Here is a 144,179-nt window from a genome sequence, read left to right as displayed (position 1 = left end):
AATTGATTGGACGCCGTTAAATAATTGCACGAATAAAGATGAAGCCGTGAACAATATTTACTATGAAGATTCATGATGACATCGAGCGTCATGTTCCTCTGGTTCGACCTCGCCGTAAACTACCTTGAGGAAATAATGAACTCTCTCGTCTAACCGTAAACGAAAATCATTCTTCCGCGCCTATCAGAGGACCAAAACTGACTTTAACTGGATACGTTTTACCACGACTAGCAGGATATACAAAACGCTTAATAATAGGCTCCACCACAGTCATATTCGGAAAACTAAGCGAAATATTCGGCTTAATCTGAAAAGCTTTTACAGATTTATAAACACGAAACGTAAAGAGGACGGTTTACCCTTCAGCATATTTCTGAATGACGACGAAGTGACTTTTCGACACAGAAAATGTGACTTGTTTGTTAAACATTTCTCGGGAGCCCAGGTCCGGATGACATTCCTGCACTTCAGAAGAAATGTTACAATGTCTTAAAATCACCGATTGCTCGCCAACTAATCGCCTCAGCTCATCATGAGGATTGGGAAGGAGTTTAAGGACCCAGGTACATTGCGAACCCTTTATTGCCCACTTGTGTGATCAATCCTGGAAACAAGCTGTGTTGTATGGGATCCACAGTGTGAGTTTTGGTCGAGGCGGATTGAAAGCACCAATCAGAAATGTTTCGTGCTATGTGTATGCCGCACATTACCATGTAGAAATCCGAATAATTTGTCACCTTATGAGGAGCTTTGCTCATTGATCGGTGCCACTTCAACTGAACAACGGCGGATAGACATCATGGCTATGACGACCCATAAAATTCTAGCAGGAATCTATGACTGTCCAGCTATAGCTTCAGTTGTATTGCCCGTCACGACTTCAACACCTTCTACGAGTAGGAACACGGCGTACCAACTATGACCTGCATGAATCACTCCGGCATATGACTGTCAATTATAATAGGCGACATGACATTAATTATTGCCATTTAATTGGTTTTTTATATGCTTTGTAATTTGTATTTATTTGTTACTTTGTAATTCTTGTTATGAAAAGATGTCACATCGGCGATGAAGGATCTGATTTAAGCAGCAAACATTCCGAAGATCCACGAAACGAACCACCGATCCATTTGTTTATAGTCTTGGTAAAACTTGCCCCTCCTCAACTGAACGTACAGCTACTGCGAAATTGGAGGGCTATTGTCGATTTAGCAATGTTGACTATGAGACCTGCTGCCTTGGAGCAATCGGAGCAGAGCAGTGTCGGAGCAGGGTTTCTGGGTAAACCTTGATTCGATTTATTATCAATGGTTCCAATTATGAATGTACCCCAGGTGTAATCAAGGTTTACTTTTTAAACTCAATATACAAAGTCCGTGATTTTCTCCAACATAATACGAAGCGTCGTGATATAATCCATACATGATCGGCCAGCACGAAATCTAACCAGCTGCTACCAGGGAGTAGCGTCAATTGTCTTCTGGGTCCAATAAGGACCATGCAGAATATTTTGAAAGTTATTAAAGGCAGCAGAGAGATCGGTGTAGATTGCATTCGTTTGGAAGCGCCTTGACATAGCATCCGTAGCATAAGAAGTAAATAAGAGGAGATTCGAAGATCGATTGAAGAAATGAAAGGAAAATTCCTGGTGCGCTTGGAGCCGTTCATCTGACTTTGACGGAACCATCAATTTCTCAATTGTTGGAAGCGTTGCTAATTAGCAACAAAATCTGTTCTAGAAAGTGAGATAAATCGCTAGTCGTATTATATCTTCCTTAATTCTCCTTTGCTAAGCAAGAATACTAAAGCTAAAGTTTGAAAAATAAAGGCATTATCAACATTTCTAGTAATTTCGAATAATTTGCCAATATTTTACCGGTATTTTCTACACCAATACCGAAATACCGGTTTTCACCAAAAGCATCCAATACCGGCAGCCCTAACGACGACTGGCTTGTTAGACTAGCATCGTACCTCGAAGCTACCTGGACGGTTTTTTATAAGTGTGCAATAAAACTCAAATTATTGCTTGGAAGGCATACGACGGGACAGACAGAGAGGCAAGACAGATGGCACATATAAGCCGACAGGCAGAGAGACGCGGCAGACTGATAGACAGACAAACATTACAAATAGACGGAACAGACAGACAGACAGGGCAGACAGACGGAATAGAGAGACGGGACAGACATACAGACAAACGGGACAGACTGTCGGAACGAATAGACAAACGAGACATATAAACGGAGCAGACAGACACAGGCAGACGGAATAGAGAGACGAGGCAGACATACGGGACGAATAAGAAAAACTGACAGGCAGACGGGCAAACAGCACACAGCCAGACAGACGGATAGACAAGATCGGCAGACAAACGAGACAGACGGAACAGATAGACAGACAAACATACTGGACAGACAGACGGGATAGACAGGCGGGACAGATAAACGGAGCAGATAGACAGATAGATGGGACAGTTAAGCAGACAGACGGACGGAATAGACACAGGGGACGGACAGACTGATATGATGGCGAAAGTATAAGGTCCTGCGAGTCAGGGAGATGTGTCCGGATGTGCTAAATGCTCTCATAGAGGGACCATCAACACCGTACGGCTTAGAAGAGAGGTTAAGCTTTTTCCCAAACATGCAGTTCTTGGAGCAATTCTAAGTTCGATTGCCGAACTTAGAACTTGTTGGGTTCGCAGATAGAAATATCTAATGGAATTCTCATCGTCACCTTTTGTTTTGGCTTTTTAACTTGTCACTGGAATTCGAAATCTTTCCAAAAATATGAAAAAGCTCATTTCTAGTGCCTATCTTTAAATCGGGTCGGAATGTACGTAATTATCGTGGTATTGCCATAATCTCTTGCATTCCAAAACTGTTCGAAGCAATTATTAATGAAAAATTATTCCTTCAAATTAAAAACAGAATTATAGAAATGCAGCACGCTTTCTTCAAAAGACGCTCGACTACGACAAATTTCCTGTAATTCATAGACTGTTCATTGATTGCAATGGACAATGAAAACCGTGTAGGGGCACTTTAAACGAACTTTAGCAAGGCATTTGATCCAAAAAATTGGAATTGGACCAGGGCTCCTGAAATGACTTGAATCGTATTTTTCGAAACTTCGAAAGAACTCGAATTCAATTCTAGTCACTTCTGGGGTCCCTCAAAGTTCTCATTGATTTGAGACCTCTTCTTTTTATTTTGCATGCCAACAACATTTCCTCCATTCTCAAGGAACTTAAAGTGCTCCTATATGCCGACGACATGAAGCTCTTTTTGGGAATAAAAAATGAAGAAGACATCAATGTATTTCAGAATGAAATACACATATGCTACATATGGTGTAAAAAGCCTATTAAAACTAAATGTAAAAAAATGGAATCTAATATTGTTTGTGTTTGTATTTGTATTTGTTCTTTTTTTGTTGGCTTTTTTGTTGGCTTTTTTGGCATTAAGCCAGTAAATATTCGGAGCAGAGCATGCGATCATTAAGTTCGCGGCTAAATTGACTAGTGCAAACATCTGAAAACATTCGCGTAACTTTTCAAAAGGACCTAAGTAACAATGAGAGATTCTCTTTGTGTCTCTTCTCTTTCGCTTGCCACGACGATCCTAATGCGTCTCCTAGTAAACGGCAAGACAGAATGTTTCCCGGGATTTACTGACAAGACAACCCACAGTCAGCACAGAATCTCCCGAAGTTCACTAAATCTTGTTGCTGGACAAAACATCCTTTGACGGTCTTTACTGGTAAAAACAGTTTGACATTATCGGCGTATACCAGAATGTTTGGTTTGTCGATGAAGGAGGGAAGATTGTTCATCACTAGTATGAAAAGTAAGGGACCTAGATGACTTTCTTGTGGCACACCTGAGTTCACGGTGAATGACTGTGAAACTTCGCCATGAATTTTCACATACTGCGTTTTGCATGTTAAATATGAGCTTGACCGGTTTAGCAGAAAAAGAATTACACCAGAAATCTCAATCAGATTAGGATATCAAACAGCAGAAAAATGTGAAAAAGTAAGGGATTTAGGAATTATTTTAGTCTCTAAGCTAACTTTTATCGACCATCATAACGCAACATGCTAGGTTTTATTAAATGAAGGCCTGAACATAGTGCTCACTATGTAGCATTTGTAAGACTCTTCGCAATTGTCATATCTCATGACGAGATATATTACTTGCATCGACACTTTACTGTTATTTTAAACCACCCGGATGTGGCAAAACAAGATTGAATTTTAGTCTCGAAAATCTCGTGGGGAATGACAATAATAGCGCCAGCGTGGTAGATTAAATTAAGATGGAATGCAAGTGTGTGATGCTGTAGATTCCAACAGACAGGATGAAAAACTATCGACGTGGAGATCCTGATACTATCCTATGGCAAAGCCGCGTTAGAGCCGGGGCGGGGTTCCTGGTAAATAAGAAGTGTAAAGTGGTAAACAAGTGCATCGTATATAAAGGAATCTTAGATGCTGGTGTAGTAGCAAAAGTAGAAACTATTAAAAGTCTTCTGCAATACGCCAAAAGTTTGCATCGTCAAAGCTGCCAAAAGAATGAAACAGAAAACTAACGAAATGAACACCCAAGGTGAAAGGAAGCGCAAAGTTAGACAGGAACCTATAAAACTCCAAATACTCGCAGCTGCTCAAAAGGAAATATTATTAATCGACTAGCAGCAGCCCCCAGGCCCCGGTTCTTCGCCTTTGATTGTAGCTTATAATGACGTTAACGTATATAACAAAATCTGTGGCCACATTTTGTAATCCTTAATTTAAAATTTCATTTGTTACTGGTCCATTGAGGCTGGCCTTGCCGTTGAGCCCTTCTACTCCTGGTCCTGGTGTGGTTCTTGAGAAGAAAAGATTTCACATCCGCAACTGTCGTTCGGCATCCTGACGACTGGACCGACGGGATTTCTCCAAGGAGTACCTGTACTAGTTTCCGCTTACCGATTGTACTTCACCACAACAGCTTTCGTTCGAATACACCAAGTGCACGTAAGGCTTCCGTGAGCAAGCTTACAGAACAGTCTCAAGTCCACAAATGACGAATGATCCTCAAGCTTCGATACGCACGAAATGCGTAGGTAGAACATCCCTCGTTCTAGAATGGTTTTGACCTGTCACGTTAGTTTCTCTGAAATACCATTGTCATTCGTTATCTGCTATAACTGTTTGCGTTCGACCGTATCGTATGCTTCCATGAAATCCACGCAAATATGATACATGCCCAAGTGACAATGTTAGTGTCATTTCTCTCTTATCACGGGTTTTACATTCGCCCTTTTTGCAGGAAAGCCACTCCTTCCATGCATTCCTCCGGTAGTTTCTTATCATTCCTAGTCCTAGAACTTATCTAATTAAGTGCCGTTACTAGTTCCTTGCCATAGTTATACGAGTTCTGCCTGGATTCGAACCCTTTCAGCGTGCACGATTAAGGTAACTTATAACTCGAAAAGGTCGTTTCAAGCCTCAGTCATTTAAAACTGAGTCCGACGAGTTTCGAAATCTCGGCTTAACAATATATGATACTGAATCCCGGCTAAATGGTTTTGGCTAGCAATAGCTGCAGAACAGTTGGCTTTTCCCACCTCTACACTCCACTCACCTTTATCAGCTTTACCCATTACGGTTTTCTTTCAGGACATCATATCATATAAGCGAAATAAATAACACAAAATCTATTGAGGGGATTCTTTTCCTAAATGCAAACAGTAATCGTAGTCACAGTAAACAGAAGGTGCGTTAAGCTGTCATCTATATTTGTGGAAAGAATTTAAGACTCGCACTCTGTTTGTACAGATAATTTTCAATCGAAAAAGGTAACTCCACATCCACTTATTGAAACATATTGGCCGTAATATATTTGTCTCCAAAAATTACCTTGTTCTACAATATTTCTATTGCGCTGTTGCAATAGCAGATGTGTAACCGAAAATAGTGAGGCGTGTAAACGGTGAATTTCGCTGAGAAGTGTCTATCTTTAAAATCACCATTTGGTCTGAATTGAGAAATCAAATCTTCTAACAAATGATTGAGCTAAAACGATTAATTGGTGAGGATCGGGCCACGAAGCAACATTTACGACAAGTTGCTTAAATGTAGAAATCGACGAACAAATTTTTCAAAGATATTATTGACATAATAATTGGTTTTTGGAAAGCCGCTAATAACTTGAATGCTCCCTTGCCCAATTCCACGACCTTTAGCTGAACGGCAGCTCCCGTATATGTTCTTTTCCTGTTAGTGTGCGCACACAGCTTAAAAAGAATTTAAAATATCAATCCAATTGTTGCAAATTTGTATGAATTTGGCAATACAATTTGCTTCTCCTACATGCTGAGTTCCGGTAAAACATTCTACAAACATGATTGATGGTGAGGCGGTAGCTTGCGATAACAATTTGGCAGATAAAATTCGCAAATGCTGCCCATATGAAATTCAATTCCTTTATGTGATAGTAGAAAGGCAAAAATTCACGCCAAACATCGATGGGTGGAGCTCGATACTCCACCAGCCTTACTTGTGCTCCTAATACCCGCTTTCGGGGTGGGGAGCACTGTAGCAATCTAGTGTTGCTTACCTTATTAACCGTAGATAGCTCGTTCGTAACCTGTGTTTTGTAAGGTTTTGTGGTGGAACCAGTTTTTTTGTTATAAACCATATTGTTCCATCCCAACTCTAATTTTTTACATCTACATTCGAGTTACAGTAATTTAATAATTCAACTCAATTCTAACTTTTACTGAACCGCTTTTCAAGGTAACACAAGCGGTCTCCTTGACAATCATTACAAACAATCGATGAAAAGCTTCTCCACCTGGCGGCTCGTAATCGACGGCAGCTTTCTAACAGGTCCCGCCAGCGCAGTGCGGAAAGGCAGCTTTATCGACCGAATCGACCTACCATCCAAAGCTTTTCCCGAACAGACGCAAAAAGACCCAGCCGATGAAAATGTTGTCGCTGCTGCTGGAAAATTTCCACGATTTCCAGTTGTTGCTTGGTATGGACGGAGCGAACCGCACACTACCTGTTGATCCATCCAACCGACGATCAGTTTAACTGCTGTGCTGCGACTTGGAAACTAATTTGATCGATTCAAAACATTGAAAACAAAAAATTAACTCAAAAACATTAATCGCGAGGGAAAAAACCTGTACACCTTTGACAGCTGGAAATCTTGCTCGCCTGCTTTGTCTTGAATCGAAAATATCGGAAATTTTTGTCTCATCCTTCTGCTCTACACGCTTTTCAACGATCCACCCCAACCTAGCAAGGCGAGTAAACCATTTCGATTAACAGTCATTGAATCCGCTGCTGCTGCTGCTCCCCACTGAAGCATCCACCGACAAGTTCGGCATTCCCCTTTAAGATTCGAAACCAACTGGGGGTTTGGGGCACACCAATCACAGCCAACCGAAGCGTCGATTTCGACGAGTTTCTCTGGGGGGATCCAAGAAAATCCGGCTAGGGAAACCAATATTTGATTGTAACCGAACAGGGCCTCAGCACTGCCGCCGCGTCGGTCGGTTGCAGCGGCCATGCGCGACCAAATTATTGATCGAAAAGCTAACAAAACGAAAAGTCAGCATCAGCAGTGTTGTGATACTCCCGCCACCAGCTCATTTCGCTGCTAATCGGCTAATGCTGGTGGAGATCGTTCTTCTCCTTCCTTCGACGGACGACGGATTGCTTAGCGCTCCAATCGGAGCGGAAATGTTCAAGCGCGCAGTATTATGTCCTACCGAAAAGGTGTGTTTCCAGTGGCAACAACCGGATGGCCGATAGCCGCCGGATAAAAAGCACGTGGCATTTTTCCCCTCCAACACCGAACACCGTGTTGCATCGGCGTTGGTTGTGTTGCGCGCTCTCTTTCTCCCTCACATGGAGCCTGCCTGGCTGCGATCGATAATATGTCCGCGCAGGCGAAAATTTCCCGCACATGGTTTGGGTCGTTTTGTCGGGACTTTCGGCGGGGCGGATTATTGATCGTTCGTTCGCACCGAACAGAATGAACAGGTCGGTGTGCGGTGCGGTGTCCGGTGCATTCGTCTTGTTTTTAGCGATGAGAAATGATGGAAGTAAAGAGGATGGATTTTCAATCGAAGCTCTAATTAGCTGGCTATGTCTGTGCGGGAACTGGTGCTTGGGGGCTGCCACCGGATTCGCACCCGGGCTGATACCGGACTACTGCTTGTTGCTGCTGCGTTCTTCGGTGAGGTTCGACATCGTCCGACTGAGTGAGTGCGGAACTCGATACTACCGGGAATTCTGAGTGCGAAGGTCTATTGGTGTATGTGTGTGTGTGTTCGATTGATACATCTCTTCGGTAATCATCAATTCCTGTTCTTTGGGAAGACACGCGCATTGATTTTTCTGTCACATATTTTAAAAGGGTGCCAAAATAGGCTGCAGCTTTAAATTACTTTCAGTTTGGTGAACGCATGCATCGCATGCATCGACTAAGATGTCGGTGAATCAATTTTAGATTGATTTTTAAGAATAAATATGGTTCATTTAGCTCCAAAAATGCTATTCTTGAGAAAAGAAGTAGATACATTTAATTCTAACAAATTTAATCGATCTCAGTTTCTCTTCGTTCGAATTCAAAAATGGGTGTAGATAGAAAAACATGTTCTCTTTACAAAACGACACAGAAATGAGAATTTTTTATTTATTTATTAATTTGTTCCTATGGTAACTGGCCTCCAGTTCAAAGAAGGCACTTATCGGAACTGACAGCCTCTCATCATCACAGCAAACGATGCTTCACTAAACTTCACACTGCTACTCGACGGGAAAAAGAACATCGTTTTTTTTTAAACTAACCTATAATGGTCATAATCAAAAGGTGGGGTACCCGATCTTTCCAAAGAACGTTTTGGCCTAGAAAAACGGATCCGTTAGTACTTATCACCAAAATACCGGCCGATTACAGGCTGAAAACTCCAAACTTTCGGGCGCAATTGGACTTAAAATCAAAGTTGAAATTGAACTAGCAGTTTGATTTGGAACTGAACTAAAAAATAGAGTAGAAATTGGACTTGAAACTGAACCTAAATATAGAGTAATTCAGACTGAAAGTTTTACTTGGAATTAGAAATGAAATCAGCCCTACGACGATATTTGAAATATTTCTTATCTTACACTTACAGTCCCGTTTTTCCACTTCTGTTTTGCTTCCATTTTCCTCTTTTTCTCTCGTTTTCCTTTTTTCTGTCCCGTGTTTTATGTTCTGTTTTATTGCTTTGTTGTTCTTCGTTTCCTGTCCATTTTTCTTAATTTCAGGCATGTTTTCTTAATGCTTTTCGCATTCCTTTTCGTTTTCCCTTTTATAGTTTTCTTCTTATTAACTCTAAGAGTTATAAGTTAATTCTTTATATCTGCTTTTTTCTAGTTTTCTCGTCTTCGACTCTATTATTTTTACTCTTTTTGCTGCCGTCCCGTCACGTTTAATCAGTTTTGGCTCCCTTTTTTGTCTTTCCCCTCCGGTTTCCCTTTCTAATCTCTCATTTTACGCCCATTTCTCTTTCATTTTAACTTTTTCTTCTCTTCTTTTTCTGTCCCATTTTTCCATTGTTGTCCCAACTTTCTGCTTTTATATCCCGTTTGACCTCTTCCTCGTTTTCCTCGTTTCTATTATTGATTTTCTTTTTTACCTTTGATTATTCTCCTTTTTCCTTTTGGTTTCTCTTGGTTTCTGTTCCGTATTGACACGTTTTACCACTTGTTCTCTCGTTTTCCCTTTTTTCTGACCGTTGTTTCCTCTTCCTTTGTTCCTTTTTTTTGCTTTCCCTGTCCCGTTTTCGTCTGTTCCGTGCTTGCTCTTATGAGGCCCCGCTTTTCCAACTTTTCTGTTTCAGTTTATCCTATTTCTCTCTTTATTCATTACTAGATGAGCCCGAATCTTTCGATCCGGAAAATATAACTGTATGTCAAGAAGACTGCGGATACATTCCATTTCCCAGCATTTGTGAAAATGTTGAACCTTTGTATCAGTTCTTTGAGCTTTATATACACTTATTTGCATCACATTATTATTGCATTATTTGCATGCAAAGATCTTACGATTACAATAATATAGCTCTAAGATGTTGTACATAAAAGTCATAGCCTGAAGCTGAAACAAATAGTTTTTATGCTCGCATTGGGTTTTATTTAATTAAATAAAAACATCTCCACTGTGCTGAAGGTGGGCAAAATGGCTTTTTTTGTGTGAGTGGCTCTGAACCGTCAATTTTCTGCCGCGAACCGATTCAAATGAGCGGCACGTCGTGACGAGCAATCGAGTCGAGCAGTCCGTTCAAGCAGTTCATTCGACCAGTTCAGTCGAGCAGTTGAGACGAGCGGTCGGGTCAAGCAGTCAAATCGAACAATTGAATCAAGCTGTCCAATCAAGTAGTCCACTCGGGCATTTGAAGCGAGCTATCAAGTCGAGCAGTCGAATCGAACAGTCCGGTCGAGCAGCTCAGTCGAGTAGTCCAGTCGAGCAGCTCATTCAAGCAGTTGAGTCGGGCAGTCGAATCGAACAATTTTCCTTAGCGGTCTAGTTGAGCAGTTGGGTCAAGCAGTACAGTCGAGTGGTAATGTCGAGCTGTTAAGTCGAGCATTGAAATCGAGCAATTGAACCAAGCTGTTAAGTCAAGCAGTTCAGTCGAGCAGTTTAGTTGAGCTCTCATGTTAAGCAGTCGATAAGAACAGTCCAGTCAAGCAGTCTAATCGAGCAGTTGAGTCGAGCAGTCTTATAAAACAGTCAAGTCGAGTAGTACACTCGACCAGTTAAGTAATCCAGCAGTCGACCAGGGAGGTAACTAAGAATAGAACCCATTGTTACGAAAGCATGACGTCCTATTAGTCAGGGGCCTTTTTTTAATTACAGATAAGCCTCTCATGACGTCCTATCAGAGACCTGGGGTGACATTGCGCATCTCGTTTCGAGTGATTTTGGTTCGTTTCGACCACGTTAAACAAATGGGCGTCTCGAACCAAAATCACTCGAAACGAGAATCGCAATGTCACCCCTGGTTTTGGCTACAGACAAGCCTCTTATATGTATAGAATAGATGGTTTTCTTACTTTTCTCTTGTTTTTCTTCTTTTCTCTCGGTTCTTTGTTCTCCATCTTTTTCTGACCGTCCTCTTGTTTTTTGCCTTGTTTTCCCTTCCGTTTTCTACCTCTCCACTATCTTTTTTAGTTTTTTACGTCCCGTTTTCCCTTCTATTCTGTCGTTTTTTCTTCTGGGTTACTTTTTTCATGCCAATTTTTATTTATTTTTTCTTTCTCGCGTTTTTTCTCTTTTTCTAGTCTGTTCGTTCAGTTTTTGTCACATTTTCCCGTGCACTTTTCGTTTTTCCTCCTTCTGTCTTATCGTTCCTTCTTTTTCTGGAGAGCAGCAGGAGACGGACTATCTCTAAATTCTAATGTTTCTTAAGTTTTCGTCTTTTTATCCATTTTCCCATCCCATTCTCACTTTGTCATATCCTCCTTTTATCTATTTGAATGCTTTTTTCATAAAAGAATTCCTAGCAGCAAAATTTCCTACGTTTTTTCGTGCGACGAAGAAGAAAATGTCGACTAACCGTTTCAATTTCCGTCATTCATAAAATGAAAATAACTCACGCAACGCATTATCGTTATTCTGGAGCCGGGAAAACTTGTATGACCAGCAGAAATGTTTCCAGAATGACATGTGCCATGCCGTCCTACAGAAATACATGCGCGCTAATTCCGTAAAAATTGTTGTAATATGATAAAGTCAGTAGCGTAATTTCAATAAAATGCTTTAATAATCGCTTTTTAATGAATTCAAAGAGCACGGATCGAAAGGTAAGTGTGTTTGAGTCAAACCAGCAGCAGAACTTTTGGACTATTCTTTAAATCCACCTAAGAAATGATGAAAATTAAAGTGGCTTTCCTCACTACGACGGGAAATAGAAATAAACCCCAGCATGTATTCATGAAGAAACGAAAGATTACATGCATGGATACATGCTACTATCACTATAAAGAGACTCACGTAGTCCTGCGTCACCTAGATATGCGGTCGTGTCTTGTACACAACCCCTCTGATTTTTCTCTATAGCTATTCTTCATTTTTTTCCTTTAGGTTTCTCTTGTTTTCTGTTCCGGCTTCTCATTCCCGCCTTGCTTTCTATCTTTTTTTTACAGTTTTCCCATCCTTTCTGTCGCGATTTTTTGACATAGGACTACGTCTTTGTTTACTATACTGGGGCTGGGTAGCACTTTGAAAACGAAAATAGAAGTGTAACGTTTGAATGAAAGATTTCAAATGCTAATAACTACTAAACTACTGAACGAAACTGAACAATTTATATGTCGTTGGATTGATAAAATGACCAGCAATTATTAAGGGGGTAAGAGAGCAGTTTTATGTAGGGCGTAAGAGGGGGGGGGGCTATACAAATGAAACACAAATTTCCTCAAAACTCGAGAACTAATCAAGCAAATGGGACCAAATTTGGCATATGGGATTTTTTGGAGGCATGAATTTATTTTATGATGGTTTGAGACCGCTCACCCCTGGGTAGGATTATATCCCAAGTAACAAGTTCAATTTAAAGGTACACTTAAAGAGGTTTCTAGCATCTGCTCCTTAAAACCGATCATAAAACTTGTAATTCTTCGAAACTGCGATAAAACAGGCATAAAGCCTTTTTAAAACTAGGGAGGCCCACACTAAAGAAAGTTCTCAAGAATATTTCCATAGGTCCTTTTAAAAATTTTAATTTTTATCGATTCTATTTATAATGACTTCCAAGAGTCACTTGAAACTAAAAGAAAACCATCACAAGTATCGATGATTTTATGGTTGTCTTCTCAAAAAACGTTTGCAAGACATCATGCACTACAGTACCGCCCCGTTAATCCGACAAATTTATAGCCGGATTAGCGAATTTTGACTCGATAATCCGACAGTCAAACTGACGTCAGCGTGAGTTTGAAATGTGGTTTTGTTTACATCCATACGTAAACAACTCCGGAAATTTTTGAAAATATTTGTCGTAAGTACGCAATAACTATGTTTTATACTCGGTAATACTCAATTTCGTCAACAAAATACTTTAAAATTCTTAGTTAGTGTCGAAATAAGCGCAAGCACATCAGTCTATTGAGAATAGCAATGAAAATATTATAGCCATGGCAAAAGTGAACGTAGTTAGAAGCAGCACCATGTACCATTTCCATTTAGTTAGAAAGAGTGCCATTCTGACTTTAACGGAGACGCCAAACGAAGGTAGTGTTCGATTGAAAGAAGTCAAGTACAATACGTTTTAATTCGGAATTTTCCGGATTAGCGAGATCCGGACTATCGAGTCGTCGGATTAGCGGGGGGATACTGTATTCACAGCCTTAAAATTTTTAACTGACTGAGAGCTATAAGAGAAAAAAGCATTCACAGATATTGCTTTTCCAAAATGGATATAAATGAAAATTGAAAATAAAAATGGTAACAAAAACAGATGCAAAATAGCTCTGTTCGCCATTTTTTCAATGGTTTTATCTAAAGCAACCAGAAAGCGAATCTTAGACTAACATTTCTTGCACAAGACAAAGGAAATTTTTCCAAGAGGGCGATAAGTTCATCTATACTTATTGCTTTCTTGAAGAAGACAAGTTGCGCTTGAATAAGAATTGTTTGAATTACTTAAGGGCACCAAGCTTTTTTGCATTCTTTCTTGTATAAACAAAGAAAACGCCAACGAAGTGTCAATGTTTGTGCTGGAGATTCATATACTTCCCCTTAGCTCGATATTTTCAAAGTACAGAAGTCACGTTGAGTGTCAATATAAATTGATTTTAAAAATTAAAAGTGAACGACAGTTCCATGCGGAAAATTTAGTCTACAGAATTTTTAATACACTTTATCGTTACCATCGCTTCGCTTTTACAAAATATGCTTCAACTGCTTCAATCCCTTCAAACATTTCTTTACCAAACACACCGAGCTGTGATATAGAGAGGTCATTTAGTTTAAAAAATATGAACAATTCTAGAGGAAACCCTCACCACCGCCGCCGGCAAAACAAAATCGAACCAACTTTATCTAATTACATACAAATCTACCGCTGATGCATCGTCACCGGCACCGTCATTCCCTAGCTCAATTGCTCCTGACATTTATTGTTTTGTGACTTCGCTGATTGTTCATATGAAAGAGTTTTCAAAATATTGGACAGATTTTTGCTTAATTTTCGTTTAAAACCCCATATTTTTTCAGTTTTCTCCAGGTTCAGATACCCGTTCTGACAGATCAGTTGTTTACGCTAGAATGTTCTTTCATGAGAGTATGATTTCTCTTTCAAGAATACTCGGTTTTAGGATAGTTTTATGGCAGTATTGTTAAGATAAACCAATCTTGCAGAAGAATGTCATAATTTTTTGTCAAATCTAATGTTAAGTTTTTAAGCATAAATCAAGTATCCCTTAAAACCGCTTATAAGGCGAATTACACTTATTGATAATACAGTTTTATGAGTGTTTCTTCAAGTCTCCTTCAGTCATACTTCAGAAATGTTAATCAAATAAGATAAAACTTACTTGAGGAAAAACATTATAAAACCTGATACACTTGCTCTGATAAAACTACTTTAAGAAATGAATAAGACCTTACTATTGGATTGTTACTTGGGAATCGAACAGTTGAGTCGAGTAATCCAGTTGAGCTGCTGAGTTGAGCAGTCGAGTCGAGTAGTCCAGTCGAGCAGTCTAGAGGAGCAGTTAAATCAAGCTGTTCAGTCAAGCAGTCCAGCCGAGCAGTTGAGTCGAGCAGTCGAATCGAACAGTTCAGTCGAGCAGTAAAGTTAGGCAGTCCAGTCGAGCAATCAAATCCAGCAGTCTAATCGACCAGTCCAGTCAAGCAGTCTAGTCAAACAATTGAGCAATCGAGCAGTCGACCGGTGAGGTGACTGAGAATACAACCCATTGCTACGAAAGCGTTAGTAACCGATAAGCCTCTTATGACCTGGTTTTCTAGAGACCTGGTTTTCGGTACAGACATAAGCCTCTTTTTTTTTGTTTAGATTATAGTCACTTTAACCAGTGTTGGGTCATTCGTGACTTCTGCGGGGTTGGGATTTGAACCCGGGTCTTCGGCGTGAGAGGCGTGAATGCTAACCCCTACGCCGGGACTGACCCCAAAGCCTTTTATATAAATAGAAGATGGAAAGAAGATAGAAAGTTCATAAATGTAATTACACTGAAGTCGCTTTTTATGCGATTTTTTACACGAATTTCGGAATTTACGCGGTTTTTTACGCGAATTTCGGAATTGACGCGGTTTTTTACGCAAATTTGATTTACGTGAAATCTAAATAAAATAAAATTCTAAAATAAACTCTGGCGACAGGTAAAAGCTATTCCTTTGTTCTGCCGGACCGGCGGACATGGACACATAAGTAAGTAAGTAAAAGTTCCTTTGGTGGTGTTCCAGTTTCTGCGGCAAAATAACATCCGTCTGCATTATTTGAGCCTGTACAAGGTAAATATTTGGAACAGATTTGTGTTAAGTTTATGTTATTTATGGCTCAAAAATTTTACTTTATATATCGTTTATATACCGCCGGACCAAAGCAACGATGTAAAAATTATTAATGCACACACAGCCTTTTTGCGAGAATTTTTGAGGGATATATCAAATAATAGCACTGTCATAGTTTGTGGCTACTATAATCAGCCACGTATCGCTTAGACCATACCAAACGGTGTGATACAGAGTCATAAGTGCCGTTAGAAACACACCTAACGAAGTCATCAACCTCAACGCCTTTCGTGTGGCGGAGGAGATTGTGAAAACTGCCATCGGAAAATTAAAATATTCGTTAGTGGCCGGACCTGACGGTATTCCATCTTACATCCTGAAAAAGTGTTCTACTGTTCTCGCTAGACCTCTCTCACTGTTGTTCAATGCTTCAATTCAGCAGTGTAAGTTCCCCGCTCTATGGAAAGAATCAGTAATGTTCCCTGTACTCAAGAAAGGTGATAAGCGCAACGTACAAAACTATCGTGGGATTACATCGTTATGCTCAAGTTCTAAAGTGCTCGAGATAATCGTGAACGACGCTTTGTTCGCTAGCTGTCAACACTACATTTCCTCAGACCAGCATGGTTTTTTCCAAAACGTTCAGTCTCCACGAATCTCGTCGATTTCGTCTCGTTCTGCCTACGCAACATGAATGAAGGGGTGTAAATCGATGCAGTGTATACGGACCTGAAAGCTGCGTTTGATCGGGTGGATCACGGCATCCTCTTTGCTAGGCGGGAGAAGCTGGGAGTTTCCGCACCGTTCTGCAAGTGGCTACGTTCGTACCTAACACACCGTAGGCTAGGTGTGAAGATCGGATCAGAGTTCTCCGACTCGTTCAACAACATCTCTGGCGTGCCACAGGGGAGCAACCTTGGACCCTTGCTCTTTTCTCTTTCTTTAAACGAATTAACAGCTCTTCTGCCACCAGGCTGCCGATCTTTTTATGCTGACGATGTAAAAATCTTTAAAGTAATTAAAATGGACTCCGAATGCATTGAACTGCAACACCTTGTGAACAAATTTGAAGATTGGTGCTCGAACAACATGCTTACCGTCAGCATCTCAAAGTGCTTCGCCATCTCCTTTCATCGTAAAAATAAGCCCATAGCGTTTAGCTACAACATGGCAGGACATTCGTTACAATACGTCTATCACATTCGTGATCTTGGTGTCGTCCTGAATAGCGCACTAACCTTCCGTATACACTACAACGACATTATTTCCAGAGCCAATAAACAACTTGGATTTATTTATAAAAAATTGCCAAGGAGTTTCGTGACCCGTACTGTTTTCGATCTTTGTACTATGCAGTTGTAAGGTCTGTTTAGGAATTCGGATCAGTGATCTGGTGTCCATATCAACAAATTTGGATCACTAGAATCGAAGCAGTGCAGACAAAATTTCTACGGTATGCTTTGCGCAGTTTTCCACGGCGCGATCCCAGAAACCTTCCGCCATATGAGGAACGCTGCCGTCTGCTTAACTTGAAGACTCTTGAAAGAAGACGTGCCAACGCTGAAGTCACGTTCCTGGCTAGATTGCTATTAGGAGATATTGACAACCCCGCTCTTCTGAGTTAACTGAATCTGTATGCTCCTGAACGACCCCTCAGAACTAGGTATTTCCTGCACCTGCAGGAACGGAATGCAAACTACGGACTGTACGACCCTATCCGATTTATGGCAATGCGGTTCAACGAACTCTACGGTTGGTTCGATTGCAACATGACGCCTAATAATTTTCAACGACGACTCTTTCGTACACGATAAATTTGTCATTGTACTATTGTATGTATTCACTGTCATATGTGTTTATATCATGAAGACCGCCTTGTGTCCGATGATTTTTTTACAAATAAACAAATAATTCTGTGCACTGATAGACGGCATGGACTATTTGGTCGTCTGCTTGATTTGGTGTTTACTAGCGATACCAATCTGCTAGTTGAAAGCCCGTGCGCTTTTGTGATACCGTTTGCTTATGTCTAAATGATAATTTTCCTTTTGTGAGACCCGTTTCCTCTTCTGCGTGGAGCACACACTTGTTACGTCCAGGGATGGCACGATCACTTTGACTCAGTTTACATTCATTTGATAGTACCGTCTCAGCCAAGCAAAATTTGACAAAGTTTTATATGGAACATTTGTAGAATTAGTTATTATCTACAATTTTACTGAATAAAGTGTTGCTGTATCTTTTGTAGTTACGGTACGATTGACGGGGAATGTCAACAAGCGATGGTGAGGACAAAATGAGCTTGTAAAAACTACCTAAGCATTGCCACGAGGGAGTATTTCATTTGGCCAATTATAGACGATCAGGGAATGAGTTGATCACGATCCCGAGGAGGAAAAGGCGCCGGAAGAAGGACAGAGATTGAAGGGCTAGAACAACGGCAGATGCGGAACAAAGATTCCGGGCTAACGAGACGCGCAAGTTCTATGAGGAGGTGAACAAATCTCGTAACGGATGTATACCGAAGCCTGGTCAGGCGAAAGCATCTGCAGTGATTATATCGCCGACGGAACGGAAGCTTCCCTAGAAATGCCTACAAACAAAAAAACAGTGCACCGGCTCCCGATATCGAGAAAATTCGGTTAACTAAAGAATAACAGAGCCGCTGAATAGGACCGACTCTTGGCAGGACTCTACAAAAATGGAATAGAAGGAGTGGAAAATTAGGCAGGGAAGGTTCATTTAAGCATCGGATTTTAAGTTTGTATAACGTTCTTCTTTACCCAAGTTGGAAAATCCGCGAATCGAACCAAGCTATAATGGGAGCCAATTATAACCGGATTCGACCTGTGAATCGCAGATATTCGTGAGCCTTTGAACCACGGACTGGATAAAAAGGAAACCTTACAATCCGCTTATTGAGCATGCGGCGTATTTCTAACACCACCAACACTGACGGGTTGTGTTATATTTAGACACAAATTGTGCCTATTCCTCCGTCTGTTGTAGTCAAACCACCGAATGAGAAGCTTAATCTACCTCTATACTAACGAGACGACGAAACTTGCCACTTACAAGGCACTGCACGTGCCTGTTGTTCGTCCGTTAGTGTATTAGCCACGATTCTCAACGCTGGTGTTCGGGGGAAATCTCCGTTCCAATGGAATAATCCCAAAAGTTTGATCTTTGTGACAGAATTGGAAAAACATTTTGAAGCAGCATCGAATGAGATTTCACGATGTTATCAATTGTAATCATTGATCTTTTAGACTTTGGTTTTCTCGGCTCATCAGTCAGAAAAAAACCAACGAAATTTAACTTTGCCCTAACATTTCAACATTATATTAAGTCTTTTTCAAAGAAAAAGCTATTCTTTTTGTCGTATATTGCTTATGTGGGTATCGTTACACTAACATCACCCCCAAGTTCTTTGGTATGAAAGATATGATATGAAAAATATGAATGATGGGTGTGTGAACATGTATAAGCGCGTCATTAACCCCGAGCCCGCCGCGGGTAAACGGTCTCAAAGCTAATTTAGAATTAAGGTAGGTTAAGAATTCGGAGCAAAAAAGAAGAACGCAAAGAAAAACGGTACAAATTTTCTATTAAATGTAAATGAATTGTAAATAAAGTATAATTAGAGAGAAAAAAAAGAAAAAAAAACATCACCAACTAAATTATTCTGCTCATACTGTCATCACATGCAGTGGCTTGTTCTGCGTTCTGCCAGTAGTAAAGTAAAGGACTCTCGACTTGAATTTTTTAGTATTTGGTATGAAATTATTGGATGGCGTTTCAAAAATCTATTCAGCCAGCCTCACGATGGTGTTTCAGTCCCAAAAATGTTAGGTTCGCCAAAGTTGCTTACCATACTGACCGACGCCTATTTGTAATATTTCCTCACAAATGGGAAGGCCTACAGCAGCCGGTCATCTGCTGCACCCAATTTACTATTTTATTTTCCAGGCTGACGGTTTTCCAGCAACTTTTATTCACTCAAAGTTGTGTCTACGTTCAAATAATGTTATACGTTTTTGCCTGATACTTTTTGCTACAGAACGCAACAATAGACCGACGGACCAACTCCAACCGCTTCCAAAGCAAGTTGAATTTGTGAAGCTTTCCTTTCAATGGAAGTCGAAAACTGATAACTCTTAAATTTGCCTAATATCTCTAAAATAGAACAGAAATTATTGCATTTTCACTTTGTAATTACGTTTAATACATACCTTATTTGCATTTCGTAACCACAAAACGCGAAGTTTTAGATTAATAGCATAGTGTAAACAAATAACAGTAACTTTTACGCAAATGCCGTTTTGTAAGTTTTTCAACGCCTGCTGATTGTCTACAAAGAATCTAATAATGTAGTGTCATACGTCGTCGGATAAAGGATATTGTAACAAACACAATGATGTATAATAATCATGTGATCTCCAACAAAACGGTAGTTTGCAGTTTGAAAATATTACACATTTGCAGTTCAGTCGTAAATTAATCAAAAATGACGAAAAAATTCACATCCATAGTAACGGTCAAAAGCAAAACGCCGACTTTGGCTGCGCGTCGTTCGTTCCGGCAGTTTCTTTGCGTCGACAGCGAAATGGAACAAGCGCTCAGCCCTGCGCAGCGCATCACACACTGTACAGAAAAGGAAAATTGAAAACCGAGCGCGTGCGCACCCGCACGTGCAAACAAAGCAACCGGCGCCGACCACGGACCATCGGCATCGCATCTGCCGTACGCAGCGGCTCATCGCGGTTTTGCCGGCTTCCCACGGACGATTCTGCATTCCCGTTACTGTTCGGTGTTGGAATATTGATTCGAACGCCAATGGCAAGCGGGAGCGACATTTTTCGGATTACTTCCCGGCGGCCGGTAACCATATCGGCCGGACTCGGTTCGTTCCCGAATCGGAATCGGCGGATCCGAAATCCAAACGACGACAAGTCGTCGTTGTTTGGAGCTGGCGCAGCCACCAAACCCTGGCTGCAACGCTGCCAGGAGGCCATGCCTCCGAATTGAACTTCCTTCTGTGCTGAGCTGAGCGGACAACAGACGTTGCCAATTTTGCGCTTATTCGTTGCTTGTTGCCTGACCTACGCGAACAAATTAGCAGTTGAAATTGCTCTAAAAATTAAGTAATATGTTTTAAATGGAACAGGATAGCAGACTAACAAGTGGCAGACGACAGCGATAAGTGACTTAAAATGCCACAAGAGTGAGAATAGACAGCACACACCGATCCACAGAGTCCGAGTCAAGTGAAAATTAAGTCAACTCATGTAACAGGACCGCATGCGGCTGCACAGGATGTTTAAGCCCAGTCGGCTTAAACGGCGTTGTGTTGGCGCGTATGGTTTCGTACCACGCAAGCACCGGACAACGAACGAACGTACGAAACTCGATGCCGCAGGAGCAATCGATTTTTTTGCCTCGAAGCGATGCAGACAGCATGCGCCGGAGGAGGCTGCACGTTCAAGTCTGCGCGACTTGAGCTGTTTGCGTTTGATGCTCGATTCGAAACAAATCAGTTGTGGTCAAAATTATGGTAAATTATTCACCATATCGTTTTCTAATGGTTTCTCAAATAAACATTTGATTCGTATCGTAAACAATACGAAACGATAACGGTTATCGCAATCACCAACGCAGAAGTTCAAATATGACGTCGACGTGACGCTTTGCTTTCACCACGTGGGATAAAATCGTGAGTGGCTGGAAGCAAAACGGTCAAAGCAAACCAACAAAAGAGCCAACAGCAGTTAGCATGGCAACGTTACCAGCAACGGCAACAACAACAACAACAAGTACACCTCCAGTGGAAAATTTCAACGGTCTTGTTCCCGCCAGAAACCAGGACTACAGAATCGGCCGGAGCACTGTCTCTAGAGCAAGGGAAACACATTGCTCTAGCCGGCGGCAGCTGCCAGCCAAGCGCATGTATTTCCGAACCGGTCGCTTGTCTAGGATAATTTTTCGCCGGTGTTCGATCAATAAACCATTCCAACCGACCAGGCAGCCCACCACCCACTTGCCAAAATGCATTCGTTTCGTATATCCTGTGCTGTGTCGTGTGCCGTGTGCGAGACGCTGCCACTTTCTCTCGTTCCATCATCTCTCGTGTGCCATTTCACACACACACACGCGCACGCACAGACGACTGTTGCTTTGCTAGTTCTTCTATACTGTTGAGTTGGGGGATTTCCCCTTCCGATCCGACTACTGCTACTGTTTACCTACGGCTATTACTTGCTGCTGCAAAAGACACGCTGCGCGGTCATATAATCGATCTTGTCTTTTCTCCTTCTTACTCCTTCTTTTTTTTACAGAGGGGATTTGCAACTTTATCAATGACGGAGCGAATGCGAAGCACCGGAGCACAGTTGGCGGGGTGTCTCGAATCGATTGGTGCGAAAACGCAGCAGCAGGAGTAAAGCACCCAGCAGGGTTTTGGCTTTAAGAAAGTAATATAATAATACCGGTTTAATTTATTTTGTTTTCTATTTTTTAGACCAACCTCGTTGTTTTTTGTTTTGACCTTGAAATGAGATCAGGCATATAAATAAGTTTTTATAACGGTAGTTTTTATAATTGACGGAGGGAACGGTAGAAGAAAGTAACGAAACAAAGAGTCGATAGGATCTAACAGATTGCGAAGATGAGGGGGTAAGGGAGGGTCATATGAAGCCACCGTCATATTGTAGTTAAACCAGCTGGCCGAGAAGTTTAATCTAACTCGTTTTACTGACGGGACGACGCTCTTTCCCCGTCACCCTAACGGCTCTTTGTTTCATTACTATTTTCTACCGTTCCCTCCATAAATTGTAAAAACTACCGTGGGCTCGTTCAATAGTCTTGTCTTCAGTGTCCGTACTCGCTAGCATATATCATCCATATAGCAAGTCTCGACGATTACTCTAGCTGCAGGCGGGTATTGCCGTATTGGGCGACACTTGGTGAACAACATGCCCCAAACGTCATCACCTGCATAACGTAGGTGCTCGGTATTGTATCTGTTGGGTTTTCTTTCCAAAGGAATTGCTGCCAATCTTAGTCCTCTTTTGAAATCCACACCTGGTGGAAAATCTCCCTCACCTTATTTACTCGAAACTGGAGGAGAACAGACGCGTCTCTTGTCAGTTGTCAGTTGATCTGGTCCAGTCAGTGGTAGTGAGTTGAGAGATACTCTATTGGTTTTCGCTGGAGCATCCCAAATGATTCGAACTTTACCCGGTTTATCTGGATTGAAGACCGGAAAAATCGGAATGTACCACGTTCTAAATCGTGATTCTGCCAACTCCTCTTCTGTCGTCTTGCGAATGTAGCCCTTCTCAAGGTACTCGCCGAGTTTTTTTTTCGGAGTGATGCAGCCAAACCTGACTCTCTGCTAAGGCGTGACTCTAAGCAACGCCACCTCTGGAATATCATGGGCTTACTAATCGGAAAGCCAAAACGGCCTCTACGACAAGTTATTGCCCTCATCTTCCATGAGAACTGTAGTTCAACCACTGTACAGCTAATTACTAAGTAACAAGCGTTTGACAAGCTGTTATTCAACAAAAATGTTTGTTGGGTTGTATTAGCTTTGACATTTTCGATTATCGAAGGAAGCTGTGTGTGTTCGCCTATCCTTAGTCCACTAAATTCTGGAATAGGCTGGATGCACATTCTGCTGCGTCATTAGACGAGGAGGTTGTCGACTCCGGTGCACCACTGCACAATGGGCAAAAATGACCTCGTAATCCCAAGAATTAGAAGCCGCTGGTTTGGAATCTTACAAGATATCTATTCCTATGTAATAAAAATGCAGGAAATCAATTGGTGATGGTTTCATCCTGCGCAGACTTCGGGAAGTGATCCATTTTGCCCTATTATCCCCAAACTTCATGATAAAAGCTAATTAAATAATTTAGAAATTTCTTTGCCGTCCGATGAAAATGAACTCAAATAGCTTCCAAATGTTGTCAACACAACAGAAGAATCAAATCCCATCGGTTCCATACTGTGCGAAATGCAAGAATAGTCCATTTTGCCCAAGTCACCCCCATACACATAGATAACATAGTTAAAGCGATTAAAACTAACTCAAAGGCAACTAACAGTCATCGGAAAAAATGTGTATTTTATCATACTGAATAACTTTGGTGAACAGTTGAAAGCAATAAAGAAATTGGATACAAAGTTATTGCGCAGAATTTATTTTTAAGAGTACTTTACAAGTAAATCATTATATCTCGCAACTAGTAAAAGATATATAGTTACTACATTCAGCAAAGTTGCTCATTTTAGTGTGTTCTACAATTTTTCTGAAGGAAAAATTTTTTTTAGACGGATTCTAAGAAACACAAGTTTGTATCACACTGATAGATGAATATAAGATCACCCTACTAGTTTAAAAAGATGCGCAGTATTTTATTGATAAACTTCTCTAAAGACAACATCGTTGAAAAATTACGATTTTTTTATGCAATAGCAAATGAACGTATTTTCGTAGATCTAGGAGAGAATCAGGCAAAACGGACCGATTGTGAATTCATCACGGTACTAAATCGATGACATTCAACTCTCCTGACGTCTTTCAAATTCCCCTATCCCCTTTGTTTATTCCCCTGTCTTTGAAGTAGTTTTAAACGCTTTAATAGGTTTTACTATGTATTTAGGCGTGAATTGGGGCAAAATGGACTATTTTTGCATTTCGCACAGTATGGAATGAATGGGATTTGTTTCTTCTGATGTTTTGACAACGTTTGGAAGCTATTTGAGTTCTTTTGACTGGCGGCAATTAAGTTTTTATACTGTTTAATAAACTTTTGTCACGATTTTTGGGGATCATAGGCCAAAATGGACCACTTCCCGAAGGATCCGCGCAGTATGCAATCATCACCAATCGATTTTCTGCATTTTTTTTACATAAGAATAGGTATTTTGTAAGGTTCTCAACCAGCGGCTTCTAATTTTTGGGATTACGAGCTCGTTTTTGTCCCCTTTTTGCTCGCTGGTACCCATGCACCTTTGAATCACAGAGGCGCTGGACAAAAAGAGACTGCACAACCCCCATTATTAGGCTAGCGACATGGGTTGGGTTATTTTTAAACACAAATTATGCCTCTTCCTTCGTCTACTGTAGAACCACCGACAATTTGTGTATTCTACTAAAAAACTTCAGTCCATTGTAGAACTACTCTTTCAAAAAATATTAATACATACATATGCTTGACCGCATTGCAAGGTCTAGACTAAAAACACGAGGTTTGGTCTAAGAACTATAGGGATGTGTCCCGTTCACTAAATTTATATTTGTCGGTTCCTACGTTAGCACGCCACTGAATTTGTAGTGCAAGAATCTTCTTGACTCTCGGATTTTTGGATCTTCAAATTCTCAGATCGTCGGATTCTTGGACTCTCGGATTCCTGGATTCCCGGTTTCTTGGACTTTCGAGTTCTCAGGCCGTCGTATTCTTGGATTTTCGTACTCTTGGACTCTCGGGTGATCTGAGAACCAATGGATTCAATAATCCAGAAAACATCGAGTTCGAGAATCCGAAATTTCAATCATTCCAGATTCCAAGAGTTAAAGAACTGGAGAGTTACAGAATCTGGGAGTCCAAGAATCTGACCGGCTGCTCCGTAGCCGCAAGGTTACCGAGTCTGCTTTGACTAGTGAGAAGTCGTGGGTTCGAATCGTAGTAGACTCACTTTCAAGCGACTTTAGCATCGGTTTATTCGCAGGCGCCTCATTATCCTTTTTTCATGCTGTTTTCTATATTATTCCGATGAAGCCTCTTGACAGTACAGAAGTCACTCTCATAGCTTAAGTGATGTTGTCAGAGGAACGCAATGAGTCCTCGCCAGGGACAGCTGCAATATGTGATAGTACGGGCAGTGAGGTACGAGTGGGTAAAGTAGAGCAAGCTTTAAAGGAAAGGTAAACCCATTGCACAGAAACACGCACTAAAAATGTATAAGCTTATCGATAATATCAAAAAGAAATGCAGTGCAGGTTACAGCAAATATACGTGCGATATCACAGTAGATCAACGATACTGGTCGTAGTGATGAGTCCATACAGGAAAAAAATCTGACAGCTTAAGAATCCCAGAGCCAATAGTCCAAGACTCCAAGAATAAAAGATTCCAAGAATCTGACGATCTGGAAACTCAAAGATCCAAGATCCTGAGAGTTCAAGAATCTAAGAATTCGAGGGTTCAAGAATCCGAGAGTACAAGTATCCGAGACTTCCACAATCCAGGAGTCTAAGAATTCAAGAGTCAAAGATTCCGACGGTCTGAGAATTTTAAGATCCAAGAATCTGGTACACCAAGATTCCGAAAAAAATCGGACAGCCAACAAACCGAGACTCCAAGAATCCGACTACCCAGAACTCACAGATTCAAGAGTCCAGAAAGCATCTGACGATCTAAAAAATCAAAGATCCAAGAACGCGTGAGTTTAAAAACTCCAGTCCAAGAATCTGAGAGAATGCGACGGTTTGGGAATTCAAAGATCCAGGAATCCGAGAACCGAAAAATCCGAGAATCAAGAAAGTGAAATACCATGAATCCAACTATCTCAGAAGACAAAGATCCAAGAGTTCAGAAGTTCAAGAATCTGAGATCTCAAGAATCCAAAAGTGAAGAATCCAAGAATCTGAATACAAGAATCTAGAGAGAGTATGATCTGAGAACTCGAACTCGAAGAAGTCGAAACTCGAATTACGAACTCGAAGATCCAAGACCCCAGGGGTCCAACAGTCTAAGAATTTGAGAATTCAAGAATCCTCTCGACTCTCGGATTATTGGAGCTTCAAATCCTCAGACCGTCGCATTCTTGGACTCTCGGATTCTTTGGAATCATAGATTCTTGAATTCTTGGACTCTCGTATTCTTGTACTTTTAGAGCTCTGAGATAGTCAGATTCCTCGAATCTGAATTTCTAGGCTCTCGGATTTTTCAACTTTTGGACTCTCGTTCAAGAAACTAAGAGCCCAAGAATCCGAGAGTTTATGAGTTCGCGAGTTCAAGAATCTAAAAGTCCGAGTCCAAGAATTCTTTAGGTTAAGATACTGAAAGCCAAGAATTCAAGAGTCCAAGAATCTGTGAGCCAAGAATCCGACTATCTCAGAACTCAAAGATCCAAGAGGCCAGAAAGAATCTGACGATCTGAAAAATCACAGATCCAAGAACGCGAGAGTTCAAAAACCCGAGTCCAAGAATCTGAGAATCTGCGAGCCAAGAAACCAAGATATCCTGAATCTGCAAGTCCAAAAAGAAGTTCAAGAATACGAGAGTCCAAGAATCTGACGATCTAAGAACTAATGGATCCATTGACACTTACGTCGTCTCCATTCCACTCGGTCCATGGCCGCAATTCGCCAGCCACGTAGTCTACGTAGGGTCCGCAGGTCGCCTTCCACTTGATCGATCCATCTTGCGCCGTCTCGTTCCAGTCGGATCGTTATTGAGAACTTTTTTAACCGGGCAGTCGTCCAACATCTTCACGACATGCCCAGTCCATCGCAGGCGACCAATTTTTGCGGTGTGAGCGATGGGTGGTTCCCTAAGCAGCTGATGCAATTCATGGTTCATTCCCCAAGCAGCACCATTTATTGCATGAAGGATTACGCAACTATAATTGAAACATTCAAATATGGTAAAAGTTCGCATCAGTTACCTTTATCGAACTGTTATGTGATTGAAAAAGCGCAAGAGGTGGAGCCTATATGCAACCAATTGTTACACAGATGTTTTATGGAACATCAATGCGCGTTATCTATCCATTAGCGACTACGATACTAAAAGAGATTTTAAGCCTGTTCGCACTCCCACGAAATCCTATACCGCGTTGTCAAAACTTGCGTGAAAACAAAAACAAAAATACTTTTTTCTCTTTTTTCCTCGCACAAAAACCAAACAATTATGAGCAACTTCATCACGAATTATGTTTAGCGGGAACCGGGATTTCCTCTCTGGGCTCTAAGACGAATATTATTTACATTAATATCCTTAATGCGACTTTAGTTTTTTGGGCCTATTATGAGCTAATCTCCATGCCATTCAAAATTTATCGTGCAAAATATAATTTTGCTTTGTATTATTTGATGCGCCTCGTGAAAGTTATTAATTTATTAATTTTCAAGTTTAAAGAATTAACCCAGCCAGATTAAGAATTCGTTTACGATGGAAAAATGCGGTGTAAAATCGAACTAGATACTGTAATCAAATAATATTTTAATAAATGCCATGGATTCCTGATGAATGTTCGTGTAATTATTGTTGAAATAAAAACATTCCTTCGTTGAAAAATATTTTTTCATAAAAATATGTGCGGAATATGATGTTACATTGGTTGTATTTGTTTGGTTACATTTTATTTAACAATATGCCGTAATCAGCATGATGCAACATCATGTGACATTATTGTTTAGCAATGGCATTATAATAACACGATGTTGCGATGAAATTTCATGTTACTAAATATAGACTAATATATTTGTGACAGCCAGTATAAGTATTGGATAACCTGAATCCAACATATTAATAACATGAAGTTGCTTATTTGTTGCGTGTTTCAATACTGTAACCGGTGAAGTTTTTTGCAATTTAAACAAGACTTAATAGCCACATGGAAGATGTTGCAAGTGCTGCTTGGGTCGCCTCCTCCACGTTCCGTCTTCCATCTGCACTCCGCCGTAGATGGAGCGCAACACCTTCCGTTCGAAAACACTAAGGGCGCGTTGGTCCTCCACGAGCATAGGCCATGCCTCATGGCCGTAAAAGACTACCGGTCTAATCAGCGTCTTGTAGATTGTTAACTTCGTGCGGTGGCGAATTTTGTTCGATCGCAGCGTCCTACGGAGTATAAAGTAGGCACGATTGCCTGCCATAATGCGTCTTTGTATTTCTCTGCTGGTGTCGTTGTCTGCGGTAACCAGTGAGTCCAGATACACGAACTCTTCTACCATCTCGATTTCATCACCGTCTAAATGAATCCGCTCTTTATTTCACACCCTCCAAAGCGTTGTTGAACAGCGAACATGAAAGCCCGTCGAACCTTGCCGTAACCCTCTTCGAGATTCAAAGGGACTCGAGACTGCCTCTGATACTCGAACAACACACATCATTCGATCCATCGTCGCCTTGACCAATCGCGTTATTTTATCCGGAAATCCGTAGTAGTGCATAATCTGCCATAGCTGATCTCGATCGATCTTGTCGTACGCCGAATCGATGAATAAATGACCGTTCAACATTAAGACTGCCCGACTTTCAAACTGCTTTATTTTCAGACTGTCTGACATTGATAGTATCTGTCATTCATACTCTCCAATTTTCAGGCTCCTTCAGATTTCTCCGATTTTTTGAAAGTCGGGCATTTCGCAATGTCCGACTTTCAGACTCTTCGACGTTTAGACAATTCGATTTTTGGGCTGTCCAACCTTCACCAACTCTGTATGACTGTCACGCTACCCGACCGTCAGACTGTCTGACTTTAAGAGTTTTCGGTTCTCAGACTGTCCGACTGTCTGACTTTTAGTCTATCCAACTTTCAGACTGTCTAACTTCCAGAATGGACGATTTTCAGACAGTCCGACTTTCAGACCGCGACGGACGGTCTATCAAACTGTCTAATTGTTCGACTATGTGAATGCCCAACTTTCAAATTGTACGACTTTCAGATCGTACGACTTACGGATTGTTCAACTTCCAAACTGTTCGACTTTCCGACTTTCAGATTCTCAGGGGTTAGATTCGTTTACTTCTATTTTGTGTTTCTGGAAGAAAACTTTTGTGGAAAAAAACTGGAAAAATGCAGAAATCTTTCTGCGGATTACCTACGAATGACCGAAACATAAACGGATGAATCACAAATGGCCGAAACACAAATGGCCGAAATTACAAATGGCATAATATATCTAATGGCCGAATCACGAATGGCTGAATCACAAAAGGTCGAAGCAAAAATACCATATTCGGTTGAACATCACATTCGGTCGAAAATATTCACGGTCTTCAACCTGCACAAACGTTGGGTACATACTGTCCTTACTCGCTGCCGCTCGTTCGGACTTAACTAAGGGATAATACCTACTAGTCAGTACACCTAGGAAAATGCATGCACTTTAATAGAAGTGGTCGGCGCTTCCGACGGTGTGTCACCGGCGTACACTCGCGGTCTGAATCCGTCTCGCCCTGAATCATCTAGGAAACATTTGCTACTGACACGGTGAATGGGTCTCGCAACATAAAATGAACGTAATTCATCTGCGCTTAGTGGAAGAAAGAACTTTCAATCATCTTTACTCTATAGCAAATAGTTGTGTTGCTTATTTTGTTTTTTGTTTTATAAAAATTATTTGTTAATTAGGCTATTACAATTATTTTATAAAGTTTTTGTCCTTCCGGTGTTGGGCCACTGAATGGGGGAGCGATTGCATTCGCGACATTTCTGCAACACTTGCCGAAGCACGAAAATCTGATCCGTGGTGGCACGGGCACCCATAAATCCCGATATTGCCCACGAAGTCCTTTTAAAATGGTGAAAACCGACGGAGAGTACCTTGTAGGCGGCGTTAAACAGTGTGATTGCGAGGTAATTACAACAACCCAACTTGTCGCCCTTTTTGTAGATCGGACACACGATGCCTTCCGTCCACTCCTCCGGTAGTAGCTCATCCTCCCAAATCTTGACAATGACCCAGTGCAGCGCTCTAGCCAGTGTGTTCCCACTGTATTTCAGCAGCTCGCCGGGTAGCTGATCAGCCCCAGCCGCTTTATTGTTCTTCAGCCGACCGATCTCTTCTGCTACCTCCTGGAGGTCGGGGGCTGTCGTTTTCTGCACGTGCTCCAAGATCTGTTGCCATATCGTCACCTTCATGTTCAGCTACATCGCTGTTAAGGTGCTCGTCATAATACTGCTTCCACCTCTCGATCACCTCACGTTTGTTCGTGAGAAGAGTATCGTCTGAGTCCCGACACATATCGGCCTCGTACGGTGTTGCATTCTTCTCCTGCACTAATTGCTCGCATTCGCCGTCGAACCAATCGTTATTTCAGTTCGGTTCATTGTACCTAGTGCCGCTAGAGCAGTACTACCGATGGCGGTCTTAATGTCTTTCCAACCATCTTCAAGAGTTGCTGCGCCAAGTTGCTCTTCCGTTGGTAGCGCTGCTTCCAGCTGCCGCGCGTATTCCTGGGCAACTCCGGTATCTCATAGCTGCTCGATGTTGGGTCGCGGCGTACGACTTCGACGCGTGTTATACATCGTCGAGAGTTTTGAGCGCATGCAGACTGCAACTAGGAAATGGTCCGAATCTATATTCGCACTGTGGTAGGTGCGAACGTTTATAACATCAGAGAATAATTTACCGTCGATTAGATTACGATCAATTTGGTTTTCTATTCGTTGGTCTGGTGATCTCCAGGTGGCCTTGTGGATATCTTTGCGGGGGAAGAAGATACTTCGGACTGCTATACCGCGGGAAGCTGCAAAATTTACGCATCGTCCGGTCCCGTTCACGTCCCGTCGCGGACAGCCATCATACACCTGCTCCAGCTGCGCGTAGAACGCCTCCTTCTCGTCATCGGGTCTCCCTTCGTGTGGGCAATGCACATTGATGATACTGTAATTGAAGAAACGGCCCTTAATCCTCAACTTGCACATCCTTGCGTTGATCGGTTGCCAACCAATCACACGCTGGCGCATATTTCCCAGTACTATAAAGCCGGTTCCCAGCTCGTTGGTAATGCCACAGCTCTGGTAGAAAGTAGCCGCTCGATGCTCGCTTTTCCATACCTTCTGTCCTGTCCAGCAAAGTTCCTGCAGTGCTACGACTTCGAAGTTTCGGGGATGTAGGTCATCATAGATTATCCTATCGCAACCCGGGAAGCCGAGCGATTTGCAATTCCACGTCCCGAGTTTCCAATCGTAGTCCTTATTTCGTCGCGTGGGTCGACGCCGATTGTTCCGATCCCTATTTTCTTCTTCGTTGTTGGTAACATTTTGTTTTCCAGGGCGGCTTGTTGGGCCTGCCCCTAACCCCCCGTCTCGCCGGAGGACCATCGTGCACAGCACTGTTTAGAGTCCCTGCTGGCACGAGGACGAGTATAATAATCAGCCGCCCCTAACATGGAGAACAGACGCTATTTGAGCCGCACCCCCTTGGTGAACAGACGCTCTTGTTTGACGAAGCATTTCCTCTACCGCCATGCTATGGTTACCGCGCCAGTATTCGCGTCGCACCTCCTCACTTCGCTATTGTCAGATTGACAACATTGCCCAAGCTACACCGCATTTAGTATCATATGACTCGTGGAGGCGTGAGACAGGAGCTTGTGAGGACCACAGCTGTGTGTGACGCTCCTTCCAGGTTGTCAACTCACCATTTGAAGCCCAAATCGTATGATTCAATACCACAAAAAAAAAACAACTACTACATGTGCGTGGAAGAAGTCGGTCGGACTCCGTCCAATACAAACGAACATTTTGCTTGCGTTGGACCGACTTCGGGTGATAAACTGTTACTGTGAGGTGCCGATTTAGAGACAAAAAGAGAAACAAAAAGATCTTATGCTTCTAGTCAGTTTGCAGTTTACATTCTTCGATATGAACGCGCAAAGCGGGAGAGCGACTATCCAGCTTTTTACGAGCCATAATGGCGGGCGTGCTCGTAATATTTGAACACCATTTTTGACATTTCCCCAATACATCGCACGTTTTCTTTCCGCGTGTTCACGGTAAAACTAAAGGAATGTACGGAAAGAAAACGTGCGATGTATTAGGGAACTGTCGAAAATGCTGTTCAAATATTACGAACACGTCCGCCATTATGGCTCGTAAAAAGCTGGATTGGTTTTTCCTGAGAGGCCGCATGAAATATAAAACGGCAGCAGCGCAAGCGGCAGATTGGCTGCCCAAAAAACATGTTTGTTGAATAGCAGCTTATTCAACCGTTGTATAGCTAATTACTGGGTAAGAATATATGTTGGGTGGATTCGAAAAACAGTCAAATGATCGTTCAAAAAGCACAACTTGAATGCGAAAAGCGTAGTCATTCACGCAGCCACATTCAACTTGCGATCCCTTTTCAAGCCCTGTCCAAGAGTCAACAGTCCAAGAATGTAAGAAAATTCGACGATCTGAATACTCAAAAATTGAAGAATCTGGCAGACCATAAATCCGAGAGTCGAAAAACGCACCATTTCGAATTCAAAGGTCCAAAAGTCCGGGAGTTCAAAAATTCAAGAGTCCAACAATTCGAGACTCTCAGAAAACGATATGGTCTGAGAATTCAGAAGCCCAAAGTCCAAGAGTCAAAGAAAAATTCAGAAAAAGACTTCATGAATTAGTTCAAGGAAGACTCTGAGGGAGTTCACAAAAGAGTCCATGAAAAAGTTCAGATAGTCCCAGAAATAGTCCAAGACATGATCCGAAAAAGACTCCAGGGAAGGCTAAAGAAGAACACGAAAAGAGCGTTAGCATGAGTCCAAAAAAAGTTCCAAAAAATAGCAAAAGAAAGAATCCACAAAAATGTTCAAGAAGGTTTTAACAAGAGCTTCAGAAATAGAAGAATACGGTCTCTTGAAGGAGTCCAAGAAAGTCTTAAAACAGTCCAGGAAAGAATTCAAAAGAGTTTCTAAGAATTTGTCTAAGAAAAAACTAAGTTTCAAAACAGAGGCCAAAAAAATCCAAGCAACAGTCCAAGAAAGAATACAACGAAACAGTTCCAGAGTCGAAAAAAATCCAAGAGAGAGACCGAGAATGTGTTACATTTTCCCCTAAACATACGAATGGAAGACGCAAAAAATAATAGATGAATCCATCTCGGCTAAAGACCACTGTTAGTTTGTCATCTAAGGAAAAAAATAATTAGGATCATTCACGTTCACATTAGCATTTTTTTAATTTCTTCATCAAACGCAACATCCAAGCAGGATTCTCCTTCATCATCCAGCAGACTCCGGTCGGCCCCTCTGTCCAACAGCAACCGAACGCAATCCCGATTGCCACAGCTGGCAGCATAGTGCAGCGCCGTTTGTCCGCCGCAATCCTTCAGGTCGATCTTAATGCCGGGCTCCTGGAGCAGCAGACGCAGAATGTTAACATTCCCCCGATCAGCCGCCCAATGAATCAAGCCCAGTCCGTCTTCGTCCAGTTCGTTTATCACCGAGCTAGCGGAAGCTAGGTTTTCTTGGACTGCTTCCAGGTTTCCTTCTTTGATAAAATCAACGATCGATATTTCACCTCGCGCAAGCAGCTCATTATCTTCTTCCAGTATTGCATGACTGGAAACGGAAACCCAGGAGCCTTTCTGTGCATGAATATCATTCTCCCGTTCCGAGGATTGATCCCAATCCGGTATCAATTCTGTTAATTTTCGAACGTATCCCTTGATTGCTTCCTCCTTCGCCAAATCACCCAACTCGTTCCAAGCGGACCATTTGGTCCGCCCAGTCATATTGAAAACACCCGGCTTCGAAACGTTGCACTTTCCCACCGTGGCTTGCTTGTAAAAGCCATAGAACTTCAGCAAATCCTTCTGCTCAAACCGATCGTGATTGCGTTCGATAAATTTGGTCGCTTGTGTGAACTCCTCCTCCACCAAATCAACTTCCCCCATATCCTCTAAGTCGGACATTATTAAACCTAACAAAACTACAGCTACTGCACGCACTACTCAAATCCCCCGCCCCGGCAACACACCCCTCTCTAACTAATCCGTTTCCTGGAAGAAAATCGGTCCCTGTTCGAGAACGTGTTTCTGCTTCTGGCGCAGATTTTCCAACGCCGTCGACTTTTGGAAAAACACAAAACCGTACCCCTTGGATAGGCCGGTCTGCCGATCGAAGATCACCTGTGCCCAGGACACCTTCCCGAACTGACCGAAGTAGTTACGCAACTCGTGATGGCCGACCGTCCAGGGGATGTTACCGACGAAAATCTTCAACGAACGGGCAGCGTTTACGGTGGCACCAGCGGCAGCTCCAGAGGCCATGTCCTGAAAGAATTTGCTCGGAATCAGTACCGGTCAGACCCCGGTTTGATGGAATTGAAGTTAAATTACCTTCCAGGAAAAACTTAAAAAGTGTAGAAATAGGAAAGAATAGTGCGTAAATGTTTACGTTTTGCGACTTTTTACTTTTTTTTGGACCGCGTGCCCGGTTTTACTTCCACTTGTGTCAAACTGAAGCCCTTCAGAAATGTAATACGGTGTGTAAATTACACCGTTAAATATTTTTACCCAAAAATTGTTTTCTCAAAATGCAAATTCAGGGGCCCTATTTTTAACAGAACATTGTGATCTTTTAGTCGAATTTATTATTTATATTTATTTTACATAACATTTATTCAATTTATTATGCACAGTCTTAACATTTCCTTCGCCCACATTTGCTCGTTGTTTTTCAGAACGTTTGAAAGTTATGCTGCAGCACGTGCCGGTCTCGGGTGTGCTTGTGGCCGAAGGCCTTTCCACACACGTCACAGGTGAAGGGTTTTTCACCGGTGTGCATGCGACTGTGAACCTCCAGACTGTGATGGGAGAGAAATACCTTCCCGCAGATGCTGCACTGGTGCGACAGTCCGAACCCGTGCTCCACCATATGCCGTTTGTAGTCTATCTTGCGCACAAAAGCCTTATCGCAAATGTTGCAGTCGAACGATGCCTCCCCCGTGTGGGCTGCCATGTGACTTTGCAAGCCCGCTTCGCGGACGAATGTTTTACCGCAAATGTCACATGCATTGCGCCAACGCTGACCCGTGGGCAGGGTTTTGTGTATTTCCATGTGGCGCCGCAAAACGTTTTTGAACAGAAACTCCCTTTCGCAGTACTCGCACTTCCACAGATCTTCCCCGGTGTGACGCCTCTGATGGGCTTGCAAGTAAGAGGAACTGGCAAAGTTTTTGCCGCAAGTAGCACACTTGTACGGTTCCTCACCACGGTGAACTTTCGCATGCATTTCACGATCTTTGCCGGTCGGACAGATTTTTCCACACACATCGCAGCTGTACCATTGGCGTTGGGTGTCGTGATATCTCCGCTCGTGATCCCTAAGGTAAAACGGTGAGCTGAAGCTTTTTTCACATAACTTGCACTTGAAGGGTCGTTCGCTCGAATGGACGAACCGGTGCGTGCGAAGCTGAATTTTTTGAACGAACCCTTTCCCGCACACGTCACACTCGTGAGGTTTTTCACCGGTATGGGTGCGAGTGTGCGTCGCGAGCTTGGAACTACTGCAAAATCTTTTGTCGCAGATGTTGCACTCGAACGGTTTTACATTGCTGTGCACTACCATGTGGCTTTGTAAGCTTGTTTTATAGGCGAACTCTTTAGGGCAAAGATCACATTTGAACAGTGGTTTGTTTGAGTGCACCGCCGCTATGTGAACTTTCACGCTGGATTTACGTTTGAACTTCTTGCCGCATACGTCGCACGTGAACGAATTTTCTGTGTGCTCCGGTTCGTGGGCTTCCAAATTACTGCTCTTGAAGGGTTCCTCATCGGTATGAATACTTGATGCATGTGTCTCATCAAGATTTATTTCCGTTTTACAGATTGTGAGCTCCGATTGTTCATCTTCATGACTGCCATCCATCTGTGAGGTTTTCCCGCACGTTTTAGAATCGAACCCTGCTGGAAGGCTATTTACTGCAGCTTGTTTGAATGATTTTCTACACACGCCACAATTGTAAAGTTTTTGACCAGATGACTACAAAAGTAATCTGGAATTAGCTGGAAATTCTTTATCACAGTAGGCGATAGTGCAACGCCATGATACTACCTATGCTTTGTTAGTAGGTAATAGTTGGCAGATTGCAGCAACTATGAATCTGAATCTACCTGTACATTCAGAGTTCTTTATTACAATCAATGCTAATGGAATTTCTGCAACTCGTTAAAGCTGCAACAAAATCAAGGGTTTAAGAACATTTTTCGTTAAATTGAGCCGCAATAATTTAAACTAACCTTCTTTAAAAGTAATAGCTATTGCTATTTGCACATATTTATTTATTGATCTAATTTTAGTAGACTTCCACTACCTACTTATTTCCTGTAAACCTTGCTGTAAACACTCGAAAACTATTCCAAAAAAAAACAACGCATAAGGAAAACAAGGGAAATTCGAGCTCGTAAACGTCACAACCGTCACAACTCACAAACATATTTGTGACAGATGGATGGGCGATAATCGCGATAATATATAGTAATGATACCCATGTTATCGATTTATCAATATATCTAGTGATGTCCGATTTTGCCAGTTAATCGATTAGTTAATAATCGATTACTTTTTGGGCGGCCAAACATCGACATCGATTAATCGGCGCTACATAATCGATTAACCGAAATAATCGATTGGTTATAACCAGCCCGGTGTCACCAATACACTCTCACATTTGATTTGACAGTACCCCCATACTGATGGGCCCCTCGTTGCTGGGCCCCAAACAACAATGGCCGCTCCATATATTTTCTATGAAATGATTTCCCGCCTAGTGTTTTGACGTTTTAGATTGCGGTCATAGAAAAATGGCGTCGTGCCGGGGGGTCGGTTATAACCTTTCCGTCTTCGACACCAAAAATAAGGGTACTTGCAGTTACACCTTCGGCTCTATCTCCATTGTTGTTCAATCGATTTCTATAAAACAGAGAGTACCATCACAAATAAAGGTAACTCTCCGTTTTGATTCAAAATTTAGCGGATTTTGAATGCCTCTTCGCCTCTGTAACCTACAGTCCCTGTAATGAAATCACAGCATTTTTAAGACGATGTTGGATGGTTATTTGAACATATTTTGACCCAATCTAAATACTCCGTTATCGGTCCCATCGGGGTCCAAACTGGTAATTTTCAATTTTTTCTAGGAACGTGTAAATGGGGCATAAAATCTGGTAGACACGAGGCGTAGTCGGTTAAGCTGAGTAAGTTTATCCAAAAGTTTCCACAGTAAATTCGTTTCTGACTAGGTTTAAGCAAAAACATTCCATCAAGAAGACTGGCATCTCTTCGTCGCGCCCATACAAATGTCGAGCAACAGAAAGAACAGCGCACCCCTCCCGACAAAAGTTGAAGCTGTGTGTACATGTATTGGTGAGAAAATATGTATGCGAGCATGGCAATGCATTGCATACGTGTTTGTGTACATCCATATTCTAATATACACGCACTAGTATGTGAAAGTTCAACTTTAACTCGGCAGATAGCATTGCTGTTACTGTCGCTCGACTTTTAGCAGAGTTGCCAGTCTTCTTGATGGGATGTTTTTGGTTTAAGCTTGCTCTAGTCGTAAATTAACAATAAATTCAGCACTTTTTTCAGCAGGCGAGCATCAAAAGTTCATGAAATTCAACTCCGCGTTTTTTGGTTTTTTGTATAGAAAAAGAGGAAGGGAATTGCCCAATTTTCTAAAAATTCCTTACAAAGTTCCGTGTCTGACAGACTGACAAATTTCAAATTATCTTTTGACGGTGGCACGGTTAGTATCTAGATGAAGTTTAGTTTGGTTTTCAGACTTCAGCGTGGTATTTAAACCGGCCTACAACGGGCAAACTGGCTAATCAAAAGCAAAGCCTTGGGCTTAAACGACTTGACCCCTCTGTATCGCCAGATTTCAAAGCCGGTTATTAGAGTACAGCACAGTTACGGGGCTAGTGCAACAATCCTACTGACTATCTAGCAGCATCGCTTAGCCGAGATTTGAACATACGACGACTGGTTTGTTAGATCATACCTCGAAACCAACTAACTGACTGATCGCGTGTGGTTAATTTAGTAGCTAAACGCCTGCCACTGTTATAAATTAAATCTATAAGAAATTGTCAAACAATAAAATTTTAAATTATCCGGCATAATCAATTGGCCAGCTAATCGATTATCTAGTAATCGGAGCATAAAGCAATCGATTAAAAATTAATCGATTATTTTAGCGGATAATCGATTAGTTCGATTAATCGAGAAGTAATCGGACATCACTAAATATATCAATATTTTATCGATGCTTACGATCTCGACCTCCCAATTTTTTCAAAAAAATCAAACCACTTTCATTTTTATTTTTTAACGCATAAGGGGGTCTAGAAGACCAGGTCGCCAGTAAGAAAAATCTATACCTTCCATGCTCCGCTAAGACAGAGGGAGAGGTTTGGCATCTCAGAATAATAATCTTGCTGATTGAGTGAATCCTGGGGCCGATGCCAGGTAGGGAGATGATAGATCGGAAAGGAGTGGATAGCTGAGGTAAAGCTGAGAATAGTGATGAATATAAAAACAGATTGAGATTGCAACGTATAGATGATACAGATGCCGTTCTCTTATCGAAATGCTGTTGGGGAAACATACCCTACCTTTATCTACATACCTGATATATCTGCTATACAGCGTAACTCTGGAGAGGTCTTCACTACTAACCTCCGTTTGCCGGTCCTATTTTGTAAATTTGTATCTGTTCCAGTACTCTTCCTTCCTTCCTGTCTGTCTTTTGCGTTCTAGTTCTAGTGTACTTGGGCTGGCTGCTTTGGCGTCCTCGGTATCTATCACGGCTCGGTGATGGGAGAGAAAAGAAAAATAGAACGGAGTTAGCAAAAAATTCAAAGGTTATGGTACAAAAAAAAAGCAAAACCACATTGTACTTAGGTTGTATATTCTGAGTAAACATCTTGGAGCGGAGTCTGAGTTTGTATGTAATTAGAACCCTTCAAAAGTCTCACATTCGAACTCCGAAAGTCGCATTTCGTCGTCACTGCTCTCGCTATCGGAGTTGTTGCTGAAGTAGTCATCGTCATCCGATTCCTGGAGTTGTTGGAAAAGGTTCTTCGTTGCCAATTTTATTGCATCTCTGTTTCGCGCCATCTCCTGCCAGTAATGCACCGACCTACCAGATCTCTCTATGTCCTGTTTGGCACAGGTTTTCCAGGTGTAGCATGGCCTGCCAGCTGTTTCTTCTTGCCGGGCACTCTATGGTCGAAAGCTTTTCCCAGAATTCCATGCGAAGTGTTTCTGACCACAAGTAAGAAGTTCAAACGAGCGACTCGGATTTTGTTGTTTATCCAGCTTTTTACGAGCCATAATGGCGGGCGTGCTCGTAATATTTGAACACCATTTTTGACATTTCCCCAATACATCGCACGTTTTCTTTCCGCGTGTTCACGGTAAAACTAAAGGAATGTACGGAAAGAAAACGTGCGATGTATTAGGGAACTGTCGAAAATGCTGTTCAAATATTACGAACACGTCCGCCATTATGGCTCGTAAAAAGCTGGATAGTGTATCCACAGAGAACAGACTACCAGGTAATTAACAAAAAGTGTGTAAAAGGTTTTTCTGTAATCTACGAGTAATCCTTCAATAGAGCACCCCTCGAGCCCTAAGTGGCAAACAAAATCTTGATGTCGCTGCCATCGCTGCTATGTAACTCCAGCATAAAGAAATATTGATAAAGGTACATGGATATTTTTGATGTGTTTGGCAAACTATTTCTGGAGGGCGCTACCGACAGATTTTACACACAAAAAATCGATTACTTCCTTCGAGCCTGTTAATCTGTTCTCTGTGGTGTATCCACCTAGTTCGCGTGCGGCATCGCTTCTGGCTTCTGCTTGCGAGACACTGACCTCGCCGTTCTGTGGGCATTCGTCTCTTGGCTCTTCGCCTACTTGGATTTCTGCTTCCTCGGTGTTGACTATAGTGTGTTGACTGCTTAAGGTTTTAAGGACGGTTAACATTGTGTTCTCCATCCTTCTTAGTGAGTTACGGTTTCTCTTTAAGATCGTTGAAAATTCTAGGGAGTACGTTACGACCGGGGTTATAAGGGTATTGTATAGTTTTTTCGTCACTTCCCAACGGATTTTATGTTTCTTCAGGAAGTTGTTGAACGCTATGTAGCCTTTTTTAATTCGTTCCGTAGTCTTTTCCTTTCTCATATGGTTTCTGGTGATGGCGGCTCCTAAGTATCTCAAGTTAGAAACTACCAGCAGCTTTTATTTGCCGAACTCCTGAACTTTGTCTGGCTCTGCGATTCTCTTTTCCTTCTCGTAGGGGTTTCTGATGAGTACCTTTGATTTCAGTGTGTTTATTTCCAGACCTACAGAGGCTAAGAGCGGCGTTAGTAAGTCAATGATTCGTTCAATATCTGTGGGATCGGTGCAGAGGAAGAGAAGGTCGTCCGCGTAGGCCAAAATCAACGGTATAGTTATCCTAGAGCCATATTCCAAGTTTAATTCATGCTTGAACTTCTTCATTATGGCCAAAACACTGTGAAGCATGACTATGAACAGTATCGGGCTTAAGGGGCACCCCCCAAGGAGCAAAACGGCAGCACTTAAAAGAGCAGGTGTCGAATAAGAGTTGTGTGGTAGCATCCGGTGCTGAATGAGCGAATTTGCTGAAGTACGTGTTGTTTAAACGTCATATCTCACATTTTTCCTAGCTTCTAATCAACATCTACATGTTGTTATGTAAGTGTGGAATGAGAGTCGAATAGGCATTGTGCAAACGTATCAGCAGCACAGCTAAGAGCAGGTGTGGAATACCGGTCGCTTAAAAGCTACCGTATCAGCTAAGAGCAATTGTGGAGTAAAAGTGGAATAAGAGGGGAATCAGCATTGCGCAAACGTATCAGCAGTATTACAGGAAGCACGTGTGGAATAATAGTGGAATAAGGATGGAATAAACGTGGCGCAAACAAATCAGCAGCATTGCTGAGAGCAAGTGTGGAATAGTGATGGAATAAGGGTGGAATGAAAGTTGCCCAAACGCATCAGCTGATTGCTAAGAGAAATTGTGAAATATGTGTCGATTAATCGTCGTACAAACGTATCAGTAGCACCACCAAGAGCAGGTGTGGAATAAAAAGTGCTTGATGGCAGCCAATAACACAATAACTTGAATGACACTTTATATTTTACACTTTATAATTTATATAAATAAATTTGTATTAGGTACACTTTATTTCTTTTTTTTTTTTACAGATTAAGAATAGAAAAAATTTCCATAACCACTTTTATCTGAGACAAATCTTTGCTGGTCGTGGCAATCCTTTTATTTGTTGTTGTCTGGACGATATGTATCTTCTCCCTCGGCGTGTCGTTATCCCTCGTCCAAAGCAACCAGCTCTACTTGACGCTTTGCTCAGCGAGATGAATTGCGTCGGGCTAAAGCCGCCAGAATTGTTATGGTCGGGTGGCATAATGGCAATACCACCACTGCTGGTAGCGCCGTAATCGCGTGACCAGCTCCCGCTGCCGGTGCGCGAAAACCTCACTTCTTCTCGTGCCATCCACTGCTGCTTTTTGTTTTTTGGATGAAAAAAACTAAATCCGACCCGTTGACAAATATACCTGCACAGACAGCGAGCGACTTAAAGTAGCGATAAGCTCAGGAAGCAGTACTATCTGCGTAAACTAATAACACTTCTGCTGTTAACTAATCACTGCTGCTGCTAACTAATCACATCACTGCTAACTAACTGAACAATAAATTGCACACAATGTTCGCAGCTAGACGAAAGTTCTGGATTTCCAGTTTCCAGTTAATTTCACTCAGTAGCACCGCTCACCGTCGTCAATATTCAAGAGAAAAAAAACCTTTGCGTTGTGAGTGTGTTAAGGCCCAAACAGAATGCTGCGTCAACGCATCCGTCAGCGTCAATTTGACAATAAACCCATGGGAAAACTGTCAGAATGACGCCGACGGACGCGTTGACGCAGTATTCTGTTTGGGCCTTTATGTTGCTGTCATTGCTGGTGGTACAAGCGAAATACTTTAGCACAAATAGTTTATTAAATGTTTAACATGTGCAGAATAAATACTTCTAAAGCAATCTTGTACAGCAGATGCCAAACATGATTTAAGAAACTACTCTTCAGCGCTTAAATGTATTTTAGCCCATTTTTGTTCCACGCTTGACAAATTTAAACAGGTAAATCCACATCGGCTAAAAACTCGGCGCCTGTCATATGTCAGATTATCTCAGATGTGTTCATCGATGGCTTCCGACCGTCAGTATGTAAGTTCGAATCCGGATGAATAAAAAAAGTATAATGGCAGGCTTGATAAATTTTGAGTCAACCAACGATTTCCTACTAAGTCTCTCATTAAATTATAAAAATACGAATACAAAAATGAACATAAAAATAACGAAACCCACAAAATAAAATAAAAATACTTCCTGCATATTTTATTCTTTTTGCTTGTCTAAATGTTGAACTGCTGTGGAATAAACGTAACTTCAGTATCATTAGCAGCAGTTTAATAAGCATCTCTATGCGTACTGAATAAACGTTTTACTATACGTTGCATAACAGTCATACAAACGCATCTTCCACGCCCATATTCAGCACTGTGCTGTTTAAATTCTCCAAAACCAACTGTATAAGCATTGAACAGAGGTGTTTAGATATACTTTAAAAGCAGCTATACAGCATGTGCTGAATAAAAGCTGTCGGTGAAACGTTTAATAAGCAAAAATTGTTCCTTGGGCCCTGCTTAATACCTTTGGATTTCCTGACAGCCCTGGTGCGTTGTTTAAACCACTGGATAGAAGTCTTCTCCGTAAGACACGCTTTGATTATTCTATTTACTAGGGCCTTGGAGACCCCTAACGACACCAAAATGTCGGCTGTTTTCATGATGTCTATTGGGTCGAATGCCTGCTTCAGATCCAAAGATACCAAGATACCACCAAGATACCAAGATGGTGGGCGCTCCCTTCCGCCATCGTTCGCCTAGTAGTCTTTTAAGCACAAATAGTTGATCCGCAGCGCTTCTGTTGGCCTGGAATGCCATCTGGTAGGCTGGGAGGGTTGGTAGTTGCCTTTGTAGACGATCTAGGAGAATCTTCGCGTATAGTTTATACGCTATGGAGCACAGTTATACGCCTGTAGTCATTTATTGTCTTGGGAGCATTGACCTTTGGGATTGGAATTTCGATTGTGGAGGTCCATCCTGCTGGAACCTCATTTGTCCTAAAAATGTGATTTATCCAGCTTTTTACGAGCCATAATAGCAGACGTGTTCGTAATATTTGAACAGCATTTTTGACATTTCCCTAATACATCGCACGTTTGCTTTCCGCGCGTTCACGGTAAAACAAAAGGAACTTACGGAAAGAAAACGTGCGATGTATTAGAGAAATGTCAAAAATGCTGTTCAAATATTACGAACACGTCCGCCATTATGGCTCGTAAAAAGCTGGATTAGGTCAAATAAACTGTCCATCAATTTTTCAGATCCATGTTTTGGGAGCTCTGCTGCAATTCCATCAATCCCCGGCGCTGAATTATTATTCAGCTCAAAAATGAGTCTTTGTATTTAGTGTCTTGCAGGGTTCTCTCCGGGGGAGAGGCCATCATCTTCCGTTATTGTTCGGATTTCAGTGACTGTGGCTTGCTCTTTAATTATGTTTGCCCTCTCGCCCTTGTGAATGAATTTCGCTCGGCGTTGTTCCTTGCTCCTTCGATGCTTTTTTATGAACCGGAAAGCACAGACAAACAGACGAGACACTCGCGATAATTGCATCGTCCAATCAAAAACCACTCATTTTTCAAAAAAGCATGTTTCGCAACATGGCCACACCGCGGCGCGCCAATGTTGCTTTGATTTTTCAGTATAAAACCATTCAAATGTACAAAACCCTACAGCATAAAACCCTGCAAATGCAAGCTACTCCACAACATGCCATAACAGAGGGTGCTGATGTACAAGCAAAATGTGCAGGACGATGGTTTTTAAAGGATTTTCTTCTAAGTGTCATGTCAGTTCGTCAGTGCTTGTACCTTTTGCATGCTGCGTCATGTCTTGGTGTTATTGGGGATTTCGGGGTTTGAAGAGTACTTGCCGCTGAAGCTACGATTGCATCTGCAAGGACCTCCCATTTCTTTTCAGTGCTGTCCTGTTCCGCCGGGCTAACATCCGTTACTTTTCTATCTTGCATATTTTGGTATTTTTCCCTGCTATCTTCCTCTGTTTTTAGCTTTTCCACATCGATTCTTGGGCGCTTAGTCGGGTGGGGGGCTGAGCATTGCTTGTAGCTGCCTTTTTGATTATCAGATACAATCTGTTTCCTTTTCATACTGCAGATCACCATTTTGTGATCGCTCAGTTGGTCTGGGTGTAGAAAACATCTTACATATGGGGTTTTCAGAAACAGCATGATGCTCATTACAACATGATCTATTTGTGATTCGCTCTTTTTGTTGAACCACGTGACTCTGACAGATTTTGACTTAGCGAAGGTGTGGTAGTTTTTCAATTTGAGAGAGTGGAGTAAGAATTTTAGCTCTAATCCATTTCGATTCGATTGACTATGCATCAGGTTTGGACCTATCCATTGTCTATCATCTTCAGTGATGCCCTCACTTCCGATGTGCGCATTTAAATCGCCGAGTATTGCTATTCTGTTACGTAGTTCTGACGGTAATTCGGATACGTACTTTGCTAGTACTGCGAACTCGCCATTATCCGCTCTTGTTACAGGTCTAACATACGTTGCTATGAACAGAATATTATCATTTTCGAAGTTGTGTAAATAAGAGCCGGAGTTAGCGCTTAGTTTATGAAACCGATTTGCTTTGAAAATACTCTTTGATATAATTATTGCTGTTCCACCCCGCTCTCTACCACGAGACAGCTTTTCCTCATTTACGTTCAACCAGAAGTAGTTGGACGTTTCCGTTGTGCAATTTGGCATGCGGGTTTCTTGGAGCGCAGCAATTTGTACTCCCTGTTGTCTCAATCCACTGTCGATTGCCTCTCTTTTTTGTTCCGTTCAACAGCCCCTTACATTCCAGGTTGCCACCAACAACTTTGAAGTGTTTTGCGTATTTTGTGAATCTGATATTGTCGATGTCGTTGTACGATTGCTGATTTGCGATGCATTTATCCTGGGGAATCTTTGCCAATTGGAGATCTGATTGATCGGGGCGTCGTACCCCCGATTTAGTACTTGTTTAGTTCTCTCTGATGGATCACAGTGTAAGCGAAGGACCTGGACAACACTGTCGTAGTGATTTCGCCCAGTTGAGTTCCTAGTATTTGACGGAAGCCTATAAGCAACTCTGATAACACCGTTTGCTGTGCCGTTTTCGTTGAATTTTATAATATTACCCCTCTCGTTATAGAGGTCAAGTCTTTTATTGAATATTTTGGTAACAGCTATGATAGATTCAGCTCCTCCCCATCCCGCTGTATTTTCAAGACTGTCCAGGAATCTGTCAATTTTCACTGTTATTTCTTCTATCGATTCTGTCGGTGTCTCTTCCCATAATATCGCTTGAAGGAGTATTTGAAAATCTTCCTTGTGGGCCCGAATGTGTTGGGCAGCTAATTTCCTTAGCTCTGAGACTCTTGCGTAATGCTCAGCCGATTTTCCATCCGAACGGAACAGATGGCATGCCATTGCAGAGAATAAGCAGTGGCCATCTCTGGCCATCAATCTTACTAACACTTTTCCGCCGTTGTATTCCATCATTTTCATTTTGGATTGCTCACTGCTTCCACTTCTCTTGATCTTAACTAAGGATCGAGTAATTAATTATATAATTAGTTTATATATTATAATTAGTTATATTAATAATAATTAGAATATATTAACACATAATGGTAGTCTTATGTGGTCTTACATAGCGAGAAGAAAAAAAAGGAGGGGGAAGGAACCTACTGGTAGGTTAGTGATACAGGACTGTCAATTTTACTATAAGAGAGGTATAAAGTAGGGTGTAATAGTGAGAAAAAAAAGAAAGATGAGTAGGGTTTAGTTTCAGTTCCCTTAGGAACTTACTTGGCCCTTGGATTTAAAAATCAGATTCGTTCAGGTTCGCTTCCGTTCAGTTCAGATTCGTTTACGTGACACATACTACACATAAAGCTAACTTATGCTATACTACATACTACACTAAATTAAACTAGATTACATTCTACACACGGACTAAAAACTAAGCGGCTGTTGAAGGACTCGTCGAACCACCTACTACTACCCATGGGAGGGGTTATTTTTCGAAAAAATCAGACCATTTTTTTCTTTAATTAATTTCATTTTAATTAAATAAGCAGGTAAAATTAAGCACAATTTTATTTTTATACTCTTTGGTATTACCAAAGAATCAAAGTAGGTACTGAGTTTTTGTGGGAGAGTAACGATGACCACCTCTTACATCACACACCTTTGTTCTATTGACTAGTTACTTATCCCCCGTTTGCATTCAACTGTTGCCAACGTTACTGATACACATGTAAAACATTTCCTCTTTCTCTGTATACTTTTTTCACGGATAGACGCGATTAAAAACGTTCTTGTTATTTTCTTAAACGAGTGGTGTTTTTATTAATATAAGTTCCTTTTTCCGTCGTCTTTCGGTCTCGCTTGCTGTCGGTAGGGGCTCTGCCCACAGGTTATGCGCCCAGATACGCGGAATTCGCGGAAAAGTGACGAACAAAGTTGTATATTTTCGGTCGGAAGATTCCACAGCGCGTGTGTTACAAAATGGCGGATAGTGCAAAAATTGCTTTCCCGAAGCTGAGCCAGGCAAATTGGGGCTCCTGGAAGCAGCGGATGGAATGGTTGCTCGAAAAAGAGGACCTATGGGAAGTGATAGCTGTTGCAAAGCCTGAACCGGTAACCGAAGAGTGGAAAAATCGCGATCGGAAAGCGCGAGCGAATATTGGACTGTTTCTCGAAGAAAGCCAATTTAAGCTAGTGAAAAATGTAGAAAGTGCACGAGGGATGTGGAATGCTTTACGAGAGCACCACGAAAAAGCGACAATGTCGACCATAGTGCATTATCTTGGGCTGTTGTGCAGTGCTAGCATGTCGGAAGGTGAAAATATGGACTCGCATCTTGCCGGTATGGAAGAATTGTTCGATAAACTTGCTGCTGCGGGCCAGAACATAGAAGAGCCATTGCAGATTGCTATGATCTTTAAAAGTGTGCCAGAGTCGTATCATGGATTGGTACAAAGTCTGCAGAGCCGGGCGGATGCAGACTGGACAGTGACATTAGTGAAAACTCGGCTGCTGGATGAGTATAATCAGCGTCGGGAGAAAAGTGTGTCGCTATCGAATGACATGAAAGCGTTGAAGTTTGATGCTGGTAAAAAGCCGGAGAAAGTGTGTTATTTTTGTAAGCAACCCGGACACTTTCGAAAGCAGTGTAAAAAGTGGCAAGCACAGAATGGCAGTAGTGTGTCATGGAAGAAGCAAGGGCCAAAAGGTGCAAACACTAATGCAAAGCAGGCTCAGGGAACAACCGGTGCTGTATGTTTTATGGCTGGTAAAGTAAAGCCGAATTGTTGGGTTATTGATAGTGGCGCGTCATGTCATATGACGAGTGATAAAGCGTTTTTCTCAGCACTGTGCACAAGTGTAGAATCGAACGTGACATTGGCCGATGGTAACAAAACAAGTGCGTCCGGAATCGGCGAAGGTGTTATTTTTGGTGAAAACGGTCGTGGCGACCGAGTAGAAATCACTCTGAAAAATGTGTTGTATGTACCGGATCTGGATGGCGGGTTGATTTCGGTGAGCCAACTTGCTGCTAAAGGTTTTGAGGCCAAGTTTGGTGCGATGGCCTGTGCAATCGTTAACGCTGCAGGTGAAACAGTTGTAGTCGGTGACAAAATTGGTAGTCTTTATCGACTACGCGTTCAGGAACAGTTATTGAAAGCTGGAAATGAGCATCACGAGTGGTGCCAACACACTTGGCATCGCCGAATCGGGCATCGAGACCCCGATGTATTTCGACGCCTGACAACGGAGGATCTGGTAAGTGGCTTTAAACTCAAAGACTGTGGATGTTATATTACATGCGAGTGCTGCCTGAAAGGAAAAATGGCACGGAAGCCGTTTGCTCCGGTTATCGAGCGGAAGACTACACAACCGTTAGAGATAATCCACACAGATCTTTGTGGACCGATGGAAACTGTAACCCCATCTGGCAATCGGTATCTCATGACACTAATCGACGATTACAGCCGATATACTGTCGTGTACCTATTGCGGAACAAGAGTGAAGCAGCCGGCAGAATCAAACAGTACGTTCGATGGGTGCAGAATGTTTTTGGAAGGAAACCTCTTGTCATTCGGTCCGATGGTGGTGGTGAATATGTCAATCGAGAGTTACGTGATTTCTACGAGGCTGAAGGAATAAAAGCACAATTTACCACACCATACTCACCACAGCAAAACGGGATTGCGGAACGCAAAAATCGCTCGCTGCAGGAAATGGCAATTTGTATGCTAGCGGATGCTGATTTGGGGAAGCTGTACTGGGGCGAGGCAGTGCTAACGGCAGCATATCTTCAGAATCGGCTACCGTCTCGTGTGCTCCCAAAGACGCCGTACGAGCTTTGGACAAATCGTAAACCGGATATTGCTCATCTCCGAGTATTTGGTTGTGACGCTTATGTACAAGTTCCAGATTCGAAAAGATCCAAACTTGATCAGAAAGCCGTAAAGCTCACCTTTGTAGGGTATTCCGAGAATCACAAAGGATACAGATTCGTTGATCGTACTACCAATCGCGTGACAGTTAGTCGGGATGTAAAGTTCATTGAACTAGGTAACGAATCCGAGCAGAACACGAATGAATCCGTTTCAGCTGATGCAGATCTAAATAGCGAGATTGACATCCCAATTGTTACACCAACAGAGGCGGCTGTACAAAGAGGCGGCGACGATGATGAGTTATCCGCTGGATTGGAGGGATGGGACGATGCCAACGATGAAATGTTTGATGAACCATTCTTAGGATTTGAAGATTCACATGTTGAAGAGGAGCAAAGTTTACGTCGACAAGATAGACAGACAAGAGGTGTTTTGCCGAGTCGTTACGAAGATTTTATAGTCGGAATCGCAAACTACGCACAGGAAGAACCGACTGATTATCGCAAGGCTCTAAAGCTGGCAGACTGGAAAAAGGCCATGGACGATGAGATGGAGTCACACGACGAAAATAAAACTTGGGAACTTGTGCAGTTACCAAAAGGGAAGAAAACGATTGGTTCGCGATGGGTATTCAAACTCAAGAGGAACGAAACCGGTAACATCGTGAAGCACAAAGCAAGATTGGTCGCGCAGGGCTTCAACCAACGATATGGTGTGGACTATGTAGATGTCTTCGCACCAGTGACACGTCAGGAGACATTTCGAGCGTTGCTGGCTGTAGCGGGGAAGAATAAAATGAATCTTCAGCACTTTGACGTTAAAACTGCGTATTTACACGGAACGGTCGAAGAGGAGATCTATATGCGCCAACCGCCGGGATATGAAGCTATCGGAAAGGAGGAGTATGTCTGTAGACTTAAGAAGAGCATCTATGGACTGAAGCAATCAGCGCGTTGCTGGAATCGCGCTCTTCATGCGGTGTTGACCCAGCTGGAATTTAAACAATGCGAGTCCGATCCTTGTTTGTATATTCGACGAAATGATCTGCGTACTATTTTTATGCTTGTTTACGTCGACGACATCTTAATTGGCTGTGCTGACAGTAAGTTGATAGACGAAGTTTACGAAGCGCTACGGAAGGAGTTTGATATTACGAATCTTGGAGCAGTAAAACATTTTTTGGGATTTGAAGTACGTTGTGACGAAGGAATCTACAGTCTACGCTTGACAAGTTTCATCGAGGCGCTGATTGAAAAGTTTGGCCTCGAGAATTGCAATCCTTCGAAGACACCAATGGGACAGGAGTACACAAGTTCAGTTAGTAGCAGTACATTGTTCGAAGATACAACACTGTATCGAAGCTTAGTAGGTGCTTTACTTTACGTTGCTGTGAATGGAAGACCGGACATAGCTGTGAGCGTATCGATTCTAGGGCGAAAAGTCAGCGAACCAACGGAGGTTGATTGGAAAGCAGCTAAGCGTATTGTCAGATATCTTAAGGGCACTAAGGATCTGAGATTAAAATTTGGTCCTGGAGATGGCTGGTCACTTGTCGGTTACTCTGATGCGGACTGGGCAGGCGACCATGCTAGCAGAAAGTCTACAACCGGGTACATTTTCTTCTTCGGCGGCGGACCTGTGGCTTGGGTTAGTCGCAGGCAATCGTGCGTGAGTTTGTCATCCATGGAAGCTGAATACAATGCATTGAGCGAGTCTTGTCAGGAGCTAATTTGGCTGCGCAGATTGCTGATGGATTTCGGAGAGACACCGTTAGAAGCTACAACAATGTTTGAGGACAATCAAAGTTGTCTGAGCTTTGTACAGGTAGAGCGGACAAGTAAGCGGTCAAAGCACATAGACACGAAACAACATTTCATCAAGGATCTCTGCGATAGTGGTATAGTGAAGCTTGTTTACTGTCCGTCGGAGCTTATGTTAGCGGATGCACTTACGAAACCGTTAGGAGCAACGAAGTTTCGGCAGCTGCTGGATCGCCTTGGTTTATCGAGTTAAGCCACGGTGCTCATCGAGGAGGAGTGTGGGAGAGTAACGATGACCACCTCTTACATCACACACCTTTGTTCTATTGACTAGTTACTTATCCCCCGTTTGCATTCAACTGTTGCCAACGTTACTGATACACATGTAAAACATTTCCTCTTTCTCTGTATACTTTTTTCACGGATAGACGCGATTAAAAACGTTCTTGTTATTTTCTTAAACGAGTGGTGTTTTTATTAATATAAGTTCCTTTTTCCGTCGTCTTTCGGTCTCGCTTGCTGTCGGTAGGGGCTCTGCCCACAGTTTTTACATTGAAGTTACACAATTTAAAAAATCTTCGCACTTTATTTCCGGCTCCGCCGGTGGTAACCCATCATCCAACGATCTAACGGGTAGCATGTTGAGCGAGCTTATGTCCGTACAGATTTTCCGGCTGTCGGTATGCTTTTCCGCACAGGTCACATTGGAAGGGCTTTTCCGCGGAATGGATGAGCACGTGACTGAGCAGTTGAAAGTTAAAGGCAAACCCTTTGCCACACGTGTCACACTTGTGCGGCCGTTCAGTGCTGTGCATCGTCATCATGTGCCTCCGCACGTAGGACTCCAAAGCAAACTCCTGACCGCAAATGTCACACTTGCGCGATCGCTCCCCGCTGTGAATTGTCATGTGGTCTTGCAAGCTCGATTTGTAGATGAATACTTTGCCGCAAATGTCACACCGGTGCTGTTCGTCTCTCGTGTGTATTTTCTCGTGGAGTTTCAGGTTGCCTTTGCTTACCACCGTTTTTCCACAAATCTCACACTAAAACAGATCTTGCCCGGTATGCAGTCTCCGGTGTGCGTTTAATCTGGAAAGAGTACTTAAGTTTTTGCCACAGGTATCGCACTTAAATGGTTCTTCACCCCGATGGAGTTTCATGTGACACTCGAGCATTTTTCGGTATCCACACGCTTTCCCGCAGACGTCGCAGGCGAATCTATCCGACGGTTTGTCCAAATGTAACCGCTCGTGACGGGTGAGGTATTTCTTTACCGCGAAACTTTTTTCGCATATTTTGCATTTGAACGGACGCTCGCTAGAATGTGAGCGCTTATGTTGGCTCAAATGAGCCGGCTGCCGGTATGCTTTCTCGCACAGATCACATTTGTAAGGTTTTTCCCCGGTATGAGACCGGATGTGCCTCAGCAGATGAGTATTGGTGGAAAATGCTTTGTTGCAAATGCTGCACGTATGTGGTTTTTCCTCTCGTTGTGCATTTGGATTCATTTCCATCATGATTTTGCCAATTCAAGGTATTTACCGCAAAGATCAAACTTGTCTGAATCTGCCACTAGCATCTACTAAACAGCAAATGTAAGCTTAGCATTTTGAAAAGTAAATTCTATATGTTTGTCACAAACCTTTTTGCACGTATCTCTCTTCAAGGTCTATTAGTTGCGTATAGAAATATTATACGGCTCTGTGCCTAAATGCTTTCACCTGTTTTCCATGGATTTAACCGGCTTATTTAGCTTTCTAAGGCTGCAATAAAGTGAAGGTTTTAAGTATAGTTTTCAAACTTGCTTTTCGAGTTGGTTGTCTCTAAATTTACCTTTGAGCATCAACACCAGAAGTATTGTTCATGTAAAGCAATTAATTTGGTTCGCCGTTTTAGTCAATAATATCAACCGAAGAATATGTATTAACCATCCTTTGTATGTTTGTAAGGTTTGTAAACTAAATTCATGTATCAAAGATGCATCATGCATTGCATCTTGCATGTTAAATATTGTCAATTGCAAGGAAAATTGTACCATCCAAAGTGCGATATCGCTCATAAAAGTGCTATTTTGCATTAAATCGTTTCGGTATCTTCGGCGCACTTATTGCTTGGAAGGTAACGAAAAAGTGCGCCGAAGATACCGAAACGATTTAATGCAAAATAGCACTTTTATGAGCGATATCGCACTTTGGATGATACAATTTTCCTTGCAATTGACAATACTACTCGAAAAGAAACAAATCTGCTCGAATCTCGAAACAAGAATTACAGTGACAGTCTGTCACTGTAATTCGTGTTTCGAGTTTCGAATAGAGTTGTTTCTTTTCGAGTAGTAGCAAGCAGGCGTCTTTGGTTGTTTATGTTTTTCATTCATGAATTTAGTTTACAAACATACAAAAAGTGGGTGTTAAATATTCTCAGATTAACATTATTGGCTAAATCGACCAGCCAAGTTGGTTTCTTTACATAAACAATATTTTGGATGTTAATACTTGAAGGTAAATTTACGAACAACCAGGTACTAAAAATAAAATGTAATAAAAGAGCTTGAAAAACTACTTCATTGCATCGCTTTATTGCAGCATAAGGAAGCTAAATAAACCGGTTAAATCTACGCAAAATAGTTTAAAGCATCCAGGCACAGAACTGTATGATAATTCAACGCAATTAATAGGCCTTATTTCAAGATGTATACAGAAAATTAGAGACAAACTTAGAATTTATTATTTAAAATGTTAAGCTCAAGCTTATAGTGACCGATTCGGGCAAGTGTGATCTTTGCGGTAAACATCTTAAATTCAAAGATATCTGTCAAAATCATGGAAATGAACCAGAACGGACAACGGGCGGAAAGACGGCATACCTGCAGCATTTGTAACAAGGCATTTTCCACCAATACTCACCTGCTGAGACACATCCGGTGTCATACCGGGGAAAAACCTTATAAATGTGACCTGTGCGACAAAGCGTACCGGCAGCAGGGTGATTTGAGCCAACACAAGCGCACACATTCCGGTGAAAGACCATTCAAATGTAAAATATGCGACAAAAGCTTCACGGGAAAGAGCCACCTGAACCGCCATGAGCGGTTACATTTGGACAACCTGTCGGATAAATTCGTCTGCGACGTGTGTGGCAAGGCGTGTGGATACCGGAAAATGCTCGAGTGTCACATGAAGCTTCATCGTGGTGAAGAACCCTTTAAATGCGAAACCTGTGGCAAAAATCTGAGCACGCTTTCTAGATTGAACGAACACCGGAGACGGCACACTGGGCAAGATTTGTTCAAGTGTGAAATTTGTGGTAAAACAATGGTAAGTAAAACTAACCTGAGACTCCACGCGAAAGTACATGCAAGAGACACGGGAGAAGAAGGACACAAGTGTAACGTTTGTGGTAAAATGATGCTAAGCAAAGCCAACCTGAAACTCCACGAAAAAATACACACGAGAGAGGAACAGCACAAGTGTGTCATTTGTAGCAAAGTATTCATATACAAAGCAAGCTTGCAGGACCATATGGCAATCCACACCGGTGAACGATCGAGCAAATGCGACATTTGCGGGCAGGAGTTTACTTTGGAATCATACCTGCGAAGGCATAAGATGACGGTGCACAGCACTGAACGACCGTTCAAATGTGACGTGTGTGGCAAAGGATTTGCCTATAATTTTAAACTGCTCAGTCACGTTCTGATTCATTCCGCAGAGAAGGCCTTCCAATGTGACCAGTGCGGAAAAGCATATCGCCAACCGGAAAATCTGTACCGACATAAGCTGACTCAACATGCTGCTGGATCAGCGGACGGGCTACCGGCGATGCCGGAGATCAAGATCGAAGGTTTTTAAAACACTGCTGGATCGTTGAACGAGTTACCTGCAATGCCGGAGGTTAAGGTCGAAAATTTTTCGAATACTACTGGACCATTAGATGGGTTACCGGCGATGCCGGAAATTAAGATCGAAGGTTCAAATTGCGATACTCCAACGTGAAAGTTCATTATTTTAAGTAAAAAATATAGGTTTTAATTCAACACCTACTTTGATTCTTTGATATTATGAAAAAAAGCGAAAGATTACGGAGACATGATTATTGAAAAGTAAAACTGTACTGAGTTTAGCAAAACGGTAAATAATAATAAGTGTTCTAGGATTTGAATATTTGTTATCTATAAGGCGTTGTGGATATTTTTTCGAACAACTCAGAAAATCATCTAACCACGAGCTTTAATAATAAAGACATCTTTCTAAAAATTACTTTACTATCTATTTGTGAAATATTGAAAAAATTGCCGAGCTATTTGCGCCCGCTCTCAGTTTCCGGAAGTATTCCAATGCACGATGGGTGAGTGCACAAAAATGCAAGGGAAGAGTTTCCTTGAAGCCCGACACATGTCCCGTCTACTGTCCCAAATGACCCATTGCATACACTGTCCTGTCCAAAGTAGACGCTCAACTCGAAAGGCTCCAGAAAAATGGTGTCATTTCGCTGGTTCAATTCTCGAACTCCAGAAAACTCATATCCAGTGGTTGCTTCATCGTATGGCATAGCTTTAGATCGTCAGCGTATGAGAGTTTTGCGCATTTCAAAATGGAATTAACGTCGTTCATATACAGCAGGAATAAAAACGGTCCTAGGTGGCTTCCTTGTGGAACACCAGAACAAACAGGAAATGGCGAAGAAATGTGATCACCAATTTTCACAGAGATGCTACGACCACATAGGTAAGATTGAAGCCAGAGTAGCAAATGTTCGTTCATGCCAAATCGATCAAATTTGGCAATTGCAATTTGATGATTCATATTATCAAATGCTGCAGATAAGTCTGTGTATATCGCGTCCACTTGATGACCATCCTCAATTTGGCGAGTTACAAACGAAGTGAAGGAAGTCAAGTTGGTTGTTGTAGATCGTTTAGGCATAAATCCGTGCTGATCCGACGAGATGTAGTGATTATATCTCTGGGCAAGCTCCTGAAGAATAATCAACTCAAACAGTTTAGAAGTGGCACTTAATGCAGCTATACCCCGGTAGTTCGAGACTACTCGTTTACAACCTTTTTTAAAGACAGGAAAAACATATGACTGTTTCCAGCAGTTTGGAAAAATGCTTGTAGCCAAAGATAGGTTGAATAGCGCTGCAAGCGGTGCCGCTAGCGTCTCCATACAGCGTTCCAGAATGATTGACGGGATACCGTCAGGGCCATATCCCGTGGATGATTTTAGTCTTTTTCCAGCTGACGTAACCATGTCAATGGAGATAACAAACTGCGACAAAGGTACAGAAAGTCGAGGAATATTTTCGATGGCGACGGCTACATCCTGCGGTTCGAGATGTTCATTGGTGAAAACGTTATTGAAATCAGAACGGAACAAGTCGGCAATGTCAGCGGCGGATTCGGCTTTGAACAGACCATTGGACATCGTAGAGGGTAATCCCGATTCTTTACGTTGCTCATTCACGTAGCGCCAAAAACTTTTTGGGTTTGCCTTGAGACGGCGTTGCAGATTGTTCTGATGGGCGTTATACAGGTGATCATTGAGTTGTTTATAGGTAGTATTTATTTCTACGTATCTTATTCTCGTGGCATCAGTGCGATACTTGCTGTGTCGTCTAAGGGCTGCACGTTTAATCGTTTTAAGGCGCTTGAGATCAGCGTTCGCCCAGGCTGGTTTAGACGATACGCGCTTTGACTTGACGGGCACGAACTGGTCGATAGCATATGCCAGTATGCTAGAAATGGTCGATGCAGCGAGACTAGCGTCGTGATCGCGGAGAACCTCCTCTCAATCAACGTGGCCCAGAAAATCGTTCATACCGTTGAAATTGGTTTTACTAAACTCATATGAGAGGCTTTCGGAAGTATCCCGGAAGCGTTGCTATGGCCTGATCTTTAATTGCGTTAGTAAAGGAGGATAGTGCCTGCAGATCTTTACGAGTGGTACCGGAGCTTCTGTAACCGTACAGTCTACGCACAGCTCGTCACTAACGAAGCACAGATCAAGGGTCCGATGATTCTCGTTTTCAATCCCATTCATCTGTTTAAGTCCAGCGGTGCTATATGTATCAAGCAGTAAACCTTTGCACGGTGCCTAACCTCAATTCTGGTTTGACGTTTTTGTGTGTTTTGTTTTGATTCCCTTTGTAACCTAATTTTATTGCTAGTGGGTTTATTACTTGTAATTGGTACCACTTGTTTGCGGAAACCGGAAATACCCGACTTTTCCGAAGCAGGAAAATGATAACAGTTCTGTACAACATATATGTTTGCCCTTTTTGCAGTTTTTTGCTTCTGGGTCTTACGAACAAGTAATCAAAACAAACCCCACAACACTGTCAAACCGGGGAGGAAAAAAACGCACTGACATCTGCGTGCAATGCTTTGTTTTCGCAGGGCTATACCTATGGACGATCAAGAGGCGATCGGGAATAGAGAACCGTGGGAATTACGCTGCCAAGAGATCGCGCTTAAGTTAAAATCACCAAAAATAACAATTTTATCTCTAGGCTTTAATTACGACACAACCCAATTGATAGCTTCAAGATGGTTGCCCATCAAGTTGTCGTCGTTGACTCGATCGGGAGGCATGTAAACTACGCAGAGATAGAGTATTCCGTCAACTGTGGTAATCGCGCCCCATAATTGTTCAACTGCCGAACTGTTGGGAGGACTAACTGTGCAGGACTTGAATCCTGAGCGAACAGCTAACAAAACGCCACCTCCAGTACTTTTACAACTATTTGAACGCGACCGATCTTGTCGGTAAACGGAGTAAGAATCGTTAAACAGCTGGCTTGTCGTCGTATTTTGATTCAACCAGGTTTCGGTGAGGGCGTATACGTCATAACAGCAATCACTGAAGGCTAACTGGTACTCAGCGAGAGAGCTGTTCATTCCTCCAACGTTTTGATAGTATACCAGAACATTCGTGGTGGCAGATGCAGCAATACTTGTTACGGTTGATGTCCTGGGAATTGAGGATGCGTCAGAGCGATGGATACCGTTACTGATAGGTTACTTGCCATGGAAGGCGGCTTGGAAAACCTCTTCACCAGCACTAGACTCAGGGCCGGGACGACTTGGGTGGCAGGAACGAGTCAATTGCGATTGTAATTCGGTGTCTACGGCGGGCTCAACAGAGCTAGGCGGATCAGGGGTTTCCATATCGCGTTGTGGTAGGCGTCCCGGACCGGGTGATAAGCTGAAGTCATGGTCGTTCTAATGGAATATCCAAAGTCCAGCAGTCGGAGTGTCGTCAGCGAAGTTTCGTTCAGTAAGTACCGCTAACGGATCATGCATTTGACATTGATGCAGCATAATTTGGGCGATGATTATTCCATGCCTGAGACGATTGTTGCTGCTGATCTTCATTTAGTGAAGGCAGCGCAGGGAAGTTTAGCTGGTTTAGAATAGGAGGACACTTTGGTCTGCGTCCTGGTTGATTACTAGACGAAGCAATTTTTCGTATATGCTTGAATTCTTCGCGTTTCGGGCAGCGTCTATCCGTGGACATGTGAGTGCCATCACAGCGGGAGCATTTGGGAGTGATTTCCTTCTTCTGGCAACTTTCCGATATGTGTGGCTCCATACAGTGAATACACTTAGGGTTGAGTCTGCAATTTTTGGTACCATGTCCAAAGTTCAGGCATCTCATGCGTTGTGTGACATATGGGTTGCCTCCCCTGTAGGGTTCCCATTTTATTATTACTCTATTTATGGTGCGAATGGCCCTTAGTGCGCCCAGTGTTACTGTTCCTTTCGGAAAATGGATCAAGTAAAGGCAATCGCGGTAGGCCTTGGTTGGGTCATGTCGCCCCATGGGAAAAATTGCCAATGGTTGGAGCTTGTATTGTTGGACCAGTTCAATTTTTAGTTCCTCTATTATCATGACCGGTAAGCCCCGAATCACGACTTTGAACGGTTTCTCATTGGCCATGTCATGGGTGAAGTACTGTACTCTGGTTCTATTCAGGTACGTTCTGGCCTTGTTGTATTCATCCTTGAGGTTGGTAGTGATCTTTACTCCAATTCGAGTTAATTGGAATTCGGCATGAACCCCAATAGCGTCCATAGTTTTCATCAGTTTGTCTAGAGGTACTGACTTGACTACCAGCGGAGGTAGCTTTTGCTGCTTCGGCGGGATGGCAGTGGATGACTGGGTTGGCATCGCTGAGCTCGGCGCGCGATGGATTGTGGCTGAGTGAACGGAGGTTCGATGGCTACTAGGATTAAACGTTGAGCTTGACTGGATAGATGAGCGATAGTCCTGACAATCTTCACCTTGACCGGAGTAATCAGCGTTAGCGATGGCACTGACGAACTGACAGAAAATCCTTTAAAAACCATCGTCCTGCACATTTTGCTTGCACACTAGCACCCTCTGTCATGCATGTTGCGGAGTAGCTTGCATTTGCAGGGTTTTATGCTGTAGAGTTTTGTACAATTGTATGGTTTTATACTGAAGACTCAAATCAACACTCACGCGCCGCGGTGTGGCCATGTTGCGAAACATGCTTTTTTGAAAAATGAGTGGTTTTTGGTTGGACGATGCAATTATCGCGAGTGTCTCATCTGTTTGTCTGTGGAGATGGTATCCAGGTTTGGTGGGCTGAGGTACAGCATATTTTCCAATTGACAAGCAGTTGCCGTATTGGACTATTTATTTTGCATTGGCAGCGTTGTCAGTACATACCAATAGAACAGGATTATTATTATTCTATGGAATTCATGGAATTTTATCCTTATCGCCCATAGATACCAGCAATATTGTCATGCAAATCATCCATCTTCATGCTGCTTCATACCACCTGCAGCAGTCCAACGGCCAAATCGAAAGGTTTGTTGATTCCCGTGACCTTAAAAAGCCGACCTATAGAGAAGGTTCATCTACACTGCAGTATCTGAACACCTTCCTTTCGGTGTACCGCTCTACTGCAAACCTAAACACCACGGAATCGACATCGCCAGCTAAAGCGTTCCCTGGAAGAGCAATGCGCAATGCAACACGTTGGACCTGCTAAGGAAACCTGACCTGAAAGGAACCGCAAACAAGATGAGAAGTTTAATTGGCGATATGGAGCTATCAAACGCAATTTTGAAGAAGCCGACCTGGTCTACGTTGAGCAGCATCGCAGAAGGGCCTGGATATGGTAGGATGATAGAAGCTAGTGCGGTCGCATGTCAACCAAATGCGTCCTCGATACGATTGACACTTCTGACGAAGACACTTCTATGACTACCATAGAAAATCCTACTCAATGAGGTTCAATCTACAATGGCACCTGCAAGGGCCGATTCAGCAGAAGATACGTCTGGCTCGAATTATGTTCCAATTATTGAAGAATCAAATCCACAGGAAGTCAAGCCTCCCGAGAGGGCTAACCTGCTCTTTAGAAGGGGAGATGTAGGCCTTTCTCTACCCTGCTTCCCACGAAGGTTATGAGTATAATTTGTTTGAACAATTGATTGTCTTATTGTGATTCGTTAGTCAACCCCCAAGCAAGATAGTTTCACGTGTTTGATATTCAACTTGTGCACCTTGACTTCCACTTCTGTTCTGCTGATTTGAGGTAAAAACACGCGAATTTAATAGCGAATTCATAAATTAACCTGGGTTCGTGCTAACTCGAACCCGAAATTTATGAACGATACGGGCAGTTTGACAGATCGACCCGTAAACCGTAATGCTAGACAGTTTCAACCTGCGCTTCAAACTGAATGCTGTCAGTTTGCAATCTCGGTTAATTTATGAACGCTTTGACAGCATTCCGATTAAAACTGAGTGCTAATCGACCTGAGCCAGGTTAATTTATGAATTCGCTATAAGTTTCACTACTTTTGTCTGTGGCAGTTTCTCGAATCGAAATCATAGAGCGGTACAAATGTTCGAAACCTCTATCGAAAAGAAATTCGATGCTTTTAGCCCTTTTAGCAGAGCTGTCATCAGCTGTTTCTTTTTTCGTTGCTTTCGAAACTTTCGAACGCGCTTCGAGATAGGAACATTTGAAAACGAAACACCGTTGTCTGCCGTGCCGTGGAAAGAAAAAGTTCGTTGAAAGAATAGTGTTCGCAAATTTTAGAAAATATCCAATTTAGAAACGTTTTTAAGCATATTATTTAAATAAAAGTCTTAGGTTTAACAAAAAATGGCAACTTCTACACAAAACGCAATCACCCTGAAAGGTTCAGCTGCCATCGTTGCCGAGTATTTGAGTAAGATTGATTTCCTTGTTTACCTCCAAAAAAAAAAGTAACAGCAAATTTACTCCGCGATTGCAGACTACGGCATACACTCGATCCTCTTCCAGCGGGGTATATACCCGCCGGAGCAGTTCACCAGTGTGCAGCAGTACGGCTTAACCATTCTCATGTCGACCGACGACAAAATCATCGCCTTCCTGCAGAACGTTCTCGGCCAGGCCCAGGAATGGTTGGCCCGCAATGAGGTCGAAAAAATCACCATGGTCATTACGAACGTGCACACCAAGGAGGTCCTGGAGCAGTGGGATTTCAAGGTGCACTGCGAACCGTGCGCGCCGGACGGTACAAAGATCGATCCGGTCAATCCGACCGCCTCGAAGGAGCTGAAAAAGATCCAGGCCGAAATCCGCGATGTGCTGCGTCAGATTGCGGCCACCATCAGCTATCTGCCCCTGCTGGAGGCGATCTGTACCTTCGACGTGCTGATTCATACGGTGAAAAACTGCGAGATACCGGACAAGTGGAACGAAACCGACGAAGTGCACATTCAGAATGCGCAGTCGGTTCAGCTGAAATCGTTCTCCACCGGACTGCAGAAGGTCGATACGATCGTTAACTACCGGCTGATGGACTGAGGGGGAGAGATTTTAGTTTATGGCTCTGGAGTGTGATTTTCGAGAAAGTTTGTGTTCGATCAAGTTCATGTTTTAAGTTATGTGCGTAGTTAATAGGAAAAGTATAAGTAATAAATGGACGAATTTTTGATGGTAACAGCCAAGGTGAGTCAAAATAGGTGATCTAGTTTTCACAGTTTGTAGAACAGAAGTGCGCGGTACAATTGGTTAGCAACCATCGACGTTGTTTATACATTCAACAGTTTCCGCTTTGAAAATTTCGGTGATCGTCAAGGGTAACCCAGCGGGGGTGAAAAACAAATTTGAACATCAGAAAACCTCTCTTGACTAACCTTGGTAACAGCTCAATATTTGTACTTTGTAGAATGGTTATAGTTGGCTATGATTTTCAGGGTTGTTCGAAAAATGCTACCAGTATCTTTCTAGCCTATTAAAATATCAATGAATCGAAGTAGGTTCTGAGTTGTAACCTCTATTTTTTTATCAGCTACTTAAATAATAATGAGGTTTCACTTTCACATTTGAGTGTCGCAGTTTGAAAAATCTTCAATCTTGACCTCCGGCACCGCCGGCAACTTGTCCACTGATCTATTAGCAGTATGCTGGGTCAGCTTATGTCTGTACAGATTTTCCGGTTGACGATATGCTTTTCCGCACTGGTCACATTTGAAGGGCTTTTCCGCGGAATGAATCAGAACGTGACTGTGCAGTTGAAAATTAAAGGCAAATCCTTTGCCACACGTGTCACACTTGAACGGTCGTTCCGTGCTGTGCACCGTCATCCTGTGCCTTCCCTTCGCAGGTACGATTCCAAAGCAAATTCCTGACCACAAATGTCGCACATACTCGACCGTTCACCGGTGTGGATCGCCATATGGTCTTGCACGCTCTTTTTGTGTAAGAATACTTTGCTACAAATGGCACACTTGTGCTGTTCGTCTCCCGTGTGCATTTTCTCGTGGAGTTTTAGGTTGGCTTTACTTATCATTTTACCACAAAGGTCACACTTAAACAAATTTTGCCCAGCATGCAGTCTACGGTGTATGTTCAACCTGGAAATCGTACTCAAGTTTTTGCCGCAGATATCGCATTTAAATGGTTCTTCACCCTGGTGGAGTTTCATATGACAGTCAAGCATTTTCCGGTATCCACACGCTTTCCCGCACACGTCGCAGGCGAATCGATCCGACGGTTTGTCCAAATGTGATCGTTCATGCCGGGTTAGGTACTTCTTTACCGCGAAACTTTTTTCACATATTTGGCATTTGAACGGTCTTTCAGTCGAATGTGTGCGCTTGTGTTGGCTCAAATGAGTCAGCTGCCGGTATGCTTTCTCGCACAGGTCACATTTGTAAGGCTTTTCCCCGGTATGAGACCGGATGTGTCTCAGCAGGTGAGTATTGGTGGAAAATGCTTTGTTACAGATGCTGCAGGTATGCCGTTTTTCCTCCTGCTGTACATTCTGGTTCATTTCTATGATTTTTTCAATTTAAGTTGTTCACCACAAACTTGCCCGAAATCGCCACTGTGAGCATCCAACAAATAGCGTTCATAAACTACAAACCTTTTTGCGCATTGTTTCAAGGCTTATTAGGTACTTGCGTAGAAATATCACACGGCTCTGTACCTGGATGCTTTCAGCTATTTTGCATGGATTCAGCTGGTTTATTTGACATTCTAATGCTACAATAAGGCGAAGGTAGTTTTATAAGCTTTTTACGAATTACACGATAATCTGGTTGTTTGTAAATTTACCTTTGAGTATTAACAACGGAAGTATTGTTCATGTAAAGAACTTTATTTGGCTGGTCGACTTAGCCAGTAATATTAACCACCTTTTTTATGTTTGTAAACTATTCAAGACTGGAAAACAAAAACAACACGCATTAATGATCAAAGATGCCTGTTTGGCTACTCTACCATTCGAAAAGAAGCAAAACAAAACTGCATGAACAACGAGTACAACATCGAACTGTCAAACTCGATGTTTTGCCTTTCTACAGTGTAGAAAAAAACTGGGAAAAAACAAGGGAAAAAGGATTGCTACAATCAGAGAAGCCAATGTTCCTGATTTTTCCTCAGGATTGTTCAGACTTTTTGGAGTATTTCCGGCATTTCCTGATATACTAACAAGTTCTAGCTTGCTGTCTATTTAGTGTTTACATCTCATTTCGCTCAGTGAGGCAGATCGCTAGCACGCCCGAGTATCCTGCGAAAGTAGACAGGACCACTGCAAGGGGACGACCTGTGCCTCGAGGAAAAATTTGCGCTTACAAGTCCGGTCGGGCAGAACCCGGCCGCACTGTAATCGGGAAGCTGAACCAAGCGTCAGCTGGGCTCGTAATTTTCCTTACTCATTAGTTTAAGGCACGAACCGGCAGCGGGCGAGCGAATGCATTTGTAGTGCACGACGCCGGGCAACGCTAGCGATGGATGGATGCGCCACAGCACAGCAGGCGTCGATAAAATGTAAATGACAAAGGTTTGTTTACAAAAGTAAAGACGATCAGCTGCTTGCGGTTTGTTTTGTTATTCGCAAAAAATAATCATAGGGGTTGTGTACAAGACACGACCGCATAAGTGACGCAGGACTACGTAAGTCTCTAGTGATAGTACCATGTATCCATGCATATAACACTATAGTGTTAACAGCATTTATGAACTCAGTAAGCTGAAGGTGATTTTTCATGTAAAATTGGTCGCTGAATCCGAAAATGTGGTCAGAAAAATTGAAAGTAGGATAATTTTTGAGATATGCATTAAATTTCAACTTTAACTTTTGCTTAAAGGAAATCTACAAGGTATGCAGCCCTAAGGGTTGTACGAATGGGTGACGTAGACTATATCAGATCATTAGATCAAAGACTAATGTAAACTGCATTTCTGGCATATGTATGTTTATAAGAATCTGTGAGTGCCATTCTTTAAGTAAATGTTTAAAAGAGAAGAGTGAAATATTCAGATTCAATTCATCATTGAATGCAATGGTGACTTTGAAAATACGTGGGCGAGAATTCATAAGTACAGATTTCTTTTAAAAATCACTTGTGTGCATCATAAAGATTTAAATAGTAATGAATGACCAGCCCACAGATTATTGTATTAAATATGATTATACGTAGCTTGACATGTTTCAGTAATCTTACTTTTACTCGCTTGTGTCCTTTAAAAGGGTCATTAGTTACAAATAACATTAAAGCCAAAGCACGTTTATCGCAAATATGACGTGCCATTCGAATGCCCTTCTCTTTTGACATGAATAGCAACAGGCACGCCGACGTTAACGGCGTCGATTCACTGTCTTTTGCTCCGAGAAGGTTTTACTAGTTTGCTTTCACAGCTTATCGCTGTTACTGTTACATAGCAGAAAATAAGGCTCATACGCAAAAATTTCTGTTTTATTTGTATGAGAGTCCTTATCCTCAAACCATCATAAAATAAATTCATGCCTCCAAAAGCCATCACATGCCAAATTCGGTTCCTTTTGCTTGATTAGTTCTCGAGTTTTGAGGAAATTTGTCTTTCATTTGTATAGGAGCCCCTCCTATTACGCCCTCCTTAAAATTGGTCTCTAAACCCCCCCCCCCATAAAATTGCTGGTCATTTTATTTATCTAACGACATATAAATTGTTCAATTTCGTACAGTAGTTTAGTAGTTATTAGCATTTGAAATCTTTCATTCAAACGTTACACTTCTATTTTCGTTTTCACAAAGTGCCACCCAGTCCCAGTATAGTAAACAAAGACATAGTCCTACGTCAAAAAAAATTAGAGGGGTTATGTACAAGACACGACCGCATAAGTGACGCAGGACCACGTAAGTCTCTTTGTAGTGAGAGTAGCATGTATCCATGCATGTATCTAATCATTCGATTTTTCCTGTATACATGCTACATGCGTTGTATGTTGGAGATGAATGAATTTAAAATCTCTAATCAATAAAAAAAATGCGTTGTATTATTGTAACATTTAGTAGTGTTTTTTTTTTTAATATGGCGTCTTCGGAAGAATTTCTGTGTATATCAATAGACGAAACGACTGGTGGTTAGTATTAGTTCGAAACTCAAACACAGGTGGTGCTGCAAAATTTAACTTTCTTACTTGATGATATAGAGCTATAGTATGTTCAAAACGTTGTAGATAATTTTATTATGAAGCTTTTTGCTGAAAACACTTTTCCTCTAAGTATCACAGTTTTTGAGATATTGGGCGTCTTTCATGACACCCCCAAAAGTCGGTTTTTTTACTATAGCTTCAAAACTATGTGATTTAGGGAAATATAATGTTCTGCAAACATTTGCATCTTTTAAAAGCACACACTTTTGCAGAAGAAACTAAACACGTCTCTTCTATACAGAGCGAGTTAATGAACAATTTAGGTAAAAAATAGCCATATTTCGTACTGCTATAGATTAAGAAGCTGCAAAAACTGGCAATCGAAATATAATTAAAGTGAAAGTACATTCAAAACTGATCGGAAGGTGGAGAAGGGGGGGGGATATTGATAGCTACGCTTTACAAGTAGTCGTTTTGACTCCTACCTTTTGTCCAATGCTGGAAAGTGCATGGGTCAAACTAAGCTATAATCTGAGAAGAGATTATAACCGGATTCGAACCCACAACACCCGCCAGGGCATAAGGCTCACTGTTACTTGCACCTTTGAACCATAGAGGCGCTGGACAAAAGGAGACTGCAAAACCCACTTATTAAGATACCGATGCGTCTGGTTGTTTTTTTTTAGACACAAATTGTGCCTCTTCCTCCGTCTACTGTAGATAACTACCGACCGAGAAGATTTAAATCTAACTGGTTTTTACTGGCAGGACGACAAAACTTTGCAAGCCCTTACGACTTGCAAGGTACTACACGTGACGTTGTTCGTCTGTCAGCGTGTTAGCCACGATTCTCAGCGCGGCTTTTCGGGGAAAGGACCCGTTCCTATGAAATAGACTAATCTCATGTTTTGTGATGTCCGAAATTTTCAATTATTCGATTACCGATTAATCGGTTAGCGTTGTATGTACTGATCGATTAGTCCAGTATTCGTGCTAGTAGTATTCGACTATAAATATTCGAATATTTTGTTAAATTATTCTATCCAGCTTTTTACGAGCCATAATGGCGGACGTGTTCGTAATATTTGGACATTTTTGACATTTCCCTAATACATCGCACGTTTTCTTTCAGTGCGTTCCTTTAGTTTTACCGTGAACGCGTGGAAAGAAAACGTGCGACGTATTAGGGAAATGTCAAAAATGCTGTCCAAATATTACGAACACGTCCGCCATTATGGGATTATGGCTCGTAAAAAGCTAGATTAATGGTACGATTATGAACGATTAATGGGGATTATTCGCATTTTTTTTATCCCCTTTGAACTATTCGATTAATGAATTACTCATGCCGGCAGTATTCGATTACAAATTAGTCTTGACCTTGAAATGCGGTCATATATTAATATTTTTTGAAACGGTGGTTCATTTCTTTTACATTTCCTTCCCTACCGTCCTTTCATCAATCGTAGAGCCACCGTTTCAAAAAATATCTATTTGTATAAGAGGCTTATGTCTGTACCGAAAAACAGGTCCCTGACAGGACGTCATGCTTTCGTAGCAATGCAATGGGTTGTATTCTCAGTCACCTCACTGGTCGACTGCTGGACTGTTCGATTGCTCAACTGGTTGACTAGACTGTTCGACTGGACTGGTCGATTAGACTGCTCGACTCCCCTGCTCAACTCGATTGCTTGTCGTGATATCATATGGTCGGTGTTAAATCAGACCGGACCAAGTCGCAAAATTTTAAAAAATGAGTTGAAAGCAAGCGAACAAGAATTTTCTAAGCACCATTTTACTCCAATCAGACTACATAAATGTTGCAAACAGCCAGAGTTAGAAAATGATTTCGAATGCATCAAACTTTGAATTCGTTTTTCTCGACGTCAGAGTTTTGCACTCGGTTCTGTCTGACTTAACACCGGCCATATGAATCGGTTTGCGGCAGACAATAGACGGTTCAGAGCCACTCACACAAAAGACTACCACTCACACGAATCCGGTTATAATCTCAGACTATAGCTTAGTTCGACCCATGGACATTGCATTGGACAAAACGTGGGAGTCAAAACGACTACTTGTTAAGCGTAGCTACCAAACCCCCCTCCCCTCCTCATCTTTCCGCTCTTTCCCGACCTTCGCCTCTTTCCCTACCGTCCCTTTATCAATTGTAGAACCACCGTTTCATAAAATATTAAGGCATATAATGTAACCTGTTTATCACATGATATATAATGAAATGAAATTAATATGGTTAAAAATAGAACGAGCTCACCAGCAGTCCTTTGAATCAGATATAGTTGCATCATATGAGTTTCCATCAGTCCTACATGTGCATCAGCCCAACAATATCCATGTACATTATTAGTAAGTTTTACGGTCCATGTTTCCATTGTATAGTATAGTATAGGTGTTTGAAGAACTAGAACGAAACAAATAATTAGAATATTTGTTGGGACTTACCTATCAACGGGGCCGAGTGGATCGGCCGTCTGCCCAAAACCACACTTTTGATATCAGGCAGGCGGGATCCATCGCGGGCAGCATCGTACCTCCTAGCTTAGCTAGTCAATCTTAAGGAAAGAACATTACCGGGTATGACCACGTCGAGGTGCTAGGTAGGACTTTGGGATGGCTAGAGTTATGTTGGATGCAACTTCATTGCCTTCCCCCTTTCATACCCTCGTTAATTTGGATTTCGCTAATCTGGAACATTCCGAACTGAAAAGCATTGTACTTAGCTTCTCACAATCGAACGAATTATTCGAAACTAGTGTCTAAAAACGCACCCTTCCCGACAAAAGTTGAAGCTCTGTATACCTATATTGGTGGGAAAAGATGTATGCGTGCATGGCAATGCATTACATACGCGTTTGTGTACATCCATATTCTAATATACACACACTAGTATGTGGTAGTTCAACTTTAACTCGGCAGAGAGCATTGGTGTTACTGTCTCTCGACTTTTTGCAGAGTTGTCAGTCTTCTTGATGGAATGTTTTTGTCTCTATCCACATACCGCGGACCCCCGTTCGTTTGACCCTGTTAGTTTGCATGAGGAATCGTTCAAACGAACGGGAGTCCACCGTATTTAATGAAAAAATCTATTGAACTAATTGCACGCTGGAAATCAGTGGTCGTTTCCGGTTTTTCCAACGGATCGCCTACGAATGGCCGAAACACAAAGGGCCGAAATTAAAAATGGCATAATATATCTAATGGCCGAATCACAAAAGGCCGAACGTCATATTCGGCCGAATATATTCACGGTCTTCAACCTGCAAAAATGTGGGGTACATGCTGTCCTTACTCGTTGTCGCTCGTTCGGACTTAACTAAGGGATAATTCCCACTAGTCAATAGACCTAGGAAAATGTAATGTTGTGGTATAACGACATTATCTCCAGAACCAATAAGCAACTTGGATTTACTTTTACAATCGCTAAGGAGTTCCATGACCCGTACTTTTTCGACTACGCACTTGTGAGGTCCTGTTTTAGAGTTAGGATCTGTGATTTGGTATCCTTATTAACAAATTTGGATCGCCAGAAGCAAAAAAAAAACAGAATAAAATTTTACGCTATACTTTGCGCAGTCTTCCATGGCGTGATCTCAAAAACTTACCGCCGTATTTGGTTCGCTTAATTTGGAGACTCTGAAAATAAGACATGCCAACGCTCTAGTCATGTTCTTGGCTAGATTGATTCTAGGAGATGTTCCGAAACGAAACCTCAGAACTAGGAATTTCCTGAATCTGCAAGGTCGGGATAGAAAATATGGATCCTACGACCCTATCCGAGATATGGCAATGCAGTTCAACAACCTTCAAACAACTTTCTTGTGAAAAGAACCGTTTTTGAAATAATTTTTAAACTAATTTCAGTTTGCTAACGACATTCAGATGTTCTTAAATAACTTTAAGAGGGATTGAGGAACTTTTAGATGACTTTCGAACGGTTTGTAAAGGACGTCCAAAACAACATTCAGACGACTTTTAGTAGTTTTTCAAACGAGTTTTAGACGTCATTCAGATGACTTGTAGGTCACTTTCTAACGAATTGACGGCAACTTTCAGACGGATTTCCGAATTTTTATTATTTTAAATGATTTTTAGACGAGTGTTAAGGACAAGGTCGTCAGAGTCCATTTATGGCAGTCAGTATGGTACCGAATATCACCCTTCCCTTCCCTTCTTCAGTGTATCAACATGCTCCCATAGACGCGGGAAACCATCACAAAAAAAATAAAATTAGTTCAACTAACCTGCTAGCCGTAATAAGATCTTGCAACTCGAAAAACTAAACATTGCATTCTATAGGTTCTATTACTTTTTGGGGCATAAATTACACTAAATACTGAGATTTCTGCCCAATTAAAATTCATCACTGTATTTTCACTTTTCGCCGTCGATTTTTTATTAATTTTTTTCGGCCGTTCCAGTCGTCACATCACTCGCGAAACTTAACTTGAAACACAGAAAACATTAATTTACCACCCGCATTAATTTACCATTTGGTAAGATATTATAAAGATTTTGCCCAAACTGTTCACATGAATTGATATGAAAAACTTTACTTCGTTTCGATTGCAATTCCGAATCCGTGACCGTCGTTGTTGATACGTTACCAAGGAAACGGGAGTGATGCCATATTTACGTTGAGCATGAAATTGACCAATAATTTTCACTATTAAATTAAATTAAATTAACGGTCGTAAAGTGTCGAAAATATTTTTATAAAATTTAACAGCAATAATGGATACGCGATTCTACGTTTCATAATTGTTCATAATAGATTAGGAAATAGATTATGTTCATAATAGAATACTAGCAACTCAGCATAAACTTAGCATAAACAAAACGATAGTGAAAACAAGTACTGAAATCAGTAAAAAAGCAGCTGGCCTCTGACGACTCACCTTAAACGACTTTTAAGCTCACCTTAAACGACTTTCAACTGATTGAAGGTGCTTTTAAAAAAATCTCTGTTTAACCCCATTAGGACGGTTCTTAAATGACTTTCTGATAACTTTTCGAATATTTTCAGTCGAGTTTGAACCATGTTCAAACGATATTTATGGCTTTCTAAGGGTGATTTTCAGATTATTTTCAGACTGCTCGTAGGTAATCTTCAAACGACTTTTAGATGACTTTCAGACGACTTCTGGACCGCTTCTGAACTACCCTCCGGCAGTGAAATCTAGAAGACTTTCAGAAGAGTTACGGACATCTTTCAGTCGATATTCAGGTGACTTCCGGACGGCTTGGCAGAAGACGGACTTTCTGTTGCCTTTCAGACAGCTCCTTTCAGTTCTGCCTTCAGACCTCCAGACGACAATTAGATTACTCACAGATGGTTTTAAGATCAGTTTCAAGTGACGCTTTTGATGATTCTCAGACGACTTTTAGACGGCTTGCAGAAAACTTTCAAATCATAATTCGGACGCTTTTCAGATTAGTTTTAGATAGCATTTGTGCGACATTTAAACCAATTCAAACGAACTTTGGGCAAATTTCAGATGCATGCTTTTGCGGAATTTAAATGACCTTAAAAAGAATTCCTAACACTTATACGATTTTTAAACAATTTTCCGATAAAACTCGACTGTTAAATGATTGTCTGACGTGGCAACCCGTGATATCTTTTCGAGAACTTTTCTGGAGGATTCTCAGCTGATTTTTTATTAACTCACGTGACTTGCAGAAAATCTCAATTTCAGATGATTTTCAGACTTTCTTCAGACAACTTTCCGACCACTTTTAAACGACTTTCAAACTGTGGAACCTTTTGAATCTTTAGAAGAAGTGAACTCATGGCTCGTCTTTGATTGGATGGGAAAACATTGATTGGTTATTATATATTTGGCTGATAGTAAAATCTCATTAGAATTAATGAACTTAGAAATCCTACAATAAAAAACTTTCCATCGAAAAATGAAAGTCAATCAAACGATTAAATCAAATCGAAAGGAACCAAACCACATTTCATATGCAAAGACTTTCTTCGTGGATTACTTTCAACAACAAAGAAAAAAAATCATTTTCATACGTGCTAGGAACAATACAAAAAAATCGATTAATCCACTGCTATGCGGAGCAGCATTATTGTCTTGATTGATGCCATCAGTGTGCATCGAATGCATTTTGTTGCTGCTGCTGCTGCTGTTGCTAATCTTCTCTTGATCGCTCTGGATGTGAGAAAGCGTAACAATGTCAGATCTGCTGCTTTGCTTAAGTCGAGTGGCTCAGCTAGCAGATTAGCTGGAAAGAATGAATGCGTATAGCAGCGGCCAGATCCGTGTTTTATTGCAAACAGTTCACCGCGGAAGGCGAGCGTGTTCGAGTGGAAAAAAACTTTATCATCCGATGATGCAGATTGAACTGTGTGCGCGTTCCAGTGGTTTCATAATATTCCGATGCCGCAAAGAAAATGCAGCTGGCATTTGATTTGAGCAGGATTTAATGTCTTGTGCGGAAAAAAAACCCGTAACAAGCAGAGTCTAACGCCTCCATCGTGGATATGTACTAGGAATCCACTCGCAATGGAAGTACATGTGCATGTACTACCGATTGCTGAACCGAAATAACTTCACTTTATCCGTCAATCGACAGCACAGACCAAGCTCCGTGCTGCCATCAATTCATGGTGCTGGTGCTTGCGGGTGTGATTGTTTATGCGAAATGATTTTTTTGTTTGTTAAATTACAAGCCTCTCCACTTAGGAATATCGCGCCGATCGGCGGCACCACACAAGTCACTACTCCACTGGTGGTGGGGGTGGTGATGAAAAAAAGGATCGATCGAAAGCAGATCGCACCGGCGCGGCGGGTACTATTGCCTGAGGAATTATAAAAGATTGGCGGTCGATGATTTCTCGACATATCAAAGTCCTGCACACGCAGTCTACTAGATAGATTGATCGGGCGCGGGGTAAAACCTATTGCAGCAATTAATTTTTTGCCTATTTGTGGGGTGGAACGGGTTGGTGGTCGGAACGGAATGACAGTGCCGCTGTGGGTGGTACGAAAACGATGTGGTTTGCTGCGTTTGAAACCGAAAGCAAGTCGGTGCACGCACCCAACGGTGGTGCATCACAAAGTAGGTAGTAGGCGATCGACCGTGCGTCAACTAACGTCATGTTATCGCCGACGGACGTACAATAACAGACATAGTTGCCAAGGTAGCACACATCAGGCGTAAAATAAGACAAAACGTCTTTGCTTCGTCTTGCTTGATGGATTGTTGCAATCATCAATGCGGTTGCCGGTGCATCCTGCAGCGGGAAAATTTCAAAGTATGCTGCTGCACTCGCACACCTCACCGGCAGAAACCCGTAATCATCATCAGTGGCATTTACATTCGATTTCAAACAAACCAATTTGTGCATAAAATCTAAGCCGCTAATCCCCTGAGCTAAGCTGAGCGGCGAGGATTAGCTGCGCCTCATTTGCTGGCTTGTCGGTGTGCCGCTTTACGGACCACCTATCTTTTTGGTTCGCGGGTACGATTTGATGAATTATTTTAGAGCCCTTCTGAGTAACAAATTTAAAAACTACATCTATCCACCTTTTCGCGTGCTTAATGGCGGCTAATGGGTACACTTTTCGACAATGTTTATTTGCTTTTGGAAACTCCGCTCACGTACGACGTACGTTTGATAGTTCTACAACGATCAAGGGTGGAAATATCAACTTATCGTGAAGTTGCCAGAGGCATGCATGGAGTGTATTGGACGACCACCACGGGCTCGGTAAATCTACCTTTTCAATTATTTCCAACTTCAGAAGTCTATTAAGTTGGTCTTCCACCTGCTGTCGGAGAGCAATGGGAATGCGCCGGACGTGCTGAGCTACCGCATCACCCGGAAACAAAGCGTGGATGTAGAAAGAGAGCGACCGACGAGCTTTGGTCGTTTTTGAGAGTAAGATCCTGCGATCAATTAATGGCGACATATTAGAAGAAGGAGTGTGGCGCAGGAGCATTAAACACGAAAGCGGCTGGCCACGTAGTAAGGATGTCCGATGAGAGACCAACGAAAATAAAATTTAGCAGAGAACCCGACAGAGATCGACAACTTCAAGGCAGACCCCGTACCCATTAGATGAGTGCTGTTGACGTGGATGTTAGAGCAGAGGGTGTTAGGAACGATTGGAGCGCGGCAGCCCAAGACCAAGAAACGTGGAGAAGTCTTGAATTCGGCACGGATTTTGATAAGCGGATTGTCGCCGAAAAAGTAAGTAAAGGATCCTGATTGCAACGAACCTTCTCTTCGTCCTACTTTACAGCCGGGTCGCACTGTGGACTGCAATCCAGCTTTTCACGAGCGATAATGGCGGCTATTGAGCACAAATGGGCACAATCTTTTGACATTCATTGCATTTGCCCTGACGGAGTTACAATGGAATCATCCATGATTGTTTGTTGTTCGAGTTCAAAAATGTAAACGTCGTTTAATTTTGAAGATCTTCAGCTGATCATAACTGCACATAACATAGCTGAACGGACTCAAACTGTTGTAGTGGTTTGCGGCCATAATTTCCTGAAAGCACCGACTCAGAATACTTTTTACAATCGTGCGAATTAAACATTCGAGTGCATTCAGAGGCAAACATTAACTTCATATTGGTCGAGCCGTTGACAAAGTTTGATCTCGAACAGCGTCTCGACTTGATAAGAAACTTTCCGTTGCGTATTTCGACTTTCTCTCTGACTCTGACTTTCTCCTTATCCGTGCAATTATGTTCCTCTTCAGCTGACCTGCAAAATTAAACAATGTTTACATTTTTACACTCGAACAACAAACAATCATGGATGTTTTCAACTCCGTTAGGGCGAACTCGACGCTCCTGCAATGAATGTCAAAAGATTGTGCCCACTTGTGCTCAATAAAAAAAGCTGGATATGGACGCTCCCGGTATTTTCAATCCACCACAAGCTAATCGCGGCCGCATATTGGCCCCAAATACAAAGTTTTTCGATGCGATCGAGAGCCCAGCAATAATCGGAAGCTAACGGACGACAGCGTGCTTGTCGCAGTTAATAAGAGACTGAAAGCAAAACTGATCGAAAATTATCAATGAAGCAGTATTGAGCAGATTCCCAGCTAGCACCAAGTCGTACATCAATGTACGAAAGATATCGTAAATATCTCTTAACAAATTCGGAATCCTAACTAATGCTTAATAAAGTGCGCCCAAGTTGATTTTCAATCGTATATAACGATAATAGCTAACACACATACGATTTTCAGCACATAATAGGACACCGCCTCTAGTTTCTGATAATAAATAACAGAAGTTGGCGCTAGTGGTTCATTATGCGCCATGCGTGAGAGTATGCTTGAAACTATCAATGTTTCCCTGTCGAATACAACAGATGTCGTTACTTTGTAACGCATGTTGTACATTTCGCAAACAGCCCAATTTTACGCGACAATAAATTTACTCAACGCAGCGCCATTACTCTCTCATGCAACTCAGTTTCTTTTGTGTTTATCGCTATAATCGCAACATAACCTTCCAGCACCTTTCGACAGTCCACGCCGATGAAATTCACGGACGCTAATGCCTCCTGGGATTTCTTCCGGCGTAGATTGGAGTTATATTAGAGCTTGATGCTACTACGGGCCACAACGGACAATATTTCGGTACGCAACAACGATCGTACGATAACGTTTGACACCTGAACACACAAATATATGGTAAACATTGTTTTTGTTTATTGCGTTCATGTTGCGAAATTTAATTTTTGCGAATTGAAATGTCGCAAACATTTTCAGCTCCCGGCTCTCGTACGGTTTCAAATCACTTTTCCGGCCTCACGGACGAACGGTAGTAAGATGCTGTGGAAAGGTATAGGAAAAGTTTGTTTTTTATCAAAATTAGGCAGAAGTCATTAAAATTAAGTATAACAGAGTAACTGTGCCACAAATAAAATGTGATGAGTGATTGTTTTGCAGTTAGATAAACGTAGATAAGTGAGAAATTTTGATTTAAAAGTAACTATAAAAGCGCCATCTCTTGAAAAGCAACGGTTCGTAGGCTCAGAAGAACCAGTCTGGCTTGCTTTTTAGACGACATCTGCTGAGAATCCAGCGCAATCTGAAGGTGAAAGCAAAAAGGTTCTGCAAGTATGTTAACTATCAGCGTAAGGAATCGGGCCTTCCTTTAACTATGACCCTCAACAGAGAGGTTGCTTCGGAGCCCTAGTATGTCTGCCAACTTTTTACCGATAAATTCGCACGAACCACGATCAAATTCCGACAATTAAATTACCCAATCTGCTTTCAATGTTTTGCTAATGACTGTGAATGCTCTGGATACGCTCAACATCTACGAAGAAGCCACCATTTAACGTTAAATTCGTCGACTAAACCCGGCCCAGATGGTATTCCGTATGTCCTCGTCATTATGTGCTATTTCCAAGTTACGTTAGTTTGAACTTGTAGTCACGACTCTGCTGCTGTCGCGCTGTAAACAATACTGAGTGTTGATCAACATGGATTCATCGCAAGTAGATTAACTACTACGAATCTCCTTTATCTCACATCATATGTTACGGAAAGCTTAGCAGAAGGACGTCTTCTGTACGGCGACTGCTAAATTGGAAAGACTTGATATTTGCGGCAGTATGTTCGGTTGGTTCAGTTCCTACCTCGTAGGTCCCCAATCCCACAGGGAATCCCACAAGGTAGTCGTTTGGGACCGTTAATCTTTCTGCTGTACTGTACTGTAATGATGTCAACACCGTACTCAAAGGCTCTCGTTTATCCTACACCAACGATTGTAAGATTCACTTAAAGATACGCTACAAGAATGAGCCAATTTGGTTTCAACCAGAGCTTGACACGAATTGGTGCAATCTGAACTGTATGCTGCTCGAGAACCTGTCATTTTTTGTATCATATTATCAAAACGTGTAACTAACGACTAGCTCGGTCGGACACTTGGTTACAGGATCGGCTACACTTCCCAGAAACTTACCTTGGACTATCAAGCGAACAAAACACCAAATACACATGCAAGACAGACATAGGGTTCAGTATAGGGAAAAGTTATACAAAGCAAATCATTTTAATACTTATATTTATATGTAATCGTGCATTGTTTAAACGGTGCGGTCGACTGGAACTGTTGGGACCCTGATGACAGGAACATGCAGACGTAGAGGGGGAGAGAGTGTGACGTACCTTGGCTGGAACAATAATGTGAATCGAGCTTCTAGGGTCCTGACGTTCGCTCTATCCACGGCGCTCGTGAACGAAGTAGGCACTCATCGGTTCTGGCGTCGAAGAGCGAGGGCCAGGCTCAACCAGACCTCCTCGGGCCTTCCCCTCCGAAACGTTCGTCTCTTTCGACGAACACGTGTGACTCGACGATGGCGTAACTCGTCGACCACCAGCACCTCCTCTGCCAACCTTGACACGTGGTTAAAATAGCTTCTTACTCGGCCGAAACGAGATTTCCGTGATGGTTGCAGGTATAAGGAAACCGACCAATGTCGGCCGCGTTGATGACAAAACTTTCCAGGAATCGGGCTTCACCCGAAGATGTTTTCCGACTACCGCGGAATCGACTTTTGCACGCGGCGATGGAGCTTTTCACCGGTAAACTCGAATTAAAGAATAACTTGTTCGGTTTTACTTGAGAACAGGCAACACCGACCGTGCCTCTTGATCGGTCTAGCCACGATTGATCCATTTGCTCCTCTGTCATCACTCTCTATCCCCCTGTCACACTCCCTCTCTCTTTCGCACCTCGGACACAGCCCAAGTAACCAAGAGTTCGAATAATGGTGTCTAACGAGGGTTAAACAGCTGTATGTATATTAATCTATAACTTGCTAAGCAGCGTCACTTTTAAATAATTAACCGAACTTTCAAGCTGTCTTGGATTCGCTGCATAGAACGCTAAGCAGCTTCGAAATAAACTGTCAAAAACTGAGAAAAAACTAAAATTTAGCAGCACTGCTATGCTATGTTCTATTTTTATACTTCTACCTAACTTCTATATTTGTTGCATTTGCCTGCTGTTAGGTTTGAAGCCGGGTGTTCCGCGTTGTAAACCTATCCCGATCCACGGCGTCACCTTTGTCGTATACAAGCGATGTGAATTTTGCCAATGAGTTATTCCTAAGTAAAAGTTCCGTTTAGAACTTGTAGCAACTTTATGCAGTGCGAGTTAATTATAGAACATAAAGTTTGGAGCCAGGCAATTAACTAGTAGCGAGATACCGCAAATGCTACACAACACAACACAATAATGAAGAGCATTGCATTCTAATTTATATTTGTAATTAGAATTGTGCAAGGTTTAAAATTATTCGAGTGAAATAAAAATAATTAATCTCAAATAGTTTTGGGTTCTGCTGGTTTGATCACCAGAAATTTAAACAAAAAAGCAGCACGCAGAACTTTATTGTTAGCAACTAAAGTTACTTCAGAACTTCTTGTAGCATCCTAATAGCTTTGAAGTATCTATGAAGTACTCACAGCACTTCTTAAAGCATTTAGTTTCACGTATACTTGATATACCATACTAATCAGCAAGAAAGTTCCACGGAATTGAATTTGAACTAATTGTGAACTCTCGAGTTCGTGTGTCAAGTAATATTCGAACTTGGGAGTGGTGCTGCGTCGATTTCGCCTTAAGCTGAAATTCGCCGAAGAAATGTTAGTAGTATTTTCAGGGTTGAATATTTTTTAACGCGGTTCTTTGCCGTCTTTTTTCTGGTCTGTACAATCTTGTATTTTTTCGACGTCGACTCCATGCATAGTCTTATACAACTTACTTTAGGCTGGGTTACTAATTAGCTGGGTGGTGAGTTTAGGGTTAGTACTTAACTTACTTAAATCTATTACAAATAGAATGAGCCACCAAAATTTGAACGAAAACGAAATTAAAACTAATGGAACACAGAATAATTGAATTTAAATTAAAACTAAATGCATGCCTTGAATGTCTATTCAATGCCTTGTTGCTGATATCGACGGTAACAAACGGGATGAAAAGGATTGAATCGGTTCAACGCCATTTCTTACGCTTTGCTCTTCGGCGTCCACCATGGCGAAATCCGAATTGTGAAAGTCGATGCCGATAGAGTGACTATATACAGAGTGGCGACATGTCATCCTAAATGTATGCAATGCGGTTTTTCCAAGGTTTTTCTTTCTCTTTCCTGCATACGCGTTGGATAGGTCGTCTGCTCGATTGAAATGTCACTCACAGATAATTATCATTCCAATTTTGACATTGTCGCCACTCTGTGTATAGTCACTCTAGATGCCGATTACACTCCGCTTAGAAACACTGCGGATACGAAGAAACATCGCAAGAGCTCTGTTTGCAGTCGTTACACTGTAGGGATGAATTGATTCTTCTACTATTGTTGGGCACTGCGCAATAATTCGATGGTGACAATAACCTTTCCAACGCACACATTAGGGACGAAACAGCTCTTTAATGCGACTTTTTACTCGGGTTGCATCCATATTTGATTTTAATTTGTCACGTGAAATAATCCATCGCAACTTTACTGTGTTTTTTCCACAGATGACGACCAAGAAAATTGTTCGTATAGTTGTAATTTTTTGACTGTTTTTTTATTGTTATTACTTTAAATTACTCATCCATCATTGGGGCCATAGTATGTTGATGTCGACTTAATTTAAATAAAATAAATAATACTATCATCTAAGTGAAGAATTGAGTTGAGTAACATACGATTAAATCTTCCAGATCCCGTTGAATACCTTGGAGTGTTTCTTGACAGATAGAGCAATCAATCATTCTTCGCATCAGACATTCCTCCCTTCCTAAAAATAGAGATAGAGCAAGAGAATTCGTAGGATAGTATCAGGCGCGCTTCTTGGGGGCCCGCCTGATACTTTCGTGGATTTCAGGACAGCATACGATATAGTCTCAGTCTTCGCACACGACCTCGAAATCATTACTAGAAACCTTGGGACGGCGGAGGCAATCTACGTCAGACTAAAAACGGACGCTAAGAGGATAGGGTTACAAATCCATGCGAAGAAAAACCAAATATATGGTAGGAAGAGGCTCCAGAGATAGCAACGTTTGCCTCCCACGGATAGTGACTATTGACGGCGATGAACTGGAGGTGGTTGATTAGTTCGTATATTTGAAATCTCCGGTCACCACCGACAATAATATGCATAAGGAGATTCAACGACACATTCATGCTGAAAGTTGAGCCTACTTTACTTTCCGTAAGACGCTTCAATCAAGGAGCAAACGCAGCCGCACAAAGCTGACGATGTACAAAACGCTAATCAGACCGGTAGTTCTCTACGGACTTGAAACGGTAACTTTGCTTACGGAAGACATACGTGCACTTGCCGTATTTGAACAAAAGGTGCTGCGGACTATTTTTGGTGGAGCACAAACGGAAAGCGGCGGGTGGCGGAGGCGTATGAATCACGAGATACAGGCACTGCTTGGAGAGATTCCCATCGTACACCTGGCGAAAGTTGAGAGACTATGGTGGGCCGGCCACGTCGCATAGAGATGCCGAACGACTGTGCAGTGAAATCCGTTCTCTTTAAGAACCCCACCGGCGCCAGAAATAGAGGGGCCCAACGTGCTAGATGACTCAACCAGGTTTAAGCCGACTTGCCATCCCGGCTCTCGGGATAGTAGTAGTGTAATTGTTCTGAACAGTTAAAATTGGCTATGAAATTTATATAAACTATTTTTACAAACATGAAGTCTTCCAATGTCGGAAGCACTAGAGTAGAGATCAAGAATTGCGACGTTAAAACGAGAAAAATATTACTTCAACAGATATTTTCCCATAGTTTATCACCTGGTTTTTTATTTCAAAAAACGTGAAAAGAGGAAAAGCCACTCATACTTAACCGTGAAAACTTCACCTGACAAACACCTCGGGGACGCGACGCGACGCACCAGGTTCGTCGACGACGGTGACGGTCCGGGTCCGCTTGATTTTCATCACCTAAACTAGTTCAATGTCACACGTATATTTTCAGCGGGCAAAGTAAGTGGAAAAGTAAGAATAAACACCACCGCGGCCGCTGGCCTAAACACGTTTTCCAGAAATAGATTCCCCGTCATTTGCATTCGCCAATTGAGCGTGCTCAACAAGAAGCAAACGATGTTGATTGCTACAAACAACGCGAACGGGTTGCGATTTCCATTTATGACAACTCACTGCTGTATCTGCTGGATGATGATCTGGATCTATTGAATCGAATCGAAAAAGGTATGGGTGGCAGCACTGTTCTTTCACCTGTCTTGCGCTGCTGGCTTGCGATAATCTCTAAACGATATTTCGGTCGCAGCAAGCTCCGGCACGAGCGGCATGTTTTCAATTTCGGAAAATTTCTGTGCCTCTATGTACACCGGGGTCGCTTTTTAAGTGGGTTTTTTACCTAATTTACTTTTATGAGAGTTTTGGTATTACTCACTTGGCGTAAAAAGCGACTTCGGTGTATATTGAAAGCCGTTGTATATAATGGAATTTGCTTGCGCTTATTTTTAACCCGAACTGTGAAGCGGGGCCGTTAATCATGTGTCATGTATCGATTTGGAGATTTTTTTTAATTGAAAATTCTTCACCGAACGGAAGGATTGGAGCTTGGGTGCCCGACGGATGATGGAAAGCACACTTCACTTTGCCCACCCTTTTTCGGGAATGACGATTAATCACACAATCGAGATGCCGTGCGAAGATCGAGGCTAATTTTCAATTCAAATTACCGCCTCTTACTACCAGCAAACATAAACAAAGCGTGTTAGAAGGTGTTGAGCCTGAAGCATGTGCATTTCAACGAGTGTGTGGCTTTCTTCGCCGCTGTCTTTCGAATGAATTTTGCATGCGCGCTTGTAAAACTCATAGACCGTAGATCTCCGCCGAAGAATCCGCCGCTACTGGGTGATATAAAAAAATGACAAACTATCACTGCGTTCGTGTTGTACCTCTTGATGGCCGTTCGTTAAACTTTCCTCCGGCGTGCAGAGCAGATGTTGTGATTCATTCACTGCCCGCGGCTGTTGTCCCCTCCGGGAGGGCACGCGATGGCGTGGGAGTGGATGATCTAGATGGGTTAGCAACGATTATTGCGATAAAAAATAATGGCAGATTAGTCAGGACAAAATTTAAATGATGTTTTGCCAGTCTAAACTGAAAATATCACCAACCAAAATGGTTGGAATAATCCAAAACCGAAGAAGTATGAACTACGTTTATGACCGTATAGATATGGTCGGAAAACAAAATCGCATAAACGAACGATTTCGCGCTCCATGCGCGGCGGATCGTTTGGAAAATAAAAACTCTCGGTCTCGGAGCGCGCGCGGGAACAGCGGCCGCCGCGCCGCGTGGCGCGGATAACTCATTCATGATCGCTCTATATGCAGCAGTATAGAGTACAGAGAATCAGCGTTGTCTATATATATAACATACGTGGCCCTCCAACGGCACAGGTATTCCGTTCTCATCCTTCGTCCTCGTTGGATCGCATTGCGTTCGTTAAGTTGAAAACGTTTTTCTTTCGTTGTCGAGTTCTCGCCGATTGTGCTAGGAGGAGTGCGATTTAGTAGCGAAACCAAACCGTAACAAATCCGCGCGTGTTTGTTCGTGATTTGTGTGTAATTCGAGCCACTAATCCCACTCAAAACCGGGTTCAGGTGTTGTGTTGTACCGGGTTGATCGAAGCAACCGAAGATTACAGACGTGCCGGAACAAGTGAACTACTAACCGCACAGCAACGCTAAAGCAATTCTAAACGTCAAAAGTGCGTGTGTGTTTGTTGGAGTGTTCTTTTTCTGCGGCTTTTTGTGGCCTTGAAGGTGCAGCAAACAAGCAAGTGCAATTGATAGCAGATAGCAGTAAACAGTGCAATTCCTGCTTGGGGGAAAACAATCGTCGATCGGTTTTCCTTGTCGCAACCGTACCTCCCCGTTAACGGCCTCAACATTTTCCTCATCAACTACAGCAACAGCAGCAGCAGCAGAATGCCGGGACGTCCCTTGTGGCAGGTAGGTGGTAGCGAGTGAAGTGGAATCAACCGATGTTTTGTCGCCTGAACCGACCGACCGACCCTGGTGCGGGTCAGTTCAGTATAATTAGACTTGCGAATGCGGTCGATTATTAGTGGCCCAATTTGGAAACGACAGGAAGTACGACGGCGGCACAAATAGGGACATATCACAATGCTTGTTACGATGTTTATTTATGTGCAAACGATCGGTAGTCATGGTGATATGCTTTGTTGTCACGACTTACGAGTGCGACCAAATGTGGAAATTTTTGTGAATTGCTAATAAGTTGCCAATTTGGTTTTCTGAAACTGGAAAGTTAGTGCGTGTAATTTTTCAATTTTAATTCAATTTTTTCCCCTATAAATATTGTAATTCAAGTGTAATGTTTTTCTTTATTGCACTGCTAGGTGCAGCGTCTGTCTGCCAACGGCAGGTTTTTGCCCCTCCCTCAACGGGAGGGTAGCGAGGGGTGATCATGAATCGTTTAGGAGCCAATTAACGATCCACGAATTATTCGCATGCCAATTTTGCCTATAAATTGCGATAATTTTTTCTTCGTAAACCTAAACATTAAGAGCTGCAGTGCAAAAAAAGAAAAACGAACGTCGTTCGTTCGTTGCCCAGCCCGGTGAATACCTTCACTTGCCTCTGCCCGGTGTTCGGTAGAGCGATGATGAGGAGCTGCAAGTAGAAGTAGTATATTAATTGATGATACCCCCGTTCCTACGTTCCGTTGTGTTGCTGTTTGGTGGCCACAACGGGTCCGTCCGGTAGCCCTCGACTGGCATGCATGATCAATTATAACACCAACCAGCAGCACGCCATCGAGATTAAACTTTGCGATAACTATGGCAAGGAAATTAAGTTCTTTCCGAGAATGTGCTTGCTATCTGGGATTTTGACTGATAATAGAGAGTGTAATAGGCGAATAAATCGGCCTCAGCAATTTGAATTTAATTCCAAATTTGACCTAATTTGAATTTGATTTGAATTTTGAATGAACACGATGTGTTTTTGCTAAATTTTACATTTTTGTGATAGAACATCTTTGTGTTCTAAATTCCATAGACTAATTTCTAGGGGTCTGTCATAAATTACTCCACATATTTCAAAATATTTGACATGAATTATGTCTGCAACAAAATTTATTATAGCAAGTGCAAATTAGTGAATATAAGAATAGAATAGAACTGATACGATCAGTAGTTCAGTCTGAACACCTACTACTTCTAACACTCCTCCTTAATCAGATCCGTACGAATTCGTACTTCACAGCGTAACTTTTCTAGTCGAATCCGTTGGAGTGGCTTCATGAGTACATCTGCCAACATCATGGACTCTGTGATTGCAGATGACGGTGTAATTTAGGCTACCAGTCCCAGAGCTATCGATTTACAAAGATCATTACAAGAAACTTTAGTCAATGTATCAACTTGGGCTTCACAGCTGGGTACCGAATTTTTCTACAGAAAAAAACTGAATTAATAGTCCTTTCTAGAAAACATGAACCAGCTCAATTACAACTTCAACTCATGGATGAAATGATCTCTCAGGTTTTAGTACATAAATATCTTGGCCTTTGGTTTGACTCTAAGTGCATCTGGAGATGCCATACAAGGTAATTGATTCAGAAATGTTACCAGAGAATTAGTTTTCTTCGTACAATAACCGGAAAATCCCTCTTCTGTTGGGTACTCTTACCACTGCGTCCAGTATTTTGAACTAAAGGGTGTCCCACATCAAATTGCACCACAAAAGAAACGCTGTAGAAAATTACCTAATTGACCGATCCTTTTCAGACTTTCAGACAACAACCCATTAGTAAGCTTCTGGCATATATATTTTATTTAATTTCAATACCATGGATGGGAACTATCATTAAAAATCGTTACTGATAACTATCAATAGTTTCGAGTACGTTACTGATAACTATCAGTAAATATCAGTAATTTTACGCATGACGGTATTGAAGCAAAAAATAGGAAATTGTAATTTTATAACTGGAAAACAACAATCTGCGCCAGATCTTGCAGAAATGTCGGAAGTACAACATGCTCACGCATCAAAGCAGCATACGATACTGTCGATCCAGCACAGACCAGCACAAATAATGCACGAAACCAGTTTACCGGATAAACTCCTAATCTTTGCAGATGACTTTGATATCATAGCCAGGAACCTTGCGATGGCGGAGGCAACAGGCAATGTAAGGAGAAAGTCTAGAAGGATTAGACTGAAACACAAAATGGCAGGCAGAGTACAAACTAAACGCGGAGAGTGGCGAAGGCATTTGAATCACGAGCTACCTGCACTGCTTGGTGACATTCCCATCATACATCTGGCGAAAGTCGGTAGGTTACGGTGGATCAGGCACGTCGTTAGGATGCCGGACCATAGTGCGACACAAACAGTTCTCTTCAACAAGTTCACCGGTACCAGGAACAGGAGGCTCGACGTGCAAGATGGTTCGACCAAGTCGAAAGTTATTTGCGACTTCTGAGAGGAAATTGGCGACGCGGGACCTAAGATTGGGTTGAGTGGAAATGACTGCTTGAAACACTACGAGCCACCCCGGCTGTAGGCTGTTGATGACACCGACGACATTGTGTGTCATACTCATGTTTCTAACGGGGCGATTGTATCAGTAAGCATCGATAACAGCGAAACCTTACTGATACTTAGTGATAACTATGTGCTCGCACCTTACGCATAACTCCACTCAAAAAGTTTTGTACAACCTGGATGCAGTTTCTTCTGTACGGAAGCCCACTTTTTCTTCATGTCTACCTCAGATTTACCCTCCATGGGATGTTTCTGTAATGTCTGCTTGATAAAGGCTTAGTATTTTTCGATGGACCTTAGTTCCGGTGAGTTGGGGACGTTCATATCCTTTGTTGCGAAAGTGACTCCGTTGGCTTCGTACCACTCCAATACATCCTTTGAATATTAGCACGAAGGTAGATCGGGCAAGAAGATCGTAGGGTTCTCGTGTTGCTTCGACAGAGGAAGCAGACGCTTCTGGAAACACTCCTTGAGGTAGATCTGCCCGTTTACAGTCTCGGTAGTCACGAACGGTGCACTCCGTTTGCCACATGAGCAGATCGCTTGCCAAATCATGTATTTCTTGGCAGACTTTGAAAATTTCTACATCCTCACTTCCTCTGCAACATCAAACTTGTGCTAAGCGGTGAAGTACAGTAGCCCCGGAAGGTGCCGGAAGTCCGCCTTAACGTAAGTCTCATCATTCGTGGTGAGAGAGTTGAGAATTTTTCAGGTGCTTGCGCAAAATAAATTCGTTCCATTTTCTCCAATTTTTGAAAAACTGACCACGATAAAAATAGAGTGTAAAGAATACACTCTAAACTACTTCTCAAATTTTCAAGAGAAAATACCCAATGGGTAATTTTCTACAGCGTTTCTTCCGTGGTGCAATTTGATGTGGGACACCCTTTATTGTGGTATGTCCCGTTTTATTATTTTACTATACGCTTCAAGCTTACCTATCACTAATTGAGCAAGTGACAGGTTGCTAGCTGGAGCGAGACATGTGCCAATCAGGGATGACTAGGTTAATGAACCTAGTACCCTGATCGGTGACGCCAACCAGATCCCCCCTTTTTGCGATACTGCAGACTGCGTACTATTTTGTGCTCCACGATTGCAGAGCAAGTGTTCCGAGGTTAAATATCATCTTGTACGAAACCGAGATTCCGAAGATGATATTTACTCGGACAATGTCCTGTCGCAAGACCGGTAAGCTTGCTGAGATCTCTCTTATTGAGACTCAGTGACTTTTGAGTAACTCTCATCCTCGACGTTACACATTTTAAGATTGTTTGAGCGATTGTACAGCATTCCTACTGGACATAACTGTTCGGCTCCCCTCTTGTTTCAGCCCACCCTCCAGCACACAGTCAGAGATCAGGCAGAATGAATCTCGACCCGTGAGTAGAGAGTTGGAGCCACATCTTCGTTTGTCGACTCGCAACGAGTCGGCGTGTTGAGGATAGACGAGGATCAGGACTGAACCTCTGCTAGCACATCGTTCAAGTCAAGTTCCTCCCCTATACTCCACCCCGCCTCATTCGTTTCTTTGTTTTCTGGCAAAGAGAGTATGCCCGGTAAGAAATCGTCCACTGCATCAGTGACCAGCTTGATGCAGGAAAGGCAAACTACTGTGGAGGGCTCCCTGGTACTCCACAGGCTCCGTTGCGGCGAGAGAATTTATAGAACCCCCTTCACCATTCATCTCTCGGCACGGGCCGCGTCACACCTTAGATTAGGGGTTTATCCATTCAAATTTTTACATAATAGCCATGGACAACAGCTATTAAAACCATCCATCTTTAGGGGCTTTGGACCCTCTGCTTTGGTTCTTAATAGTCATACCTCCTACAAGAATCCGTCTTGCAGGCGGAGAGTTTACACTCAGCTTTCACATGTGTGCCCCTTCTCTGTCCGCATACGACCCTAGTTTCCACCGGTTGTCCGATGTCCACTATGGAACGTATCCCGGATGGTACCACGAGGAGGTAGAGATAGGAGTTGCTGAATAGGAAGCTGTGGAACTTCGTGGTAGTTCTGGAGCGCATTATTCAACCATTTACCATCCTACCACGCCGCTAGATCCATGCCAAAAGATTCCCTTCGAGAGAGAAATAAACAAACTAACATGTCCTTTTTTTATACTTTTATATTATACTCATCGTCTTCGGTACTGCTGGGTGAAGCTCTGAGCGACGATTCGTCTTTCTGCCATACTACGTCTCCTGTTTCGTCCTTTTTGTTCTTGAATAGTCATTTGCAACCGATAGTCTTCTTGTAGAAGTTGCTCTAGCTCTCACGATACTAGCGACCTGCTACTGGAGGGCCACCTCGTCACTTATGAACGCTTCTGCTGGAGTAAGAAGATCGCCGGTCTTCCTCATCGTCTGTCGCTTGCTCGCTGCGAGTCTACAGTGCTGGATGGCACTGTAGGACCAGCTTCGTCAGGTTAAACTGGGGAATTATGGAGCGGAAAGTCTTTGTTCGTGAATGCAAAGCCATGGTACTTGCCTATAATTGCGCGATCCAGACGGATGCGTCTCAAAACTTGTGACTGCATGAAGATATGAAGAGGGATTGCCAGTGCTTGTGTCTGTTTGCGAAAGGAAGTCCTCCTTCTCATCGGTTAGCTCGTGATCGTTAGACTCGATTGGTTCCTCCGAGCTCGGAGCCGAGATTCTCGTTCCAATTGATATCTAGTAGTATATCTAGAATACAATAGAAGTCAGTTCGTTTAAAATCGTAGCTAACGGCAACCGCTGTGCTACAGAAATTCTCTGAAATATCCAGTACGGCGGGATGATGATATACGGTCTTCACGAGAGGATGTTAAGGAGTAATAAGCCGAGGTGCGTAGTCTGGACTGCTGATGAAACACAGATCGGGCATTCGACAATTCTCATTAGTCCATCATGGGAGGTAGATTGTAAGCATTCTAATAGAGTTGGAAAGGCTTGCAGGACGAAATTTGCTGCAAGATGAAATCAATTCAGGCAGTGCCGATGAACGCATATCACGAAATACTTGCCTGAGAAGGGATGCTGGAAGCCCGCTGCCTGATCCGCGACTTCAGGACCGGAACGACTGGGATGGCTCGAACAAGTCTGATGTATATCGTCACAGACGAGATAACGTGGGAATACCGCAACCAGGTTTACCTTTCTCCTCGACGTCAAATACAGCGATCTTAACTGCTGGTCTACACAGGATCCCTGAGGATCGCCAGCAGGAGCCAGCACCTGCCATACTCTGCCGTCCCGTCCAGAAAATACCTATTCGATCCGTCCTCGTATCCACTGATTCTTCGCCGTTCCGTTGCAGTACCAAATCGCCTTTCGTCAGATTCTGCACATTTTGGAACCATTTGCATCTCTGAGTGATTACGGGTAGACATTCCTTGAGCCATTTGCTCCAGAAATCATCGCCCCGGAACTACAACTGTAGTTGAGTGTTAAAGCCGGGAATGATTTACTGAATACAGCTAACCTTTGATCCGCAGACTCTAGTGGGACAAAGGTTAGCTGTATTCAGTAAATCATTCCCTCCGTTTCCTGGTCTCTAATGTTTCATCATCCGGTTTGCGTGGACAATGCCGGATTGCTCCATTCTCCACCTTTACCCATCGCACGAGCCTCTCCCACCTGCCTCCCATGTGCGACGCCGCTGGTGGAATGAATTTCCGTGTGGTGTCTGCCGACGTGAACTTTCCCGAGAGTTCTTTGTTCGAGCCATCCATTTGAGCCTTCAACTTGTTACTGGTACCTTGGAAACAGGGGGCGTTGTCCGTCCAGAACTCTATTGGCATACTTTTGTGTGCCACGAAGCGTTGCACCGCCATGATGTAAGATTCGGTGCTCAGTGAGTGTACTAGCTTCATGTGCACCACAGCTCTGATTGTAAGGCAGGTAAAGAGGGCAATCCGGTGTGGCCACCTTCACGAGTACTGGCCTGAACTAGTCCAACCCGGTGAAAGTAAAGGGTTGAATGAAAGCTGTCAGGCGCATCTCACGATGCGGGCCATACTGGTGGTCGAGGGACCGCTTTTGTTAGGCAACAGAAGGCACAGGTGCGTTCCTCTTTCTCCAACAGTCTTTGTAATGTTGAGATTTCGAAGCGCTTGCGAATCTCGTTGAAGATGGTCTCGCGGTTGACGTGACGAAAACGGCGATGGTACCAGTCTACAAGAAGGTTTGTATAGATGAAAAAAATCATTCGAAGAGTAGAAATAGCAGCTCGGAATGCGGTGTTGGTCAAGTTGTTGAAGAATATCTGTCCAAAGTCGCCAGCATTCGTTGATATCGTGGAATATTTCTTAGTCCTATTCTACGCCTGCCGCCCAGAGCTCCTGGACCAACACTTTACCGTACCCCGGGACTGGGGCAGGAGACTCATCACTACCCTGGCAACTTCTCGTTGCGCAAATGCGCAGCAGATCGTCCCGCATTCTGAAGGCAGAGATAAAGACGTTCTCGTCCGGGATTCATTTCATTCCCAACACCGACTCAGATTTACAACCACGTTCTAGCTGTAGGTTTCTCGGTGCTCCCTTGATCCGCATTGAGGTTTTTGATGTGCTGCGCCGACACTGTAACGTAAACTCGAGGAAGGTCTTGGACTTGTCACCAAAACACGAAGCGCTGCGAGTGGCAATCAGGCGAATGTATTTTTAACTGATGGAACATTTCCATTACTTCTCCAGTCACCGCCACCGGATAGTGGCGGAATTGGCCAATCTTCTCAGCCGCTCAGGCACTTGATTGGCAGAAAACTGGAAAGGTTCTGCTGGGGAACTTGTTGTGCGATCGGTTGCTTGACTATCACCAGCTCCAGTATATATCTTGAGAATTTTAACGTAGAACTATGTTATTGTTTTCTCTATTGGGGTGCATTTTAGAAGTACGAGAAATGAACATGAAACAAAAAGTGGTTACGTTTTACACTTTTTCAACTATTTTTCAATGGATTTTAGAGATATTTGCATCAATCGATCAGAAATTTTTCTAAACATTGCTTGATATATGTAGTAAATATATTACAAATACATCAAAGTCTTCCTCGTTCCACCTGGAATCATCGGTCCTAGAGTTCGCAGCAATTGTATTCGGTTTTTGCACGTCAAGAGGAGTCTTGACGATCTTGGCGTGTGCTTCGAATCTAAACTTACAGGTTAACGTTACTCCTAGCATCTTTATGTTCTTCACCCCAGGGATACTCCTTCCGTCCAGACGAATTTTCCGGCGTGTGCAGATAACTGGATTTTTTCGACGCTATAGAAAGACCCATCTCGGTCGCTAAAATGGATACACATTTCACAGCCTTTTGAAGCGCGCTTCTAGCAACCTTCGCGTTCAGTCCGGATACGAGTAGAGTTGTATCGTTGACGTAGACAAAGGCTTTTGAAACGAAAGGGTGTCAAAGGTGTCAGGAAGTTTCTTTGGATCTTCCAGTACTATCCCATGCACAAGCAGAGTCGGATAAAACCCGAAGAATTTCTGAAAAAGGATTGAAAAGTCTTTATTTGTTACGTGGTTTCTATGGGTACTATGGCTGATGTCCAATCTGAACGCCTACTACTTCTAATTCTAACACAAATCCTGTATGTTTTTTATTCTTGCCAAAATGTGACTGATTTTCCATGTAACGTTTGCTACGATCATGATTGAAGATCTGCCTCCAAGCTGGGAAATCGAGAGGAAAATGTATGCACAATTTACACCTTTTTACTTATTATCAATTTTCACTATTTATCGATCAAAATACGATTTTCGTTAATGCAAAAATCTTTTTAGTTCGTTAGGAAATAAAATAACAAACGTAAAATTCATAAGCGTTTAATCAGGCAACTTTTTGGTAGAATTTCGAGGAATTTGAAGTCAGGCAAGCTCGTATTAAACGCGAATACATACTTCAGCCCGCGTAGTACAACAACACCACTTAATACAATTAACACTGTTAGTGTATCGCACTGTTAAAAACAAATAACATATCTAAGAAACACATTTTTCAAGCCCACAATCGATGTAGGTACAACATATAATATAAATATATTAATTTTCACCTGCCAGTCCACGCAACGGTACAGCCAATAAATAAAATTGATGTCTTTCTTAGCGCCACTCACTGTGGCTGTAGCATATCACGCAACAAAGCATGCCTTGAACCAACCAACACTCACTCACTGCACTGCACTGGTGGGTGGGATGGGTGGAGGGTATTTTTTTATTATTCATTTCTGTTATGCTTGACGGAATCGCAGAATATCGACCGCGCGGGCGCGGCTTGCTTAGGTTATCAGCACCATCGCGCCAACGCCATCATTAGGATCAACGTCATCAGCAGCAACATCTTCATCCGTTTCGTTGTTGCTGTTGTTGTTGCGGTTTTTTTTTTGCTTGAGCAAAAACAGGCATCAAAAGCAAGCAACCAAGCAACCATCAGCGAAGGAAAAAAATGCCAAAAAGCCAAACCGTGTATTACAACCGGTGCTGCACCGGTTCTGCTGCACAATGCAATGCTGTGAACGCACCACCAGCACACTACTTCGGACGACGGTATGCAGGCAGTCAGTCATGTGCACTGATTTGAAGCAAAGTCAATTTGCAGTGCATTTTTTATTGTTTTTGCTCGGGTTTGGTTCGCCGGATGCAAATTAAGTATTGAGCTAGCGAAACTGGGGCAAGCAAAATTTAGTTAATTTATTCGGGTCACACTTCAAAATAGTTAAAAGTAGGTTCAAAGTAGAAAATAGATTCTAAAGAAACCACGGACCATCAGCAAAACTTCAAGAAACTTCAGTTTCTTCCAGTTTTATTTCCCATGTTTCCAATAAAAAGAAGCATATTTTACACAACACTTATGTCAGACATTACAAATTAAAGTTATACTAAATTGGTCTTAAATTGGCACCTTTTTTCCAAGTAGGTACTTCGACCCCCCTTCATCGACTGCAATTGCAACACACGAAAAACTTAACGAAGCACCCAATTTATCGCATGGCTTACTGTGATGCTAATGTCTTGAATCGTGTTTTCCAATGTTGCAGTTGTTGTTATTGCTGTTGTTGTAGCTTTACCGCGTTCAATTAAAATATTTTAAATAAATTATCCAAAATTAGCACACAACACTTCCCGTAAATATAGTATGATGAATGAAATCGATCCAAGAATAGAAGCGACTCGCGCCCATCCGTCCATCCATCGTCGGGTCAGGTCAGGGTGCGAAGAGAGGAAAATCCTGCCAAACGCTGTTGTGGTGCTTTGTTATTTTCATTACTCACAGCTCCAGAAATAGATTGAGTTTTCCACCAACCCAGCAGCAGCAGCAGCAGCAGCAGCAGCTGGTTGACGGGCGGCGGTCAGCATTTCTCATACCTAAATTCTTGCTACCGCCACCGTGGCCACTGCCGCCGTCGGCGACCATCTAAATCACATCATTTTCTCCAAACGAGCAGTCAGACAGTGTGCATAATAAATCGACAAGATCATTGGCTATTTTTAGCAGCGAATTTAGTCTTCCTGTGTTGAATTTTGTGCGAAACTTTTCTTTTTTGTTTACCCTCGAAGAAGTTTTTTTTTATTCGCGTGGAAAAGACTGATGAGCAGCCTACCTTGATCGATCATTCGAGATGGTTTGTTTACAGTCGTCGTTCAGAGACGTGACACATAGGGCCGTGACCGTGACACCGGTCTCACCGGTGACATCGGTTACGTGTCCGTGTCGTTGGGGTTGGTTGGGTGATTAATTAGCTGAGTGTGGTTTTTGATGGATTACACATACTTAACAAATTTAATACCTTGGTTTCTGGTTTCATTTGAAAAACATCTCACTATTGATGTCATCAACCGGATCGATTTCCCGAATGACACAGACAGGAATTACTTAACCTGTCGCATGTCATTACAAGAATTAATATACAGATATAGTTAGGGTACTATACCGGTTTGTTCGGACTGCTTTCATTTTTCTTGGTTTGGTGTTTCCTTTACTGGTTTATTGGATCTGCTCTCCATAATCGAATGCCCGCACTTTGCCCTACAAGTCATAAGGTTTTAGGCAGTGGTTGACACGATATCTGTTGATACTTTTACCCACAGTTTCTTCAAATCCAATATGTTATCCATTATCTTAGGTGTTCAGCAAAGTTTGGCATTCGTGGTGGTCCAAAATTTCCTATAGAGGGCCTGGCAAACCAAAAACTTTTTGGCGAATTCGTCCACCTTCTTCTTGCCTACTCAGGAACGACTAGCCGTGATGCGGCAACGTACAACTTCTTTCCCAGCAACTGCTTTGTGGATGCCTTGATGTAAGTCTCGTTGTCCATAACGACGCACCTTGGTTACGTCAACCGCTCTCGGCACAGCTTCCTAGTGCGGACTTTGGGTACCGTATTTTGTTTGTCGTTCCGGTTCAATACCTTCTAGACTTTGAAGACTTGGAGGCCGGTACGTTTCATTGTTTTTTGGACAAATGTGATGAAAACATCCGCCTTCTTGTGACCGCATCGCGAATCGAAAGTTTCGGCTCACTACCTTCTGGTCTTCACCAGCTGTTGTTGCTTCTCTTCATGTCCTTTCTGGATCGGGACAGCATTGCCGAGCTCCCATAGTTGCGCTGGCATTCCATTTGAACAGTTTCGTCACAGCTACTTCTCCATTTTGGCCCTGAAATTAACGGAGTAGCCAACAGACCACATTCTCCTTCGCGCGATGAAGGCTCTCGGTCTTCTTCTTCAACTACTGCAGGCTTCCGTTCGACGCTTCTTCAGTCAGAATATAGTTCTAAGTCGTCAGCATAAACGAGCTTACAGTCACAGTCGAGCAAAGATGCAACATCGTTGAAAAATTGCGTGAACAGTAAAGGTCCTAAGCTGCTCCCTGGGGGTACTCCACTCAAGTTATCAAACGCAGGTGAAACACTATATCCTAGCAACTCGGCTTCTTCGTCCGGTACGAGCAACGCTAATCCGTCCCTGCGGATACTTCAGCTGCCACAGCCGTAAGTCGCATACTGGTGCGCCGGGCGCAGAAGCCCGTACATTACATCGCACTCCTTCTGGGTACTGTCAGAATGTCAGAGGTTTGCGGACTAAAGTTCATTCAAAGCTGATCGCCCAATTCGAGCACTGGACTACACTCGGCTGACACTATCAGTACTTGTGGCTTGAGCAGCACGGTCTCCTCTAAAGCGGCTCACACTAAAGCGGTACAATCTATTGCGGATCGTCTCTCAGAGTCGGACATAATTCTATCAATTGGACACCTTAATTTACCTAACTTGTGGTGCCATATCGACGATGACACGAATATATCGCTTCGCTCGTCTCAGCTGAAATTGACCAATACTTTACAGATCCAATATTTGGCAAGGGCTTGAGACAAATCAATCATTTTGTCAGTACGAATGGTTGACTCTTAGAGCTTGCATTTACCAATCTTGCGGAATGCTTTGACATAATCACGCCATCTTCTCCGCTGTTACCTGTCGATTGTCACCACGCACCATTTATTTAACGAGGTGGACGCACCAATATGGGATGACCTAAGTAAACAAATCAAATTCAACTAATCTGCATGTAACTACGGCATGCTGAATTCAATTTTTGTAGAGGAGTGGGGTTGAGAAAGCATTTTTTCTGAAATTGAATCAAGTGACTAGATTCTTTTGGTTTTCTATGATTCGCTTTTAGACATTGTGCTCGACACCTACGAAAAAAAAGACAAATATTGGCCTCGAACACGGCCAAGATCGTACGCCGTAAAATAGCGACAAAAAATCTGGAGGTGGTGTTCTTACAGCTGCTCGCTCAAAATATGGTGCTCGTTTATTTTCACCACTGTGTTGCTTTTGCACTGAGGATTTCTTTTGCCTTGGACAATAATACCCTATACTTCTGCGTTATATATATTCCGCCAGATCGTGCGAATGACTCAGTCCTTATTGGCTAACATTTCCCGTATATTGGCCAATTCACTCTCGTTCACTTGTTCAAATGAATCACGTTCTAAATGAAAACAATCGCTTGTTGGATCTTTGTTTTGTCAGTTCTGAACTAGTGAACTAACTTAAGAAGACACTGCTGACGATCCAGCTTATAACTATGGCAAAACTGACGGGATTCCTTCAATCATACTGCAAAAGTTTCGGTTTAGCTCTTTGTACTCCACTGGTCCGCATTTTCAACATATCTCTGCTTTCGGGTAGTTTCCCTACCGCATGGAAAACTTCATATGTCTTGCCAGTCTTTAAAAAAGGTCCAAAACAAATCGTTTCAAACTATCTTGGAATAGCATCACTCTGTGCCATTGCAAAGCTTTTCGAGCTGATTGTTCTGGAATTCCTTACTTATAATTTTTCTAGCTACATTGATAAAAGTCAGCACGGTTTCGTATCCAAACGGTCAACCTGTACTAACCCCTGATTTCCTACAAATCCATCTCAAAACCATCTTCAGGTCGACGCAATCTATACGAATATATCAGCAGCCTGCGTCAAATAAATTATCAGATCGCTGTCTCAAAACTTCAAAGGCTTGGATTAAGTGGCAATATCCTTAACTGGTTTGAATCATACCTTACCGGTAGGATTATGACCGCTAAAATTAGAAATTTCTTTGCCCTTTTCTGTCACATCTGACGTGCCACAAGGAAGTCATCTAGGTCCAAGGGCTGACAGCCAAAGAGGTATCGCAAAAAAGTGATTTTAGTAACTAAATGAACAGAAATAGTGACCAAAAAGTGACCAAACAGATACAAAAAGTGACCGAAAAGTGACCAAATGGGTCAAATTTTAGATTTGAAATTTGATGCAAAAAGAAAGATCTTTATGTAGGAATTTCAATGATCTTCAAAACACGCATCTGTTTCTGTCAGATCTGGGCAAATAAAGGGCACCACTGTTCCCAGTTAGAGACCCATCGATCAATATCACTGAAATCCGCAAGATAAATAAATCTTTTTTCGCCATGAGAAAGCTGTTTTCATGTGGAATCCGATAGCAGGATGTTAAATGTCTCGGTTAGCATCGCGAAAATCAAATTAGGATTTTCTTCATTTGGACAAATCTACAAAAAAAAACAACCAGGTCGTCCTCGTCAGCATAGGGCCGAGGTAGCTAGCGATATTCCAAGCAGTCGTTTCCATTTAACTCGATCTTGGGCTACTCGTCGCCCATTTCCCCGGCGTCTTGGAAGTCGCAAGTTGCTTTTGACCTGTTCGAACCATCTCGTACATCACGCCTCTGTTTCTGGCGCCAGTGTGGGGTTGCTACTACCTCACCGGCATCAGGATCTACTTCCATCTATGCTCCCGAATCCCTGTTTCTATTTGGTGCTGGTACCATCGGCGAAGGTGTTCCAAATTGGAGGTCCAAGTGTGAAGCTACCAAACCCTGAATGATATATCGCTGGCACCGACTTTGATTGCTACTTTAATTTTAGCTAATGACCTCTAATAGTTGACGCGGTTGATGCAACGTATTGCGTTAATCTGATCCGTACGATTGCACAGAGGTTTATGCCATGCTCTAAAAATAATCTCCAATTCTCAGTGATTTTACTGCAAAGTGCAATAGTTCGAGAAGTTTTGCTTATAGAATGTTTTGCTCAGCAGCCCAATGAGCGATAATTTTGCTTCATCTTTCTTTTTCTGCCGGAGCACTTCAGAATGCATGCTTTTAAGACAACGAAGCAATCGTTTCAGGCCGTCCAAACGCCTGTCCGATATTCTCTTTGGGATACAGAGCAAATAGTCTCTGGTGTCCAGTGTGTGAAGAAAAAATTAGCTCTGCTAGTTGTGCTCTTTCTGCGCAAGATTTCATTTATTTACTTATTTATTATATTAATTTATCTGAACAATGTTCTTAATAAATAGACAAGCGTCAAATTTTATAAGATATTAAATCTCTTCAGTTTCGTCACAAATTTCTGTGTTGAATCATTAAAATCGGGAATGTTCAACGTCGTTGAAGAACAGCATGAATAATAAGGGTCCCATGCTGCTTCCTTGCGGTACTCCTGAACTCAACCTAGGTATGAACTCAACCATTCAACGAATCGACAAGAAGCTCTAAGCCGCGAGATTTTACGCAGATGTATTCCGTGATCAATACGGACGACGGCGGCTTTTAAATCTGTGTATATGACGTCAATTTGTGCTTTCTGTTCCATTTTAGAGATGCACATTGAAGTGAACTTCAGTAAGTACAAACTGTACAAACTGAGCGACCCGGCATGCATCCAAGTTGAGATGTAAAGATGTAATTCTTCGTGCGAGAAAGGATGGCTCCGCTAACAATAATCTCAAACAGCTTAGAACCGATGTTATAAGAGAAAACAGTATTTGGCATTATCCGGGGGAAGAGAAAATGTTTGAATAAAAAGCGAAGCACTTGTTCGTTGTGAGAAGCAGATCGCTCTGTCTATTTATGATTAAGATGAGCAAAACAAGTTACTCAGTAACTAGCTAACTCTAAGCTTGAGCAGCATTTTTGCATTGGTCCATTGGCTGCGGTTCTTTCTCCCTTTTAACCTAGGCGCTCTTATCCCGTATACAAGAATTTTGCATCCTTCAGTGATCATCCTGCAGGTTTCATCTGAAACTCTGCCGGTGTCTGCAACAATGACTCCAAACTAACCTGAATCTTATTTGCACTGATTTGAAGAGGTGACATTTTTGCTGTTTCCGTTATCCGCTGTTGACTTCACCGTTCATCCCAGAGAACGTAAGAGAATTTTAATTTCAATTGAAAGAGCTCACAGCCTGATTGATAATTATCAATGTTTTAGTAGCACCTAGGCTATGCTTTGCTTTGCTCAAAAGACTATCGCTGGAAGAATACCTTCTTTGCGCTCAACATAACCAGATTCTTGAACCAATCTTCTATGTTCCGGAAACAAGTATTCAGTTGCTTGTGGAAGTTGATATTTAGAAAAAGGCCGCCGCTTAAAACTTGCAAATTTTGCATCCAGATTTTGGTTCTGATATCGAATACTAGAGAAAACCCTATGTTCAATCCATTTTCGGAGGACAGACCATTTCAACATCACAACCCGAAATTTTTACTAAAATAATTGCAATTAATGTATATTCTCATGTTTAATTTATCTCGCTCGAGCTTGAGGTACGATAATAGTCAAACAAACAAACAAACGTTAGTTATAGTCTAACTTCAAGAAGTTATTATTCTAAGGAACAAATAGTGCGTCGTATTTTGATAACAAATCGAGCTATACACCCGGAAAAGTGGAGTTTGGATTAGAAAATTTCTTCAAATTATGTGACAGCAAAGACTCAAGCCTAATTGAAGTCAGTGGTTATGCTTCTATTAGAAATGATAGAGTTGGTAAGATTGGAGGTGGGTTGTTAGTGTATATTAAAAAATGTTACAAATTTAATATTCTGGAATCATCATTTGTTGAACGTCAAAATCATACAATCGAGTTTATTTTCTTTGAATTAATCATAAATTCTGAAAAAATATTAGTCGGATTAGTCTATAATCACCCATTATTGGATTGTTCCGAGTTTCTTTTCGACAAAGTCACACAATATGGCACACGATATGAAAATATTTTACTTCTCGGGGACATTAATACAAATATTCTCTGTAAGAACGCTAAAACTGAGCGTTTTTGTGATGTACTGGATTCTCTATCGTTAAGCATAGCTGGAAGCGAACCTACTTTTTTCCACTCTTTTGGGTCATCGCAGCTTGATTTGATTATTACCAATAAACCCAGCAAAATATTGAGATTTGGACAAATTGATGTTCCCAACATGTCACAGCACGACATGATTTTTGCATTTCTAGATTTCGATAAGAATATTGTTACCAAAGATTTCCTTTACCGTGACTACAAGCGTGTTGACCCTAATATGGTTATGTCAGAATTCAACAAGCTTAATTGGAATATATTCTTTTCATCCAATGATCCTGATGTGCTAGTAAGCCTATTTAATAGTCATTTAAAAAATTTGCATGATATTTGTGTACCTGTTCGGAGAATAAATAAGAAAAATCGATACAACCCCTGGTTTAATGATCAAATTCAAAAAGCCATGATCGATCGTGATCTTGCATATAAAAGATGGAAAATAACTAAAAATTTGGATGATTTTGGCACCTTCAAGCATTTACGAAACTATACAAATATCTTAATAGTACAATCTAAACGTGCTTACTACAATAGACAACTTTCCACTAATATGTCTCCCAAAGAATTTTGGACAAAAATTCGAGAGTTAGGTTTTTCAAAGCGATCAGCACAAAATGAACCTAACTTTGATGCTGACGAAATAAACAGTAACTTTCATAGAAATTTTTCCACTGAAGCTTCTGATTTAATTGATCGAGTACCTGAATATGATTCTCATGATAATTTTCGTTTCCATTGTATTAATGACTATGAGGTAATTAACTCTATTTATGAAGTTACATCAAATGCTGTTGGCTTAGATGAACTACCTATCAAATTTATAAAGCTCATCCTTCCGATTTTGATTGCTCCATTGACTCACATGTTTAATTGTATCATTAATACTAGTAAATATCCACAAGCATGGAAACATTCAAAAATAATTCCGCTTAAGAAGAAAAGCAGTCTGAACTCTTTAGATAACTTACGACCGATAAGTATTTTATGTGCTATATCAAAAAGCTTTGAAAGAATTCTAAAAGCTCAAATATGTGCTTATTTACAGGAACATAATCTGATTACTCCATTTCAGTCTGGTTATCGTGCTGGTCACAGTACCAAAACCGCAATGCTCAAAATTTATGATGATGTTGGAGTTGCTATTGATAATGGTGGTAAAGTGATTATGATTTTTTTAGATTTTTCGAAAGCTTTCGATACAATTTCCCATAGTAAACTGTGCCAAAAACTTTCCTTGCAATTCAATTTTAGTAGGTCTGCGGTAAGACTTGTTCAATCTTACTTACATAATCGCAAACAATCTGTTTTCTTAAATGGAACGTTGTCAAATTTTTTACCAGTCACGTCGGGAGTGCCACAGGGATCGGTTCTCGGCCCAATTTTGTTTAGTCTGTATATCAATGAACTACCAGGAATCTTAAAACATTGTTCTGTGCATATATTTGCTGATGATGTGCAGCTATATATAAACTGCAATAGTTCGGAAGTTGACTCAGCGTGTAGAATCATAAATGAAGATTTGAGTTCTATAAAAAATTGGGCGAATTCAAATTCTTTAAAGCTTAATGCACAAAAATCACAGGCACTGTTGATTACACGTGGTAGTAATATTGAGCTTTTAAACTTAAATATCGGAGCTGACACTATACGGTCGGTCGGCAAAGCCACTAGTCTTGGTTTCATTATTCAAAATGATTTCCAATGGAATAAATACGTATTGTCCCAATGCGGAAAGATATATCAAACTCTAAGGTGCTTCCAATTGAAAGGGTCGTTTCTAAACGAAGAAACCAAATTGAAAATTTTTAAGAGCTACATTTTACCATATTTCATATCGTGTGACTTTCTTTTGCTTTTCGTTAATATGCAAACTTTAGATAGACTAAGGATAGCTCTTCATGCTTGCGTTCGCTTTGTTTTCAATCTTGGCCGCTTAGATAGTGTTTCGCATTTGCAAAACAAACTATTAGGTTATTCTTTCTCCAATTTTATTAAAGCCCGTTCTTGCTTGTTACTCCATAAGATCATAACTACCAAATGCCCCGCATATCTACATGAAAAACTGATACCATTTCAAAGCGAGAGACTAAATAAGTATGTCTTACCTTCACATTCTACTGCTTTATACGGAAAAACATTTTTTGTTAGAGGTGTTTGTATCTGGAATTCACTGCCTAGCAATCTGAGGGATCAAAAGTCATTTTTTACATTTAAGAAGCAATGCAAAGAGCACTTTAATGAGTTAGTTTAGTTTTTGATTATTTTTTTTCTTAATTAAATTATATATTTTTTTAATGTTCTTTAAAACATAATTTCTAAAGATGCACTTCATATGCTATGTAGCAATTTAAAAGATTTAAATCTTATGCTATTTTGTTGTAAATAAATAAAATAAAAATATGTTCTAAACTAAAGACCAACTTGCTTACAGTTTTGCATAGTCAAATGTTTGAATACGATTTATGTCCATCCATGAACACGTGATCAAACAAATAAATCCCTCTCGAAATAAGCTTTTTTTATGGTCTTTCGAAAAGGCATCTTGCAATTTTCATTTCGATCAATTCATGAATTTCAGTCAGTATTATTTTTATGTATTTGAAATTTTTACCTTCCAATAAGTTTCAACTTCGCACATAAAAATTTTACATGAAAAGATAAATTGAAAAATGAATTCAGTAAGAAATAATAATTGAAGAATAAAACCTAATTTGGGAAAGTAACTGCTTGGAAAAGAGAAATGGATGAGATATTTTACATCTGCATTTTTTCGGATTACAGCTGGAAAAACCTGGAATAGTCGAAGAATTTTATTTTTGATGCATCATCGACACCATGTCTCAATACTTTCGGCGAACCCCCATTTGGGAACCGCTATCCTAAATCGTAAATAGATTACAATTTTGGACTTTTTAATTTTTACACAAGACATTTTCTAGATAAATTTTTGTGCAATTGTTTATTGGGATCTTCATTTTAATAGGTTATTCAATTTGTTTTCGATGAAAAAAAATCAAAACCTTGGGTTATAAACGTCTTTGAGACTTTACCCTTCTTTATCGACAGACTTCGCAACTAGTCATTAGAGTACATGACAATTACGGGGCTAGTGCAAAGAACCTACTGACTCTAGCAGCACCACCTGGCCGAGATTCGAACATACGACGACTGCTTTGTCAGACCAGCATCGTACCTCGAAGCTAACTGGGTCAACGGAATGGTGTTAAATGCTTCAAAGTGCTCTTGTATCATTTGATTATAAAATCTCGGACATTGTTCTTACGCGGGAAAATGCTGCAAAAGACTTAGGAGTTTTATTAGATTCAAAATTGACATTTAAGGATCACATAGCTTTTTTCTGTTCTAAAGCTTCCAAAAATCTTGGTTGCTGCCTAGGTGGTCACTAAACAGTTTACGAGCATTACATGTTTAAAAATTTTGAATGTATGGGCACCGTACTATCAAAATAGCATTCAACGGATTGAGGCTATTCAACGTAAATTTGTGCGTTTCGCCCTACGACTTCTACCGTGGAATGATCCTTCAAATCTTGCAAGTTATGAAGATCGGTGTATCCTTATCAGTCTCGATATTTTGGTACTACGGCGTGAGTTTGCCAAGGCTACCTTTATCTCCGAATCCTAACATCATATCATTGGCTGCCCCGACATTCTACAACTGCTGAACATAAACATCTGCCGTAGAACTCTTCGATCCCTCGCGTTTTTGGGATTTAATTAAGAAACGGAAAGTCGGTAACAATGTTCCTTCGTTGGTCAATTTCCAATCTGTTTGCAAATGAAGTTCAGAAAGCCCTGGACGATCTGGACTCAACAAAAGGACCGCAGCAAACGGTCTATCTGCAATTTTTCTTTCTAGAAAAATTGCAGATAGACCGTCTATGCCATTTCGCTAGGCGTTACCAATTGCCGCCGTTTTTAACCGCTCGCTCCAGGAAAGGATATTCCCAGCTACATGGAAAGCGGCATTCATAGTTCCAACTCACAAGTCAGGATCGGAATATATCCATCCTTTTCTCTCTTAGTAAAGCATTTGAAAAACTGATCCACCGAGCTTTGTACAGAGCAGTGGTACCGGCCATCTCGAACAGTCAGCACAGCTTCATAAAGCATCGCACGAAATTGAATTTAACCGACGAGTGAACTCGATTTATTTTGATTTAGCCGAAGCTTTTGATACTGTGCGTCACATAATCTCGTCATCGATCAATTCAATCACCTAAGATTTCCATCATAGTCCAGTGAATGGCTAGGCTCATACTTGTCCGACCGCAGAGCCACCGTTATAGTGAATTCCGTGCACTCCAGAATACTTTGCATATCGCCTGTTGTACCGCAAGGCAGTGTGCTTGGCCCCCTGTTGGAGCTGCTTTCATCGTCGAAACTTTCCTTTGCCGGCAATCTAATAATTTCTAATAAAGCATAGAACCGGGGTGACTCGTGCTGTTTCAAGCGCTCGTCTCCATTCAACTCGGTCTTGGGCCACTCGTCGCCAATTTCCTAGTCGTCTCAGAAGTCGCAAATCGCTTTCGGCCTGGTCGAGCCATCGTGCACGTTGGGACCCCCTGTTCCTGGTGCCGGTGGGGTTTTTGAAGAGGACTATTTTCATCGCACTGTCGTCCGACATCCTTACGACGTGTCCGGCCCACCGTCGCCTGCTACCTTTCGCTGTAGCTCGTGATTCATACGCCTTCGCCACTCTCCGCTTTCAGTTTGTACTCCGCAAAATATCGTCCGCAGCACTTTCCGCTCGAACACGGCAAGGGCGGGTATTTCCTTCGTGAGCAGCGCCACGGCTTCAAGTCCATAAAGAACTACCGGTCTAATAAGAGTTTTGTACATTGTTAGCTTCGTGCAGCGGCCTACGCTTCCTGATTGTAGCGTTTTACGAAGGGCAAAGTAGGCCCGATTTCCCGCTTGGATGCGCCGCTGGATCTCCTTACCAGCGTTGTTGTCCGCGGTCACCAGCGATCCCAAATACACGAACTCTTCTACCACTTCTAGTTCGTCACCGTCAACGGTTACCGTCCGTGGGAGGCGCGCGTTTGTTTCCTTTGAGCCTCTTCCTTTCATGTATTTGGTCTTCGAGGCATTTATTTTTAGCCCAATTCACCTAGACGCCGCTTTCAGTCTGGCGTAGATTGCCTCCGCCGTCGCAAAGTTCCTGGCAATGATATCGAAGTCATCTGCAAAGCCTAGAAGTTGGCTACCCTTGGTAAAAATCGTGCCTGTCCCTCAAAAGCGATGTTGAACAACATGCAGGATAGACCGTCACCTTGTATCAACCCTCGCCGCATCTCGAAGGGACTCGAGAGTGTCCCAGAGATGCATACGAAACACATCACTCGATCCAATGTAGCTCTGATCAGTCGCGTCAGTTTGTCCGGAAAATCGTGTTCGTGCATTATCTGCCATAGCTTGTCACGATCGACTGTATCGTATGCTGCTTTGAAATCAATAAAGATGTAATGCGTGGGGGCACGCTGTACTCCTGACATTTCTGCAAGATTTGCTTGATGCAGTTTCTGGATTCAACGATGTTTATTGCCCCAAAACCCTGTACCCTGTTTGGGCGCCTTCCCAAATGACACAATCCCTTGCGATTGAGCGAATCCAGAAGAAATTGTTGCGATTCACCTTGCGTCAGTTGCCTTGGATTACCCTTGGCAGGGTAATCGCATCAAAAATTGCACTTGTATGGTGGTGATCCCAGATCGCTTCCGACGGAAGTTGTCCGGCAGTTTCTATTAGGTCCGTTCCGATCAGAAACATCTCGATCGACGTGTGTTGTAGAATACGTTGTATCCTGATCGAAGCGAAGTTTCTGATCGGATCCGGGTCCGGTCGGTAGGTAGAATAGAGGCGATAATTTTTCTATTAGCAGAAGATATTTGGTAGGCTTCATCACCCTTCTGTATTTGAACGAATCCTAATTTCATACGAAACTGTTTCGATTGAATTGTTTGGCCATTTACTTTTACTTACGTTTCGAAAGAGATACAGAATGAGGATAATATAATATATTATAGACTCGAATGCATAGCAATTCTGTGAAAGCCAAACGTGCCCCACAGCAGCAGCGCCCAGTTTTGAGCTCCATTATTTGAGTGGCTAAAAAGCATATGAATAATTCTTTCCCCAAAGGCTGTTTGACCAACGAAACGGCTTAATTTCGGGAAACTTTTATTGGTATTCGCAGTTTTAGGAAACTGCCTGTTGAAAGCACACAACATGAAAATAAGTCTGTAGTAAACGAAATTTGACGTTTATCCCAATGTCTACTTCGATCGTCGGGAAGGAAAACCATCAGCGGATCGACAATTGATTGGACACGATTAAATTATAGATACCTACTGAAGTAAACTGTTTACTCTACTACTAGTTCAGGGTCGTTACGTGATGATTGGTAATTTCGGTGCATCGGAAAACCCAAGTTTTTTTCTTCTTTTTATTCTCATTAACCGTTATACAGTATAGAGAATCGATTACCGTCAAGAAAATGATTGAAATTCTGTGCAGTAATTCTTTCATTTCTTTATAAGCTGAACACAGTTTTGAAAGCTTTAAAAATCTTCAAACTAGGTTGCCTTTTTTGACTTTATTAAATGTTTTTATAAACAGTATTGGTAGTAATTAGCTAATAATATCCGAATGTAGAGTGCAGTCCCAAATAAGGACACAAAAATAGGACGAAACGACTTAAAAAGTACTGTTTTAGAACAGAATACTTTAGCGTGCGGATTATTTAAATAATCCTATTAAAAACTGATTAGCTCAATACAACACAATAGCACGCTATTAAAAGATGTAAATTTTGTGAATTAACTAATGACAGTTCGGCAGAATAGCAGACCATCATGTCACGCCGCGGACGGAATCGCCTCCAACCGGATCATCGACATCGACGGATGGTTGGATGATGATACGACAAACACTGTTGTAGTCTCTTTCGTACAATTTCTCATGCCCTGCCAGGAGCCAATGCGGACCGATTGGTATAGCCAGCCAGCCAGTCAGTCAGTCCATCAGAGTCAGGCCACTCAGCTCAACAGAAACGAGGGGCGAAAAAAGCGCGCGCGATTAGCGCGATTTTTTCAGCCAGGCCTGAGACTGAGACCGCGCGCACTCTGAACGTCGCGTCGTCCCGTCCGGTCCGGACTTGTTCCGTTCGACGCGGCACGGCACGGGCAGTGTAAAAACCTGTAAAAAGGTAGAAGAGCGCAACGGCCATGAAAATGGCCTCCACAGAGTTCTTCGCTGAGCGCAAAAGTGAAATCGAAATCATCTGAAACGAACAGGGCGCCAGGTTGGTGTGGAGGCAGCGCTTTGCGCTGCTGCTGCAACCAGCCAGTTTGCTGTTCAAATGAATTCCACACGGTGATGGTGGTATAGGATGATGAGGTTTATTTACAGAAAAAACAAGTTAAATAAATTCTTTATTGACCGCTACGCGGTAGGTCTGCAACGAAATACTCCGCCGGGAGCTGGTGGAAGATGCTCTGCATGATGGCCAGTAGGATGTCCTCGATGGTTTTGGCGATGATCGGCTTCAGAGCTTCCGAGACGGGTCGCCAGTTGTCGTTCAGATACTGATTGGTGCTGTCCTCCAGGACCTTCACTCCCTCGAACAGGTTGCCCATGTGCAGCTTCAGCCCGGAGATGGTGTAATCCACCTTGCTGCCGGTTACGTTGTAGAAAACATGGTTATCCCGCTCGTACAGCGAGGTGGTCGTCTTCATTATGATGTCCATTTCATCTAAAAAAAAATTTGTGCAAATTTTAATTAATTTTTCGCCAGAAAAAAAAACACCAAAACTAGTTCTGGACTCTGAGTAGCTTGACGACATTCATCAAGGCGAGCGGTTCAACAATCGGCCGGCAAATATTCACGATTTCATGAATGAAAACATTCAGCGCCGCAGATTTGGAGTAAACCATTAAGTCATTCCTGAAGCAGCAAAATAATCATTCATGGCCAACTAGGAATCATTTGTGAACACGCGCCGGTGTTTCACGAGCGTACACCCGTCGTCGTCGTCGTAGCAGTCGTCGTCGGTCGCACGCCCCCTGCTGACGATGGAAATGAACCGAACAGGGCATTCGGTGCTGTGCTGTGGTGCGAAGCACCATGGTTGCTGCGAAGCACCATGGTTGCTGCGGTTCGATTCGTTACCGGCCGGCAAGCATGAGCTCCTGGTAGCGTCACTTTACGAATGTATAAAATCAACTGTTGGGGGCTGTTCAGTCAGTCGCTTGCCGCCGCACACAAAGTGGCGATTTGGCGTTTGTGAACAAACGCCCAACGAGCGCTCCCCTTCGTCGTTGATTCACGATGGGACGAATGACGGAAAGTGTTTGGCCCTAAAAATTCACGATGAAATGTAATCGGAGATTCATGAAATCCAATCAATCATTGGTTTTGATTCTTTTTGATTTAACCAAATAAAGTGAGGGAATTTTTGAACAAAATTAAAATGTTTTACTCTTAGATCTTTTGACGAATTGAACCGATTATTTAAATGTTTGGTGGGTTTCCGTCACTGCCACTGTGAACGGCGTGGAATAAACGCAAAGTGCCACAGCACGGAAACCCCTGAAGTTAGGCAAAACGGCAAGCCCTACAAATGCCGGTCGCTTTTTGCTGCTACCGCACAACGAGCTGTCGATTGGCCGTGGCGTATACGAACCGAACTACCGGAAAAAAGTCGGACTTGCCGCCTGTTAGACCGGCCTGCAGCCAGAAACCGTTCATCGCACAACAAAACTGCTTCTTTTGACAAGACGCAGGCCAAGAAAAATGCAAAACGAGCGCAAAACAAACCGCACAGCCTGCTGTGCGGGCTGCGCTCCTGGTGCGCAAACGTACTCGGCGCAATCTATTGAACTTTTTGTTTCGCTTCCGTAGTACCGCCGCATCGCAACGGCCGAAGTCCCAACGACCGAAACAAACGCAGCGCCTGCTCCGATCGATGTTTTGACGCTTTCGCTTCGAGGCGAACGGCGAACGTCGTCGTCGCAAACTCAGACGCAGCAATTTGCGTTATTCGAAAGAAGCCATGGTAACGGAATGACGGTACCACGCTACTATACTCACTCGGTTCGAACCAGCACTTGCCGTGGCCGTTCAGCGGGATAACCAGAATCCGTCCCTGCATGTGGTAGTTTCCCTCGAGGCGCATCGTCGGCAGCCGGATGTGCGTCTCCCAGCTGAAGTCCTTGCTGCTGACACTATGGGTGGAAATCTGAAGATATAGAAAGCATCTCGGAACATGAAAAGCAAATCACTGTTCGAGCACTAAGAGAACATACACGTTGCGAACTACTTTCGTATTGGCGAAGCCCGTCACGACGACCTTGGACAGCGACGCGTTCACACTGACCGGACCGTCCCCCTGCAGGATGCGGATCTTGTTGATCTTCATCGGGTCGATCGTTCCCACGTGCTCCAGTCCTTCGATTCCTTTTGAAAGTAAACAATTAAAATAGTAAAAAAACATTTAACAGTCTGAAAATTTATGTCACATTCTTCTGCTAGATCAGAAGACCAAAACGAACCGGCACCAAACTAACAACTTATAAGGTTAAGTATGTCACCAAACTCTGCCGTTAAAGGGTAGTTTTATGGTCACGAGAACTTCGAGAAGTGTCATTGTCACCGTCCAACGACCAAGCAACCAACAACAGTGCAGTGCAGTGCAGTGGCTTGTTTATCGGTTGCTGGGAAACTGGTTGTCTACCATGCCGTGCCATGTTGATACATACTTATCTCCAATTACAGAGAACGGCCAACGCGCGGCGTGATCCGTCAACGGATTGAGGTTATGTGAGCCGCTGCACTGCACTTTTGTGTGCGCTGCACATGTAAAACGAAATAAACCGTTCTCTCCTAAGAACGCGCTGCTTACGTTAAGTCATACCAGCAGAGTGCAGTGGCAGAGATTTTGCGGAAATCCGACTCTTTTCTGTGTCTGTGGAACCTAGCGAGCCGCAGCGCCGGCTAGGGGCATGGGAGAGGTGAAAAATTATGCAAAAATTTACCTTGATGGAGATGCAACACTGGCCAATTTATGGTACAAGTTTCGTGTTACTACTATTGGATTGGATAGGCGATTTATGCAATACGTACTAGAAGTTCACCGTTCCAATCCAAGCAAATATAAATTACATCGCATTTTGAGAGGCAGATTGAGGCCACCGGTAGAAGATTCTTCCGATGCTATGCTGTTCGGTGCTGCGCACCACCGCAACGATCGCAGTAGGCCATCAGTTAGTCAGAATTTTATGATTTTCACGTTCAACGTTCAATGTTAGTGGCACGGTAGCGTGCCAACAACCAACCAACCACCACCCGGTTCCGGAGGGTTTTCCGCAATTTCCGCAGTTACTAACTTACTTACAGTTACAGTTCAGTTTCGATTTTGTGCAAGTCGCGGTGATAAATGACGGGTTATTAATTTGCTTCGCCAGCAACAATAGACACCCTCTCCCTGGGGGGCGGCGGCCAGTGACACTGCATCAAGTACCTACAGGAAAATGAAAGTCATCTTCGCGTCGAACCCCAGGGGGGGAAGACACTCGTGGAATTACCCCATTTTTACCCGTGAAATTACAGTGGAAGTGGAACCAATTTCGTGGAACTCAATGAATTTAATTATTTAATTTGCTACTTTTAAGAGGATATCGTTGTTTCGCTGCCTGCTTATTTTCCTAGCAAGAACAAAAACGATCAATCAGAGGACTATGAAGGCGTAGCAAGCTTTGACAATCGATATACATACACACGCAGAGTGCTGTCGTAATCAAAGTAGGTCCATTTCAATATGGATTTAAATTGCATGCTTTGCTCAGTTGTCAAGCACTTGAAGGTTTCGCTTGGGATTTACGTGACTTTGTTGAAACAAGTTGACATTGTACAGTCGTTCTAGTTAGAGAAATTGATCACCAGAGAATGAACCTATAATAATTATCGTGGAGCCGAAGGATCACATGTCCGATATATCTTAAGTTCCTCCTCAATAATGAATGCAATTACTATTCAATAGACCACTTATTTGAAATGTACCATGACATTGATACGTAATAGCTCATACAACATACCCAAGGCCAATAAAAAACTAAAACTGCAATTACCCATAGAGATAGACAAGTAATATCGTTAAAATTTTAACATCACAATATAAAGTTAATTACGTCGAGGAATGAGAGCACTGCCTCGAAGCTGTGTGCTTCTTAGAGGGACAGTAAGGTGGTCAACTCTTCCTATGGTTAACATTGGCCTGGTTAAGAACACACATGGTGAATAATGAGCAGACCACCATTCTCCATTCAACTATTGGGGTCATGGGGCTTACTTAATGATTGATTCATTCATCCATGATCTAGTTCTTGGAAGGAAATTCTTAAACAACTAACCCTGGTACGTGTAACACGTGGTAATTGGACTCTGATTGGTTTGACGGCGAGCAAAAAACAGTGCTTGAAAACCCTTTCCAAGCACTGTCACGAGGGAGAATTTAACCAAATATTGGGAGAGGGCGGAATGAGTTGACCACGATCTTGAGGAGGAAAACGTCCCATAAGAAGGACACAAATCGTGAAGAGCTAAAACAACTATTCCGGGTTAATGGGACGCGTAAGTTCTATGAGAAGGTGAAACCATCTCGTAAAGCATACACATCGAGGCGTTCAGAAACGAACATATTTTCGTGGATTTCGAGGCAGCATACGATACAGTCGAGCACGAACAGCTATGACAGAAAAAACAGCTATGGCAGCGTGTTTCGGGGGTACTTTCGACCCCTTCCGAATAGCGCAGAGAGCTGTTGAAGCAAGAATTAGGTTTGGGGGTGCCAAAAGCGTTAAAATTCCTTACACTCGGTTTTCGAGTTCTTTAGGACACAGACAATTAGCTTTATAAAAAAATTTTAGACTGACGTCCAAATAATTTTTTTTTGCCACCCGATTATTGAAGCCAATTTTAAATTTTTAGCAATTTTCCAGCCACTTTCTTACCATTATCTAATCACTCTCCAGTCAGTTTCTAGGTATTTTCGAGCTATTTTCTAGCCAGTTGTAAGCAGTATCTAGACTCCCTTTGTCTGTTTCCAATTTATTTTCCGGCTACTTTCTAGCGATTTTTTGCCATTTTCTAGTCGTTCTCTGTTAAATTTCAAACAATTTTTGTAATATTTTCTAGCCATCTTCTAACAAGTTCATAAACTAGTAAGTAAGCAAGTAAGAGTCCAGGAGATCCAAAAAAAATAGAACGTGTACCTTTTGGTGAATAGAGTTTTAAGAGAGCGCAAAAAGAATATAAAGTGGGTCCAAAAATAAGCCAAAAATAAGCTCAAAAAGTATCCAAGGGTCTAAAAAAGTCCCAAAAGAGTTAAAAAGAGTCTAAAAGGAATGCAAAAAATCACAGATTCCAACCAAGTAGGGTTCAGAATAGTTTAAATCTGGAGGATCCGGAGAGTACGAATAGAATACAACAAAGTCCAAAAAACAATCCAGCGTAAAACAATCAATCAAACAATCCAAATCAAGTCCAAAAGAAATCCAAAAAGAATCAAAAAACATTCCAAAACTGTCAAGTGGAATCCAGAAAGGGTCCAACGAAATTCATGAGCCCGAGAATTGAACTCTTAAAAGAGTAAAAGAAGTCCAAAATAAATCCAAAGAAAGTCTTAAAAGGTTCAAAGAAAACACAAAATGTACCCAAAAGACTCCAAGGCCGAAAAAAGCCGAAACCAAATCCGAAAGAGTCTAAAAAATCTCGTAAAACTCTATAAAGTGTCCAAAAGAAGTCCATAAACAATTTACAAGTCCATAAAAAGTTTACAAAATTCTAAAAAAAAGTCTATAAAGAGTTTAAAGGGAGTCTAAAACAAATTCAAAAATAGTTCAAAAAGTGTTCAAAAGAAGTCCAAAAATAGTCCAAAAAGGCGTTAAAAGTATTCAAAAAAAAGTTCTAATAGAGTTTAAAAAGAATCCAAATAAAGTCCAAAAGAAATCTAAAAAGAAGCGGAAACATTCCAAAAGTATCAAATAGGATCCAAAAAGAGTTCAAGAAAAGCCCTCAATGAAAAAAAAAAGTCGAAAAGGAGTCCAATAGGAGTACAGAAAAGCTCAAAAAAAGTACAAAAAGTGCTCCAGAAGACTTCTCGTCCAAAAAGAATCTAAAAATATTGTAAAAACATTTCGAAAGAAGTCCAAAATTCAAAAAGATTCTAAAACAAGTACAAAAATCAAAAAGCAGCCAAGTAGAGTAAAAAAATCGGAAACATTTCAAAAGAATACCGAAAGAGTCCAGAAAGTGTTCAACATAATCCAAGTGCTGAAAAATAGTTCAAAAAGAATAATAGCAGTTCAAAAGGAGACCATAGAAAGGCCAAAAAGGTTTACAGAAAATACAAAATGTGCCCAAAAGACTCCAAGTCCAAAAAAGATACAAAAAAAAAAAATAATGTTCCATAAACATTTCAAACAAAATCCGAAGCGTTCAAAAATCCCAAAAAAAGTTAAATAAACAGTCCAAAAGGAGTCCAAAAAGGGTTTAAAAAGTATCCAAAAGGAGTTCAAAGCAGATTCAAAACAAGCTCAAAGAGATAGGCCCAAAAAATAGTAAAAAAAGTGTCCAAAAGGTATCCAAAAACAGTCCAAAAAAATTCAGTTTTCAAAAAGAATCCACAGAGTCCAAAAAAGTTAAAAAAAATCACTCCTTAATTTTCTAGTCATTTTTTAGATACTTCTAGCTATTTTCCCAGCCACTTTCTAACCATTTTCTAGTCATTCTTCAGTCAGTTTCTATATATTTTCGAGTTATTTTCTAACCAGTTTTTAGCTTTATCTAGACTCCTTTTTGCGATAGTTTCTAGCGATTTGTTAGCCATTTTCAAGTCATTCTGCGCAATTTCTAACTATTTTCGTGTTATTTTCTTGCCATCTTCTTCTAGGTAAGTAAGTGAGCAAGTAAGAGTATACAAGGTCCAAAAATGTGTCTAAAAGATGTCCACAAAAAATTCAGTAAAAGTCAGTAAAAGAGCCCAAAAAAGTTTAAAGCTAATCATGGGCTAAAGGTCAAAAAGCGGGTACTCTGGACGGATTCTCGAAATGTCCTGCCTTGGATTCGTTCCGAGCAACGGCGATACAAACCCTTTGTTGCATTCCGAATCGGCGAAATTCTGCCAGAAACAAAAATCAACGAATGGCGGTGGGTGCCAACAAAAGCAAACATAGCGGATATTCTCACTAAATGGGACAAGGATTCGTTTGATTTGGCTGGACCATGGCATGGCTCAATGGACCTCTCAATTTCTTCAACTTCCTGAGGAGCTCTGGCCGAAGCAAACCTTGCCACCGCCGAATACGAATGAAGAGGTGCGAGGATGTTACATGTTTCACACGGCGATGGTTCCACTTAAACAGGAGGAATACGAGCTCGCTGAGACCATTCTATGGAAAATGGCGCAACGTGAACACTTTGCTTGTGAGCTGGCGATACTAACGAAAAACCTTAATTTCCCTATGGAAATGCGAAAACCGATCGAGAAGAACAGTGTCATTTACCGAGCTTGTCCATTTCTAGATGAACAATTTATTCTACGGATGGATGGAAGGATGAAAATGACTGAGTTTATTCCCAGGAAACCAGATTTCCCATCATACTCCCGAGGAACTGTGAAATCACAAGACAGCTGTTGTTTCACTATCATTGCAAATACGGTCACGCAAATAGATAAACCGTTTTTAACGAAATCCGACGTCGATTCTACATTCCCAAACTACGAGCCTATTTAGCGTCGACAGTGAAGGATTGCCAATGGTGTAAAATACGCGATTGCAGACCGCAGATTCCAGAAATGGCTCCGCTTCCCGTGGAGCGCTTGACACCGTTTTTGAAACCATTCAGCCTCGTTGGCGTTGATTATTTTGGACCGGTGGAGGTATCGGTTAACCGTCGTATCGAGAAAAGGTGGATCGTTTTATTTACGTGTCTGTCTGTTCGGGCTATACACTTGGAGGTAGCGCACAGACTAGACACCGACTCCTGTATCATGGCGATACGCAGATTTGTTTACGAAGAGAAGCTCCGATTACCAGATTTTCGGATAACTCCAGAAACAAATTCGGCAAATCGAAATCGGCGCAAACGTATTTACAAATGCTCGAACCCGTTGGTCGTTTAATCCTCCTTCTGCCCCTCACATGGGGGGCATTTGGGAGCGCATGGTACGAGCGGTCAAGGTGACAATGGCAACGCTGAAGCTGAGGAAATCGTTAATCGCAGACCTTTGGTTTATGTACCACAAGAATCGTCTAACGGAGAGGCCTTGACGCCGAGTCACTTCCTGCAGGTTGGAGCAGCCGACGATACAGTTGTCAGTAGTGCTGCCGAAGCGCTCAGGCATACCTACAAACGGTCGCAGTACATAGCAGATGAGCTTTGGTAGCGCTGGCTCAGCGAATATTTACCTTCGATAAACATGAAAACCAAGTGGTTGGAGGATAGTAAGCCGCTTCAACAGGGCGATTTGGTATTCATTGCTGACGACCAGAACCGGAATGGCTGGGTGCGCGGCAGAATCCAGCAGGTAATCACAGGCAAAGACGGGAGAATCCGACAGGCCATAGTCGAAACCGCAAGTGGACTCTATAAACGCCCAGCGGCAAAGTTGGCTGTAATCGAAATCGCATCATCTGCTAAATCTGTCCCAAACGTAGTTCCTGGACAAGGTTTACGGGCCGGGGAGTGTTGAAAACACTGCTCGTCAAACCAATTTGCCTCACCTATGGTAGTGATCGTCTTGACATTTGTTCGATTAGACTGTGGATAAAAGCTATCTTTTGTTACAAAGAGCAGATTGAACAAAGTGGTCGCCATAGAGAATAAATAGTGTCTGTTCTTTCTAAGTTTATAATTGCAATTAAATCAGTAATTAAAATTGTACTAAATCATCAGTAAGCTTTCTCGAAAGGGTAGTGTAAGTACCGATTCTCAGTATCAATTAAATTTATTATCATATCATTCAATATGCTATGGTGTTGAGGAAACCAAAAGCGAGCACGTTTCCAAACGTGAAATAGGTGGAGGAAATAGTAGGAAACTATTTTTTGGATATAAAGAGTAGTTAGAGGCCGTGCTGTTTATTGTGTGTATAAAGGATATATTATTGTTGGGTATGACTGAAAATTCCGCCTATTTTCACATCTACATATTATTCTATTTATATAAGAGGCTTATGTCTGTATCGAAAACCAGGTCTCTGAGAGGACGTCTGCTTTCGTAGCAATGGGTTGTATTCTCAGTGAGATGACTGAGTCGACTGCTGGAGTGCTCGCTTGTTTAACTGGTTGACAAGACTGCTCGGCTGAACTGTTCGATTCGACTGCTCGATTGGACTGCTTGACTGGACAGCATAATTTATCTGCTCGACTCAACTGTTCGATTCGACGCTCGACTCAACTGCTCGAATGAACTGCTTGACTCAACTACTCGATTGGACTATTCGAATCGGCTGCTCGACTCAACTGCTCAACCCGATTGCTCGACTCCACTAGTCGACTAGACTACTCGATTTGATTGCTCGACTCAACTGACAGTTTGATTCAACAGCTCGACTAAATTGCTCGACTTAGCCACTCAACCCGACTGCTCGATTCAACTGCTTCACTTAACCGTTTGATTCAACTGCTCGACTTAACTGCTCGACTTAACTGCTCCACTTGACTGCTCGACCGGACTGCTTGACTGAACAGCTTGATTTAACTGCTCGACTAGACTGCTCGATTTGACTGCTCGATTTTGACTGTTCGACTCGACTGCTCGACCCAACTGCTAGACTCGATTGCTTGGATCAAGTCGCAAAATTTCAAAAAAAGAATTAATGATAGCAAACGATCAAGAATTTTCTAAGCAACATTTTTCTCTAATCAGACTACACAAATGTTGCAAACAGCCAGAAGTTAAATATAATTCAATACGACCATAAAAACTATTTGTTTCAGTTTCCGGCTATGACTCGTTTATGTACAACATCTTAGAGCTATATTATGCAATATAAGAACTCAAAGAACTAATACAAAGATTAAACATCTTCGCAAAGATTGGTCAATGGAATGTATCCGCAGTTTTCGGAATTCTGAACAGACATTTATATTTTCCGGATCGTAAGATTCGGGCTCAACTAGTACTATAATTTTAAGAATAATAAAAATCTGCAATAAAGTTCGTCAACGAGTTTCAATACTTGTAACATAAACAATATAAATCCAAGATTCCAAGGGTGGTTGCCCGAGAGTCCAAGAGTTCAAGAGTACAAGATGCTAAGGGTACAACAGTCCAGGAGTCCAAGTGTCCAAGAGACCAATAAATTAAGACCTCATAAGCTAAGAGTCCTAGAGTACAAGACTACAGCAGCTCAAGAGTTCAAAAGTCTAAGGTTCCAAAAGTGCCAGAATCCAGGAGTCCTTCAGTCAAAGTAACACAAATCCAAAATTTCAAAAGCCAAGAGTTTAAGAGTCCAAAAGTTCAAGAAAATAAAAGTTCAAGAGTAGAAAATTCCAAGGATACAAGAGCGCAGGAGTCAAAATGTCCAAGAGACCAATAATTCAAGAATCCACCTCAAAATCTCAAATCCCAAGAGTCCAAGTAATCAAGAGTTTGAGTTCTAAAGTTCAAAAGTCCAAGAGTTCAAGACCCCAGAAGCCAACAGTACAAGCATCCAAGAGTAAAAAGGCCAACAGTCCAAGAGTTCAAAAGTCTAGGAGTTCAAAAGTTCAAGAGTTCAAGATTTCAAGACACCAAGACTCCTAAAGGCACAAAAGCATTTGGTACGGGAGGTTCAAACTTTCTTCCTTCCACTTGATTGCATTCCATGGAATGTTATCTGCTGTACAGACCACGCCTTTGGCCTGGTGATTGACATGAAAAATAGAAGATTAACGTATGTAACCGTCATTTTCCGAGAGTTCAGGTTACTAAAACGATGGTACTCTTGAATCACTGATTCCCTCGCAGACCAGATTCTTAAGAGCAAGCCAATTTCTTGCCTGATTGCTTTTAGCGCTACCTTGAATGTTATTTTTACCCTCTTTCTAATTTTTAACTATTTTCAAGCTATTTTTGGCTGTTTTTACCTATTTTCCAGGCATTTTTCAGCCAGTTTCTAGTAATTTTTACCCCTGTTCTAGCCCAGAGTAGAGTCGAGAATGGCAAAAAATGCTAAATGTGTCCACAAATGTGAACCCAAAGAATCCAAAATAGGTCAAAGATTACGAAAAAAACCCGTTAAGAATACAAAAAGATTCCAAAAAAGGATGCAGACTTCAGTAAATGTTCAAAAATATACAAAATGAGTTCAAAAAGAACGTTAAAACATTCAAAAAGACTCCAAAAACATTTTTTAAAAAATCCCAAAAGAACCCAGAAAGTGTGCAACAAAATCCAAGAGTCCAAAATAAGTGAAGCAGTCCAGTCCAGCAGTCCAATGAGAGTCTAAAAAGAATTAAAATATATTCCTTGAAGATTTTGAACAAAATCCAAGAATAGTTTAAATAAAGTTTGAAAAAAAGTGAAATAGAGTCCAAAAGAAGTTAAAAAAAATCAAAAAACAATCTAAAAGTATCAAGTAGAAGCCAAAAAGAGTTCAAGAAAAGTCCAAAAAGAATAAAAGAAGCTCAAAAAGAGTCTGAAAGGACCCCAAAACCAGTTGAAAAATACTATAAAAAGAGTTCAAGAAGACTACCAATGCAAAAATAATATAAAAATATTCCAAACATTTCGGAAAAAAAATCTGAAGAACTCCAAAAGGAATCTAAAAAGTCCAAAAAAGAGTTTAAAACGAGTACAAAAAATCAAAAAGAGCGCTAGTAGAATCCAAAAAAGTGCACAAAGAGGCTGCAAAGAAACCGAAAAGAATACAAAAAAGTCCAAGAAGAGTGGAACAGAACAGGTTTCAGAAGAATACCAAAAGAGTCGAGAAAGTGTTCAACAAAATCCAAGAGCCCAAGAAGACTCCAAAGAGAGTAAAAGCTCCGAAAAGAGTTCAAAGAGAATCCAAAATAGGTCCAAAAAAAAAGATAAAAGAAGTGTTCATAAAAGTCCAAAATCGTTCAGTGTTCAAAAAGAGGCCAACCAGAGTTCATGATAGCACTATGGGCCAGAAATTAAAATTTCGGGACAAAAATATTTGCGGTTAAACGGCATGTCTCAGCTCAGTGTGGTCTTCCGAAACTTTTTGAATAAAAAATTGATGCCTATTTTGAAGGGGTACTCCAATATTTAAGCGTTACCTAAACAACAATTTAAATAATAACTTTTTTGAGTAAACTTTTTTTCACCTTTTTGGTTTCAAAATATTCAAGATAAACCAATTTCAAGTATTTTTTTCTGAAGATATCAAACTTCTACCTTTTACCAATTTTCAGCAATAGACCTTTGTTTATAAACGACCCCTCAAATCACATTTCTTCTTGTGACGTGTTTATTTCAACAGACAGCTCAATGTGATGTTCTAGAAAACATTCTGCACATAAAAGAGGAATATTTTTGCTGAAGACTATTTTGCTCTATATGCATTAATTAATAAGATATAACTGATTTTAGGTTAAAAACCGTCTGATGAAAAATCCGAATATCTTAGCCATCTGCAAGTATCTGCAATTAGTTTGCATACCAATTTGTAGGGAATTGTTAAAGTTAGCTGCCCAAATGTGTATTTCAGAGAATACCTGGGAAAAACGCGGAATTTTTTTTTTTTTCAAACATTATATAACTTAATAAATATGCGTCCTAGCGTCAAACAGTCTTCACAGAAAATATGTATTTTAATATACTGAATAACTTTGTAGAACAGTTAAAAACAATAAAATAATCGTGTGCAAAGTTATTGAGTGTAATTGATTTTTAAGTGCTCTTTTTTAACACATCACGCTAATAGATGAATTTATTTAAGTGCTATATTTTAATATTTCACTTCTCCGAAGACACCACCCTTGAAAAAATACACATTTTTCATCAGACGGGTTTTAACTTAAAATTAGTTATATCGTATGTATTAATTAATGCAGAAAAAGCAAAACAGTCTTCAGCAAAAATATTCCTCTTTTATGTGCAAAATGTTGTCTGAAACATCACATTGAGCTGTCTGTTGAAATAAACACGTTACAAGAAGAAATGTGATTTGAGGGGTCGTTTATAAACAAAGGTCTATTGCTGAAAATAGGTAAAAGGTAGAAGTTTCATATCTTCAGAAAAAATACTTGAAATTGATTTATCTTTAATATTTTGAAACCAAAAAGGTGAAAAAAAGTTTACTCAAAAACTTATTACTTAAAATGTTGTTAAAGTAACAACTAAATATTGGACGACCCCTTCAAAAGATGCATCATTTTGTCATTCAAAAAGAAGTTGCGGAAGACCACGTTGAGCTGAGACATGCCGTTTTACCGCAAATATTTTTGTCCCGGAATTTTAATTTCTGGCCCATAGTGGATAGGCCAAAATGAACCTGAAAAGAGTCGCAAAGTGCAAAGCAGTCCAAAAAGAACCCAAATACATTTTGAAAGAACACCGAACGAGTCCGGAAAGTGGTCAACAAACCCCAGGAGCTCAAGAAGAGTCCAAAGAAAGTCCAACAAAGTTCAAAGAAAATACAAAATGTACCCAAGGGACTCAAAGTCCAAGTGCAAGTCCACGTCCAAAAGGAATCGAAAAATATTTCATAAACTTTTCAAATAAAATTCGGAAAATTGCAAAAAAAAATTGCAAATAGAATATAAAAAAGTGCAGAAAGGTACCCAAACATCTATGAAAAAACTCCAAAAGAGCTCAAAAAAGTGTCAAACAAAACCCAAAAAGCGTTTAAGACGAGCCCAAAAAAAGTAAAAGCAGTCCAAAAGGAGCCTAAGGAGTCCAAAATGAGTCTGGAACAGTTCAAATAGAACTACCAAAAGAGCCCGAAGACCCCGAAATGAGTCCCAAAAAGTACACACGCAGGTCAAAGTGTCCAAAAAGGAGTTCAAAAACAATCTAAAACGAGTGACAGAATTCAACTAAGTTAGAAATTCTCTACCAAGAAGTCAATTAAAAAGGGTTACGAAGTTCTTAGATAACTGAACTAGAAACTAACCTCATTTTTACTTACCAGTAACTAGCTTGTCAAACAGTCCTTGCACGGAGTTCGTCGAACAACCGACAAAGTCCGGATCGGAAAAGCGGCACGTTTTGATGAATTCGGCTACAAAATGAAAACAAACAAACAGAAAAAAATTGCACTCAATCATCAAGTCTGCACTGGAAAGTTCATCCCATAGCATAGCAACCTACGTTTCACATCGAATGACATTGCGCTGCAAGTTTCGAGTACCATCGTGGTCCCCAGTAGTACGGCCACGAGAGCGATCAGCTGGATTTTTGCTGCGGCTGCCATTTTTTTCGCACTTTTACTATAGCACAGATCGGTCGGTCGGTCACTTCACCAATTATTATCCAATATCACACACCTGAACCTGAACCTGAACCACTGCACGTAATTGCTTCACACCAAGATGTCACGTTTGCCAACCAACCTTTTCGCACAAGCTTTTCTCCAGCTATCGACGACGGTGCGCGACGACGGTTTCGAGGAGATCTTTTCAAGCAAGCACAAGCACGTTTCGTCGTTCGAAATGACCCTGATTTTGGTGCCAAACCACCAAACAGACCTTAGAACAGAACCCTTTCGCCTGCAGTTTCTAGACTTTATTTTTTTTTTCTGTTTTGTCGGTCACGACAGCCAACAACTACTGCTGCGCCAACGCGAGTCGTTCGAGAATCAAAAACTTTCTGGCCAGTTCTCCGGCGGTTGCAAGTCATTAAATAAGTACTCGTCGGCCCGGTCACCGGTTGCAGTGCAGTGTGGGCTTCGACGGGCTAGCTAGCTGGCTAGCTAGCTAGCACAGCTGAGCAGCCGTCGAACAAACGGGCTTTACCCGATCTGCTGTGACATCAGAGCATCGGAGAGTTTAGAACTCACTCGAATGTAAGCAACTAGCTCACCGGCGCGCAGCCGGTAAGCACCGGCTATGCAAGCAGCATTAGGCGCACCAACGAACATCCAAGTAAGCTGCGCTTACTTGGGGGTAATTTTGGCAAATGTCAAAGTCAAGTGTTGGTGCTCCTTTCTATTTCTTATTTACATTCCAGACTAATCATTTAATCAAATTAACGGTTGATTCGATTCGCTTTGTTGATTATGCAACGCACATGCTATAATACTTTACTGAGAGTTGATTTTATCACGCATCCAGAGGCATGAGTGAGGTCAGTTCTAACAAAACTAATAATTACCCTCCTGCAGCTCATTAAAGGGGAATCCATACCGTTATTAGACGCGGTAATGGGCCATTTGTTGTTTTTCCCAGGTACGACACTAGCATTTTGCACAATTAGATTTGATAGAACAAAAAACAATACCTAGGTATTGTGATAACTTCAAGCAAAATTGTCAACAGGAGTGATACTAGCCCAAGAGAAACTGTCAGTTAATCCTACGGATTAACGAAATGAACTTGTAAGCTTGGATCTACACACGGGAACACATTTCCCGTTTCAAAACAAACCGGGGCAATAAATTGCCCGCCTGCGCGCGCCTATGCCGAACAAATTCTAGTTAAACCCGAAGAAAAACTTAAACAACAAATAACTATTGGCCTTGCCAATGTTTACAGTTCGGCACGGTTTTCCACCGCGCCTAGAATGACCTCCAAACGCACCAACGCCGAAGCAGCGACCCTTCTAGATGCTGGCTGACCGAGAAAAACAGAACCAACCCAACGAACCGGGTGTGTGTGCGCGATGTGTGCGATGAATGTGCGCATCACCATCATCAACAACGCGCGCGCAACCCGTAACTAACTAACTAACAAACATATGTGTTTAGCGCGCATATGATGCAATAAATAAACGTATGTTTTGCGATATTTTCCCTTCGGCTGTCAACCAAACAGAAACGGCGGCCGTGCCGCCTCCACCACCGTCCACCCGTCCTGGATCTGGATGGATGACGGGACGTGGCACTTTGTAACTCATCGGCCAAGGCCAATTTTGCGTTCTTACCCCGCTCCTGTGCGCTGTTCCACTGCTGCTACTTCTGCTCAACGCTGACGAATGGTTATTCTTAGCCATGGCAACTGGCCACGGACGGACTACTACGATAGGAATTGACGATTCGCTTTGAAAATCACCACAGCCGCAGTTGAGAAACGCACTGATCGATGGTAAACACTAAACAGATGCACTGGCAATGTCGGGGGATTAAAGTCATCATTGGCAGGATAAAAGGTGACGTTAGATGCTGGTGACGTAAATTTCGCTGCAGTGTAGCTTTCTGTGATCTATGAAGGTGTCTCTACGGGAGGCAAATTTTCGTCAGTAATTCTTTGCACACCCAACCGTGTGCCATCACAGAGCTTACTTGCTTACTTAATCAGCTCCAGGCCGTGGTTTCCTCTGCTGTACGAAGAAGTCGTCTCCATTCCACTCGGTTCATGGCCGCAATTCGCCAGCCACGTAGTCTACGTAGGGTCCGCAGGTCGCCTTCCACTTGATCGATCCATCTTGCTCGCTGCGTGCCCCGCCGTCTCGTTACAGTCGGATCGTTATTGAGAACTTTTTTAATCGGGCAGTCGTCCGACATCCCTACGACATGCCCAGCCAATCGCAGGCGACCGATTTTAGCGGTCGGTGGGTGGTTCCCTAAGCAACTGATGCAATTCATGGTTTATTCGCCTCCTCCACGTTCCGTCTTCCATCTGCACTCCGCCGTAGATGGTGCGCAACACCCTCCGTTCAAAAACACTAAGGGCGCGTTGGGCCTCCACGAGCACAGTCCATGCCTCATGGCCGTAAAGGAATACCGGTTTAATCAGCGTCTTGTAGATTGCCATCCTCTCAAAGGTACGTGTAATGATGTCAGCGAAACCAAGAAGCTAGACGGACTTCGTGAATATCGTGCCACTCGTGTCTATACCCGCTCTTCTTATCACACCCTCCAAAGCGATGTTGAACAGCAAACATGAAGCCCATCACCTTGCCGTAACCCTCTCCGACATTCAAAGGGACTCGAGACTGTCCCTGATACTCGAACAACACACATTACTCGATCCATCGTCGGCTTGACCAATCGCGTTAGTTTATCCGGAAATCTGTAGTTGTGCGTAATCTGCCATAGCTGATCTCGATCGATCGTGTCATACGCCGATTCGAAGTCGATGAATAAATGATGCGTGAGCACGTTGTGCATTGCGACATTTCTGCAACACTTGCCGAAGCGCGAAAATCTGATCCGTGGTGGCACGGGCATCCATTAATCCCCCTTGATATTGCCCCACGAACTCCTTTGCAAATGGTGATAATCAACGACATATAAGTTAGGAGAGTACCTTGTAGGCGGCGTTCAGCAGTGTGACTGCGCAGTAATTTCAACAATCCAACTTGTCGCCCTTTTTGTAGATCGGACACACGATGCCTTCCGTCCACTCCTCCGGTAGTAGCTCATCCTCCCAAATCTTGACAATGACCCAGTGCAGCGCTCTAGCCAGTGCGTCACCACCGTATTTCAGCAGCTCGCCGGGTAGCTGATCAGCCCCAGCCGCTTTATTGTTCTTCAGCCGACCGATCTCTTCTGCTACCTCCTGGAGGTCAGGGACTGGTATTCTGTCGTCTTCTGCACGTGCTCCAAGATCTATTGCCATATCGTCACCTCCATGTTCAGCTGCATCGCTGTTAAGGTGCTCGTCATAATACTGCTTCCACCGCTCGATCACCTCACGTTCGTTCGTGAGAAGATTACCGTCTGAGTCTCGACACATATCGGCCTGCGGCACATAGCCTTTGCGCGAACGGTTTAACTTCTCGTAGAACCTCCGTTTATCGTTAGCACGGTACAGTTCTTCCATCGCCTCGCGATCTCGATCTTCCTGTTGGCGCTTTTTCTTCCGGAATACCGAGTTTTGCCTGTTCCGTGCTTGTTTATATCGCTCCACATTCGCCCTCGTACGGTGTTGCATTCTTCTCCTGCACTGATTGCTCGCATTCGCCGTCGAACCAATCGTTATTTCAGTTCAGTTCATTGTACCTAGTGCCGTTAGAGCAGTACTACCGATGGTGGTTTTAATGCCTTTCCAACCATCTTCAAGAGTTGCTGCGCCAAGTTGCTCTTCCGTTGGTAGCGCTCCTTCCGTCCGCTCCTTGGTGCACAGACGCTCGTGTTTGACGAAGCATTTCCTCTACCGCCATGCTATGGTTACCACGCCAGTATTCGCGTCACACCTCCTCACTTCGCTATTGTCAGATTGACAACATTGCCCAGGCTACGCCGCATTTGGTATCATATGACTCGTGGAGGCGTGAGGCTGGAACTTGTGAGGACCAGAGCTGTGTTTGATGCTCCTTCCAGGTTGTCAACTCACCATTTGAAGCCCTTGTGCGCATTCCGGAAGTATAAGAATTGCCTTCCAGCATTAGGATCCTTCCAGGTAACAATCAATTTTGCTGCACCAGTTTTAACCCACGTGATGGTTTGTTTGTTCGAAGAGTGCAACATACATATTGTTTCAGACCTTCAGAAGTTTGCTCCTAGTGATTCCGGTTGACTCTTCGCTCCATCTTCCAGTCTGCCACTCATATGATGCCTCTGTATTCATGAATTTATCATATAATGTATATAATGAATTTATCAAACGATATATGTATAATGAAAAGAAATTAATATGGGTAAAAATAGAACGAGCTCACCAGCAGTCCTTTGCATCAGATATATAGTTGCATCATAACGATGCCGTCATTTGAGTTTCCATGTACATTATTAGCAAGTTTTACGGTCAATGTTTCCATTGTATAGTAGGTTTTTGAAAAGCTAGAACGAAACAAATAGTTGGAATATATGTTGTGGCTTACCTATCAACGGGGCCGAGTGGATCGGCCGTCTGCCCAAAACTACAATTTTGATATCTGGCGGCCGGGATCCACGCAACATCGCACCTCCTAGCTTAGCTACTCAATCTTAAGGAAAGAACATTACCGGATATGACCACGTGGAGGTGCTAGATAGGAACTTGGGATGGCTAGAGCTATGTTGGACGCATCTTCATTGCCTTCTCCCTTTCGTGCCTAGATTAGCATGTTTTGTGAGATTGTCAAAAAATGATATTTATTTCGATTCCACTCAACTTTTGCTTATAAAAGTATATCTTGAGCGCATCAATTTTTCGAAAGTAGAATGGCAAAGTTCACGATAAATTTAAAATTGCACTTTAGTTTGGGTTGTTTGAAGGCTACAATGTTGCTTTGAGTGATTGATGAATTACCGAAATATACTTTAGCCATTTTATCTTGCGAAAAATGTCTGTCATCATTTACTTGTAAATGTATAACTTTAGGGAAATATCAGAAAGAAAAATTCCTGTCAACAGCGCGAGCTTTTCTGTTGGTAGTACGAAAACCATGCAACGCATAGGCGTCACTTTGAAATATTTCACAAACATGTTACATTTTAGCTCGTTTCTTTCGTTGTTTTCGTCTTAATCAGGTCGTAACTAAGTATGAGTAAACGAAAGGTCAACAATTCGATTTGTTTTAAATCTGTTGTAAATTCTTATTTAAAACCAAGTGTGCTACTTGGGTGGAATCTCCATAGAAATATCTTTCGAGTTTCTTTTTTCGGGGGATATTTTAGCGTAATCGGAAAGTTTTCCCACGGTTTATTCTCATGGTAGCACTTGGTGCAGCTTATTCTCCAACGGCCGAATATATTAAAATCTTAATCGATTCACAACATGCAGAAATCTTGGCAGACGCAGCTAGAGCTATCCAGCTTTTTACGAGCCATAGTATTTGACATTTCAGTAATACATCGCACATTTTGTTTCCGCATGTTCACGGTGAAACCAAAGGAACGTACGGAAAGAAAACGTGCGATGTATTACTGAAATGTCATATTATGGCTCGTATCCTGTTCTGCAGACTGAGACCGTTAGCGGAGTCCTTCGTCGGCGAGTACCAAGTGGTTTTCGTGAGGGTCGCTCCACGACGGATCAGATGTTTACCCTGCGCCAGCTGCTAGACAAGTTCCGGGAGTACAACTTGCAGACACACCATCTGTTTGTGGACTTTAAAGCGGCGTACGATTCAGTTAAACGAAATGAGTTGTGGCAGGTAATGCTAGAACAGTGTTTTCCGACGATACTAGTTACGCTGATTCGTGCGACGCTGGACGGATCCAAATCATGCGTTAAAATAGCGGGTGAGACCTCAGCTGCTTTCGTGACGTTGGATGGACTGAAGCAAGGGGTGCACTCTCTAACCTGCTATTCAGCAATGCCTTGGAAGGTGCATTACGAAGGGCAAACGTGGAAAGGAATGGAACTATCATCACGAAATCTCACATGCTTCTTAGTTTTGCGGATGACGTCGATATCATCGGAATCAACCGTAGAGCAGTGGAAGAGGCCTTTAGGCCCTTTAAAAGGGAAGCTTCGAGATTGGGACTTACCATTAATACCGCCAAAATGAAGTACATGGTTGCTGGTAGGGAACGTGGGAGCCCAAGTGGTGTTAGTGCCGAGGTGGAGTTAGATGGGGAACGATATGAAGTAGTGGAGGAATTTATATACCTTGGTACACTCGTGACATGTGACAACGATGTAAGCCGCGAAGTGAAATGACGAGTTGCAGCCGCGAATCGGGCTTTCTACGCATTAGGTTAGCCAGCTGAAGTCCCGTAGTTTGCAAATCCGCACAAAACTGGCGCTCTACAGAACACTAATCCTCCCGGTGGCCCTTTACGGACACGAATCATAGACGCTAAACGAAGCTGATCGGCGAGTGCTTGTGGTTTTTGAGCGTAAAATTCTGCGATCTATACTTGGTGGCAAAATGGAAAATGGAGTGTGGCGCCATCGCATGAATCACGAGCTGTACCAAGTATACAAATATGCTGATATAGTGAAGGTAGTGCAATGTGGCAGGCTGCGGTGGGCTGGACACGTGGCCAGAATGCCCGATGAAAGAGTAGCCAAAACTATGTTCAGCAGAGAACCAGAAAGAGGCCGTAGACTCCGAGGCAGACCCCGCACCCGGTAGGTGTGTGCTGTCGAAGACGATGCACGTTCAGCTGGTGTTCGTGGGGATTGGAGAACGGCAGCCCAGGACCGACGGTACTGGAGGACCATAATTCGTTCGGCGCAGGATCGGTAACGGACCGTTGCCACTAAAGTAAAGTAAGTATGGCTCACTATGACGATGACTCTTTTGGTCGGAGTTAAGTCGGACCGAACCAAATGACAAAATGCTTATTTCGAGAAAAACGCGATCAAAGTTTGCTGTTCTGTATGACACTTTAAGCTGATGAACGTAACGCAAAATCATAATTTAACTAGAAAAATGCGGAAACCCTTCGAACAGGCACAGCACCATCTACCGGGTGTCTCCATTTCTAGATGAGCAAATTATTCTTCTCAAGAAATGCACCACAGCACAGGTTTGTTTGCACCCCTTCGTCATCTTCACAATTTGCCTCTATCTACCGGTATTTTTCCGACGTTATGGAAAACGGAGTTTGTGTTTCCAGTTCATAAGAAAGGTGATAAAAAGGACATGGATAATTATCGAGGTGTCCCTGCTTTGTGTGCGGCATCCAAGCTATTCGAAAACAAAAAGCAATTTTAGGATCGATAACGACGAATCTTCTTCCATTTACTTATGCTACGAATACTATGTCGAAGCGGTTTCCAAACGGATGCAATCTACACCGACCTCTCTGCTGCTTTTGATGCGTTAAATCATGAAATTGCGACTGCCAAACTCGACCGGATGGGACTTGACGGCACCCTACCGCTCTGGCTGAAGTCCTCCTTAGCTGAATCGGCATCTGGCTGTTAATATCTGAGCATCTGTTAATATCAAGCATCTTGCAACGTCCAGTACATCACACACACACACACACACACACACACACACACACACACACACACACACACACACACACACACCAGAAATCTTACTTGTGCAGTGTATGACATTATACTTGAAACCATTCAGCCTCGAATACTTTGGGCGGGTAGAGATATCGGTCAACATCGGTCGGTAAGAAAAGGTAATTTTTTTTATTCACAAGCCTGCCTGTGTAGCGGAGGAATACACTTAGAAGTAGCGTAAACGTATTTACTAATGCCCAGATCCATTGGTCGTTTAATCCTTCTTCTGCCCCTCCGTATCGGTGGCATTTGGGAGCACACGGTGCGAGCGGTTAAGGCGACTTTGACAACACTGGGCGTAAAGCACCTGAGCGGCCTGTAGAGGATGTTGCCCTCAGTCCTCCAAGGTGTTCTACCGAAGCGTGCAGGCACGCTTACAATACTCGTACAAGTATGTAACAGATGAGTGCTGGCTTAGCGCAGGAACCGCTCACTCAGCGAGTATTTACTTTCGATTAACATGAAAACCAAGTGGTTGGAGGACAATAAGCCGCTCCAACAGGGCAACTTGGTATTCGTCAATAATGACCAGAACCGGATGCGTCGTCAGCGGCACAGAGCCGCAATGGCTCGTGCTGTTTCAAGCAGTCGTCGCCATTCAACTCGATCTTGGGTCACTCGTCGCCAATTTCCGAATCGTCTCAGAAATCACTTTCCTCACACACTTGGTCGAGCAATTTTGCACGTTGAGCCCTTTTGTTTCTGGTGCCCATGGGAATCGTACGATGGGAATCTCTCCAAGCAGTGCTTGTAGCTCGTGACTCTGACGCCTCCGCCATATTCCACTATCAGTTTGTACTTCGCCAAATATCGTCCGCAGCATCTTTCACTCGAATATGGCAAGGGCGCGTAGTCCATAAAGAACTACCGGTCTGATAAGGATTTTGTACATCTTGATCGTAGCGTTTTGCGAAGGGCAAAGCAGGCCCGATTTCCCGCTTGAATAAGCCGCGAAGTAAGAACATCTTACTAATGTTGTTGTCCGCGGTCACCAGCAATCACAAATACACGTATTCATCTACCACTTCTGGTTCGTCGCCGTCAACGGTTACCGTCCGTGGAAGGCGCGTGTTTGTTTCCTTTGAGCCTCTTCCTTTCATGTGTTTGGCCTTTAACGCATGTTTTACCTCCTAGACTCCGCTTTCAGTCCGACGTAGATTGCCTCCGCCGTCGTAAACTTCCTGGTTATAATATCAACGTCATCTACAAAGTTTCCCAGACGCGCACATCGGTTTATCGGAAAAACTGTGTTTGTGTATTAACTGCCATAGCTGGTCTCCTCGATCGACTGTATCGTATGCTGCTTTGAAGTCAATAAAGATGCGATGCGGGGGCACTTTGATACTCCCGATATTTTTTGCAAGATTTGTTGGATGGTAACAATTGGGTCCGCAGTGGTGCGAGCGCAGCCGTATACGGCTGTCGCGTTATGCCGCGATAGTTCCAGCACTCGAGCAGATCACTCTTATTGAGATGGGACAACCCACTGCTTCCATTCATTCCTCCGGTAGCTTCTTCTCCTCATAAATCTTGGAAATAACCCACCTCGTCGTCAGCGTTTCTCGACCTTCATTATAAAACTCTGCCGGTAAGCGGTCCTTACCGGCGGTTTTGTTGGTCTTCAGCAACCCTATTTCAGACGTTATCACTACCACTACCAGCCACGTAGCCAGAGGTGGGGGCCAGGAGCCCTATCTTGGCTCCTAATACATTATATGCATATCTTACTGCTTATAAATATAATACATCACAATACATTCAATGTATTGTAGTTCTAAACGCAAAAATATGCTTATAAAACAGTTAAAATCAAAATTGGGCCCCCGGGCCCCCCCTTCTGGCTACGTGGCTGACCACTACTGCCACCTACGCCAACGTCGTTCTATCTACCACTGATCCCAGCGTCGCACCTGCCACAACCATTACCACCACCGCCACTGCTGCTGCTACAACTGTTAAAACTGCTGCTACGACAAAACCTTCCAATGCACTGCCCGTTCCATCCACTTCTACTAGAAACATAACGTCTCTTGGTACGGAAACGAATAATGGAGAACGAGTAAATCCTCTACGAGTTGTCAATCGAACCGAACGTCGCCAGCAGGTTTCTGAGGATCTGAAATCATTCTACGTCACCCCTTTTCACGTCGAACAATCGGAGAATGATGTCATCGGGTACCTACGGGAAGCTATCAACATCGAGAATTCTACGGTGAAATGTATAAAGCTTGTACCAAAAGGCAAGCAACTCAACGAGCTGTCATTCGTATCCTTCAAAGTGTCAGTGTCGGCTGATCTGGAAGCTTCCGTAGGAGATTGTTTTTACTGGCCGGAAGGGGTAGTAGTCCGTCCTTTTCAACCAAAAAACGACAGCTCTGCGGTCATCATTCGCCCCCAGATGTAACATTAGCAACTTATCAGCAAACTCTGCATTACAACCAAGCAGCAGCACGTCAAGGCGCCGTCACCAGCTCTCAGGTTCATGAAAACAACTCTAGTTTAAGCAATGGCCTTACACTCTACTATCAGAATTTAGGCGGTATCAACATGAGTATTACAGATTATGCGCTTGCTGTTTCCGATGCCTCATATGATATGTTAATTTTCACTGAAACTTGGCTCAACAGCAACACGCTTTCCAAACAGATTTTTGGTGAACAATATACAGTTTTTCGCCAAGATCGCACTGCTGATAATAGCAATAAAAAATCTGGCGGCGGTGTGCTCTTGGCCGTTCGCTCGCAATACAAATCTCGGTCACTCTCGCCCCCTGGTTGCTCAGGCGTTGAGCAACAATGGATCACAGTAGGAATGAATATATATTCGCTATACATCTGCGCACTATACATCCCGCCAAATCGCGTGAATGATTCTACCCTCATTGATCAGCATCTCAATTCGCTCTCATGGATAACTTCGCGGATGGGAACCAAAGACAAAATCATATTATTGGGCGACTTCAATTTTAGTGGCATTAGCTGGTCGTTTGCTGATGACCATCATGCTCTATATCCTGATCCCTCTCATTCATCAATAAACTCCTGCGCAACTCAGCTCTTGGACGGGTATAGCACAGCTGGACTGGTTCAGACAAATTGTGTTTTCAATGAAAATGGACGTATATTGGATCTGTGTTTCGTTAGTACAGAATTCGGCAGTGACAGGATTTCGGTTTACCGCGCACCCAGCACTCTTGTCAAGATAACTCGTCACCATCCAGCGCTTCACGTATTTCTCTGCAATGGTATTCCTTGCTCATTCGATGAACCTAACGAACCTCTTTCGTATGATTTTCGCAAGACCGATTTTATAAAAATGAACCAATTTTTGTTAGACGTGAACTGGTGCTCAATACTAGAGAATACGGATACTAACTTAGCGGTCCAAAATTTCACAAACGTTCTTCTATATGCTATCGATCAGTTTACTCCAAAGAGACTTTTTTGCAAACCCTCACATCCCCCATGGTCTACCTGCACTTTAAAAAGTTATAAATCTGCCAAACGGATGGCTCTAAGGAGATTCTCGAAACATGGTACTTATCAATTCAAATGTCGTTATATTTCCCTCAACACTCGTTATAAACGACTGAACAAGAAACTGTTCCACTCGTATCAAAACCGTATGCAACAATGTCTACGTAGTAACCCCAAAAAGTTCTGGCATTATGTTAACGAGCAAAGAAATGAATCAGGTTTACCCACTACCATGATGCTTGGTGATGCGGAAGCGTCCACTGCTTCGGACATATGCGAATTATTTCGTACTCAGTTTAGCGCAGTTTTCTCTCATGAGACACTTAGCAGTCAGCAAGTTTCTCGTGCCATCTCAAATGTTCCAGACAAGGCAGCTATTGGATCCTACCCTGCCATCTCAACCCAGATTATCCTGAATGCTTGCTCTACCTTGAAGAGCTCATCGAACCCTGGCCCCGACGGCATTCCATCAATAATTTTAAAAAAATGTTGCTCTACTTTATGCAGCCCGTTGGCAAAAATTTTCAATACGTCCATGCTTTCGGGTGTTTTCCCTACCATCTGGAAGTCGTCGTACGTATTTCCGATTCACAAAAAAGGTTCAAAGCAGAACATAGCCAATTACCGAGGGATTGCTTCGCTTTGTGCAGGTGGGAAGCTTTTCGAGCTTATAGTTCTCGAGTTCTTATCGTTTAATTTTTCCGGCTACATCGATAATACTCAACACGGTTTTATGCCCAAGCGATCAACCTGTACCAATTTGGTGTCTTACACATCCTTTATAGCCCACTCGTTGCAAAAACATCTTCAAGTTGACGCAGTCTACACCGATTTTTCAGCAGCTTTTGATAAAATAAATTATCAGATTGCAGTCGCCAAACTTCAGCAACTGGGAGTAAGCGGTAATATGCTTTGTTGGTTTAAGTCTTACCTCACTGAACGTTTCATGTCTGTCAAAGTAGGTAGCATCATCTCTTCGCCATTCCCCGTCACGTCTGGTGTGCCCCAAGGCAGCCATCTAGGCCCGTATATATTCCTCCTCTACTTGAACGATATCAATTTTGCTTTGAAATGCATGAAATCATCGTATGCCGATGATTTTAAACTCTTTGCCGTTATCAGAAATAACACAGACACTGATTTTCTGCAAGCGCAGCTGGATAATTTCGCCGACTGGTGCACAATGAATAGAATGGTACTGAATGCCTCTAAGTGTTCGTGCATTTCTTTTACACGCAAGAAATCAATTGTGTGCTATGATTACAAAGTCTCTGGAACATCCTTGAAAAGGGAAACATGTGTAAAAGACTTGGGAATTCTGCTCGATTCAAAATTATCTTTTAAAGAACATGTGGCCTATATTTCTACCAAAGCCTCGAAGAATCTAGGCTTTTTATTTAGATTTACTAAGAGCTTTAACAATATCCAATGTTTAAAAACACTATATTGTTCTTTAGTGCGGTCAATAGTAGAATACGCTGCAGTTGTATGGGCCCCGTACTACCATAACAGCATCCAACGGATTGAGTCTATCCAACGAAAATTTGTTCGATACGCCTTACGCCTTCTCCCTTGGAACGACCCTTCACATCTTCCTAGTTATGAACACCGCTGTAATCTGATCGGGCTTGACTCTTTAGCTATACGACGAGATATTGCTAGGGCTTTGTTCATCTCTGATATTCTAAACTCTCAAATTGACAGCCCAGATATACTCCAACAACTAAACATCAATACCCGTCGGCGATCCCTTCGATCTCACCCCTTTCTCAATCTTCCTGCTTCACGCACCAATTATGGCCAAAACGAGCCTCTCTCGAGTATGTCTCGCGTCTTCAACCGTTGTTTTAATGTGTTTGATTTCCATTTGTCCCGTTCTGTCGTTAAAAATAATTTTCTGCATGCTTTGAAGTAAATCACGTGCAAAATATATAGTGTTAGTCATCAACTTATAGATAATAAGGAACTTTGTGTTATAATTTAAGTCCTCATTATGTAACTGCTTATAATTGTATCATTTGGTGTAAACTGTTGGTGCAAAAATGAAGGTTTTGTGCCTGCGGAAGAAGGAGCGTCGAACAAAGTTCCACTTCCGCGGGCTTTTCCCTTCTTGAAAAGAATGAAATAAATGTAAATGTAAACCCAATTTCTCGTTTGACTTACTATCTTCCGCGGACATTCCTAAGCAGACTGCTTTCTTCAACTTCGCCATTGAGGTGACCATCTAAGAACTGCTGCCATTTGTTGACCACCTCGCGCTCGTTTGTGATCTGTTTCCGTGGTCCATACACATGTCAAGTCTTGGAATGTAGCCCTAACGAGATTGGTTTACCACAGAATGGTGGCTAACTGGTTTCTTGCTCGTTGGTGATGGTCAAGTTCTTCCTACTGGCAATGCTTAGATAATTTTTCAAAGCCATTTTTTCCTATGCGCCGCATGTTGGCATTCCCATTAAACCAAGAGCTTTCTGATGGCCGAGCGTATTTTGCCCCAACCGTCTTCTAGAATTCAAGCACCTAACTCCTCGGGAGAAGGCAACGTCACTGTTTTGCGTAATTCCGTTGGGTTGGATTCTTATATCATTGCTCGAAGGGTACTTTTTACTGAAAGCATCAGACGCTCCCAGTATCCACCGAAATATGGTGCTCCTTGGGAAGTAAGTGCCCGACGAATCTTCAATTTGTGGTTGATCTAAAATTTGCTTATCAAATGTTTCAGCTTTACAGTACCACATCAGTGAAGTTTGTTAGTGCTACGGTAAAAATGGTTCATCACGAACTTCCGTGACTACTGTTTTGATGGTACTAGATGCAGTGGGACTATTATTTCTGCGTTTTTCAAATCATTTAATATGCAGAGATAGACGTTTGAAAGATAACAAATATCATCAGCATCGTTTTTAGTTATCGTTGTCATCGAAAGCGTTCCAAAAATCCATTTTGTTGAGCGCTAACATCCTCCCCATCTACTTAACTGAAAATGAAATATTTTCTGGCAATTTGAGAGTTTTGTCTTTAGCTAGTGTTACTGAAAACGAATGATTTTTCAAGACACTTGAAGAAAATGGATTATTGCAATTAGAAAATGAATCCAATTCAACAGAGATTTACTGCTATAGAAGCAAATATGAAAAATTGCCACCGTTTTATGGTCCAACAGTAGGAAAAATCTCATAGCATGGATAGGTTTTTGCTATAAGTGTCCCATATGTAACATTTTCTTATTCTGCCTAGCTGAGACGGTACAATCAAACAAGAATTGAAATAAGATGAGACGGTCAGTCTATGATATCCCTAAAAATATATATTAAGATAAACAAACAAACCGAAATTGCTTCGTGATGTGATTTCTTTCTCTTCGAACAAACGTGTCTTCGCTGTTGTTAATATTTTTTGTTTATAATTCAGTAGTATACATATTTTTCATTCTAGAAATAATAAATAATAATAAATAATGATAAAAGAGAGCTGAACGGCGACAAAAAGGACAAAGAAGCGATAGAATCGTCGTCAACGTTACATAATAATCATGCGCGAACGCGCACCCACAAAGTAGCCTGTGGCTGGCAGACGACAACTGCGAGTAAATATTTATTTTCCATGACGCTGTTTTTTGCTGTTGCTGCTGCTGCTGCTGCAACAGCCATGTCAATTTAGGCTGAAAACCGCCGCGCGAGAGAGAAAAGAAAAACACAACGCTATTACGGTATTTTCCTGCGTGTTCCGATCGAGAGAGGCGTGGGCAGGATGAAAACGAAAGCCGCCCGCGTGCGCCCCGCAAATTGCAGCAGCAGTGAAGGTTTTTCGCCAACCACTCTCGTCTCGGGTTCTCCTCGACGCTAAAAATAGTCATGACAGCAGCAGCAACAACAATTTCAAAGACGAGCCGGTTTTCTCGTTTTAAGTTTTTTTTTTTTGGAAAAATAAACATTTCGCTAATTATTCTGGAAAATGCAATGTCTACAGTTTCTAAGCGGTGTGGCGATGTGGTAGTAATTTTTTTACGGTACAAAAACGGCTGCAGATTACATCACGCCGTCGTCGTCCTCGCTCGGAGAAAATAAACGAAAAAAGCCATCATGTGATGATGAGGATGCTGTGACACATATCATTTTTTTTTTGTTTGTTCGATCGTTCGATGGTGAAAGTGATGAGTGAATGATGAAGGTGACAAGCGCGTCTTCGTCGTCGTCGTCGACGTCGTCGTCGTCGTCACACTTTTATTCTGTTCGTGTCACGCTGCAACAGATTTACATGTGACGAGTATTGCCGAAGGCACCGACTCCGGCCTGCGAGGCGCCCTTGTTGTAACCCATCTGGAGGTTCAGTTCACCCTCGTGAGCGCGCAGCTGCTCCTCGGTGAAAGTACGCTCGTTCTTATCGGCCATTTTCGGTCCCAGGGCTGGACCGGTGTACTCGGGATGTTTTTGGGTCTAAAAAAAAAAAAGAAATGAATTTAATCTTGGTGTGAATCATTGGGTTTCAGTCAGAGCAACTCACAATTCTGCCCAGCGAGTACAGACACAGCGTAACCTGGGGGATGTTACGACGTTCGAACAGATCGGCCGTCTGGAAGATTTCCTCCTCGGGAACGCCGTACTTTTTGATGGCCGCCTGGAACCGTTGGACGTTCTCCATCAGCTGGAAGTTGGTGCCACGTTCCTGGATTTTTTTCACCGAGCCCGGTGTCAGCTTGTTCGCCAGCTTGCACAGGATGACACCGTCCTTGAGGACGTCCTCGTACGCACCGGGTGGCAGCTTCTCGCCCAGCACGGCCGCGATCCAGTCCAGCACTTCCTGTTCCTGTTGCTTGTTGCGGGGCTATAGCAAAAGCATGATTGGTGCGATAATTTACGGTGCCTCTTATGAATAATAATCAAAAGCAACCATCAAGCATTCATCATTAATTCACAAACACGCATAGAAATGGCAACGGTTCCATGTTTACTAACGGAATGTTTTTTTTTTCGGTGATTTTTAATCAGCAGATTAAATCAAGGTTTTATTTTAGCCAAACCCAATAGCAAGCAAAAAGAAATTAAAATCGCAACAGGTACGGACGGACGAGGTGACTACACTAATAAATCGTTGGTTTTTTGGCACTTGCAACGCCCTGATTCACTGCGGCACCACCAACTGGGGGGATGAAACCAACTGAATCGAGAGACGAGAAATGGGCTCAAAATAAGAAAATTGAACTTTTTCACCAAAAAAAAAACACGTGCCAGTCAGTTATTTTTCGCCGCTTGCTGCGCGAAAGATAACTGCAAACGCGGCAAATTGACCGATTTAGTACGTGCATTTTTATTTTCCGTACCGCAGAGCAGCTAGAGACAGACAGATAGACGTATTATAGTCGGCATCGGATAAGATGTGAGATGCTATGGAAACCACCAAACAAACAGGTGCCGTTAGGTGAACCCCTCCACCACCTCCTGAGCAGCACCCGAGTAGTGTCCAAGGGTCAGGGTTGTTTTTCTCTGTCTTCGGTTGTGATTTTCTGATGCGAGAACTAACTACTGCATATGTTCGGCCATAAATTTTTGTAATTAGGACTAATCACCAATTCGGATTGAGAAGAAAGTTAGCGAGAGATAACGTAGCTTGGCGCATTGACGCAGCTGTCTGAAATGGGTCATAGAAATTTCGTGTAAAGACATTAAACTATATTACGCATTCACCCGAATCAACTGTACGGATTACGCAAAGATTTTTTTTTTAAATAATCGAACATGTTTAGGCAGTAGGGTTTCGGAAGTTGTTTATTTCACTTTTTTTTTTATTTCATGAAAAATTCAAAATACAGAAAAATAGGATCGCTCTTATTCACCGATCAAGTGCAGAGTTTTAATAGCATGCAAAATGCTACAGAAAAACAAGAGGTCCGAAATGAACCTACCAGGGCACTAGATATGTTCAGCGAAGAACCTACAAATTTAGCAAACTTAATTTTCTCATACTCTAGAATTGAATGGGCTATCGATTCTTTCAGTCCATTCAAATCACCTCGTCCAGATGAAATTTTTCCGGCACCTATTCAAAAGTGCAAACCGGATAATAATTCCCGCTTTAGAAAAATTATTTAGGTCAAGTTTTGTATTGGGATATATTCCAAAAATGTGAAGGAAAGTCAGGACAATATTTATACCAAAAGCTAGTAAAAAAGATAAGTCCTCTCCCAAATCATTCAGACCAATTAGTCTCTCGTCAATTTTCTTGAAATTAATGAAAAAAAAACTGATCGGTGAGTACGTTAAATCTGAAATACTTCCTAAAAATCCACTAACCGAAGAGCAATTTGCTTATCAAACAGGCAAATCAACGATAGCAGCTCTTCACACTTTTGTAACAAAAAATGAAAAATCTTTCGCTACCAAAGAAATTCGCTTAGCGTCATTCCTTGATATTTACGGCGCTTTTGATAATGCATCTTTCCCATCGATGAAGAATGTCATGAGAAATCGTGGCTTCAGTGTAAGTATGTAAGTAAGTATGTAAGGTTAATCCACAGACTAAGATCTTTCGATCGGTGGACAAAATTCGAGAAGTTTTTCGCCAAGGGGCGTCAGTATTCGAGTGAATTCTGTTCTGTTTTAGCAAGCATATGCCTATGAATCGAGATTGGCGCGAGTAGCGAAAGCATAAAAAGGTTCTACTGATTCAATCAAGTTTACAATCAACTCATAAACTTGCTTACTAGCTGCCAGTCAACTCGTCTTAATATAATATTGAGGCTTAGCAGGAGAATTCTGTTCAAGATTCGAAACATTTTACTGTGTAGGTACAGTTTTACATGGCTTTAAATGCTTTTTTCTCAAAGACAAAATTACATTTCAAATAAAAACTAATCCTTTATTCTCTACACCTGAGAATACGAGTATCAAGCAAACAGTTTCAATTAAACCAGGAAAACCTCTTCCGAAAAACTCAAGAAAAACTTGATTTTCCAGGTGAAAACAATCTTGTTAACACTTCCATCATACTTAAAAGCCTGGAGTACAAATCTGTTTGTTTATTCGGTTGAAGGTATTACCATGGAAACGCGCGGAAATTGTTTTCGAAATTCGAACAAAACGTTTGCTGCGCCTTCGTTGATGATGGTTCTTTCAGTCTAGTTCAGGGTTGAAACGCTGGCGGGTGCTGAAAATGACAAATTTTTCTAAAGACTTGAGTGAAATTTGAGCCATTACAACACAGTGACTATCATTTAGTCATTTATCTCAATATGTCACCATTCCCGCTGAACAAGATTCACTCTTTTGATGTCAAAGGAAGCAGGAAAGGATGATATTGGAGCGGAACTTATTGAAATGTCTGATAGAAGCTCTTCAACAGAGTTTTTATCAAAAGCAATAAAATTCTTTTTGGTTTTTTCTATAACCCTCCAAACGTCGATTGCTCTCAACGATTAAGTGAAATATTTTAAAGCCTTAATTACCAATACGACAAACTTTTTTTTAATGGGAGACTTTAACACAAATATATTGCATAAGAATTCGGTTAAAAGCGACAGTTTTAAACAATGTTTAATTAACCTTTCATTTGAATGTGTAGGAGTTGAACCAACTCACTTCTACAGAACCGGGTCTTCACTAATTGACCTTATGATAACTAATAATCGCGAAGGATTAGGAAGAAAAACTTGAACTTGAAAACCTTAGACCGATAAGCATTTTAAGCGCGTTGTCTCAATCATTCGAACGAATGGTCAAGGGTCAAATCAGTTCTTTGGTCTCAAGAAATAACCTTCTTTCTTCCAAGCAATCTGGTTATCGTTCCGGACATAGCACAAAAACAGACATGCTTAGTGTCTGTGATGATATTGGTTTAGTTCTCGACAGGGGAGGAAGCGTAGTCATGATTCTTTTGAATTTTTCAAAAGCTTTTGATACTATTAACCATGTTAATCTTAGTAAAAAGCTTCAAAATCTGTTTCTGGTTTCTGTTCTAATGCAGTAAAAATGGTTCGATTTTATTTGTCAGATAGATTTCAAACTTTGTTGTGTAATGAATGATTGTTTTTCGGCTTTATTGCCAATTAGCTCTGGCGTTCCGCAAGGGTCCGTTTTAGGCCCTTTGCTATTCTCATTGTATATAAATGATTTACCTTCCAAGCTGAGGAATTGCACGGTACATCTTTTTGCCGACGATGTCCAAATGTATTTTGATTGTACTAACTAGACGAAAGATGAAACTGAAAATCTCATTAATGACTGTTTGGCAGATGTGGCCAATTGGTCCAATGAAAATAGTTTGATTTTAAATGCAAGAAAAACACAAGCTACTTTCATCAGTCGTAGTAGAAATGCATTTATAGAGCTAAACATATTGCTGCATAATAATAGCATTTTATTCTCAAATGAAGTTGTCAGTTTAGGAATAACCATACCGAGTAACTTCGAATGGGATTCTTTCGTATTGAAACAATGCGGTAAAATATATGCTTCATTACGATCACTCAGATGGAAAGCTGGGTGTCTGAGTTCTCAAACTAAACTTGGACTCTTCAAAGCTCTAATCTACCCTCACTTTCTGTTCTGTGATTTTATACTTATGCAGGCTTCAGCTAACACCGTAAATGGATTAAGGGTTGCATTAAATTGTTGCATACGATTCATATTTAATTTGAATCGGTTCGCAAGCGTGACTCATTTACAACATATTCTGATAGGTTCTAACTTTGATAAATTTCCAAAGATGAGGTCAGTTTTTCTTTTGCATATAAGATAATAAATAATGTAACGCCAAAGTATTTATTTGAAAAATTGACGCCTATGAGAAGTCAGCGCGGTAGAAAGTTTTTAATTCCTCGGAACAGAACTTCCCACTATGGTAGCTCGTTATTTGTAAGAGGTATCAGCACATGGAATAAGTTACCACCTAGCATACAGTTAAACAATTCAGCAATAGGATCCAGAAGATTATGTTTCGAGTATTTCTTTTGAGATTTCTCAAATTAAGGTTTTTTTTTTCAAATCAATGTTTCACGTTTCTACATATATAGATTTTCTTATTGTTAATTTTTTACACGTATCACTTGTCTTACCCTCGGCACTTGAACATAAAAGACAGAAGTCTTAAGTTTTTGGAGATCAATAAATAAATAAATGGGAATGGGACAGACCAAATGCGGCAGATCCTCCAGAAGTGCCGCGAATTCCGAGTCCCAACGCATCACCTATTCATTGATTTCAAAGCCGCATATGATAGTATAAACCGACCAGAGCTACGACCCTTTCGAATCTCGCAGGAGACAAGGAGACGGTCTTTCCTGCCTGATATTCAGGCAGTAATCGACGAAGATGTGTTTGAGGTAGATCTTTCTTCTGGTGGATCCGGTGAATTACACATGATCGAGGTTGGAAGCAGCGTTCGAAGACATCAGTTTGACCCGGAAAGTCGGACTATCGAAAGCGACTCCATGGAAACGTTCATCAACGGTATTATAGAAACGGTACACCAGCTATTAAGGGGAATCGGGGCCTGAAAGCCGGATAATTCCGTAGTGGATATTAACGGAGATATCCCAGAAACCAAACTGCTCCAGAAAATCTAAGTATCTTCATCGGGAGCTAATAACGCAAGTAACAGTCCGTAACAGGTCGACGTTCCAGAAAGTTGACAACGACTGATACTTTGACTTAGGTGCTTCCAATCATTTTGCCAAGTCGGAGCGATTGTTGGAGAACTCCTCGAACAGCAGTACAGTACAGCTATTATCGCCAACAAAGGAACAATGAAGGTAATCGCAAAAGGAAGCATGAAATTGAAGCCGCAATGCTGTCCAGATGATCCTATCGTGGTGCATGATTTTCCGGTGCTTTCGGTGATTCCGGAGCTTTCGACAAATTTGCTTTCGATGAAACAAACTGTCAAACGTGGACATAAGACTACGTTCAGCAAGGACGGCTACCGGAAGTAGATGTTCACGAATGACAAATTTCGCCGAATCTTTGTGTACTTCTTGAGGGAAAAGTCAGTGGAAAGCCGACTGACTCCAAACCGATAATGGGAAAGAGTTTACGAAGCGAAGGTTGGAAGACCATCCAAACGGAGGAAATTGGGAATCCAGGACCGAAGCAATAGAAACGACCGTGTGCCTGGCTATCCGATCTCCAACCAACGGGCACGAGATGACACCAAAAGAAATGTGGTCCGGCAAGAAGCCCAACCTGGTGCATCTTCGAGTATTCGGATCGAAAGCGATAGCGCTTGTTCCCAAATTGGACTGGATTCGACGCAGAAACCAAGGTTTACCATTCGTGAGACATGAATTCTAGCAAAATTGTTAAAAAGCCGAGATGTCACGCTAATCAGCGAGAGTGGAGAGCCAACTTTTAAAACTTAATCAACGGCTCCGAATGGCCTCCCGGTGATTCATTTCCGTTCAAAGAAGTCTCTGAACGATGTCAAAACTTACAAAGGGCCGACAGAGAATGACGAATCCAGCACTGATGAAGGTTATGACAATCCCCAGCCAGTGACGTCCCTGACGATTAATGTATAACCAATGCAAGGCGAATCAAGTCAATTAGAACCAGATCCAGTGCACGAAAAAATTCGCAGCCCTACATGCATTCAGCGCGTACATATTTAGTCCTGGTAGTATTCTTTTATTTGTCAGCTCATGGACATGACTACTGAACTGCTGACAGTGCTTGTCTTGCTCAGTTTTCTACCCTCTAAAACCACACATGCATGACCTGCAATGCTGAATGATTGCTCGACTAACCTGTCAGTCAATTTTCTTGCTGCAACCAAAATCAGACTGAAGGAAATAAATTAGAAACAGCAAATAATGAGCAGTATATTGCATCAATTCAGTCGTTTTGCTTAAATTTACTATGAGGTTTCTAAGCACTGATCCGTGTGTCAAGCATCGAGAGAAATGTTCCCGAAGTTCCCCGCCTTCAGCAAGTTACCATTGGCAGAGCGATTACGGGGTTAAGAAAACTACAGCTCGTGGATCTTTTCGCTATATCAAGATGCTGGTCGTTCCTGAAGGAAGCTGGAAAGTCATCACCGTGGACAATCCACAGGAGGGCGCTATAAGAACGGGCTCTTGTGACGATATGTTTAAGTATTGACCCTATGAACCCTATAGCCTGGTGCAAGAGGCGACTACCGCCAAGGAGGCATTGAACAGCCTGCCCGCGGCTTTTTCACGACGGAGCATTTTACTCAATTTTTTTTGATATGCTGAGATGCAAGTGCAAATTTTGGATTCTGCCGGGTTAGATTAAATCTCTTTTATTCAAAAGATATTTTGATAAGAATTTCCAAGGCACAGTGTTTGTTTAAGGCACTTAATTTTGGCAAAATAAATAACATTTTATCCTAAATTTTGCGACATAGATTGGGAAAGTTATGGTAAAATGTCTCCTTATTATCGCGATCAAACAACTTGTCATCATCGAATATCACATACGCAATAGCTTTCTTCTAAAGAAAAGAGATCAATTTTAATTCGACGGATACTATTTTACTGCTGAAACAAATTTCTTCACTTGACCAAAACTGCCAGAAATAGATGCGTGCTGTAAACAAACACCAAACCACTGAAATCTATATAAAAGTATCTTCCTGTCGACATCAGACAGAAGCCTGAATCTGGTCCAGCGACATTTAGAAATATTGAATCACTGGCAACAATCTGATTGAAGTTTCACCCAATAGTAAATAACTGGAAGATTTTTAATGCATTTCACTGATACGCATTTTTTCGTGAACAACCCTGTCTCTACCATCTCAATTTGAAGGAGGAATAAAACCACAATCATCGAAGAAAGCGGCGGTTTCTTGCGGAGCAAAGTTTCTAGTTGTTGGAAACAGTTGTTGAGCGTTTCCATAGTAATCCAAGAGCTAGTGCGCAGTAAATAAACAAACACCAATGTGATGGAATCGAATGGATTCAAAAGTTTTACGAATTTTCAATTCAATTTCATGTTCAAGTTTAATTTTGGCAATACTACTAGAAGCACAAAGACATTACATAACGCTGCCGGGATGAAAATCTACTCATCAATATATTTAAAGCGGTTATTTATGAAATAATCGATTAAAAATTTGGCTCAATTCCAAATTTTCAACGTTAGTTCTTTCACGGTTGATTTCGTACATTCAGCAAAATGGGATAAAAGTTTTTTTTCGTAATTCCGTGTTTAGAGGAAAATCTGCTGCACATTTTTCCAGCACTCATCCACACACTTCAGCCGTTCATTCATTCCAGAAGAGATAAATAAGCAAATCCTTTACCGCCATTCTATCAGTTCTTTCTTGCTTTCAATCAGTTCTGGTCCTGTTGGCAAAATATCACACTCGCGTTTGAAGAATACTGTACTGTAGGATTTCGATTAGAGCAGGTAACTTAGGTTCAATTCCGCTGCTGTCCGGTGTGCGCACAACAACAAACCCGTTCGCGCCGAATTCTGCGATCAGACTAACCGCGCGAGCGGTTGGAGATTCGCGAAATTGGCCTGCGCTGCGCCGCTGCGGCTGTTTCGGTCGTTCGTCAGTCAGTCAGGCGGCCAGGGCAAAACCCACGCGCTCTCTACCTTTGTTCCTTCCGTCCGGTTTCCCTCCTGCCGCTCTTCATATTCGAAAGGAAGCAAAAACAAGAAAGTGCTCCCGCTCCGTTCCGGTTAACGGACGCGCAAAGCACGCGGGGGCGATCAATGCGCGCATCGCACAGTTCAGCACAGTAGGCCCCGCACCGCGAGTCCTTTCGGCTTTTGGCTTTCGGATCGAGTGTACTCTCTCGCTCACTTTAACGCTAGGGTGGTGGGGCGTTGACATTTCCAAATACTGCAGAGGATTTCAAAACACTCTCGAAAATTAATGTTTTTATACCTCCGTCAGTCCCAGTGTGTGGGGTTCTGGAAAATCATGTTACAA

The 144,179-nt window shown here is 42.1% G+C and overlaps 8 protein-coding genes and 1 non-coding gene across 9 annotated transcripts; 2 read left to right on the top strand and 7 right to left on the bottom strand.

Moving 5' to 3' along the window:
- Positions 1 to 33,413: 33,413 nt before the first annotated feature.
- Positions 33,414 to 34,281, bottom strand: LOC128741313 (acyl-CoA-binding domain-containing protein 6-like). Its single transcript, XM_053837048.1, has one exon. The coding sequence runs from the start codon at positions 34,164 to 34,166 to the stop codon at positions 33,414 to 33,416; it is 753 nt and encodes a 250-aa protein (XP_053693023.1). The 5' UTR covers positions 34,167 to 34,281.
- A 620-nt stretch (positions 34,282 to 34,901) lies between these two features.
- Positions 34,902 to 36,123, bottom strand: LOC128732440 (zinc finger protein 431-like). The gene has a single exon (XM_053825689.1). It carries the CDS (start codon positions 36,121 to 36,123, stop codon positions 34,933 to 34,935), a length of 1,191 nt encoding a protein of 396 aa, XP_053681664.1. The 3' UTR covers positions 34,902 to 34,932.
- Positions 36,124 to 51,707: 15,584 nt separating this feature from the next.
- LOC128732438 (zinc finger protein 391-like) lies at positions 51,708 to 52,178 on the bottom strand. Its single transcript, XM_053825688.1, has one exon. The coding sequence runs from the start codon at positions 52,176 to 52,178 to the stop codon at positions 51,708 to 51,710; it is 471 nt and encodes a 156-aa protein (XP_053681663.1).
- A 1,254-nt stretch (positions 52,179 to 53,432) lies between these two features.
- On the top strand, positions 53,433 to 54,533 carry LOC128732599 (zinc finger protein 723-like). The gene has a single exon (XM_053825878.1). It carries the CDS (start codon positions 53,487 to 53,489, stop codon positions 54,513 to 54,515), a length of 1,029 nt encoding a protein of 342 aa, XP_053681853.1. The 5' UTR covers positions 53,433 to 53,486; the 3' UTR covers positions 54,516 to 54,533.
- A 6,186-nt stretch (positions 54,534 to 60,719) lies between these two features.
- LOC128732469 (mitotic spindle assembly checkpoint protein MAD2A) lies at positions 60,720 to 61,505 on the top strand. Its single transcript, XM_053825719.1, has 2 exons — positions 60,720 to 60,880; positions 60,947 to 61,505. The coding sequence occupies exons 1-2, from the start codon at positions 60,814 to 60,816 to the stop codon at positions 61,501 to 61,503; spliced, it is 624 nt and encodes a 207-aa protein (XP_053681694.1). The 5' UTR covers positions 60,720 to 60,813; the 3' UTR covers positions 61,504 to 61,505.
- Positions 61,506 to 62,281: 776 nt separating this feature from the next.
- Positions 62,282 to 62,974, bottom strand: LOC128732437 (zinc finger protein 391-like). Its single transcript, XM_053825687.1, has one exon. The coding sequence runs from the start codon at positions 62,972 to 62,974 to the stop codon at positions 62,282 to 62,284; it is 693 nt and encodes a 230-aa protein (XP_053681662.1).
- A 709-nt stretch (positions 62,975 to 63,683) lies between these two features.
- On the bottom strand, positions 63,684 to 63,874 carry LOC128733222 (U12 minor spliceosomal RNA). The gene has a single exon (XR_008411898.1). It is a non-coding gene; the product is annotated as a U12 minor spliceosomal RNA (small nuclear RNA).
- Positions 63,875 to 106,184: 42,310 nt separating this feature from the next.
- Positions 106,185 to 120,636, bottom strand: LOC128742550 (protein takeout-like). Its single transcript, XM_053838951.1, has 5 exons — positions 120,122 to 120,636; positions 119,940 to 120,032; positions 108,106 to 108,256; positions 107,891 to 108,024; positions 106,185 to 106,552 (listed from the first exon to the last, which is right to left on the bottom strand). Exons 1-5 carry the CDS (start codon positions 120,222 to 120,224, stop codon positions 106,233 to 106,235), a joined length of 801 nt encoding a protein of 266 aa, XP_053694926.1. The 5' UTR covers positions 120,225 to 120,636; the 3' UTR covers positions 106,185 to 106,232.
- A 14,899-nt stretch (positions 120,637 to 135,535) lies between these two features.
- Positions 135,536 to 143,646, bottom strand: LOC128732478 (myophilin). The gene is made up of 3 exons (XM_053825735.1): positions 143,541 to 143,646; positions 135,786 to 136,106; positions 135,536 to 135,718 (listed from the first exon to the last, which is right to left on the bottom strand). The coding sequence occupies exons 1-3, from the start codon at positions 143,544 to 143,546 to the stop codon at positions 135,536 to 135,538; spliced, it is 510 nt and encodes a 169-aa protein (XP_053681710.1). The 5' UTR covers positions 143,547 to 143,646.
- Between the last annotated feature and the right edge of the window lie 533 nt (positions 143,647 to 144,179).

Source organism: Sabethes cyaneus, chromosome 1, assembly GCF_943734655.1.
Source record: "Sabethes cyaneus chromosome 1, idSabCyanKW18_F2, whole genome shotgun sequence".
Classification (NCBI taxonomy): Eukaryota; Metazoa; Arthropoda; class Insecta; order Diptera; family Culicidae; genus Sabethes; species Sabethes cyaneus.
Note: the sequence above shows the minus strand (reverse complement) of the source record. Positions and strands in the feature narration are given on the sequence as shown.

What these genes read in the sequence shown, in the direction of transcription:
- LOC128732440 (XM_053825689.1), bottom strand. Translation starts at nt 36,123, where the DNA reads ATGGATGGCAGTCATGAAGATGAACAATCGGAGCTCACAATCTGTAAA.
- LOC128732469 (XM_053825719.1), top strand. Translation starts at nt 60,814, where the DNA reads ATGGCAACTTCTACACAAAACGCAATCACCCTGAAAGGTTCAGCTGCC. An exon ending in CATCGTTGCCGAGTATTTGA is followed by an intron (nt 60,881 to 60,946) that starts GTAAGATTGATT and finishes CCGCGATTGCAG; the next exon opens with ACTACGGCATACACTCGATC.
- LOC128732478 (XM_053825735.1), bottom strand. An exon ending in TGTACTCGCTGGGCAGAATT is followed by an intron (nt 135,719 to 135,785) that starts GTGAGTTGCTCT and finishes TTTTTTTTTTAG; the next exon opens with ACCCAAAAACATCCCGAGTA.
- LOC128732438 (XM_053825688.1), bottom strand. Translation starts at nt 52,178, where the DNA reads ATGGAAATGAATCCAAATGCACAACGAGAGGAAAAACCACATACGTGC.
- LOC128732437 (XM_053825687.1), bottom strand. Translation starts at nt 62,974, where the DNA reads ATGAACCAGAATGTACAGCAGGAGGAAAAACGGCATACCTGCAGCATC.
- LOC128732599 (XM_053825878.1), top strand. Translation starts at nt 53,487, where the DNA reads ATGGAAATGAACCAGAACGGACAACGGGCGGAAAGACGGCATACCTGC.
- LOC128742550 (XM_053838951.1), bottom strand. Translation starts at nt 120,224, where the DNA reads ATGGCAGCCGCAGCAAAAATCCAGCTGATCGCTCTCGTGGCCGTACTA. An exon ending in AATGTCATTCGATGTGAAAC is followed by an intron (nt 120,033 to 120,121) that starts GTAGGTTGCTAT and finishes TTCATTTTGTAG; the next exon opens with CCGAATTCATCAAAACGTGC. An exon ending in CAAGTGCTGGTTCGAACCGA is followed by an intron (nt 106,553 to 107,890) that starts GTGAGTATAGTA and finishes ATTTTTTTTTAG; the next exon opens with ATGAAATGGACATCATAATG.
- LOC128741313 (XM_053837048.1), bottom strand. Translation starts at nt 34,166, where the DNA reads ATGTCCGACTTAGAGGATATGGGGGAAGTTGATTTGGTGGAGGAGGAG.